Source organism: Prosopis cineraria, unplaced genomic scaffold (genome assembly GCF_029017545.1).
Source record: "Prosopis cineraria cultivar Desert tree isolate PC_DT_omini unplaced genomic scaffold, ASM2901754v1 PC14, whole genome shotgun sequence".
NCBI classification, from domain to species: domain Eukaryota; kingdom Viridiplantae; phylum Streptophyta; class Magnoliopsida; order Fabales; family Fabaceae; genus Prosopis; species Prosopis cineraria.
This window is the reverse complement of record NW_026555345.1, coordinates 11,864,117-12,008,295: the sequence shown is the minus strand read 5'-3', so window position 1 is coordinate 12,008,295 and position 144,179 is coordinate 11,864,117. Positions and strand designations below refer to the sequence as shown.

Below are 144,179 nucleotides of genomic sequence, written 5' to 3'. Positions count from 1 at the left end.
ACTTTAGTGGTGATTCTCATTTTTCTACATTTATCAATTTCCCTCTCTAGAAAAGTTAAGATCTGAGTGCGACAATGAACATTAACTTTTAAAAATTAAGCACAGTCTGTTAAGGAATAATAGATTTTTTATTCATGTAATGTATCTTAGGCATCTACATTTAGAATATTTCACAGAGTATACATGAGATAATTTAGTAAAATATCTCAGACATAAACATTTAGAATATTTCAACAATTTTTTAGCGACATGAAGGATTATTTTGTTAATTTTAAGTAACAAATTTTCAGCATAAAAAAGAGTCAATAAACATGTAATGCCCAAAAATAAATAAATCAATACTATATGATGGATGAATAAGAGATTAAATTCCTTCCAAATGATATGTTCACTTGGCAGGATAGGTTTGCAAAGTACGACGTAACTGTCATTTTTTTTCCTTCTTGTCTCGGAAAATCTTAATAAAAAAATCCATTGAAAATTGTGATCACTTTTCTATATTCTGGTCAAAACACCTTTCTTCATCAGTGATTGGGTTCCACATGCAGTTTCTTTCAACTTGACCTTGAACTTGAAAGAAAACATTTTAGCCCCAAAAAAAAATAATAACAATAATAAACTTGAAGACAAACATACCTTCACTTTGATGACCATTGTAACCGAAAAAACATAGCATCCAAACACATAAGGGTGTTCACATATTTGGTTCTTTTAAAAAAAAAAAATCAAACAAAATCAAACCAATTGATTTACTATAGTTTGATACATATTCGATCTTTTCATCTAATCGGTTTGGTTTTGTTTTTGAGTGGTTTGATTCAATTTAGTTTAGATTTAGATCAAATTTATTTTTAGATATTCTTCATAATTATCAATATATATTCATGTTCACTAATAATTTAAACTATTAATTAGTATTTGCAATGAAACAAATCTCTTGAGCACAAAATTTTTTTTAACAATTAATTAGCATATTTAACTATTAAATATTAATATATTACCTTTAAACACTTGATTATTGTAACATTTTAGTTTTAATCCACTGATTAATTAAACCTAATTAAGGTAATTAAGTAAGTTAATATGGTGTGTGGTTCAAGGAGAACAATAAGTGTTTTTAGTTGAAATTTCATGTATAATTTAAGTCCAAAGTGAAATTGGGTCGCTTAGAGATCAAAAAGTGGAGAAAAACAACCTAAATAGCCTCTGTCACATGCCGCGGCGCGTGTGCGGAGCGCCGTGGTGCATGGGGCCATCAAGCAAAAACTTCCTTCTCTGTACCACATGCCATGGTGCATGGTGACAGGTGCCACGGCGCACTGTGAATTTTGTAGAATTTAGTCGTGAACTAATGCACATTTGCTCTGCTAGGGCATAACTTAGGTGAGAATTTAAGAAGATTTAAAGCTCTAAATCATCTAAGTAAGATTCCTAAACCCTTTTTCTCCTTTCCTCTTCCATTTTCTCAAGGATTTGAGTTAGGGTTTAGATGAGGATGGTGATTTCAGTCCATGTGGGGTATGGGTTCGAACCCATTGACTCAAATGAAGTTAATAAGAGTTGTTTAGAGTGTTTAAATCTAGTATAAATGAGTTTGGTGGTTGTTGGATGATGGGCTCCATTAATATCCGAAAGTGAATCTTAAATTTGTTATTATTGTGGTTGTTGAGGTATTAATGGCAATGTGGCTATTCAATGAAGTTATATAATGTTATAGATAGATAATGAACTTTATGGATAGGCTCTAACTCTTATGGAGTGAACACTAGGCAATTTTGGAAGTAGAGGATTGAGGGTTTAATACTTGAGATGGTAATGTTGATAAAATTCAACTTGGTTGATTATAGTACTTAGCTCTTAGTCACCTATTAGATTGAAAAATTCAAGCTTCGAAGCTATTAGATTGAAGGGTAAACCTTTGACCTCTCAAAAGTTTGAGGTAATCGAGGGAAGCTCTACTTTGGGTAGTTATATATTAATTGATTGTAAATTAATTTCTATTGTGAGTGTGGCATGTATGGGTTGATTTTCAATGTGAAAAGCATATGCTAGTTTTGATGAGTATATGAAAAATTGAATGTGCATAAATTTATTGTGGCTTGAAATGCAAATGCCTAATTAAGATGTTTTTGAATATGAATATGCATATATCTTTAGAAAAATGAATGTGATGATTATGTGAGATAGATGTGTGTTAGTGAGAAATGAATTTTGAGAAGATGATGAGAATACATACTTGGGTAGTGCATGATTGTGAGCCTAATGTGATTGTCGTGATAATGAGTAAACGAAGATGAAAATGTTAAAATAAGCGAGTATTGATTATGGCATGATCAGTGGCGAGAGTTTGCCTAAGGATTGGTAGTAGAGAAAATTCATATGATATTTAGACTATCCTCCGGTGCACGGGGGTATAACCTTCTCCCACAGTTTGTTGAGGGACTATCCTGTAGTTTGTTGAGAGACTATAACCTAGCTATTTCTACTGGTTCAATAACGAGAATTGCCTAGGGTATGAAACACCCCAGAGATTTGAGAATGGGGGAAACCGTGGTCCCAGAATGAGTCATGTGATCTTTGGTCGAGTCACACCTTGCGATTAGTGAGTTTTGGTAGTCCAGTCACACGAACAAAATCCTATTCAATGTTATAACCCACAGTTTCAGTCTGAAACAATAAGAAGGATATAAGGTTGGTTGATCATTGTTTATATAAATACATGACGTGTCACATAGGTTAAGTTGTGGCAAGTCGCGTGAATAATGGGTCATGATCACCTATTTGAGAATATAGTGACAATGCACCTAGTTTATGAGAGATAAAGAAGTTATTTAATGATAAATGACAAGTTATGATATACGTGATCTTGTTTTACATACTTGGTTCTTTATGCATGTACTTGGTTTATGATTGATATATAACTGCATAGGGTAAGTTTACCCTTAGTTACTGAGTGGCTAGACTCACCTCTTTCATTTAACACTTTTCAGGCTCTAACTGTAGTGCTGAGAAGGAGAAGGCTAAAGAGGCTAGAAATTAGCCTATTCCTTTCTGTATGCCTCTAGCTTAGTTTATTTTGTATAATAGTATATATTTGTCAGTTCTAGGATGCATGCCATCATACTTGCACTATTTCATTGTTGGGAATGTTAGATTTATATTTTAGACCCTGAGTCTTTGTGTATGTTGAGATATATACATATGTTTATAGGGCTAAAATACTAGTGCAAGTGTAGAAATGATAATTTGAACATGTTTGGATTGATTTGGATGCAAAGTAATAACAATTTATCTCTCCCTCTATTTTTGGTAAAATGGGGTTGAGGAGTGAAATTTTATTATACTATTGTTTTAGTGCTTGTGATGTGTTGTACTAGTGGTTCTAGGTCCATGGGACATGGTCCAAGTGTTATGAAAGGCTTTTGGCACATGTTAAGGGTTTTGGACACCCATTTTGTATGAAAATTGTGAAAAGTAGTTAAAATATGTTTGGATGTCCAACTTTCTAGTATGACTTGTTTTGGAAGTGGAACCCATGCCATTAGCAAGTTTATATAAATATCTTTCCATAGACACTTAAGCACATCATTCGGACGTCGGACAAAGAATCAGGGCACGTCGGAAGTACCTCGGTTTTGCTATTAAGTGGTAGCAGAATCTGTTGATTTTTCGTGCAACATGCCGCGGCACATGACACATAAGCAACATGCCGCAGCGCAACGTGCACAAGCCACAATGCATTGTAGTGTATCATAGCACCTATTTTATTTTTCAACCATTTTTGACTTCTTTCACTTCTCTGAGGTATCCCATGCTTTCAAAACTTATTTTACTCTGATATGAAGTATTTGGACTGATTTAAACTCATTAATATTTAGAAAACTTGGGATTCCTTGCTTTTGAATTAAACCTTGATAATCACTCTTTAGATTAATCCTTTGATTACCATGAGTTTTATTAGTTAATTGCGTTTAGTGGAGTGAGAATATTACAATTATATAATTAAAAAATTATCAATAAACAGTTGTACATAACATTTAGCTAATTATAACATATTTTTACTAATGATTTACAAATAATTAAACTTGAGAAAAGGAAGAAAAACTTAGGCAAATTTATTAAAAAATATATAATAAATATAATAAGGTTTAGTTAGGTTTGGTTCAAGTTTTCAAAAGTAAAAACTTGAACTGAACCAAACTAATTGGTTTTGCCGAGAAAGAAATTAAACCAAACCTCATTTATAATTTGTTTTGATCAATTTATGTCAACTTGATTCAGTTTTGTTTGGTGTAATTGGTTTTGAACATACTTACTTGCACATACTATATATCATACAAATGACCAATGAATATGAAATGTGGAAAGAAAAATAAAAGACTAAAATGAGTGGAAGAAATTTCTCATGTCCAGTAGAAAAAAAATAAATTGATCTTGAAACACATTGATTTAACTGAGTATGAAAACGACAAATGTTAAGTTAAAATTGAGAGAGAAAAAAAAGGTATTACTAAAATATATAGAGATAAAAAAAAGGGGATTAATATGAGGTAAATTGTTAAATGACCAAAAACAAACAAAACCTAAAAAAAATGACAAGATTAATATAGGTTCCTATAAAATTATATTGTAGAATGATTTAACTTGCATGTATCTATGAGGAGACATTTATGACAATCTCTTCATGTTGCATAGTCATGATCCTTTTGCAGCTTCACTATTCACTAAGATTGGCTTTAAGTCTTTTCTGTATAGCTTAGGTGGAAGGTGAAGAAGGCCTCCTTTTTCTTGGGGGAGGGGGGGTTTATTAATCTCTTCTTAAAGGCAAGGGACCAGCTATGGCAAGAATCTTGTGAATCAAGATTGTTAATAGTGGCAGAGCTACAATATCATGAAGGTAGGCAAATGCATCCTCTACTTTGGGGAAAAAATATAGGATGTGTAAATTTTGCAACTATGCATCCCTTATTTTCAAGTTTTGGCCTGCTGAATAAAAGAAAAAATTGAGTTTAAAATCTTACTAGATAGGTAATATTTTAATAATTAAGATAAAATATGAAGAGTATATTTACTACAAAAGACCATATTAACATATTTAATATAATTTTCTAAAAAGAAAAATGATTATCTATCTATTTATGTTGTTCCAATTTTAGTTTTAGCATAATTATTATTTTAAAAAATATTAATTTTTGGATAAAATATTGTGCACTCCCTGACCATGGGTCCTAGTTCCACCACTTATTGCTAGTGATCCTATCACGTGTAAGGTGTCTCTTGTACACGAACCGATCAAGAAATTCATTAAATATTGATTGCAAGAGGACAATAATTATGGTACTTCCATAAAATTATTTACACTAATTGTGTGGTATAAGTTTTTGATAATTGTCCTCAACATGTTATTCATTTGTAAGAGTACATTGAGAGTGCTAATACTACTACATTGATTATGAAGACAATAAATTAATAAACCACTAATCAATGGCTTTTGCCGAACCCTTAACACGATAATGTGATCGATGTCTCTTTGAATTTCCTAAAAAAGTCATTAACACAATTAAAGATGGAATCTACAAAAGGAACAAAATAAAAACTTTAACAGAGCATAAATACTATTGAAAGAATTTTGTTGAGGCTTCGAACCTGCATTAAAAAATTGCAACGATTGTAAATAGGAAAAAAATTCCAAACAATTAAGTAAAGACAACAAAAAGATTTGAAAAAAATTTAATGCCATCACTCAATTCCTGGAAAATATATGTAAATGTATTCAATCTAACAAAAGCAACTTATGCAAATACAAAATTAATTAAAATCACTTTTAACCCCACTTCTTCAATTTTTATAAGAAAATTAAACTCATATATCTCTTTTGATAACACGCAACTTTGTGTTCACAAATGATGAGCACTGAATGCTTATAATGTGTTCAAATATCATCCTTTCATTTCAATTTGAAATAATTTCTATCATTCATTTTAAATAATTTTTAAATATTTTAAATATTGCATTTATTAATATAAAAACTATAAAAAAAATCTAATATTAAATTTGGATTGCCTTTTGTACTTATCTAAGAATGAGCACCATAGTATTTATCATCTCTGACAAAATTTGGACCATTCAAATTTAAAATTGTTTATTTTTAATTACATTTATCGAAATGAAAATTTATAAAAAATTTAATCAATTTGTTTATTATTAATCTGGCTAATACAGATTTAGTCTGAAAGTCCAATTATGTATTAAAAATTAAAAATTTTTATAATTTATATGTGTTCTGGACAATTTAGATATAATATGGATGAACTAATTTAATAGTAAATTTTTTCAAATTTTTATTGATCATCTAAATGTACTTTAGATAGTCCAGATTTAATATTAATTTTTTTATAAATTTTATATTAATAAATACAATATTTAAAATATTTAAAAATTTATTTAAAATGAATGGTTGAGATCATTTTGGAATAAAATGAAAGGCCAAGGTTTGGCCACGCCTGATGAGCACACAACTTGATTATACAATCTAGTGAGTCATAAGTGAATGACTCCATTTATGCAACTGCTTTGATATGTTAGCAATAGTTATTGTGAACGCATGCATATGCCACAATTCGGTGCATTTTGTTGCAACTTAGACCCGTGTTACTCTACAAAGATGACTTCAAACACCTGGCAAAGAAATATTTATACAATGGAATGAAGTTCAGCTCAGGGGATTGATGTTAATTATCACCGCATCAAATCATATGGTTGTGCATGTAATTGAAATAACATCATGCCACCATATACAATATCCTACATGAGATTTTACTTCAAATATAGAATATCGATGCGTACCAGCAAAAACCATAAACATAAATAAGCAAAGAAGAGTTATTGAGAAGACAACATGCAGAAAAATTACGATTAACTTTTGAAATCAATCTACAGAAGCATCGTTTTCTTTTCACTTGGGCATGCAAAAGAAAGAAAAAATGTTATAAACGCGAAAACCAATGGTGTTTTATAGATGAATCAGAGCTACAAATTAGCAATGATGCCTTTTAAAAAATAAAAGCACCTTAATATAAAATTCAAAACCTCAGTTTAAATTACTCCAATTTAACAATTAGCGGAATATATCAGGTGGAGGTGAGAACCAAGCCTACTTTAACTTTATGTTTCTACCATTCTTTTAAAACCCAATATTTACCATCATATAATACAGCTAGTCTTATAGTAATTTAATAAAATTTCTCTATCAATTTATTAGGTACCTTTCAATCATAAATAACTCTTTTAGCCTTTCTTCAATTAAGCCACTTAACTTATATTTTATATGCAACATTCTCATCAATTTTCCCATCATGTTGAATAATAGTGCCTAAATATCTAAACTTTTTTACTTGAGGTATAATTTGATATCCCAATATCACTTCCAAATTACTACTAACTGACCTTTTATCTTAATTACAATGTAATATTTTGTCTTACTCCTACTCAATCGAAAACCCTTTGACTTCAATATTATCCTCCATAACTTCAATTTGTAATTAATCTCTTCTATTGTCTTAGTAATAAGAGCTATATTATTTGCAAAAAAGTATGCATTTGGGGATTTCCTCTTGAATATACTCAAACAAAACATCTAGAACCAATCAAACAAATAAAAATTTAAAGATGATCCCTGATGTAGTACAATTCTCATAAGAAAGTTTTTGATTTCACCACCACTCGTTTTGCTATTAGTTGTTGCCTCCTTATACATATGTTGCATAACTATAATATAGGTAACCTAAACTCTTTTCTCTTCTAAGACTTTCCAAAGTACTTCTCTCAGAACATGGTCATAAGCTTTTTTTCAAATCAATGAAAACTATGTGCAAATCTTTGCCTTTGCCTTAATACTTTTTTATTAATCCTCTTAGTAGATAAATCATTTTTGTAGTCACCCTACCTAGCATGAAGCCAAATTAATTCTCAGAAATACTAGTCTCCAATTTCAACCTATGCTCAATAACTCTTTCCCACAATTTCATTATATGACCCATAAGTTTAATCCCTCTATAGTTTGCACAATTTTGAATATCTCCTTTATTTTTGTAGATAAGAACTAAGGTGCTTCTCCTCCATTCATCAAGCATTTTCTAGATCATAATATCTCATTAAATAAATTAGTTAGCCATCGCACCCCCTTGTCACCTAAACATTTTCATATTTCAATAAGGATACAATTAGGTCCATTGGCTATACCACTTTTCATTTTTTTAAGAGCTTCTTTTACTTCATTATTGTGTATCTTTTAATAGAATAACAAATTTTTCTCTCCTTCACAAGTTACTAAATCTTTAGTTACTAGACTAGCCCTTCCATCATTGAAAAGTTTGTAAAAGTAGGTCTTTCATTTGTTTTAAATGTCACCATCTTCAACCAATACTCTTCCTTTATCAACCTTATTTAGATCTCTTGATTTTCTTTCACTACTCTAAGCAATCTTATAAATTTTTTGTTCTCCAACCTTTGACCCAAGACCGTTGTAAAACTATTCAAATGCTTTAGAATAAGCTTCACCCACAACTTTCTTAGTTTTCTTCTTAGTCATAGGATACCTTTCTCAATTTTCAACACTATTTCACAAATGGAGCAGAGAAAGAAAACCATGTGTGATATTAAATTGTATTTCTTAAAGCTTCTCTACCTTTGAAAGAAATAACCATCACCAAATAATCAAAACCATCACTTTAAGAGGTTATGAACTAAAAGTCTAAATTAAGATCAGTTGTAACATCCAAACAATCTAATCCCTAATTAATTGAGATAAATGATGATAATTAAGCAAATTAATGAGGTGTGTGGCTAAAGAATAGTTAGAGAGGACTAACGGGTCTAATGGGTTGTGGTTGTATCTTAGGGATCGAGTTTGGAGTGAGGTTGTGCCACTGGAGCTCAAAAAGGGAAAAAAACTCAAGATGTCCTTGATGTGCCACACATCACGACATGTATAGCATTAGCCGCATATTACTCGAATAACAAAGGGAGAGCCTCTTTGTACCACATGATGTGATACATGTGGCATACGTTGCAATGCATGGATGAAATATGATAGAAATAAGAGTGTGATTCAGCTCAAAAAATAAAGAGAGAAAAGAGAATTGACCAAGAGAATAAAGAAAAATGACAAGGGCTCTACTAGGGCTTAAGGTAAGTCTTCCAAGTTTCATCCTTCCTTCTTGTTCCATTTTCTCAAAGATTTAAGTTAGAGTTTGAAAAGGGGAGTTAATTTTCAAACCTTAAAGGCTATGGGCCTAAACCTATTGACTTAAATAGAGTTAACAAGAGTTGTTTGAATTATTTAAATCTAAAATTTATGAAGTTGCGCATTTTAGGTGGTTGGAGGCTGTTAATGGCCAAAAATTAGACACCAATGAGGTAGTTGGAGGAGTTTTAATGCCATTAATGGTGAAGAAAGAGTTTATTGAAGCTAATGTGAGCTAAAAGAAGTTATTAAATCTAATAGGTATGCTTAAATGCTAGAGGTGGGGAGTTTGGGTAGTTAAAGTGTTGAGATAGAGAGTTAAGTTCATGTAATTAATAATATTAATGGTTATTAATGTAATTAATTGTAGATTAATTATTTATCTTTGAGGTAATCAAGGAAAATTTAGTTTATGCATTTACTTGTTTAATTATTATGGGAGTTTACGAACTTATTTGAAACATATGTGATGCTTGTAAACTTGTTTTTTATGCAAATGTGGCAAGTTGGTAATAGTTTTATGTGATATCTATGAATGAAATAATGAACATTGAAAAAGAATGTATATGCATTGTGAACATGATGATGATGGTGTATTAGAAGGGAATCCTATGAATTGAGTATGGAAAAATATGTTTGTGAAAAATGCATATTGACATGAGTTGATGTATAGTATTGAAAATGATGCTTGAGAAATGTGCATGCTATGTTAATTATTACCCATTATCCTTGTCATCTTGCACATCTCTCGTCTTCATTATCTATAGGCTAAGGACAATGCATCTAAATTTACAAATCTATAGACAAAAAATTATTTTGTTTTGCTAATTTTGAAGTTATTTTATTTTTTTAATATAACTGTCTAATAATAAATTCTTAAAAACTTTTTATTATTAATTATCTTAGCAACTTTTACTTTAAAAATTATGAATAAATGTATGAATAATTCGTTGGAAAAGACTCTTACCAAGTTATCATAACTTCATCCAAAAATAAGAATTTATTCATAAACTTAGTCGCAAGTATAATTTTCAATAGGAAAAAGTCTTATCCAATTTCATTCCATATATAATTTCCAAACAATGAAACTCATATATTATGTAAAATAGGGAAAAAAAGATCTGCTGTTAAATTGTTGCAATTGATAGAAGAAAAGTTAGCGAAACCTAATGTAGTTGTCTAAAGCACAATCATTAATGCACTGTGCAAAGATAGACTGGTCACCGAAGCATATTGTTTGTGTTATGAAATGATCGAGCATGGGATATCTCCAAATGTTGTCACTTATAGTAGTCTAGTCCATGGCTTTTGCAGCATAGATCAGTGGAAAGAGGCAAATCAAGAATTGGTGAAATGATATCATAAGATGTCTGTATTGGAATATTTATTATGGATTAACATTAATTAATAAGTTTAAGCAGATTGGTCTTTATGATCTTGTGTGGACTGTGATATGTGGACCACACAAGTGAGCCCAATGGGTAGAGGCCCAACCCACAACCCAATAGCTGTCAATTATTTTTGGTCTCTTAACTGACTGAGTCGGAGATTATAGATAATAATTATTTAATTATTTAATAAAATGATTATTGATCTAATCCTTATAAATCGATCAGTTGATAACCACAAACACATAGCTCATTTTCTTCTCTATTATCTCTGAACTCTCTCTGAAGACTCTGGGGGCCTGTGGGTTGTGCGTCTGTCTACACTTGAGGTAATCGAGCTTTCTCAAGCGATCAATGGATTCTTTAGGTATGCATACATCAACTTACTTGTTCATATGAATTGAGATATACAAAATCAACACGTGGCATCAGAGCTTAGTTACAAATATTAATTCGTATGTCTCAATTCATTATTTATTTTATGCGTATGTTATGAATTAACAAAAATTCATTTATAAGCATGTTCAGATTTTATTAACGTGCTTGATAATTTTCCTTCCTTTTTTGTCATTGAAACTAAGTATGAGATTCACATGTATTGTTGTGTGACTCTCTCCCTTCTCTTCCCTTTCATTCTTGTTTTTTTGAATCAATGTCGAAGATGAACCGCTGGCCGTATTGCTGTCGTGGATTCTTCAGCATCATGTTTCATGGATTCTTCAAACACTTCTTTGACTGTGCTATTGCTGGAATTAAAAAAAATTGTTGCTTGGCCACCGGAGATGCTTCCTCAAGCAAGGCGGCCGATAAGCCATCAAACATTATTCCTCTGTGCATCTCTGTGATCATTTTTTATCGTTTGGAGCGTCTTCTCCTCAAGTTCATGACAGCGACACAGAATCTCTTGCCTTTAGTTCATGTTGTCAGAGGACACAATCGTTGCTCCTTCATGGCGGTGGCATCGCTCGTTGTTCTCCTTTGGCTTTGGTTCACACCATTGGAAATAGGGACGGCGTCGTGGTCTTCACCTCTAAACTCTGTAGCCAGCGACGTCCCCCCTGACCATCTAAATGATGACATCTTTCTAGTTCTAGCTCGCGGCTAGAGAAGACCCAAAATAGGGTTAGGAACCAGATCTTAAGGATCTGGTTCCATAGGTTCTGGGCCCATTTTCGTATGGGTCAAGATCACAATTAAAAAAAAGGGAGTAGTGTTGTTTCTGGTAGGCTGGTCCATGTCATTTTATGAAACTAGTACTAGGCCCAAATCGTATAAGCCCAGTACAATGCAACCAAAAAAAAATATTTCTGTTAATTGCATTTCGACCCTAGTTTTAAATTACCTCCTTCGGCCCATAATTTCTGGAATTTCTTCTGTGACCCCAATAAATTTCTTAAAATTATTTTTTGGTCCCTTACTTCTATAATTGCAATTTTGACCCAAATCTCTTCCAGAATTACCTATTTAACCCTGATCACCTTTTAAAATTTTACTTAGGTCCTAAATTTGTTCCTTAATTCCCAAAAGACCCTATGGACTTTGAAATTATTTTGTTTTATCCTAAGGTCATAAAATTTATGACTTTGTGAATTATTGATGATGCTTAGGATCTTGTAGCATTGATAATGGACATACCCATAGGTGTGACATTATTAATGTGATTTTGATGGTTAGTTTTGAGGATAGGCTAATATCACTCCTTTAAGGTGTTAGATATTTGTTGTACCCTATAGGTATGGAAATGTTTAATGCATTACTTTGTATAGACTTTTATATGAGCTAAATCTTTATGGTATGTGAGCCTTCTTGGTGCATGATTATAGTTGCATTATTGATAATCACTTGTTGGGTAATTCTGTTTTATAATTATGTTGTGCACGCATAGTTAATATTTCCCATTTTCTGTTTTGTGATTTCAGTTTCTGCTTTTATGCAACTATCCTCTATAAAGGCTCTCAATGGGACTAACTATGATAACTAGAAAGAGTCCCTAAATATGTATCTAACCATTTCTAAGAAAGATTTAGCTCTGAGAGAACCCAAGCCTACGGATCTCTCTTTCGAGTCCAGTGCTTCTAAAATAGCTTTCCATGAATAATAGAGTGAGTCCAACCAGATCTGTCTAGCGATCATCAAGTACACAATTAAAAAGAAAATTAGGGACAGCATTCTTGAAAAGGATAATGTAGTGGAATATTTGAAAGCTGTTAGTAACAAATACAAGAAGCTTGACAAGACCCAAAAGAATTACGATTTGTCACTTCTTGATAATACTTGATATGATGGAGTTTTTGGTGTCAGGGAACACATTCTGAAGCTTGTTCATTAATATAACAAGCTTAAATCATATCGAATTGGCTTGGGCAAAAGTATTTTAGTTTACCGTATTCTTCAATCACTGCTATCGGAGTATGCATTCTTGAGGACTTCATACAACTCACAAGAAGCTGAATGGTCTACTGACCAGATAATATCAATAGTCACTCAAGAAGAGGAAGCTATAAAGAAGAATTCCTCTCACTCAGTAAACTATGTTTCTCATGGCTCTAGCAGTAAATCTAGAGGGTCGTATAAGAAAAAGGGGAAGAAGCATGAGGCCCTAAAGCCCTAGTACTCCAACTTTTAAGAAGGATGGTGATAAGAGTGAGAAGGAGAGGAAGAAACCTTTTAAGGGATTATGCAATTATTGCAAGAAACCGGGTCACATTAAAGCTAATTGCTTCAAAGTGAAGAACAAACAAGAAAGTGACGGTATAATTCTTTAAACTACCCCTCTAGCTCTAGTTTGTTTTAAATCTAACACTATTAAAACTTCCTTTGACTCATGATGGCTAGATTCTGGTGTCACTATACATGTTATGAATTCTCTATAGGGGCTAAGAAACTAAAAGGTTCTAAGTGAGGCACAGAAGTTGGTCTTTGGCATAGCAGGGAACAAGGCATCAGTTAAATGCATTTGAAGTATTTCTTTGTTTTTAAATTTTGGTCATGTTTTAAATTCGAACAATGTTGTTTATGTACCTTCTTCGAAGAGGAATTTGATTTCAATTTCTGTATTGGATATTTATGGCTATTCATTCTTCCAAGAAAATGAGAAAATTGATATTTGTTTTGATTCCATTAATATTGGTTTTGCTTCCTTGATATATGGTTTATATTAATTGAATGATTGGTCACTTCAACTTCTTAATCTCTATATCAATGTTGCCATTAGGCATAAACGTCAAAGGCCCAATGATAATTCCTCCATGTTATGACATCGTCGTTTGGGTCATATCTCTAAAGAGAGATTGAAACGCATGGCTAAGCAAGGTGTCTTACAAGACCTTGATTTCTCAGATTTTGAAACTTGTGTTGACTATATAAAGGAAAAATTCCCTACTAGAACTAGAATCAAAGGGCTAAAGAGGTCCAAAAAAACACTTTAGACCTAATCCATATTGACATCTATGGACCTATCACACCTTCGGCTATGGTTGGTTTTAGATATTTCATTACCTTCATAAATGATTACTCTCATCATGGATGGATTGAACTCTTGCATGAAAAGGGCGAGTCTCTTAATGCATTCAAGACCTTTAAGGCAGCAGTCGAATTGAAATCTGACAAGTTGATCAAATGTATGAGATCTGATAGAGGAGGAGAATTTTATGGGAGATATACTGAGACTGGCAGAAACCCTGGGCCATTCTCTTTGTACTTTCAAGAGCATGGCATTGAAGCTTAGTAAACTATGCCTAGCACCCCGCAACAGAATGGGGTTGCAGAAAGGTGAAATCATACTCTCATGGATATAGTTAGAAGCATGATCAATCACTACTCACTGCCACAATTCTTATGGGGTGATACACTTAAAACTGCTATTTATATTTTAAATCAAGTTCCTAGCAAGTCAGTTCCAAAGACTTCATATGAGTTGTATTTTGGAAGGACTCCTACGCTGAAGCATATGCGAGTTTGGGGTTGTAAAGCACAGGTAAAACCTTACAATCCATAACAGATAAAGCTTGATGCTAAAACTGTTGATGGTTTCTTTATCGACTATTGCATCAGATCTCATGGGTACAGATTCTACTGTCCAAACCACACTACTAGGGTAATTGAATTTGATCAAGCTTATTTCTTTGAAGATGCCTTAGATAATGGGAGCTCTGTGCCCTAGGCATATCACTTTACATGATGAAAGTAATATTTTGCCTATGCCTATCGTGGTAACCCCTCATGTTAATAGAAATAATGCCATGGATCAAGATGAAGCTGAAGATGAACCACCTTTAGAGGGTGATGAGGATTTGGTTGTTAAACCAAGATGGTCCTAAATGGTTTACAGGTCTGCTATTCTAGATGATTACATATTATATTTGCAAAAATTTGATTCAGATGCTATTGATAGTTTAGACCCAATATCTTACAAAAAGGCTATTTTTAGCTCACATTCTTCTAAATGGTTGGAGGCTATGAGTGAAGAAATCACCTTTATGTACCGCAATTACGTATAGGAGCTCGTAGAGCTACCAAAGGGTTTTAAACCAGTAGGTTACAAGTGGGTCTTTAAAACAAAACGAGGAGCTAGAGGTGAAATTTGATAGATACAAAGCCAGACTTGTAGCTAAGGGCTACAACTAGAAAGAAGGTATTGATTACACAGAGACCTTCTCTTCGGTATCCACCAAAGATACTTTTAGAGTGGTAATGGCTTTAGTTGCACAGTTTGATCTTGATCTTCACCAGATGGATGTCAAGACTGCGATCTTGAATGGCAATTTGTATGAAGAAGTCTACATGACACAACCTGATGGTTTTATTGAATATGATAAAGAACATCTATTGTGCAGATTAAAGAGATCCATCTATGGGTAAAAATAAGCCTCTAGGCAATGGTATCTAAAATTTGATAAAGTTATCACCTCGCTCGGTTTTGTTGAGAATATCTCAAATCAATGTGTCTATCAAAAGTTTGATGGGAACAATTTTGCCATTCTTGTTCTCTATGTTGATGATATCATGTTAGCCAGCAATTCAATGAATTTCCTCATTGAGATAAAACACCTATTGTCTTGCCATTTTGACATGAAGGACATGGGTGAAGCCTCCTTCGTTCTTGGAATACAAATTCATCATGATAAATCTCATGGTATTCTTGGTTTATAATAGACCACCTATATTGAACGGGTACTTAAGAAATTCAGAATGGATTCATGTTCTTCCTCACTTGCTCCTGTACAGGAAGGTGAGCTATTATCAGAGTTACAGTGTCCCAAGGATGATAAGAAGAGGGCTGAAATGAGAAAGATACCATATGCTTCCACTGTCGATAGCCTTATGTATGTTCAAGTATGTACTCAACTAAATATAGCCTTTATCATTAGAGTGCTGGGTTGATACTTAAATGATCCAGGTCCGGATCATTAAAAGGCTGCTAAGAAAGTTATGAGGTATCTTCAAGGTACGAAGAATCATATGTTGACTTACAGAAGTTCAAATTCTCTTGAGGTTGTTGGGTATTCTAATTATGACTCTAAGGGATCAAAATATCTTGAAATTGTTGGCTTTTCATATTCAGATTTTGCCTCTTGTCTGGATGATCATAAATCCATGACCGGCTATATTTTCATGTTGTCTGGAGGAGCCATTTCTTGGAAAAGTGTGAAACAGACACTTACACCAGTTTTATCTATGGAAGTTGAGTATATTGCTTGTTTTGAGACTACACGTCACGCTATATGGCTAAGGAAGTTGATATTTGGCACCCGTTTAGTTGAGTCAATATTACTTCCTCAAACCATTTACTGTGATAACAAATCTACAGTATACTATGCTAATAACCACAGAAATTTTAGTTGTACAAAGCATTTTGATATCAAACTTATGTTTGTAAAAGAGAAAATTTCTGAGTCTCAAACCCGTATGATACATATTCTGGGAACGTAGATGCTTGCAGATCCACTAATCAAGGGCTTACCTGTTGAAGTTTTTCAAAATCATGTAACTTGTATGGGTATTGTGAATTCCTTTGATGCCCTGATTTAGTAGGAGTTTGAGAACCTTTTGTGTTGCAATTTCTCTGTAGGCTTTGTTTTCTTCTATGAGTTATGTTCATTTCAACTAGATGTGTCAATATCATTTGTATCTCTATAGGATTTAATAATTCTATTGTGGTACGCTATGCATGTTATTTGTTTTCCCATAGGAATCAGTAATTTATGTTGTTATCTTATTGAGCTATGTTTAAAATAAAATTTCATATTTTATTCAGATTATGAGACATCATATCACTTGTTTCCCCATAAGATCTAGTAATTTTGTAGAGTTTTATTTTTTGAATTTTATTTGTGGCTTATTTATATAACTTGCTTAATTAATACAATTCAAGTAGGAGATTGTTGGAATATTTATTTATGGATTAACATTAATTAATAAGCTCAAGCAGATTGGTCCTTATGATCTTGTGTGGACAGTGATAGGTGGACCATACAAGTGAGCCCAATGGGCAAAGGCCTAACCCACAACCCAATAGCCGTCAATTATTTCCTATCTTTTAGCTGACTGAGTCATAGATAATAGAAAATAATTATTTAATTATTTAATAAAGCAGTTACCGATCTGATCCTTATAAGTCAATCAGTCGATAATCACAAATACACGACTCATTTTCTTCTGCTCCATTATCTCTGCACTCTCTGAAGACTTTAGAGACCAGTAGGTTGTACGTCTGTTTACACTCAAGGTAATCGAGCTTCCCCACGTGCTCATGAATTCTTCAAGTATGTGCATATTATTTTATTTAATTATATATAACTTGAGATATTAGATCTAACATATAAATCAAGGAGTGTTCAATTTATTTTTATTAGCTAAAATTGAATTTCATTATTTTATTATTGGTGAGTTTTATTGATGTTGTATGTTGATTGCTAAGGTCATAGTATGTCCAGGATAAGGGCGGAACTAGAGCTGCAGGTTGGGAGAAGAGTATATATGACTAAATATGTTATTTAATTTTTTTATTTTAAATATTTATTATTAATATATCTTTAAAATCATTTTAGAGATAATGAAATTTTTAGTTTCTTAAATTTGTTTAAATTATTAATTTAATTTTTGAAGCTCTAACTCTATCAATAAAGTACTTAAAATTTTATAACCACACAAAATTAGTAGAGCAATTAATTTGGGCTATGTTCGATGGACTGGTTCAAACCAGTCCAAAAAATTTATTAAAGCTAAAATCTAAAAAAATAATATTTTTTTTAACGGTCAAGCCTATTTCGGCCAAAAAAAATCAGGTTAAGCCCAATTAGGTTTGGAATTGGCCAAATATCCAGACAAAAAATAATATCTTTTATAAAATATAATAAATATTAATTAATTTTTTAAGTTTTATGTCATTTTATACTAAAATATCATATATTTGAATTCATTATTACAGTTATTTTTTAAAGAATATTTATATTTTAATATTTTTATTATTTTTAATCAATAAATATCTCAAAATAATATTTAAAATATATTTTAATATTAATTTTTATATTTTAAGACCCCTTTATTTTTTTAAAATAGTTTTGAGTCCTATACATCATTTGAAACTTGAGCATCCAAAAAAATATATTTTATATTTTTTATAAAATAAGATAATTGATTTTAAAGTAAAAATTAAATTTAAAATAATTTTAAAATTAAAATTTGGGCATGTATGAATTCTCAATTCTTCTAGTAGAGAAACATGATAAATAAAATAATATTCTTGAATAATTATTTAGTTATCGTCCATGCCAAACTTAGTTAAAAATTAAAAATAAACTAAAGTAAATACTTTTTATATGTAGAGGTTAAATAATACAAAAAATTAAAGAAAAAAATAATTAAAAAAACAAGGATGAGTGTTTGGCCCGGTTCTAAGCATTTCTGGGGCTATTTGTTTCTCCCAATTCTTTTTAATCTATATGAGTGTCTGGCAATTTTCTGCTGGCTGTTTCAGGCGTCTTGTCTTTTTAATGCTTACAAGGATAACGTTGTGCAGATGGACTGCTGCAGAAATGCTTCGAATACTCACTAAATTAAACTACAGTTGGATCAAGTATGCTGATCTTTTGACTTGTCTTTGGCTTGTAGGTAAAATGTTTGGAGAAACAATAATTGAATGCGTAAGGCCTTTAAAATTTAAAAAAAAAAAAAAGTTCAGCTGTCTATTTTTGGTAGGTGCTTGCTGATAATATTATTACTTATATGAAGAACTTATATTAACTTTTGAGAGAAGTGTAATTTAATTCATTTTTATTTTTTTTAATCAATTCAATTCTCATCCTTTCTAGCAATCAATTGGAATCATAGTTTATATCGATTACTTTTGTTTATCGTTATAAATTGATGGATAATGAGGATGGTAACATCATTTTACCTTGTTAAAAAAATTTTTGACAATTTTTTGTTCGAATGGTGAGTGTTAGAAATTGTGGTATTTATTCATGAACTCTTTGATATTAAAGATGATATTTGCAAGAGTTTTAGGGATTGCAAAAATCTGAGGAAGAAATGTGATTGAGTTATTATTTTCAGGCAAAAGTGCATTTTTAGTTTTCTAATGTTACACAAGTTTCAATTTTATCTCTTAATTTTATAATTTTATTTTATTTTAGTTCTCTAGTTCTAATATCAAAATTCTAATGAATAGAATATGTTGACAGGGAAGACTTGTATATTTTACTTGTATACTTAATCACTTTTGTTTTGTCAAAAGTAAAAGAAATATATTTTTAAAGTGTTAGTAAATAATTAAAAAAATTAGCATGAATTAAATTGATAGGAAGCACTTAGTATTTTAATAATTTATCTCAATTTGCAATCTGCGTAATTTAAATAATAATAATTCCTTGTTCAAATTTAACACCATAACCCTGTGTATATTGTGTAGTCAATTCAAATGCTACATTCCAATTTACTTTTTGTCTTTGCCCATGAAATCCTCAGTTTTTCAGCATTTGCAGATGTTTTGCCAATTTAAAATTATAAAATCATCATTAGTATAACAATGATTAGAAGATTAAAAATATATTTTACAAAATTAAAAGATAATGTTAGATCCTTATTAAAATTAGATAACAAAAAGTTAATTTTTGTCTAAAATTAATAACTCTATGTCTATCACATATTTTACTCAATTTTTGTTTCAATGGAAGAATCGCATTTAAGACCTTTGAACTTTTAGGAATGATTTAAAAATGTATAGAGCTCTTTTTGTAATTTTGTTTCTTCTAGGGGTCAAAATGTAATTCTCTCCTTTTCAATTCTTATTATTCTTCTTGCAAATAAACTATTAATTGAACCAGCAAAAGTAATGAACTGCCACTATCACTACCACCGCCACTACTTCTCCTTCTGTTATTGCTACTGTTACTGTTACTATTGCTGCTGTTGCTCCTCCTCCTACTATTACTATTGCTGCTGCTGCTGCTGCTACTCTTACTACTACTACTATTGTTGTTACTACTGTTGCTATTGTTGTTGCTACTACTGCTATTGCTACTCCTACTACTACTCCTACTGTTGCTACTGCTGCTACTGTTGCAACTGCTGATGCTGCTGCTACCCCTACTGCTATTGCTACTGCTATTATTGATATTACTACTACGACTACCATCACCGCCACTATTATTATTATTATTATTTCTTCTGGATCACAATATGGGATATTTTTTTAGAAATTATGCTTGATCCAAAATATAATATATTACATAATTTTTATAGTTTTTTTAATTATACCTCTATTTTATTTAATATTTATTCTAAAAAATAGTCCATTAAAATTTTAATTGTCATTATTAAGAAATTTGCATAAGATATTTAATGAGAGTATAATAAAAAATATAAATTTTTTTTAAGAAATTAAAATTTTTTAAAACTGGTGAAACAATTATTAATGCTTTATATTGTGAGGTAGTTCTTAATGACTTATATTGTAGATGGGGAATATAAACTTTATGAGTATATTTTTTAAAATTAATTTTTATAAAATTAAAAATGTTTGGATGATATTTTCATAATCGGTTTAAAATGTGCAAATTATAATAAAGGATATCCATTTTCATAATATAATATTGATAAAATTAATGTATGTCAAAAAAATAAATTAATATATCTAATTAACTTGAAATAAAATTTTCTTTCTCCGTTTAGTGAAAATCAACTAATGTTTTGAGAAACCCATTAATTACTCGGTTCATTTTCTTATTCTTTTTTTATAACATTTTGGGGAAGTCAACATTTTTTTCCTTCTCTCTCAACTTGTATTCCCGTTCTAATGGCTGTGAAAAGCTTGCATCCACAACCAAGGCAAGCGTGCGCTGGAAGTATGGTTCGCATTCAGATAACAAAAAGGCCCCATTTTTTAGATGCCAAAACAAAAGGCCCCGTTTTTCAGGCCTCCGTTCTGACTCCCGCAGGCTTTACAGGTTTATAACATTACCTATTTGGGGCACTCTCACTTCAAGCATCGACGACGCTTCTCTTTGAATCTGAAGGCCGAAGCCAAAATGCTATCGTCCACTGCTGCGAGGTACTACTTTCTCAAATTTGTATTTATTTATTATGATGAGATATTATTATTCAGTTATATTCTTTTTCAGATATTTAAATAATACATGACTTGTCAGGATATTTTAGTATATGATATTATTGGAGATTTCTATATAGTTAATTATTACCACATGATAAACCCTCATTAAACTCAATGTGTGGCATATAGCTTGGTCTAACCCACCTTAGGCTGGGTGATTTGGCGTCCAAGCATGAAAAAATGAGGATATAAGGTGTAGTCATATAATTAAATATTTGTTTAGTTTGTTTGGAAATATTATTTGGTTAAATGTTTTTGTATGCCCACTTAGCAATCATTTGATTAGTTACATCCACATATATCATTATATGTTAATTTTTGGTTACTAGGACTTTTAAGTCTCATTCTCCATGGTTAATACTTTTACAAGAGCAAGTCTAGCTAAGAAAACACCAAAAGCGTAACTTTGATGTATGAGACACCATCTTTTATGTTGTCTCTTATTTTAAATCATGCAATGTACTTAGTGCCAACTCAAGACATATTTTATTTTGTAGAGCATATAGACTCTAATCTTTTTTATTAATTGCATTTATATGACCAAGATCATGTCTGTCCTTCTTAATCCTTGACCTGGTTTGAATATTATGCCATGAGGATCCTGTTTGTCCCTCATGGTTCTAATTGCTTTTTAAAATATTAATAACATAACAAAATTTACTTGGAAGAATTGAGTATTGAGTGAAAAGGTATTTATAATATGAACAAGTGTACATCCTATAATTATATTTTATTAACGATAAGTGTTAGATTATGGTAAATGTTAAACAGACCCATTTTGAGTATTGTTAAATGTAATGTCCGCCTTGACATTATCAAGACAATACTTACACATCGTTGTGATAACTAAGATTAAATAAAATCCTCTAAAGAAGTTACCACAACTTAAGGGTTTAAAAATAATTAGTTTAAAACATTGGGATTTCAAGAAAACTCTTTTCTAAAATATTGTTTGAGCTCAAACCGTGGTTAAAAATCAATTAAGAACAAATACAGAAGCATGGAAAACAAATCCCATCGAGTTAGGCTAAAACAAGCCACTTTCAAAAATTCTAGCCCGTCCACCATGGGGATGGCACAAAGGGACGAGTCCCTCGAAGGCTCCATGCGCCGCAGCGCACACCTATTGTCATGACAGTAGATTGTTGTCATGATAGCCCTTTGAACTTTCGGAGCATGCCATTTCACCATCCGATATCCAATTTGAGTGAGTCAAGTGTCCACATGAAGCCCTTTGAGCCCTCTAACTAATGGCATTAGTTTCACATTCAAACAATCATCCATTTAAAAGATGGACACCTAAACCCTAAATGATTTGTTTTCACCTCAAAACACACACAATGGTGTCCAACTCACAATACCAAATGCCATTAGCCCCAAAAATACCTTGACCACCTCAAATGGACCACACACAACACGACGATTCATTTATATCACACAAATAAGCAATCACGTTCAAAATAATTACCAAACCTTTATTTGACAACAATACAATGGGGCAGATAAAATTCAACGCACAAATCAATTAGTCATTTTGGCACTCAAAACACTTGAAATATATATATATATATATATATATCACATGTAAGTGTAACTTGGCCAAGCACACACACTTAAATCTACAATATCAATCTTGGACCGAGATACACACACTTATCACAAATTTATACAAGTGATATCTAAAATAATGTCATGTTCCTAAGTTGGTAATATATAGTGACAATATTCATTACAAAAACCAAAAAGAGAAACGGAAGAGCTATATTATAATGCTCTTCACTCTTTGATTGTCCCTTCCTTCCCCTTGCCTCTATCGGAGCCCTTACCTATAAAATATAACCACAATGTGAGATAAACATCTCAGTAACAGAATAATTCATTACTATTAAATAAAATGCACAACCATAAGAGAGTAAAAATATGAAACTTCAATATACACGTTTAGTATGCTACCACATACTCTCTTCATCAGTACAAATATTTTACTACTAGCATGATCATTCTACCATCTGAGCCTCCATATCACCCTGACTGAAAGCATAGGCTCCTGGACCAAGTGTACATTCACAATGATCCGAGCTCACCTTCAATAGTAGAATCACCTGGCCAAAGGTGTCCTAACCCACTTCCGGACTACAGTTTCCCCCTATTGCACAAGAATCGGGTTGTCGTTACTCCAATACCACATCATCGATGTAAGGAGCATTACTCTCTAACAGCATATCCTGTATGGATACTAAGGAGAAAATCTCCAACACCATGCCTCACTAGATACTAAGTAGACACATGTCACATGGACTTCCACTACTCCTTTCTACGGGTGAACTTCCACTCCTAACATGATCATACCCACACTCAACATATATGTCACATAAACATTTCAAATTTCTCAATTCATTTATATATAACTTTCATCATACTCATCATTTGTAAAAATAGATTTTCATACACAAAACCACATTTTACAATATGCAAGGTTATTAAATTTCAAGTTTAAATCCACATATCTACTCACAAATAGTTAAGCAATATAATCAATCAGTATAAATTATTCTTCTACCTCAATCCTTTGTCACACACAAAAGGGCTATCATGATTCAACATTAGCTCCACACATTCTATACGCACGATATAGCTCGAGCAACACTCAATCTACACAATCAAGTGATAATCATCAATTATTATTTTGGATAACTCTGAATTCTCTAGATTTTAAGTGTCTAAAATATCCAAATTCATTTTCTAACAACATCAACGATTCCTAAACACTCTAACCATCCTATTAAACATCCAAACACACCAAATTTGCTAACCAATATCCCACATTATCTCAAAATCCTCAAATTATACTTAAGGTTAATCCAAACCCTTACCAAAAATTTTCAATCACCACAAAACTTATAAACTTAGGATTAGAGGCTTGATTTAAATCCTTAAGACCTTAAATGAATTAATAGGTTTAGTCAAAACTCAAGGGAACTGAAATTAAAGCCCCCATTACCCCACCAATCTAGATTTTCATATAAAAGAGGGAGAAGAGGGAATGTGCAACTTACCCAATGGTGATTCAAGCTCTAAATGCCTCCAGAGTAGCCTAAGGATTGTGCCTTAGTAGACCACAGGCTCTCCTCTATCGCTCTTTGAATATCCCTCTTTCTTCCTTCTATTTTCAATTTGTTTTTTGCATCTGATAAGTGCAAATTTTGCATGTACGCCATAGCGCGTTCACGCCCGCCGTGGCGCATGACACAAAAAATCTCATAAAATTTTAAACTTTCTTTTGTGGCATGGCCCCATTGAACATCGACTTAGCCCTCTTCTAAGGCTATTCAAGGATTCAAAAACCATATTAGTCTCCCATAAACCTCGCTAAATCAATAATTTATCTAAATTAATCAAATTATCCTTGAAAACACTGATAATTACTAATGAAAAGACTTAAGATGTTACATTAAACCAGTATTATTTAGGAAGTGGTAGTACTTAAACAAAACTTGTGGTATATTGTCTTGGATATGCACTTAGGTCACGTAACAACATCAAAAATTTGTATTTAGGAATTGTTTGGAATTCTGCCACCCTAGGATAGGTTTTTATGCCAAATGCTAATTTAAAAATTATTTTCCTTGATATGAATTGTTTTGTATTGTTTTTCATTAGGTAAAATTTTATTATAATTGCATTTTCAATTATCATGGTAAAGCTTATTCATTATATTAAATTCTTTCTACTATGATAGGCTATTTGTAAAATATTTTTATTTATATGATAAACTCTTTTCTACTATAGTAAAGTTTTAAAAGAAGTTTTGTTATTTATTATCATGGTAGAAATTTTTCTACCAAAGTAAGGGTTCAATGAAATAAAAATGATTTATTGAATTAATAATTTGTAAAAAATTGGTTCAAAAATTTTAAGGTGTTATATATTGGTATCAGATCATCATATTTCGAGCCTCTATTTTAGTGATACTAATTTAAAATTTTGTTTGGAAACTATTACTTGTTTGGATTTAATATGTATTTATTATGTGTTGATGTGATGTATTGCATATAGTCAATTAACAATATACATTGTTATGGTACTTCTCATTGTATGGCCATTATATGGTTAGGCTAACTTTTATTTTTTTATATATCTTACGTCCTTTAGGAGGGGAGAGAGGATGCCTATTACTCATGGTAACTTAGGGTCCTAACATGAGCAACCACCACCTTCATCGCCAAATGAGGAACTTGACTTGGCAGAGTTGAAAGTACTTGTGAAGACTTTGACGGACAAGGTCTAAAGATACAAACAAGAGTTGATGGAGTTAAAGAGACAAAAGGTTGCTGAGAATGGTGATAGGGCTCATATTGAGAGTCACGTAAGGGAAGGCAGTTCCTCACATCCTACTATTTTGAGAGATCATGAACATAGGAGGGAGGAGACTAGACATGAGCAACAAAGAGCCCCACTATCGATTACTAATGTGTGGGAAACTATTAGGAAGTTTAACTCTCTCATGTTTGATAGTAACATTAAACCATCTGTAGTAGAGGAATGGGTGAAGAGACTTGAGTCCATCTTTCGAGTAGTCATGTACACCAATAACCAAAAAGTGCAGGCAATGTTAGTGCTCCTAGTAAAGGAAGCAAGAGATTGGTGGGAGACAGCAAGGCCCAAGGATGATTCTACACTCAAATGGGAAGAGTTTAAGGAGAAATTATTTAGGCATTACTAACCGTCAAAGTTGAGGTCTAAGAAGGAAGCTGAGTTCTATGCTTAAAAGCAAGGGAAACTAGATGAGGACATGTTCATCGCCAAGTTTCAGGAGTTATCTAGATACTCCACCTACCTGCAGTATAAGGATGATTCTGAGTAGAAGGCCAAGTGTCTATTGGAGAAGGCGAGACCAGAATTGAGGGAGAAATTGGCTCATTTAGATATCTAAGACTATGATGAAATGTGCATAAAACTATAAATAGTTGCTCGTAGTAAGAGGGAGGTCGAGAGAGAGAAGAGGGGGGATTCACATAGTAGACCCTCGACCTACTATCGACCCACTAGAGGCATTATAAAGAAGAACCATCAGGGTTCGAGAGGCTTATAGAACCAAGGAAGGAAGAAAGGTCTATTTCAAAAGAACTAAGGACAAAGGAGCCATCAAAGTGGCTATTAGGGGTTGTAAAGGAGCCTAGCAATATATACCCCTACCTTGAGTATAGTGAGCTCTCAATAGTGCACTAAGTATGAGCATTATCATTCTAAGCCATATTAGGTCTGTTACATTTGTGAGAAACCTAATCACATTGTGTAGTTTTGTGAGGACAATCAAGACTAAAGCTAGTAATTTGGGCCAAACCTGATGGGCCAGCTTGAACCCACTAAAAAAATTTAGGGCTAAGTCCAAAAAAATATTAATATTTTAATGTTCAGGCCTATTCGGGTGGCCCAAATAAGCCCAAGGAAATTCAGGCCAAGCCCAATTGAGTTTGGGCTGGGCTTGGATACTCGAATTAAAAAAAATAAATTTTTGAAAAATATATAAAATATGATAAATATTAATTAATTTTTAAATTTTTATACTATTTTATACCAAAATACTACATATTTGAGTGTATTACTATAGTTATTTTTTAAAAAATTAAAAATAGTTATATTTTCATATTTTTAATTAATAAAATATCTTAAAATAATATTTAAAATATATTTTAATATTAATTTTTTTACTTTAAGACCCAATTTTTTTTTAAAAAATTGTGTCCTATACATCATTTGTGCATAAAAATTATTTTTATATTTTTTATAAAATAAGATAATTAATTTTAAATTAAAAATAATTTTAAAAATAAATTTAAGCATGTGCAAATTCCTGACTCTATTACTAGATAAACATAATAAATAAAAAATATTAATAAATAACTACTTGGTTGTTGTCCATGCTAGACTTGGTTAAAAATTAAGAATAAACTAGAGTAAAAATTCTTTGTATGTAAGGGTTAAACAATATAAAATGTTAAAGAAAGATGATTCTAAAAAAAAATATTTTACTCATAAATAAATAATTTTGCTTTATATAACACAATAATTTTTATTTTTCTTATATTTATAAAAATGAAAAGTACAATTTACCCAAAAGTTATTAAAAACTTTAAACTAATTAAGATAATAATTTTAATTCAATCATCTAATCGTGATTGAATTAAGATCAACTTCATCATAATTAAAATAAAATAATATAATTAAATTAATGTCTTAAACAATTAAGACATTAATTTACAAGTAAAGAAAACATTCATGAATAAATTATACATAATATAACAAAATAGCAACAGGGCTACTTAATTACAAAGTTAATAAGTGATTTTTTATTTTATTATTTTACAGTTAAAATAATATTTTATACTTAATAGAATTATTTAAAAATAAAAATTAGTTTAAAAAATAAAGAAAAAATATTTTTAAAAAGTTTCAAGTATTCGGGCTAGCTCGAATAAACCCGAAGCCTGAAGGTGTTAAGGTCAGGCTTGACTATATGGGCTTTTTAGAAGGGTAGGATACTTCAAGCTTGATTCGAATAAACCTGGCCTGAATTGAGCCCGGTTCACCCCAATAATCGGCTCTAATCAGGACCTAAATATGAAGAACCCCTCCCAGCATCCTACTATATTCGGTCATGTATTCACCCTCACTCAGGACACTGTAAACTCCCCATATGCCATTAGAGGTAATATCAAAATCCTTCATCATGATATAGTTGCATTGTTTGATTTAGGTATTACACACTCTTTTATTTCTAAAACTTGTGTAAAGAATTTTGATTTGATTTTAAAGAATGTGTATTACCTTTTGATATAAATGTGTCTACTCTTGCATGAGAATCTATGAGGACCGCTAGGGCATGCCTTAACCTAGCTGTGAGTTTGAAAATAGGAAGACAACTATGGATTTGATTATCCTACCACTAAGAGGTATGGACGCATTGTAGGAATGAATTGGATGTCTGTGAATGGTGCAATCCTGGATTGTAGAGAGAGGAGTGTGTCTTTATCTGCTTTATGTGTGACTTCGGTTGAGACACAAACCATGTTTTATTACAAATACACGTAAGGAGTGTTTATTTTTTTTCAGGTATGCTCTAACTTTTTAATTTATGTTAGCATTAAAAAAATTATTTAATTACAAAATTAATTTTATAGTTATTTCCTAAATAATATTAGCTTTCTAATGATATGATTATTTTGTAAAGTAGCGCAAATATTTTGATTAAATTTTTTTAATAAGATAGTTAATTTGACATTATGATGAATTAAAAATACATGTTAAAATTGTTAGGGATATAATAAATACTATAGAATATTTTTTTTGAGGTTGAAACTCATATGTAAGAATTTTTGAGTGAGACTCTAAATATATATGGTTGAATTTATGTTGAATCTGAGATATAGGGATAAAACTCTAATTATTAAATATTTATTTAAGTATGAATAGGTATTTCTAAGGTTATAGAATGGTGATTCGAGGCTTGAAAATAATTTTTAAATTTTTAAATTATTTTTGGATGAATTTTTAGAACATAGATTGATGAAATTGTGATACTAAAAGTGATTTAAGGCTTAAATATAGTTTATTAGGATATGAGAATTCTAGAAAGAAATTTGAAAAGTTAAATGAGGCACAAACCTTAAATTAGTGTTAATATGAATTTTAGGTCAAAAAATTTCTAACTCTTTAAATTAGAGTTATTTATTAATTTTAATATAAAATTAATATATAGTATTATGGAATAATTATGTAAATTGTATTGACAAAGGGAGTAGTGAAAGATGAGTTATGAAGGAAAACTTATTATTCAGGATACAAGATAACTATTATTAATGTGTTGTAATAGGTGTGTGTATAATTGGTTATGTGTTGTTTCGTTGTTTGAAAAAATTATGAAATTAATTTTGTAATTAAATAATTTTTTAATGCTAATATAAACTAAAAAGTTGGAGCATACTTGAAGAAAACAAAATAAACACTCCTTCCATGAAAGAGGATGAAGAAACATGTGAGAGAGAGAGAGAGAGAGAGATGGGAATAATAATATAAAAATGAGAATGTGGATCCCACAATTATATTAAAAAAATGACTATAGATTTAAATTTAATTATTCAAACCCTTGAGCTATTAGTTATAATTTTCACAAATTGCACAATGCCATTTTGCCTTTATGTTTCAACGTTTTTATGATTCAGAAATCCATTCCTCTTCCCACATCTAATCGAACGTGGGATTTAAAATTAAGCCTTACACTTTTTTGTTGTTGCCTACACACACACACATATTTATTTATATATTTTAAATCTTAAAATTATATTTTCACTAAACATTTCTTATGTAATTTTAAGCCTAAATTTTTAATTCACAATTAAATGTCTAACTATATTATTACTCCTGAATAATCTCAAATAATATAAATTTTTATTATTTTTTTATCATCAATAAGATCTAAATTCCACAATTTTTTTATTATTTAAAAATTAGGATGTTGCATAATTTGCCAAAGGTAATAAAACCATATATAATCAATTACAAGACACAAAATCACACATTAATAATAGCTACCTTGGTTTCTTGCTATTAAAGCTCCCTGAAAAAGCAAACTTTCGTATCTAACAATGTTTCTACCACAATCTAACTATAATACTAATTATAGTTAATAAAATTCTAATTAACACTAATCAAAGTGTCTACTTATTAATCACACCCTAATCTTAGTGTTAGGTTAATTAATCCAATTAAAGCCATAGTTGTTCCAAACACCTAAACCCTTACAAAACCTTAAAACTATCATCATAACACTTATTTCATCCATATTTAACCTTCATAATGCTTAATCATCATCAAAATCCCTTTATCAAATCTAGGGTATTGGATTTAACATACCCACTATCATAAACAATATTAAAACAACTTAACTATAGTTATTTATTCTCATTATACCCCTAAAATTTAGACCTAAGGGTTGGGTAACCACAAACACCAAACCCTAACATCAAATCTCTTCACAAACTAAATTATACAGAAGATTGGAAGGTAGAAGAAGGGTTAGGGGATTACCTTAAGTGTTCAAGAGCTAAATTTCATGCTTAATGATTGCCTTTTGCCAAATTGTAGCAGAGCTCATAAATTTCACACCAACCGACTTTATTTCTCCCCTATTTTGTTTATCTTTCAAACAAACATTTAAGTTTGTTTTCATGTCACAAGCCGCAGCAAACACACCATGAGCTGTGGCACATGATACAGTGACAACCTCCCTTATTTAGCCTACAAATTTAGATCCAATTTGATCAAATACCTATTTTAGACCCTATTTAACTTTAATATATCAACTAAGGCCCATTTTAAGTCATAGGTTGATACCTAAACTCATGATTAACCTCAAACAGCCTCATTTACAATTTAATTTCCCAAATTAAACCTCAAAATTATATGAACCCAAATAATTATATCCCTCAATCAAACCTCAATTTCCACAAACAAATTATAACCTAAAAATTATGATGTTACAAAATGGAGTTTATAGCCTCCAAGGAATCAGAGCATACCTAAATACTAAGCCCCCTACTGTTGACATACTTGAAGACCTGTTTTAATTGCTAAGTGTTTAGGATGTACAATAGAAATCAGTCCAAGAGCTTTCTAGAAACCAATAACCTAGTCTCCTTGATTGTCTCGCATGATACCTCTGCATGCTACATCACTGGTTGACCGAAGCATTCACATCAATTCAAAAAGAACTAGAGGGTGTGGAAACCATCTATCAGTCTTGCTTGTTGAATTATGGAAAATCCCATGCTGGTAGAGTCTTTTAACACATGAAAATTGCTTTTGTGAACCATGTTCTGGGCAATAATGTGCACCTCCTCAAACAGTCTGCTACTTCTTGCCTGCCATAAGTTCCAACAAACATGGCCAAAGATTTTATCCAATGCCATCTCTGGAAATTCACCTTTCTTAGGTCGTTATGGGCATTGAAATTTATCACAAAAATGGCAGATAATTTCTTTGGGTTAATAAAGTTCATCAACACATTTTTGACAAACTCATAATCTCAGGATGTGTATCACACTCTCCTTACAATGACATTTTTGTTTTCAAACAACTATTATATAGATTTTGGAGAAGTTAGAGGGAGAGAGAGAGTATTTTTCAATTTTTCCTATAATAACTGCTATATAATTCCAAAGGCTACTAAAAAGCTATTTTAAACAACCACTATATAATCTATAAAAGCCAGTCTCATCTCATCTGTATAACGGTTTTTGAAATAACTGTTATAAATGACATTATATATATGGTATTAGTAGTGAAAATCATTATGATACTCTACTACAGTAGAAAGGCTGGTAAACCAATACTACTTACAAGGTCTACATCATGGTTAAATAAACTACAAAAATCTAATTCAAAATTTAGAAAAATTACAAAGACCTTCACATCAAATTTTTTTTTTTTTTCTAGTTTTCACATTCAACTTCCACTTAATTCTTAAATCTTGGAACCTTGCATGTTTGGCATAATAAGGGAATTTGCTTCTGCCCTACATGTAATCACCTCTTCGATCAGGATATCATCAAGCTCTCACAAGACTTTAACAGTTGTAGAACCTAGAAAAGTGGTCCCAATGTTTCTTTTTTCGCCGCTTTTATTTTTTTCTAGTGGTTCTGTTAATTCTCTGTCAACATTATCCTTGTAGTTACTTATTTTTTTTTATTTGTTAATATATTTGTCTTTAAGAAAAAAAAAAAAGAAACACGTTTTACCTGCTTTAAAATTTAAATTTCTTGAGAAACCTAAAAAGTGGCGCCCATGTGGTTCAAGAGAAGGCCTCATTGGAGAGATCCATATTCATTGGAGAGATCCATATTCTAAGTCAAATTGTTTTTTTCCTGCCAAGTTAAAATGTTTAGATTCCGTAAGTTATAAGCTTGAAATTTTCGATGGTATGTGAATTATTTAATGCATATGTTTAGAGTTTATGGCATATATAAAAACGTTTTTGTATGTCATTGATCATTAAAAAGCATAAAGATGACACTTAATTCATTTGGAAAACTTCCAAGCATTCAATTTAAAATCTTACTTGGGCCCCCAAAAAAAAAATCTGATCTTACGTTTTCTTCATGAGCAAAAAATGGTAACTTTGGCCATGATTAAACATTTTTCTGTTTTCCATGAAAATAAAGGACAAAATCCGATCACTTTTGGCCCTCATAAATTAAAAATTTTGTAATTAAATGTTCAAATTTTATTTAAAATTATCCTAATTTAATCCTCATCATTGGTTTTTTTTAATCAATATCTTTTCATATATTTGTAACTTAATTTTTGCTTTAATCTTCACTTTAATCGCATTTACTATTATTATTCTTACATATTAAAAGTATTAGTATTTTTTATGAAATATTGAAATGATTAATTATATGAACAAATTTTAAAAAATATAGTAATACAAAGACTGAATTGAAAATTGAAAAAAAAAGGATATTTTTTCATAGGAAAATATCATCTAAGGATCCCTGTATCAATTTAAGTTTTTAATATCAAAGAATGACTTTAAAAATTTGAAATATCATTGTACCTTCTATACATATCTAAAAAGAAATTTTTGAAAGAAAAGATCTAATTACTCTTATAGCATTTATAAGTCTTGATCAGATATTATAAACAATAAAACATTTGATTATTGATAAGTTACTATACATAATTAACAATTAAATATTTGTTCATAAATCATAAACATGTTACTAAAACTTACAGCCTCGTTTAAAATATAACACTATAAAAAAGATTAAATTGAAAATTGAAGGAAAAAAAAACTATACTTTTTCATAAACACAAAATGTATACTTTTCCTTGTAATAAAGTAAGAAAACGGTTTTTCTTGTTATCTTTTCTCTCATTAAGTTACAGCAAATTAAAGCCAGTCCCAAAAAAATAAAAAATAAAAAATATTTAAGTTACAGAAGTTTCATTCGGCATTTATAAATCCTATATATGTATATATATATATATATATATATATATAAAGCAACTTTCTTCCCTTCCATCTTTACCACAAAATTACACTTCTTTTCCCGCATTATCCGTATAGAATTAATTATATATCATCGTAGCTAGACTTACAAACCATGGCAACGCAAAAGTTCATCATGTTCACAACAACGATGCTAATTTTCACAATTGGTTGTTTTTGTGTCACAACAGGAATATCATCATCAGACAACGATGATGCCGTGAATCCACCGTTGCTGGCCGGAAGTGTTTCCCCGGCACCGGCGGAGGAGGAAAGCGATGAGTTTTCTGACTATCTACGGAAGTGCTCGAGGAAATTTGAGGATGACTGTGGATACCTTACGTTCTCTGCTATAGTTTACAAGAATGCAACAGTGACAGAATTGTGTTGTGGGAACATAATTAATGATGTGGGGAAGTGTTGCTATGAAAGCTTGATCATACCTGTTCTTGAATCGCCAGAATTCAAGGCCAATGCTTCTGATATTGCAGCAAACAATAGAGATATTTGGAATAGATGTGATGAAATTGCGTAAAGCTCTATTGATTGCCTTAGTTAGTTGAAGCCTTGAAGGTGAAATGATAACGAAGGACATCATAAGAAGAATAATATTAAATCAAGATTTTTTTTTAAAAAAAATATTTTAGTACTCATACGGAAAGTAATATTGAATTTGAGAATTTTAGTTATGAAAAATATTATAACTTATATTAATATTCTTATGAGATCTTTTATCATTTTAATCAGTTCAATCATAAAATGTTGAAATTAAATCTAGATTTGCATTATTATCGAATAAAAATATACATTGTCTCTTAACTTTTGTTTTTTTTTTTGTTTTTTGTTTTCAAGTAGTTCATGTTTTAATTATTGTGTGAATGTATCAAAAGGAGAAGTCTCACATTGATCACATGAGAAGAGCTCATAATATATATATATATATATATATATATATGCTAAAAAATGAAAGTAGACTAATAAATAAGTTTGAAGAAAAAAGGGGTTTGTGCACCCCTTGCGAGTGAGTTGAAGAGACATTGAAATTTTTTTTACAGATTTTTTTTTTGCAAAATTACTAAATTAATTTGTATTTTGTGTTTTTTAGGGAAAAAACACAAATTTATTGTGTTTAAATATTGAGTTAGAGCCTAAAAGGAATTTTATTCTGCATTTATCAATTTTTAATAACATTCAATATGATTATTTTATTGGTGTAACCTCCACAACGTTTAAAAACATAAATATAAAGTGACTTTATATATTATTATTAATTTCTTAAAAAGCAGTGCTTCATTTGGTGTTGAAAGTCATTCAAATAGCTATGTCTATATATAGCCTGAGGTGTCAAGTATACTCAATGCCAAGCTCTTGAGTTTTGAAAGTCAATCATCTGCTCCATCTCTATACTATGGTATATTGTTTAAATATTATTTTGCTATTCTTTATTGTTTTGTATCTCTACTTTTTTGAAAGAAAAGTCTGTTTAATTTTAGAGAGCTGGGGCACGATCAACTCTATATGGCAAAATAGCTCTTAAGAATAGTATCTTTGACATGATTCAAACTTTAGATCTACCCGCTGGTTTCAATAATTCAGTCATTTACAATGAAAATTGGAATGAGGGTGCCTATATGTGCCTGTGATGAGAATAGTTCAATGGTTCCTTTTTTGGCGGAATCAAGTATTTAATTATAGAGTAAAATATATTAATCTCTCTTTTATTTTACTTTAATTACATATACATCTTTTTTTCCCCTAAAAGCAAACATTTTTATTTTTTATATTTTATTTTTAGGGTTAAAAAAATACTCAGCAACTTTTCTTGAGCATCTAGTATTATTAAGTGCACATATATGCAATAATAATTGTGAACTTGTTATAATAAATGAAACAATTTTTATTCTGTTAAATTTTACTAATGTCTGTTAATGTTGATTGTTAAAAAATGAAGCAAATATAAGTTGCAAAAATATTCATAAATTTTTTTTGAAGGAGTTTTGATATTTTAAAATCAATAATGATGTGTGGATATTCATTAATATTATAAAATATGCCAATATTTTCTAATTTGTTAAGTTTTATTTTTAAAACTTCATTGCCAATATCAAGTTACTTTAATAAATTGAAAAAAGTTAGAGCCTGTGAGTTGGAATAAATTTAAAAAAATTTAGAGCGGGGAGTCGGATTTTAGAAAATTAGGGAAAGAAAAGAGACAATTAAATTATAAAAGTTTACAATTAAGTTTCCTCGCATGCACATGTCATTCCCCAATGCTTCATTTGATTGGCTCGTATGCTGTTTTTCAAAGGACATCAAATGAGGAATTGTAAAAGCTATGCAATGTGATACACGTGTCGTTTTCGTTTCGTTTCTGTAATTTTTATACATTAGTAATTATATTTCCTCTTTTAACCAAAAGAAGCATGTCAATACTCCTCATTAGCCAGAAATTTATTGAGAATCCTAAATTTAATTATAAATTAATTCTGTTTTTTAATTTTAAAAATTTGCTCTCTCAGCATCTTATTATTTTCTTATAATTAGTTGATCATTAATAAACTTTACATTATATTTCATATTTTTTTATTATAAAAATTTGAGCTAAAAGTTATACATTCACCTTTTGAATAAAAATTGAGGGCAAAAATAATTCTTAATTAAATAAAAATATTAAAAAATAGTAGAATCTATTGATCCATAATTCAGTTTAAAATTCTTAATAATTCTTTAGATAAAATTTAGGAAAAAAAATCTAAAATAATTCTTCTAATTGTAAATAAAAATAGGAAAATAGCATCCAAGGATCACTGGTAAAATTTATATGAGACAAAGATCAAATGATTTCAAAATATATTTGCAGTCCTCTGGTCCTTCTAACGTATTGATTCCATAAGTGAAAAGATTAAAATGTCCCTCAAGTAGTTAAAAAAAAAAAAGAACCAAGAAACCCCCACCGTTACTAGTCGTCAGAACATCATTGGCGTGATGTCGCTGGAGCCTTTGTTGCTAGCGGCCAATCACTAAAGCTCTGGCGCCAGCAACATTTTATTTGAGAAGTAAACTTTTTAGGTGGCTAAGGGTAGATTTGATCCCATGACCCTTGACCACCTAAAAAATTTAATAGCCACTAGGCTATTAAACCCTTTAATAACATATAACAAAAACAAATATAAATAATAAACTAAGTACAAAATCACTTTCATATAATAACCTAATAGTATGTTGTTAATTTCTGAATGAAATTTGTTATTTTACAAATGTCACTTATTAATCTGGCATGGATAATTATAAATTATGGGTTTCAAAACTTCACTCATTTTATTTGTTAAATGTTCCAATGTATTGTTGTCAATTACAAATAGATTGTTGTTAAAACCAAATGAGTACTTGTTAGTAAATGACTAACATGTACAACTAAACCCCTCCTGTCAATTTTTCTAGTTTGTTAAAATCATAATAGATTCTTGTTAATTTCAAATGAATTGTTGTTATTTTACAAATGTTACTTGTTAATTTGATATGGACAATTACAAATTGGGGGCTTCAAAACTTCACTCATTTTACTTGTTAAACATCCCAATGTATTATTGTCAATTACAAATAAATTATTATCAAAATCAAATGGATAGTTATTAGTGAATAACTAATACGTACAACTGAACCCTTCCTATCATTTTTTACAAGCTTATTAAAACCATAATAAATTCTTGTTAATTTTAAATGAATTGTTGTTATTTTACAAATGTCACTTGTCAATTTGACATAGACAATACAAATTGAGGGTTTTAAAACTTCACTTATTTTACTTGTTGTAATGGGCGTCCTAAATTAGAACTTAATCATCACACTAACCATGGTTAATCAAGGATTAACCGAAATGGATTATCCAATACGAGATTAACCTCAATGAATTCTTAACACGTATTTTTCACAAGCTATTTAATACAAAGGGATCCCAAGTTTTTAAAATATTTTAAGAATTCATATCATTCAATTAAACATATGCGGAAGCATGATAATAACTAATTTTTTTTACTTGCACAAATATTTTGGCCCATTAATATAACACAAACATCAAAATACATTCTCAAGGGCCCAAAATGTCTTTCTATCTGACACAAAATCCATAGTGCAAGTGGATCAAGAATATATTATCCTAATTGGCAATATCATAAACTAAATACACATATCAACATAAAAGGAGAGAGGCCTACAGAAGTGATTATTATCACTTAGCCTAATGCTCCTTTCCTCTGTTCTTCTCAGATGAGCTAGCTCCTGTAATATGTTAAAAGAGAGGGGTGAGTACAACCACTCAGTAACCAAGGTACATCTAAGTTGTACAAATGTATGGTAATTAATCATGAATGCAAGTGGCTAATAAATTAGTTAAAGTGACCATTTAAACAATCACATTAATAACATGTTAATCACATTAACATTTAACTCATGTGAATAATTTCAGGAATAAAGTCAAGTACAAAATTTGCACAAATAACCATATATACATTATTCGCATAATTACTACATGTTTTCATTTCTACAATTATAATCATATTCTCAACATAGTCATCAATCACTCAAATGGCATGATAGTAATAATATGCATGATCGATCTCTTCCTTATATCCCCCCTTATTTCCTCTGACATGAAATCCGTGGGCCAATAACCGAAAGGGTTCATCCATGTGGTGAGACTACCCAAAGCCTTAATCATATCATGAGGGGCTACCGGGCCAGGGTTACCTTACTCACTTATGAACACAGTTTTCCGCAAATCACACACTATGGGGTGTCATACCCAAAACTAGCTCTACCCAAAACTCCAGGTAGGCCAGTAGGGTCAAGTCCCTTAATAGGAACAATGCTACAGTACCTTACAAGATAAGTAGCGGCTATAACCCCTAGGATTATCGATTAATAGCCAAGTATCATATGGATTTTGCATAACTGCTAACTCCTTCACTAAGGCAAACTCTCGCCATATGATCATGCTCATGATAAAATGCATTTCAAAAACTCATATATATTTTTCAAAATTATTCCACATGCTCATCAACTTTCTTACTCAACAAACATCAAGAATCATCATATTTCAATCATGCCTCTTGCATCAATTTTTATATTATCATACAAAAACTACATTAGCATCATATAAAACTCAACATGCTCATACAATTCATCACTGTGCACAATCCACAACTTATAACCAAGAGTGTATATATAATCATCAACCATCAATTTCATTACTCACACCAAGTCATAATTAACTTGGTCACAAGTCATGGAGTCTCAACAAAGTCACATGTATTACAAACAATTATTTCAAATTTATATATATGTATATATATTCTTTTGTTTCACTAACATAATTAATTAATTAACATACAAATATATAAAATAGATTTTCCCCGGTTACCTCAACCTTTGAGAGGTCAAAGGTTACCCCTCAAATTACAACACTTCCAAAGCTTTCCAAAGCTTGAATATTGTCAAAAGAAAATTAATCTACAATTGATCATATCTCAATGTGTCAATCAAAAGAAAATTAATCTACAATTGATCATATCTCAATGGTCAATAATAATTAACACAAGTTTCACTCATACTCTAAAACCTAAGTATTATTTATTTTATTTTATATTTATTATTTATTTATTTTTTTTAAGAAATTAGTCTTAGTCTCTTAAATTCTAAAATTTAATTTCATGTATTTGAACCTATCTACTTGGTTCAATAATCTCCTTCACAATAATTTCATTCAAATATTTTTCTAATATTAAATTTCTCTTTTTATTCCAAAAATTCGCACATAAAAATACCTAAAAAAATTACAAACTTGATTTCAAGCCTAGAATCATTATTCTATAGCCATAATAATCTATTTCTTATCTCAAACAATCATCTAAATATCAACAAATTAATTTATATTTTTAGATCTAACCAAAAATCTACCCATAAGGATCTAAAAATAAACTTAAATGTCTCAAATTCTAATTCTATCAACAAAATAATACTCTAAAATATTTATTACACTACTAACAACCTCAAAACCATATTTATTCAACATAAATTCATCCCTCTTCCAGATCTTAAATTTTCTACCACCACAAAATTAGAAACCAAAGAGAAAGGATGATTAAGAAAAATTTTTAGAACACTTACCTAGTCTTAGAATACTTAAAATCTCATATGAAGTATCCTAATATGGAGCTTCACCTTCTAAATCAGCTATGTCGCAGGTGTCGCGCTCGCCGTCTCTGTTTTCGCTCTCTGTGTATCGCAAGAAAGAATGAAGAAGAGAGGAGAGAAATGAAAAACGCAGGTTGGTTTTAAAATAAATAGTGGGTCCCACAATTTTTTTTTAAATTTTCCTCTTTCCTCTCTATTTTTTTATAGGTAATTATTATATGTATCTTTCTTCATTCCCCGTTTGAAAGCTTCTCTTCCCTTCTTTCTAATAATAATTTTATACCTTTTTCCTTTTTTTAAAAGTTTTTTAATAATAATAATTTAATAGTTTTTTAAAAAATTAATTTTAGAATTTTTTTAAATTTTTAAGTTAAGTTAATAATCATCTCCTACTAATTTGTTTACCTCTAAATATTTTTTTAAAATTTCTATTAATCCAAATTAACTATTAAAATTTAAATTGGGATGTTACAATTCTCCCTCCTAATAGGAATTTTGTCCCCAAAATTCGAATAATCATAGGGAACATACCTTGCTCAAACAAATGAGGATAGGAATGTTTCATCTTCTCCTCAGTTTCCCAGGTTGCATTACCAGGGGCCATTCCTTTCTCAATTGCTTTTCCCTTACATCCACAATTCCTTTTGGTTCCACTCGATAGGTCATGTTCTCCCTTAGCTCAACCTCTTCAGGTTCTATTATATGAGACGGATCGGGTTGATATTTCTTTAATTGAGAGACATGAAATACATCATGAACTCCTGACAAATGAGGTGGCAAGGCAATTCGATAGGCCAAAGTCCCAAGTTTTTGTAGGATTTGAAAAGGACCTATGAATCTAGGAGTTAATTTCTTAGCTTCTATTGACCTCCCAATGCTTGTCATTGGTGATACTTTCAAAAACACATAGTCGCCTACCTCAAAAGTCAAAGGCCTTCGCCGCCTATCTGCATAGCTCTTCTGTCGACTCTGGGCAGTCAACAATTTTTGTCGGATTATCTCAATTTTTTGAGTGGTTTGGTCAACAATATCTGGACCTATAATGCTTCTTTCACTCAACTCGGTCCAACAAAGTGGAGATCTACACTTTCTATCATATAACGCCTCATATGGAGCCATATGAATACTTGAATGATAACTGTTGTTGTAGGCAAATTCTGCTAATGGTAGATGTTTGTCCCAACTGCCTGTCCACTCAAGTACACATGCGCGTAACATATCTTCAAGTGTTTGATTCGTTCTTTCAGTTTGACCATCGGTCTGTGGATGATATGCTGTACTGAACTTCAATTGAGTACCCATAGCATTATTCATCGCCTTCCAAAAGTTCAAGGTGAACCTTAGATCACGATTTGAAACCATATCCTTAGGCACTCCATGTAATCGCACAATCTCTTGGATATACAGTTCCGCAAATTTATCCATGGTATAACCTTCTTTGATAGGTAGAAAATGGGCTGACTTTGTCAATCTATCAACAATGACCCATATTGCATCGTACCCTGCCTGTGTTTAAGGCAAACCCATAATAAAGTCCATGGAAATACTTTCCCACTTTCAGGTTGGAATTTCTAACGGCTGCAATAAACCGCCAGGCCTCTGATGCTCTATTTTCACCCTCTGACAAGTTAGACACTTGCTCACATACTCCGTCACATCACGCTTCAGACCATGCCACCACCAGTACCGCTTCATGTCTTGATACATCTTGGTTGCTCCGGGGTGGATGGTGAATTTGCTTCTTGAGCTTCAGCAAGAATTGTGTCCTTCAACACTTTCACATCAGGAACACAAACCCTCCCATTGTAGACTACAAGACCATTATTATCAAAAGTGAAATCTGTGCCAGTCATCTTCTCGTCTAAGTTCTTTCGAACTTCTAACAAGTATGGATCTTTAAACTGAGTTGCTCACAACTTATCCCAAAATTTGATTGTAAGCACCGTAGTGTTCAAATTGAACATAGCATAATCTGGGATATTTTATGGAAAACTAGAGAAATCTTCCAATAACTTTTGTTCATGAATCATCATATAAGCTACATGCACAGTCTTTCTACTCAAGGCATCGGCCACTACATTGGCCTTCCCTGGATGGTACTTCAGTTCAAACTCATAGTCTTTTAAGAATTCCATCCATCTTCTTTGCCTCATATTCAGCTCCTTCTGGTCTACCAAATATTTAAGACTTTTATGATCGCTAAACATTTCAAATCGTGTACCATAGAGGTAATGTCTCCAGATCTTAAGAGCGAAGACAACAGCTGCTAGCTTTAGATCGTGAGTGGGGTAGTTCATTTCGTGAGGCCTCAATTGTCTCGATGCATAGGCTACAACTTTGCCATCTTGCATGAGAACACATCCAAGACCCTTAAGCGATGCATCTGTATAAACATCAAATGATTGCTTAGGATCAGGGATAGTTAAGACGGGTGCGGTAGTCAACTTCTTTCTCAAGGTGATAAAAGCCTCTTCACACTCTTTGTCCACAAAAAAAGGTTTGTCTTTCCTGGTCAATTTAGTCAACGCTGATGCTATTTGAGAAAACCCTTCAATAAACCTCCTATAATAGCCGGCCAACCCCAAGAAACTTCTGATTTCTGATACTGAGGTCGGTCGTTCCCATTTCAACACTGCATCGACCTTGTGAGGATCAATTGCAATACCTTCCTCAGAAATAACATGCCCTAGAAACTTCACTTCATTAAGCCAAAACTCACATTTACTCAACTTGGCATAAAGTTGTCTCCCTTTCAAAATCTGTAGCACTAATCTCAAATGCTCTTCATGCTCTATTTCACTCTTCGAGTAGATCAGAATGTCATCAATAAAGGCAACAACAAATTTATCTAGGTACGGCCTGAAGATTCTATTCATATAGTCCATGAATATTGCCGGTGCATTTGTTAGCCCAAATGGCATAACTAGGAATTCATAGTGCCCATACCTTGTTTTGAAAGCTGTCTTAGGTACATCCTTTACCTTTACCCTCAACTGATGATACCCAGACCTCAAGTCAATTTTTGAGAATACCACCACCCCAGCCAACTGATCTAAGAGATCATCAATCCGTGGCAACGGATATTTGTTTTTGATTATCACCTTGTTAAGCTGGCGGTAGTCGATACACAATTGCATACTCCCATCTTTCTTTTTCACAAAGAGAACTGGTGATCCCCATGGTGATACACTCGGTCTTATAAAGCCCTTAGCTAACAAGTCTTCTAGTTGCTTCTTTAACTTTTCTAATTCTGCAGGGGCCATTCGATACGGAGCCTTAGAAATTGGTTCGGTACCTGGAGCTAAATCAATTAAGAATTCAACTTCTCTCTCTAGTGGCAAACCATTCACATCTTCTGCAAAAACCTCAGGAAATTCTTTCACTACTTTTATCTGATCAATCTTTTGTTCTTTGTCTCCTTGCACTGAACAGAACACCATGAACATTTGGCATCCTTCTTGATCTGACTTCTTAACTTCCATAGCAGACAAGAACTTAGGCATTTCTATATCTACCATAATGGTACGCACAGTCATTTCAGGGGCTGTAGAAATGGTAGTATCTACTGGCAATAAGACTGTCTTCTTGTTACAGTCTAAAGTCACTCCATTAGCCGACAGCCAGTCCATTCCCACAATCACATCAATTGCATATAGAATTGGCAATTATCATTATACACATATTCTTTTCCTCTGTGAGCTAGCACTAACCGTTTTTCATTTTTGGTATTACTTCCATTCTTAGGAGGGGAGAATATGGTACTAACTAGGAACACTGCCGCTAATAATTTGGCAATTCCGCGAAGACTAGAGGATCAAGTGGTGGTAGAAGATGAAAGAGCACCGGTTCAAGTCCAACAAGGACAGGTGGTGCCAGAGTTACTAAACCCGACTGAGCAAGTTCAAGTCTTGACTCAAGCAGGACCTTCTACACAAGCTCCAGTTCGAGCTATTCCTATGACTGGTAATAACAACGATGTAGCCCTCCTTACTTCTATATTGATGGACATCCAGAAGAGGATGGATGTTTATGACCAAGTTATATTAGGGAAGGCTGCTGAGGGAAATAGCAAAGTCATTGTGAACGCTACTGGTAACCCTGAGGAGAAACAAGGGGAAGTGAATTTAGAAGTCAACAATCAACAAGAAGAAGAGTCTTTTAAGGATTTTGAACAAAGTGATCAAAGTAACTCTGTGAGGCAGAGGAAAAGGAAAAATAAAGGCAAAAAGAAAGTGGAAGAGGTTACCATTGACCATGCATTCAAGAGGTTTGCAAGATTGAACCCGCCATCATTTGAGGGTTTTATGGTAGACCGAGCTAGCGAGAAATGGATTGATGAATTAGAGTCCATTTTCTCTGTGATGACTTGCACTACTGAATAACGGGTCCGATTGGCTACTTTCAAGCTTAAAGATGCAGTAAAACAATAGTGGGAAAGTGTTAAGACTAATGATGGATCTGAATTGACTTGGGAGCAAGTTAAGAAGAGGTTCTTTACCCACTACTTCCCGCCAACTGTAAGGGCAGCAAAAGAAGCTGAGTTCCATAACTTAAGACAAGGCAATATGGATGTTGAAGAGTTCATAGCCAAATTCAATGAGCTCTCTAAATATTTTTTTAAAATTTCTATTAATCCAAATTAACTATTAAAATTTAAATTGGGATATTACACTTGTTAAACGTCCTAATGTGTTATTGTTAATCACAAATAGGTTATTGTCAAAATCAATTGGATACTTGTTAGAAAAATTGATAGGAAGAATCAATATGTGTTAGTCATTCAGTAACAAGTATTTGTTTGATTTTGACAACAATTTATTCATAATCGACAACAATATATTGAGATGTTTAATATATAAAATGAGTGAAGTTTTAAAAATTTTAATTTATAATTGTCCATGTCAGATTAACAAGTGATATTTGTAAAATAATAACAATTCATTTGAAATTAACAAGAATTTATTATGATTTTAACAAATTAAAAAAATTGATAGAAAAGGTTTAGTTATACGTGTTAGTCATTTACTAACAAGTACTCACCTTTCACAACAACATAATTGTGATTGACAACAATACATTCGAACGTTTAATAAGTAAAATGAGTGAAGTTTTGAAACCCCTAATTTATAATTATCTATGTCAGATTAACAAATAATATTTGTAAAATAATAAGTTTTGTTAAAAAATTAATAATACACAATTATATTATTTTATGAAAGTGGTTTTATGCTTGGTTTATTACTTATATATTTTTTGTCAAATGTTATTAAAGGGTTTGGTGGCCAAGGGTCATGAGACTAAATCCTCCCTGAACTATTTAAAAAGTTTATTTTTCAAATAAAATGTCATTGATGTTGGAATTTCGACGACCGGCGACACCACTAGCAGCAGGGCTTCGATGACTTCACTGTCGACAATGGTTCGACTGCCAGCGATTGTATAAATTTCTTTTTTCTTTTTTATTTTTTAACTACTTAAGAGATATTTTAGCCTTTTTTTTATAAAATTAATATGTTAGAAATATCATGAGACTGCAGAGTTATTATAAAATTATTTGATGTTTATGAAATATAAATTTTATACAGTGATATTTGAATGTAATTTTTCCAATAAAAATCATGTTCTTCCCACTTCCATAACATTTCATTATTTCAATGAGACGAAAGCACTGGGATGTTAAGTAAAAAGGTTGGAAAAGTAAGGCACCTTGATTTTGCCGCTGGCGGGATTCACCGGTTTCTCAGAGTCAACGACTTGGTTCATCAGTCAGGATCTTGTTTTCAATCCACTGCATATTGCTTCAGGTGAGGGAAAAAGCAATCCTCTTCGCTAACCCAAAAAAAATTGAATTTTTCATTCCGATTTTTAGAAGCTATGAGATTCAATTTTTAGTTTCAGTAAAATCAACCAAGCGCATTCGACCTTGCCTCACTTCTTATTTAGTAGCTTGTGAAAAATGTCTTCATTTTACCAAATTTCCCGCATTTTTTTAACTAAAATATTGAAACCAGTGAGCTGTTGGGGAAGGTCTGGAAAATGGGCCTTCTATAGATTCAAAATCTAACCAAATTGTAACGTGTTGGGATTTGGGAACAGAGAACCTCTCAGCAAATTCAGTGAACAGTAGCGTAATTTAATTGACTATGGCTGTAAATGAAGATGATACCGAACGAGAATATGTAACTCAAAAAGAGAAAAAACCTTCAGAGGAAGAGAAGAGGTAGTTTTCTCTTATTCCCTCTTGTGGTTAGTTTTACTTGCTGTTGTTTAAAATTGCTGGAGAAATACTAATATTTTTTTTTTTCGTTTGGATAAATAAAGGAAGAAGAAAATTGTACCTGGGAGTTTGATGAAAGCTCTAGTGAGGCCTGGAGGGGGTGACTCGACACCTTCAGATGGTGACCAGGTTATTTCTGTATTTCTTATGCCGCTGATGTGGACTTCTTCAATAGATATAATGTAATTGTGTCAATGTACATCATGAAATACGGATGGCAGAGATTGATATGTTGTTTGTCTCAGATCATATATCATTGTACAATTCGAACTTTAGATGGAGTAGTTGTGCAATCTACCCGATCAGAATGTGGAGGTGAGATGACTTTTAATCTTCTTGGAATATTTGGATTTCTTGTAATTAGCTAAATGAAATTAATAATCTTGACTGTCTTAAGTTTTCCCTAGAAAATTGACTGTTACTGTGACTTTCTCTGGTATTTTCCATCTCTATCTTGTTTCAACTCTCATAGAGGTTGCAAAAACTTTTCTTGGTTTCCGTTGATTTTAAGATTTAACTTACTGATTTTAGGGTGAAACAGTCCATTTTCAACTTTATAGTTAGTCAGCTTTAGGTAATATCAATGCTAGATTGTTTTCTGTTGACATTATTTTGAAATTAGATGATCTCTTGCTTAATTGCAATAGGGAAGGGCATCCCAACAAGACATGTATTGGGCAAAAGCAAGATGCTGTTGGGCTTGTTAGAAGGCATTCCAACAATGTTGAAGGGTGAAGTGGCAATGGTAACATGCTGGTCACTAAACTTCCTTGTCTTTGTGAATCTATACTAATGTACTGGTAACTTAAAGCTGAAGCCATTGTGTCTCATGCTTGATCCCAACAAAATGGGACATTTTCATTGGTTTTCATATTATCATTCTTTATACTGGAGACCACTACTTTGTGCAAACTTAAATGCAAAGACAATTTAAGTTGTTCACTAGTTTTTGCAACAGAAAGGTGCATTTCTTATTATAATTTTTGTAATGTTTATTACTAAAAATAATATCACTAAGAAGAGATGTAGCCTTTACCTGATTATTTTCTCTTGAATTAAATATACTGGTTAATTTTCTTAAGTTCATTAAGTTCTTTGGTCCAATCTTGTTTTTGGCTATTTTTGTCTCTGCTATACATTTATGAATATGAGGGAAGTATGGAAGTTTAATAGCAGACAGTTTATACATTCTTTTTGACAATGTATTCGATGGACATTTGGTTGGATGCAGGAACAATTTTAAGCTGATGTCCTGCCTCCTCCTTTTTTATGTATTAGGAAAATATTCTTTTCTGTCTGTGCCTTCCGATGAAAATGAATTATTCAGTTTTAGCATGTTATCTTCCTATAGTTTTATAGACTATTATTTCTTGCAGTTTAAGATGAAGCCTCAGTTACATTATTGTGAGGATGATTGTCCTATTTCTGCTCCTGATGGGTTTCCAAAGGAAGATGAACTTCATTTTGAAATTGAGCTGATTGATTTTTTCAAAGCCAAGGTAAGAATCTGAACTTTGAGTTCTTTTTCTTTTTCCCCTGTCATCTTTCCTAATTATGTCATGTTGATTCCACTGCGCTCTTGCTCATTGGTGGATTTTGAATTATTAATAATAATTGCAGTTATGACCAATGAATAGTATCCAGTATTTTTTTTTTCCCTAGTCTATGTTAACACAACAACTACGTTTGATAAGTGCTTGTTCCTAAGAAGCAGTAAAATCGACATGGAAATGAAATATGATGTAAACACTGCATTGCGACAAAATCTGCAGGTTTTAAATGCAATTTTAAGTATTGAGTTGTATTTTATGAATGCTATTGGATGTAACACAACTCTGCTTTTGAAGTATCTGCGCTTTTATATAATGTTAAGATTACTGTTCATATTCTTTATATGTTTCCTGATAAGCAAGACTTGTTTTCTTCTTCTTCTTCTTCTTGTTTTTTTTTTATAATTTTTTTATTGGAATATGTTTTTAGGTTAACCATTTGTTGTTGCTGGCCTCCATGATCTAACTCTTTTTTTTCTTTTGTCTTTTTTAGGTTGTTACTGATGACTTGGGAGTTATAAAAAAGGTAAAAGTGGTTAGAATGTGTTTTTGTATTAAATATATACTAATGTTGTACTTCTGCATATGATCTTGGATAGCCTAAATGGAGAATGCATGCATCTGATTCCAAAGAGAAAAGGGAAAAAATTATATTCATAATAAATTATCTAGTAGTGATTTAATGGTTAGACTAGGGGATTAGATCATACCACGAGTGAAAAGGTTTTGATATTTAGGAACAATTATTCAAAATGATGGTGAAATTGATAGGAATATTGTACATAAGATACAAGCTAGGTGGTTCAAATGAAAAAAGGCTACAAGAATTATTTACAATAAGAAAGTACCTAATAAACTTAAAGGGAAGTTTTATCGAACTATTATAAAACCAGTTATGTTATATAGTAATGAATGTTGGGGTTTAAAGGGATAACAAGAGCATAAAATTAGAGTGGAGATGAAGATGTTGAGATGGATGTGTAGGCATGTAAGAAAAGATAAAATTTGTAATGAGTATATACGAGAAAGTGTGGGTGTGGCATCTTTTGAGGAGAATTTGGTTGAAAATTGTATAAGATAATTTGAACATATACAAAGAAGGTTATGGGAGGCGCTGGCGAAGAAGTTGGAATAAATAATCTTGAGCCTATGAAGAGGAGCAGAGAAAGACCAAAGAGAACATTCATTGAAGTTGTTGAACAAGACCTTTTGGTTAATAATGTGCCTAAAGGTTTGATTGTTGATAGAGTACAATGGCATTGTGTAATCTCTATAGCCAATTCCACCTAGCAGGATAACACTTATTGTTGTCAATAATAAATTATCTATTTCCTGGACTTTCTTTCCCTCTCCTCCCCACATTTTGTGGATTTGTCATTATAGTAATAAACAGCATAAAGCAGGAGTTTGGAAAGGCCATATCTGCCACTGACTTACATAGTTTGTGGTAGCTTTTGACTCTTGTTGAAGGCAGCAAACCTTCAAAATGGGGAACATGTATTACTGCTCTTATTTCTTGAATTCTTCACCAAATATCTATTTGGAATTTGTGCAAATTTTACTAGCTCTAGTATGATCAGTTTAAATAACTATGAGAAGGCTTGAGTGCATTGTGCATTCTTTGCTGTTATAATATTTGAAAAAATGTTAATAAATGGTCCCCTTTCACATGATTTTGTGGTATACTGTAAGTCATAGATAAAAGAACGCTTGTAGACTTGATTGTCTTAGACTTGAGAATAATTCTAGAATGTGGAGTTATTTTACTGGGAAAAATTTGTGAAATTTGGAATTAGCAAATTGAATTTAATTGGAAATTTAGCCAAAATTTGGGGATTCTGTATGAGTCACATGTACTTAGATTTGGAAACTTTCTCTGTATGAGTCTCCTTTCCCATTGTGTCAGCCAACAAGAATCCCCCGTTGTCATAAGTAAACAAAGGGGCTAGCACTAAGCAACTAACAGAAAAGAAAATAACCACACATGAGTAAGCGCATACCTCTATATATAGCATCTAGTAAGAACATTATGCCTATGTTTTGTAGCATTAACTGTGTGAAGGCGGTATTGAATTACATACTACCTTCTCAAGGTAGAGATGTGATTATTTTAGTCTATGTTCTCAATTACATAATAAGTGTCACAAACTCGCAGTTATCTCTGTTTTATGAGTGCAGGTAATATGTGAAGGGCAGGGTTGGGAATCTCCTCGAGAACCTTATGAAGTGAAAGCTTGGTAAAACAACTCATTTTCCCCTATTTCATAATTTCATGTCAGACTGTATGATAGGTTGCCAGACCTTCTGAATCTTCTGATTATAGATGTTTGTTTGTTATCAGGATATCAGCAAAGACAGTTGCAGGGAAGTTGATTGTGTCTCACACAGGGGGAGAGCCTTATTTCTTTACATTTGGAAAATCAGAGGTTAATTTGGTTCTTCCCTTGTTTTGTTCTTTAATAAGTATTGTGTCAGACTGTCTTGGCTTGCGGTAATAATATGTAGGTATTTAGTAAGCCAAATATTTTAGTTCTGTGGTCAGCTTGTTTTACCAATATCTTTCCTTCCTTCCCCACCTTCTCCTTTCTCACCTGACAAGATTGTTAAGAGACCAGAAAAGAATGTACTAGTAGGTATTGTTGAACTAACTTCAAAAGGTAAATTCTTACCATAAGGCATGGATATGGATTCATTGAGGCATTAACTTTTATAAAATATCAAACTTAAATTTCATAAAATAATAAAAACGTGACAAAAGCATATATGTTATATTCAAATCCTACTTTTTAAAGCCTTACATTTAGCCATTGACTTATAAAAAAAACAACAGTATTATCCTATTTCTGGACCTGCTGATGTGAATACCAGGTACCTAAAGGTCTTGAAATGGGGATAGGAACGATGACACGGGAAGAGAAGGCTGTAATTTTTGTTCGTAGTCAATATCTAACTCAGTCTCCTCTGATGCCCCTGAATGATGATTATGAAGAAGTCCAGTTTGAAGTGGAGCTTGTCCACTTTATTCAAGTGAGCAAGATCTTTCTCTGAGCAAATCATGATTTATTGCTTAAACTTTTTGTTGTACTGGCATGTAAATGTAGCAAGAACTAATATGATGGCAAATAAATTGACCTCAGCATTTTACACTCATTATGTCAAACAGAGGTACTTTACTAATGTTATGGAAATTTATGTTTTTCATTGATTTGATTTTCTTGCTTTCATTGTTTAGTCCCCATAACTAGTTTCTTGTGGCTCTCTTGTCATTCTTTGAACATGTCAACTTAATGTCATAACATAGACACTGAAAGGTTTTATCTTAAGGCACGGAATCAAGTCCCTTGGTAGATGGATAAATGGCTGGTATTATGGTCTTTTTTCCTCAGTCATAATAAACTCTCTTTTCAAGTTGTCCTGATTGGTATAATAAGGATCTTTTCTATTTTCATAAATTTAGGGTGTGATACTGTGATTTTAAAAGTTTTATGAATTATTTGGGAATTTTAAACTATTGCTTTCATTATTTCCATTACAGGCAGTCAATAATTACGGTTTTTTTTAGATTTTCTTTTTCCTTCTTGTTTTTACTCATCTGTGAAGAATTGTTTATATACTTCCATTATTTGTGAATTTTCTGCAAAAGTTAACCATGAAAAAACTGTAGTTAACTATATTAATTTGTGTGCTGGCAAAAAACAAAAAAAACAAAAAACAAAAACTATATTAATTTGTGTCAACAAGCATTTTATATGTAGTGTGTAGGGTGGTAGTATGAAGCTTTTTCTGGAGGTGACAGTTATTGCTGGTATATATTAACAGGTTAGAGACATGCTTGGAGATGGGCGCCTAATAAAACGTCGGATTCGTGATGGGAAAGGTGGGTAATTTGTGCATTTTGAGTTATTTGTTAACCCATTTTATACAATAACTTGAGCTATTGGAACTTCATAATTAAGAGGGTGAACAAATTATTTACAGGAAAACATCATGGATGCTCAAGTTACGCTAATTTTTAATATCTTTTAATTATAGAGTTTAGGAGTTACCATTTACTGCTCTTCTTGTTCTGGGAAGATTGTGAGGTGGGGGAGAGATAAAGATTCTTTATGCCTGCATTCATGCATTCTAAATGGCTAGTGCTTCTGCTCCTACAATGCTCTTTTTATAGATGTTTCTCTTTTTCTTTGAAACAAATAGGTGATTTTCCAATGGATTGCCCTCTTCATGACAGCCTACTTCGTGTTCATTACAAGGGTATGGTTCTTCATGAAGAAAAGAGGGTATTCTATGACTCAAGAGTTGATAATGATGGTCAACCACTGGAATTCTGTTCTGGAGAAGGGCTTGTGAGTTTTCAAAAGCACAAATAAACTGAGATTAGTATTGGGTGTTTTCCTTTTATTAAAAAAAAAATAGAATTATCTATCCTATTAATGGACAACTCACATTTGCAAAGAGATGAATGCTCCATACATGTCATTGCTCTGAAACGTTATATATTTTTGTTAGGTGCCAGAGGGATTTGAAATGTGTGTACGTCTGATGCTGCCTGGAGAGGTAGCTCTCGTCACTTCCCCCCCAGACTTTGCTTATGATAAGTTTCCGAGGTCAGTGAAAATAATTCAACTACCTCTTAATGTACACAAGTGAGACTTTTTAAAGCATTTTGCTTCAGCAAACCATTAATTGAATATTTTCTATCAAACGATTTGCTATCATTGTCTCTTTCTGTACTGTGTAATGTACATAAATGACTTTCCTTTATGATCAGGCCAGCAAATGTTCCTGAAGGTGCTGATATTCAATGGGAAATTGAGCTTCTTGGTTTTGAAATGCCAAAGGTATTCTTCCAATTCTTTCACATAAATCTTTGTCAAGACTGCCTTTAGTTAATTCAGTTAAAATTACTTACCACTGTTAGTTCATATTTTCATGTGGTATTTATAGTTACATCATGTTTTAGATGTGAGGTAAAAATCACTATCATTCAACAACGGTTATGCCCATACGTTACTGGCAAACATTTTTTCCATCAAATAAACATATTTTGTTATTTGCAAATTATTTTTGTGTTGTACTTGTTTGGTTCAGTTCACATGCCAAATATATTATCAAACAAGGTGAATTTTATGTGACATGTGCCCACTAGATGAATTGCTCTATGAGTCTTTGAATCAGTTGAATCACGTCCCCAAACAAGTCAGAAAACAAGCAAGATGACAAGAAAAAAGGTCAGAACTTCAAGAATACAAATCAAGAACCTTGACTTATAAAGAACCCACAAAGGAATGAAGGATGATCATTCCCTTTGATAAGTCTAATCTTGTATTCAATCAAAAAACAAGGGACACAAGTAAATACACTTGTGAAAGAAATCAAATTCATGTTCAATATGCTCTGAACTGTGGTATACATGAATGAGTCTTTTTAGACATATCAAAAACCTAACCTTTGTAGAATTCTAAACTAAGTAGGAATATTTGAAATCCTAGCTTTAAACGCTCAGGCCCAAAGTCCACTAGGTGGTGCCTAATAGCACCAATTAATGAAAATCATGCCTCTTAAAATAACATAAGAAGTAACCAAAAAATAATAATAACATAAGACTAATTAAAGACTTGGGCTTTAAGATATCAAAGCACGCTGATAGAGCTGCTAAGTTGCTAAGACCTATAGGAGCAGATTTCAAAGAACGTGATAGAAGAGGACAAAACAAAAACTATTGGGTCAAAAGATTACACCATGGGTCCTAGTCAAAAGGGAAAAAAAGTGACATAGGAGAAGGGAGTAGGGGCCGCTAAGGGTAGGGGCAGTGACTTGGTAACTTTTCGGGTTTTAAGTTCTCCAATTCAGCCAAGAGAGGGTGTAGAATCATTTTGGAAAGTGAAATGAGTTTGGGAGAGTACTAGCCTCTCAAAAGTCTAGTGTATTGGGGTGGAGGAAGATCTTCTTGCTTCATCATTTTCTCTTTATGTTTTAGTGCGTGTTAGTAAGTGGCTTATATTCTAGATTATTGTTCTGTGGAGTGTATTTCGTACTGATGCTTGTACTCTAACTTTATTATTCTGGGTGTATGAGGGAGTTGGGGTTAACTTGAATTCTTATCTTCTTTGTAATCTTTCTTCTTTATTATTCAGTAATAGTATTTGCAGTCATTTTTACTGTATTTGCTGGGTCTTTTGCTTGTTTCAAGCTTATTAGTATAGAGGGTTTTATCACACGCCTAATTAAAATTAATGGAACTAATTGGGCTTTGCTTCAAATTAATTAAAGTCAGCCCATTACAACTTAAAACAAATTAAAAGAAATAAATGGGATCTAATTTCATAATTAATCATGCCCTTGAGCCCGTTAACACTTCTAGCTTGCCATTTTGATGTTCTTCATGCTGTGTTCGTGGCTTTTGCTTCTCAAGCCCTGTTCCTTCATGATCTTGGACTCCCTCCATGCCACCGAGCTCACTCTCTTCATTTGGATATTTAGATAATTAATGGTCTTTCTTGGATAGCCTCCTCTTGGATTTGCCAATTTAACCCTTGCAAAACCTCCGCATGTTTAGACCTTGCTATAGTCATTGGGTCCCCAATGCCCTGTAATGGATCTTGGAAATGCTTGGACTTCTTCTCTTGAATTATCTAGCCACTATCTTGATCTCCATCATTATGTTAGATTGAATACTACTTTCCTATTATGTTCATTGTGGTCGAAGATTGAACTATACTAATTTGGATTTTCTGAAAAAGAACATTATATACCATGAATTCACATTCAAATATGGTCATCTAAAACTCATAATCAGCTTACAGAAAATTTAATGAATTTCCCCTATTTTTTTTTTTTTTAATGATGTTCATGCTATTTTGCAGGACTGGACTGGATTTGACTTCAAAAGTATAATGGATGATGCTGAGAAGATCAGGAACACGGTATGCAAAATAACCTGTAAAAAAATTCTGCATCTGGTCATCAACCTACTATTAACAATGTCAAAAATGGTACACGAAATGGTTAATGGACATGCTTGTGACTATGTTTCTTGTGAACTTTGAGTAATCACAGGGATTTTATTTTGGATAGAGGGGGCTTGAATTATGAGTTCCTCCTTTTGAAGGAACTTTAAGCATTTTTTTCACCAAACGGGTTGTTTGCTGTAATGGAATGTTGCCACATCCTTTTACATCACTCTCTTGATGTTATTCTCTTCCAGGGTAACAGGCTGTTCAAAGAAGGAAAATATGAACTGGCCAAGGCAAAGTATGAAAAGGTATTTATCTTTCCTTCTTGAGCTAAGATGTGAAGTATAATTTCAGCATTACAATTTTTGTTGATGACTTCCCCGAAGAAATTTCCTGGGTTGGTGCCTGTCAATTTTTTTTTTTTTTTAAATAGAGCAGCTAGTGGTGCTGCTATATTCTGTTATATCTAAAAAGAGAAATATAAATATTGTGGTGAATGAATCTATTTAGGTTAGCAGGTGGCCTGATAAAGCCCACGGCACCTACCCTGGTTTATTAATAACTATAACCAGGGCATTTGATGCCTAGGGGTTTGATCATCACTGCTCCCATCCCTGGGTTGTCAAGTTTTACAGTTTTACCAATTAGGGTTTTTTGGTATGAAAACTGATGGTGTTAAATGAACAAGAAATTACAACAGAAAAGTACTATGCTATTATGGATCTCTCATCAACTGCCATTTCTTCTGAGATAGATGGGGTTACTCAAAGATACAACAAAAACAATCAATTGGCAAAGCATGTTTAGCAAGTGTATCAGCAGTGTGATTGAATGCCCTATAAGTGAACCTAAACAGAATTGACCAATCTCTTGCGAGCATCATCTTTGCTTCTTCTAATATATCTTTGAATGGGTGATCCTTGATACTAGCGATGTAATTGATAGTATCTTCCTTATCCCTTTTCTCTGTTGGATTTGTAAACCGGTTATGATATCATTAATTTCAACGATGATAGGTGGGTGTTCCTCTTACGTCAGAAACCTGTAACCCAATCTCTTTTTTCATTTCTGATGATTCTCCTCTGCATGAGCTTTCTCCCATTGAATTAATAGTGCCGTCAACCTCCAGAATGTTGCAAGACTTGGGTAAATAATTATTCCCTGTCAAATGACTACCTATGTCTGATCTGAGAGACTGAGACACCAGAATTGAAGAATCATGATCTAAAAAAACTCGTGATTTTGCTTTCTTCTAAGTCACTATTATTAGACCCAAAAACTTTTTTGCATCTTTGGACCCAAATGTCCTGGCAAGTGTATGCAAAAAGTACTTGCCATTGTGCTGCTTTTGTGAAAGGTCCCTATAACTGAGCAAAGATGTTCCAGAGTTCAGGCTTGACAACCTCCATTCATCTTGCCTTGTCATGAGGGCAATCTCTCAACAAATTCATAGCATCTTTGTCTTCTGGCAGGCTAGGGGACACGTTCCATTATCAGACAGACCCATCTTCTATCTTAGGTCTGTCGTATGAGGCCTGTTGTGAGCTGTCAGCCACAAAAAAGTTTTGCATCTTCTTTGGGATTGGGGATGTCCAAATATGTTTCCACACATCTGCGCTGCTCTGAGAGTTACCTGCAGATAAGAAAAAAATAGGCAGATTTAACAGTAAAATTTTCATCCGGAGATGGTTTCCAAATATATTTGACTGTATTACTCCTCTCATTTCTTTAGTGAATGCAAAAAAATGGACTCAACAATATGCTGTGGAAACCAATATTCTGAGGGGTATCTAAGTGGAATGAGGAAACCTACCCCTAAAGCTAGCTGTTGAAGTAGGAGAACCAATTTGCTTATATACCCCATTGAGCATCCCATACTACTCAATGTGGGACTTGATATCTCATACTACCAAGTCTCCATCAATTGGCCCCCTATGGAAAGTCGACATCCCGACGGCTGCACTCCACAACACTTAACACAGTCTCCTTCAGGTCAGAACCCTCTGTGGGTAACCCTTTCCGGAACTGCTGACAACAAGGCTCTAATACCAATTGATGAGTACCTAAGTGAGATGAGGAACCTTACCCCAAAAGCTAGCTGTTGAAGTGGGAGAACCAATCCACTTATATATCCCATTGAGCATCTCATATGACTCAATGTGAGACTTGATATCCATACTGTCAAGTCTCCATCATATTCCAATCTGGTTCTGTTCCAAGCTCCATTAGGAAGGAAGAAGTCAGTAGCCTTCTCATAAATGTTAGATATGGTGCCTCTGTTGCCTCTGTTGGCAATTAATTCCACTTGTGGAATGTTAAGGCCAGACCACATATCAAAGCTAGAAGAGTGTTTGCTCCCCAAATTCTGTCCTATCATCTCAAAGCAGGAGAGTCTCTTTAATTTTGACAATCTAGTTTTGACTATTCTAGTGACTTGTGAACCTTTTCCTGTGGACATTATTACCTCTGAATTTTAGTAAGGAAAAAAAGATAATAGCCTAATTTTCTTTACACTTCATGTTTGGATTTGTAAGCAACCAGGATTTTTATTATCAGATCTAAAATATCCCTGTAACATCCAACTTGTTAACATTGTGTGTTGGTTGATGCCAGTTACTTCGAGAATTTAATCATGTCAACCCACAAGATGATGAGGAAGGAAAAGTATTTTCAGATACACGGGTAATCTATTTCATGTTCATATACCTCTTCCCCAGTATATTATTTACAAAAAACTCTTCCTATCTCAGGTTAGATAGGATGATTTTACTGTGGTACTAACCCCCCTTCTCTCTCTGTCTCATGACTGAAGAATTTGTTACATCTGAATGTGGCTGCATGCTTTCTGAAATTGGGAGAATTTAGGAAGTCCATTGAGTTTTGCAATAAGGTATGCTTGATGGCATTAGCTTTTGTGGGAAATCCTTTACTTTTATGAGCCATAAGTATAGGGAATATTTACATTTTGTTGTGAGCATTTATCGTAAATAATTTTTTTTCTATAAAAGTTCCCATACCTTGTACATATGAATGTAATGAATGAAAATAATTTTTTTTCACTTCTCCAAAATCTGTCTCTAGTGCACAGCTTTCATGTAGATATCATTTTTTTTTCATTGGAATAAACAGCATAGCAATAATTGGTTATTCTTTCTTGACTTCGAAGTTGTTTAATTGACAAAACAAATCATAAATCTTTTATTTTTATCTCGGAAGACTTTTTTTTTCACGTTAAATCTGGTTATTCTATGTTGGGTAGCTGCAGTCATTTTGAATATAAAAATCTCTTTATTACCCAAATCCATTTTCCATGTTCTAGGTGCACCTCATCACCGTCCTTCTAGATGGTTGTTTTGCATCTGTGCATGTTTAAAGGACACGTTTTATTCTTCATTTATTTATTATTTATATGGAAACTTGTCCTTCATGATCTGAAAGTCTTACTGAACTCTGTATTTAAGATATCTGAAACATTCTCGGGCCTTTTTTTTTTAATTTATTTTATTTTCTAACTTCTATTTAGAGTCAGTATGACTTGGCGTATTCTCATTTTCTTTTTCATTTTTATTTTTGGTTGTAATGACAATATATGTGTACGTGCATTACATGCTCCAATACTCTCTCTCTCTCTCTCTCTCTTCTGCAATGACGACTTGGCAATTATTTTCACGTTGTATATTATGACTTTATCTCATTTCGTGTGTTCTCCATTGAATGACATAGGTTTTGGAGGCAAACCCTGCACATGTCAAGGGTCTGTACCGTCGTGGAATGGCCTACATGGCAGCCGGCGATTTTGAAGAAGCAAAGACTGACTTCAACATGGTAAAATCATCGTATTTTATTGTCCTTAATTATTATCATCCAATGGATAACTGTAATCACGTTTGTTACTACAATCACTTGCTACATTTTAGATGATAAAAGTTGACAAGTCAGCTGAACCCGATGCAACAGCAGCTCTTCTTAAACTGAAGCAGAAGGAGCAGGTATGTTGGGGAGCAGTAGTTTTCTTATATACCTATGAATGATTAGACACAGATTGAGGCATTATTTTGATGGGTACCTAAGTGGGATGGGAAATTCTATTCCAAAAACTAGTGGATGTGGGAGAATCAACCAACTTAAATATTCCTTGGAGCATCGTATACTATTTAACATGGAACTTAGTGTTTCATACTACCAAGTTTCTATCAATTGGCCTTTCATAGAAGGCTGACGTTCCAACAGCTGCATTCCATGGCACTTAATTATACGTTGAATAATATGGGATGTTCAATGGGTATTTAAGTAAGTTAGTCTTCCCACCTCAACTATCTTTTAGTATAGGGTTTTCCTTCTTACTTAGGTACCCCAATCACATTCTTAAACCAATTCATCATGTGCAGGAAGCTGAGAAGAAGGCTCGAAAGCAATTTAAAGGCCTTTTCGACAAGAAACCTGGAGAAATAGCAGAAGTCATCACGGCTGAAGAGGATAAAGATCAGAAGACAAGTGAAACCAGCAAGGAGGAGGATGAAGGATATGGAGGTTCTGATGGAAGGAGCTCATCAGGGGATTCACATGATGAGGCTGCACCTGCTGCCCCTCAAATGGGGTGGTTCTCTCGCTTTTGGTCAAGCAGATTATTATCATCCTTTTGGCTTCGACGATGTACCATTCTATGATTTAATCATTTCACAAATTCTCTTCAAAGGAGGCATTAATCCAGGTGACTCAAATACACTACAGTTTTATTAGAGAAAAGGAGTGTAGGAATTTGTAGCATTGATGTTTGTTTATCAGGAAACTTTCAAGTTGTCCAGTGAAGATGGTGTCGCATTTTTGCCCCATCGCATCTTATTAATTTTTGTTCTTCACTCAACTGAGATTTAGTGTAAGCATAGCAAGAAATGGTAAAAACTTAAAAAAAAGAAAGAATGAATGAAAATTAAAACTGTGCCCTTTTGTTTTGTCCTTCTTGCAAGTTGTTGGTGATGACTGATGGGCTAGAAACTGGGTGAGAATGGTTTGTGTACATTTATGAGGGGGGAAATTTTGATGGAAAAATTGTCAGTTATTTAATTAAATCATTTGAATGATTAAAATTAAAATTTTCCATTCTAAACATATATTCTCTCCATTCAAAAGTAGAAGAGAATTTTATTAAAAAATATACATATAAGGAATTATTCTGAAATTAAGTGTTAAAGCATATACTCCTTTTGTTAAAAAATGTAAGGCATTTTTAATTAAATTTCACTCCTCAATAAAGTTGTTACCTATTTTAAAACTAAGCTTATCTTTATATATTTATTCCTAGTAAACACTTTGTAATAAATATAAAGTTATTATCAATGAAAGCATTTTTAGAAAAAAAAATGTAATAATTATATTTCAAAAGATTAAAAATATTTTATATTTTTGAATACTTAACTTCTCCAAAAATATCTTGTATTTTTGAACAGAGTGGATAAGATATTTTTAAATTTTTAATATGCAATTAGTGAGTTTTTTTTAAATATATTTAATAAATAAATCATTTAACCTATTATTTTTATATGAGACATCCTATATAGAATATCGTTTTAAAAATAATTGTTTAACTAATTTATTAAAGTGTGTAATTCATTTACAAATGTATTATACTTTTAAACGAGGGCGTAGTTTTATATTATATGCACTTGCATACTTTTCGTGTTTGTTGCATCCCGGATTTCAGTGAAATTTCGTGTATTTTACTCTTCTTAGTTTTTACTTAACGGTATGGCTTTTTTGGTCAAATACTTAATTATATATTATATTAGTCTAGTTAGCTTCTTATAAAGCCAACTTTTTTCTTTAGTGATTGTGTTTTTCTTTTTCTTTTTCTTTTTTTGCCAGAACTTTTTCTTTAGTGATTGTAACATTGATTCACTCTTGCCTTTAATTTGCCGATAAGCGTAAAGTTTTTGACCCGGACAAGAATAAAATTAACGTCTCGCTTTCATGTCCCTTGTAGGAGTATTTCATTTCCTTTCCAGTACAATTTTTTTATTATAACGCGCGCGCGAGCATGTATGCATGCATATATGGTTTTTAAAATTTATAGAGGAAATAGTAAATTAGTTTCATCTATATATTTATATTAAAAAAATAAATAGCTAACAGTTCTTAACAAATTAAGAAAAATTTGTTATCTTACTTTTTTTAATTATATTTCACATTCAATTTTTTCCTTGAAATATTCCTAGTATAATAGGGTTTTAAATTAGTTTATTCTTATAATTAAGTTTGCTTTGTAAAAATAAAAAAATTAAAAATTAACCAACTCAAATTGATATGAGTGATTTTAGTCACTTGAACAACTTAATTGGACAGTGTCTGCTCTTGATTGCACATGAAATATGTATCATTTTCTTATTTATAACATTCTTTTAAAATTTGCTTATTTATAACACGAACTAATATTTTCAGAACTGGATTGAATATTAGATCAAGAAGGTTAGTGGTTCATATGGTTAAACTAGGTTAGATTAATTGTCAAATTGGTGATATAATAATTAAATTAAAAAATTATATATGTACTTCCTCCGTTAAAAATTGTAATATGTTTTTTAAAGAGTTGGATGTTCAAAAATGTAAGGTATTTTTAGTCTTTTGAGATGTAATCATTGCTTTTTTAAAAATGCCCCTATTGATGAATGACTTTATATGTATTGCAGGTATTTAATATGGGTAAATATGAAAAAATATGGTTAGTTTGAAAGTAGTTAACTACTTTATTGAGGGTGAGATTTAGTTAAAAATGCCTTACATTTCTGAACGGAGGGAGTATATAATAATCTAAATATAAAACATAAATGTGAAATTTCTACTTAACTTAAAAATAAAATCAAATATTTTAAGTTTATCATGACTTAACAAACCATATGATACAACATAATATTAAATGATTAAAAAATTGATCATTTTCTAAAAAATTGATAAAAAAAAAAATTTGAATTGAAAATTGGGTCTAGCTCCCGGCTTGATCTTGGATCCTAGTTCAATCGCCAGTCCAAAACAATCCAACCCGACTTAACTTTCAAAATAATTTTTATATGATAATCGAACTAAAATCCAGACCGGTCAACAGTTGAATTTGGTTTGATTTTTAAATTACTAACACTAACAATGTGGGGCACAAAAATCAAATTTTATTTTTCTTTAAAGAAAGAAAGAAAGAAAGGGAACACGAGTTAAGTGAAAGTTTGGATTGGTAATGATCTGATATTTGTACCAAAGCAGAGGAAGAGTATAGCAGCTCTACTTGTGCTTGGACTCAAAATAATCTCAGCACAGAAACAGCGCAAAGCAAAGCTCTTCGTTCTCAGCATCATCATTCTCATCCGAACAAGGGCCGAGCCAGAAATTTTAATTAGAAGGTGAGATGACAAAACATGTATTATAATAGAAGGAAAATTAAATTTATATATATTATTAATATAACATAAACATTTAAACATCCATAATCATTATTTAGTTTTACAAATACATAACTAAAATAAACATGTACTTTATTTTTTAAGTTTTGCTTTTTGATTTTTTATGATATAAAAATTATCAATTATCATATTTATAATAAATTTTTTTTATCAATTTCTTTTTTAATATAAATTATCATTAAATTAATGAAAAATTTATCCTTTTGATCATTAAATGACTGAAATATATTATTAGGATCTAATTTTGTGATCAATTTAAGCAGTTTTGTTGTTTGTTCACTGAATTTATTATTTAATTTTTTTAATTGTTAATCTACACCAAAAATAAATATCAACATAACAGTAATGATGGTCAACTGTATCACCAGTCTTTATGTCTATGAAATTAAATTATATCACAGTAAAAATTATTCATATCATAAATTCAATAGCTTGGTTATTGTAAAAAAATAATTAACTTTTTTCTAGAAAAACATCTTAACCATAATTTCTTAATTTTTGAATAAATAATTTTATGATAGACATCAAGCATGTAGTGTTTAATGTATCTTGATATTTTTATGACAATGCTTGACAAAATTTGTCAGTAATTTTCATTATTTATTCCATCAAATATAAAGTAAAAACAAATCAAATGACAAATTTTTCAAGAAGATATATACCATCATCTTGTTGAAAATAAAAACTATAAATACATAAAAGACTACATATAGAATTAAAATGAGAGCTTTATATAGTGTTTCCATGCATTTATAATATGTCTACTTAGAGACCTCTAATAACATATAACCCTTATATTTTATTAAAAAAGTTAAAAATTAAAAAATTAGGGGGCTATGGCTGCCTTGATCCCCTGTCTTCTCCCTCGCAATTCAGAGCAAAACTAATTAAAACAACAAATCGTTCCTTAGAGGCAAATTCAACAACAAAATGATACATGCCAGGGGCTATGGTTTCAAATACTCTTTACTATCTAACATCTTTGATAATGTTACAACTTTTTTATTTTATTTTTCTTCTTTTTTAGATTATTGATTTTTTATATAAAAAGTAAGACATTTTGATATTTTAAAGTTCGGAATGATATAATTTTATATTTTTTTTATGATTTTTTAAGAAAGAATATCATAATGACACATTTTTATTTTTTAAATTTTTTTGAAAAATGATTTAAAAAAAATACAAACCCTGTCAGAACTTCAAGATATCATAGTATCTTTTATTTTATATAAAAACTAATAAAAAAAGAAAAACAAAATTAGGAAATTAAATTGTTACTATGGAATCCATTTGCAGATCTATCTGAGTTGCTTCAGTCGTTACAAATCGGACGTCTTGTCAGTATCCGATCCGGCCTTCTTCTTCCGAATAGCCTGAGTACCGAAAACTATGAACCCGATGACGTGACCGACAATGGCTACGATGAACACGCCACCGTTAAACGACATGACGGCCAGCATGACCATATAAGAGAGGCCAGTTCGCACGCCGTAGATCGCCGTCCTGAGCACTCCGGCAACCACGTCGTCGTTCTTGCCTGGCTTCAACTTCACCATGTCCGTAAAAGAAAGCCACTCCACTAACACAGCCATGGCGAAGACAAACACCAAAGCCAGACCATACATGGCAGCATTATCTCCAGGCCAGCATGGAGAAAGCACGTACGCTTTGTGGCCCCAATATAACGTCTTATGTATCGGAATCCGCCGTCGGCCAAGTCTCGCCGCCACTGTGGAGTTGTACGGATCATCCGTCCGCACAGCGTCGGCGACGTCGTTCAGAATCATTTTCTATCTCCAACGTTGTAATGTATGTTAATATTTATGCATGTGTGTGTATATGTTTGGGTAGAGGTTTATATAAGTGTGTGTCTGTAAATGTCGGTTGATGAATGTGACAGAAGATATGATTCTCTCAAAAGAATTGTTCCATAATTCGTCTGCAAGCAAGCACAGATTGTGTTGGCAGGAAAGAAAAGAGGAGGAATAATACAGATTGCTGTTTGTACAGTGTGTGCATGTGTTAAGAAAACTAAAAGGAAAAGGCTATACCAGCTCCGATATATATATATATATATATATATATTTCTGGTTATCTTCTACCTTTTGCTTTAACTTGGGATCAGAAATGAATAAATAAAAATGAGAGATTCATGCTAACTATATATATGCAGTGTGAACATTTCTTTTGGGAAGCTAAGGCTGAATTTAAATAATAAAGAAATGTCTACTTAAGTGATCAATAATTTGGAATTATAAAATTTTATAACTTCAGAATTGATAGGAGCCTTATGTTGGTGGGAATGGTTTCTCGAAAGAGTAGAAGAAACACATATAAAGGGTAAACATGTGGACGACGCCTTCAAAGCCTGAGTAGCACTTTTTTTAAGGCTCGATTCGCTGCACCTATTCCAATCTCTGATTGCAAATTGGGTCATTTTTTTCAAAATACAATTGCCCTTAAGTATGGTTTCTATTATTAATTTTAAGATTTAAGTCAAGAAAACAATGGTTTGTACGAGGTAATAATTTGACTTTATTTTTAGTGCACTTAAAGACAAAGGCAATGAATTTCGATAGTTAGATATTAGACATGAGTGATAGTAAGGAGTATTTATAAATAATGAAATGCTATCTTTTAAATACTAAAACTCTTTATTTAAAAGTCATAAATCTATGTTAATTCTTAAACCAATATACTTTAATAATTAATATTAAACCTATGGTTATTTATAATAACTTTTTATAAAAAATAATATCCTTTTAATATGTAGAGTTTTCTCTTAAAATTACATTTCTTTTCACTAAGTGACACTTTTTAGTTTTATAACCTTAAGGTGACCTTAGAAATTAGAGAAATGACTTTGGTGAGATTAGAACTCCTTGCATAATGTTTTATAAAAAAATTCCTTGATTTATAAGGATAAAACTTTTTAAAAAAGACATTATTACCATTCCCCTTGTCAATCCTTTCATCAAAGGATCTGCAAGATTTAATTCAGATCTTATATAATGTATAGAAATTATACTATTAATAATCAAATGTTTCATACATAGCTATGTATTAATCCAATGTCATGACTTTTCAGTATAAACTTGGCTATAGGCCTTTAAAAGAGTAGACTAACCATCACATTGGATTGATATTACTGTCATTGGCTTGGGCTATACAAGAATTTCAAGTAACAAGTTCTAAGCCAATATGCTTCCTTGCTAGTTATAGCCAATGCTATAGACTCAAATCTATGGTGGAGTCTGCAATGCATGTTTGTCTCTTTGATCCTAAAGTGTAGACCCACCTACTTGTGGAAGCATAATTCGCTAAGTAAACTATCCAATTAGCATTTGTATATCCTTGTAGAATTAAAGGGTTACCACTATAAGTCAAACTATAGTTAATTATCCCTTTCAAGTACTATAATAGTACTCTATCCATAACATGCCAATGATTCTTACTTGGAGTACTTGTGTATCTACTTAATCTTCCCACAGCATATGCTATATCTAGTCCTGTGTAACATCTTAAAAATTAACCCCCTAATAATTAACCTAATTAAAGGTAATTAAGTAAGATTTATGTGGTATGTGGTTCAAGGGAACTAACAAGTGTTTTTAGTTGTTATTTCAACCCTAAATTTGAGCCAAAGTAAAATTGGGTTACTTGGGCATCAAAATAGGAGAAAAACAAGGGAAAAATGGCTTAATGTCACATGATGCAGCATAAGGAGCCAAAAAAGCATGAAGGAGCCTCACGGCTCTGATTCTACAAAAATAAGACACGAATCAAAGGGAAAATCAAATGAGTTAGAAGGAGAAAACGAAGAGGAAAACTTGGAGCTATGCAAGGGCACAACATTGTAAAGAACTTGAGAGGGTTTGAAGCTTCTAATCATATCATCTCATGGTTGCTATTTTTGTGACTAAGTTGGGGGATTTTCTATATGTAGTCACATGATTGTTAGTTTTGTGACGATAACTGAATAATATGTTAATATGATAATATGATGCTTTAATATGCCACTTGTATTGCTATGACCGATTATCTTGCATATGTATAGATTAGATGTACTTTAGTTACTAAGTGATTATACTTACCCCTATTTTTTCAATAATTTATAGGCATTAGCTCGAGGCAAGATAGAGGAAAAGTACTGAAAGCCTAGGTTTATTATTCCTAATTATAGGCCTCTAATATTTTGACTATGTATTTAAGATTGATAATTGCTAATTGGGAGTTTAGCTTGTTGAGTATTAAATTTGTTATTGCTTTGCTGAAGTTAGTTTGTGTATTTTGGGCCTTTGTGGTTATGCCTCGTAATTTGATATATTTTTGGAAGAGTCAAAATATTAGTGCAAGTGATAAATTGATTACATGCTTGTAAAGGAATACATGGAGTATAATGTAAGAATACCTCCCTTTTTTGTTTTTGAGATCAAGGGGGTTAAGGGTTGATTTTATGGTATATGTGTTGCATAAATGCTGTAATATATTGCACAGATCATTTTTAAATTCATTAGATGTGGTTTAGGTGTGTGAGTGAGCTTTTGGCCTTTAGTTAGAGTTTTAAACACCTAGGTTATGTTAAAGTATGAAATTGTGTGGGTTTTGTAAATGAATGTCCAACTTTTTGTTTAAGATATGATTTATAAGTGAGATCAGTGCCATTAATTATAACTTAAAAAGTTCTTTTTATAGAAAGCTAGATCTCTTCAATTGAATATTGGGACAAAGAAATGGAATGTGTGTTGAAAGTTAGCCCTAAATGTTATTAAATGACAACAAAGTTGCTGTCAAATCCCAGTTCTCAAAATGAAAAAAAAAACTTATTTTTATTAATTTTTTATTCTTAAAATATGTTCTACAAAATCTTAGTTGTCAAAACAATAAAAAAAAAATTAAACAAGCCCTATTATTCTCCTTAACCTTCCACAAGTCATAACCCCAATCATACGTGCATGTATGCCAAAAAAAAACAAGAAGTTAATTCTTATGCAATTTATTCACAACACTTATAAACAGCACATTCATACTTATCATAAAGATGTGAGATAAAATGCACGGTGATCGACAAAAACCCTCTTCATTTTGCTTTCAAATTTCGATCCAACAACAAAACTCTACCAACAACCTGAACAACCTGAGATACACGTGTACTAATGAAATTAACTCCAATAATTGCATATAATGGAATTTTGGATGTCGAAAGTTATATACTCATAGTGTATCTTATCCAATGTCTCGGACGAAAAGCATTGCATCTTAGATCTATTCAACGCATGTCCACCACTCTCTAGTACAATCTCATTGCCATCTTTTGGCTCATTTGATTGTGTGCAAAGATCAAATAATCTATTCTTGTCAAATGCCTCACTTGGCTTACATTCCTTCCCCATCGGGATGTATGTAACAAAGGGTAAGCTTATTATTCCTTGAGGCCTTTTGGCATTCAAGCCATCATCACTCTCTGTCATAGAACTACTAGTTGCATTTAAGGGTGTTCACGAGACAGGACGGCATTAGGACATGCTTGCCCTGTGTCTCGTCCCAAAGAAAAGATTATGATTAAAATTTTGTTCCATGTCCTGCTATGTCTCATTAGGAATCGAGACAAGATCAAGATGCCCTACCGTCCCTATAAATTAGACAATGTCAAAGAAAAATTTGAATAATAACATTTGTTAACATTTTGAATCATATAATTTATTAAGTTTAAAATCAAAACAACACAAATATATAAATCACTATAATTTAAAGTCAATTATTGAATTACATTAATCACAACTACATATTATAATAGCAATTACAAGTGATCCCTAAGCTATAAGAGCAACAACAATAAACTAGTCAAGTACAACATCAAATCATTATTCTTCTACTTTAGTTAAGATGTGCTAAGCTAATTACTCTTTTAAAAATAAAACAAGAAATACGATATAAATAAAAATTATTAAATAGATAGATATAAGAATAAATTATATTAATATAATTAATATATTATAAAAAAAGATGTCGCCTTATTTACTCTATGTCATTAAAATTATCAATATAAAAAAATTTTGTTTTAAATAAGAATTGCACATATTGAAGTTATAATTGATATAATTAATATAAGTATAAATTCTATTAATATAATTAATATATTTAATGTATATTTTTAAAATAAAAGATAATATATATATTTATATAATATTCAAGACGGGACATCCCAATGGTAATCCCTTGTCCCGTCCCATCCCATCTCAAATCCCTTTCCTATCCCATTTCACAAGTCACATTCCAATTGTTTTCGGGTCGGGACGAGACTCGTCTTGATATGATCGGCATGATATCGAGCTAATCAAAATAGGTACAAGCTGAGCACCCTTAATTGCATCTGTGATCGATTCCCTACGTTGTTCACTTTCCTCACTATTGTCTCTTATTAATCCCCCTCCAACAAACTCTTGTGCATAACTACCTACGTCTTCTGCCATCTCTTTACTTCCCTCTACTTCTTCATGTGTCACTGATACATTGTGTTATCATTCCTTCAATTCTTGTTTAAGCTTTGAAAACTCCATGGCAAGGTGCTTCCCAACCAATTCCATCATACAACAATATAACCCTCTCACGTCCTAAAAAAAATTTAATTCCGAAGAAAATTAGATCATTTCTCACAATATCATAATGACAAACACGGAGAGAGGAATGTGAGAGATATTTATTGTTGATTCTATAGTTCCATGGTTGGCTTTGGAATTTGTGGACTCCTCTTCCTACAACTTTTTCTCTTTCTTTTTCTTTTTTCTTGTATAGAGAATCCCTCACTCACTCAAATTTTCAACTTTCACCCTATCAGCCACATGCTCCTCAGACCAATGCTTAAGTGTATCTTTTGAGGAAGGAACATCTCTGACTCCCAATGGAAAAAAAAAATAAAAATAACAATATTTGACAAGCAAGTTTTTTTTTTTGGGGCGTTATAACTTATCCAACTAAGAACCAATTGCAACTAGTTATTAATTCACAAAAAAATAATAGTTAAATCCTATATCATTATTAATGTATGCAACCACTGCAATTTGATGATCCCTTATTCAGGGCATGCTTGTACTCCCCAACCTATCTCATGACTTTCTTAGCTACAAAAGATGACCAATCATATTTTCCAAAATCTCTTAGCTTCGGACAAATTAGCTTCACCATGCGTAGGTTGACACTTTAATTGGCACGTGGACATAAGCAATGCCCCTAATGCATACATTACATAGACCGACAGTCCGCACAAGGCTTTGAGGGAGAGAATTTTGATATCAAGTTATTTGAGAGTTGTTTACTTATTGCAGAAGTCTTATGGCTTCAAACCAATAATTAAAAAAATTAGATAGTTGAATCATTGATTAATCAAGCTAATGGCTCAATGAAGATGAAAAAATCATTTGAGAGTTGAGCCGGATTAAACTGCTTTAAACTAGGGATTGAGATCAGACTAGGAACCAAATTTGGCTTCTAAAAACCGAATGGCCAAAAAAAACCCTATTTCCTTTTTTTTTCTTTCTTTTATAAATTTTTTTAAAAAAATGTCAATTTTTTAATCATTTAATGTTATGTTGTATTATATGGTTTGTTAAGTCATAATAAACTTAAAATATTTATTTTTATTTTTAAGTTAAATAGTAATTTCATATTTATTTTTTATGTTTAAATTGTTTTATATATATATATATATATAATTTTTTTAATTTAATTATTAAATTACTGGTGTGACCATTGGTTGGACTATACAAACCTTGAACTCTTAGCCTTTTTGATTCAATATTTTCATAAATGAAAAATATATCCCCTTCGCCACTACTCACTAGCAAAACAAATCGTCACCTCTGGCAAACACGCCGACGGCACAACTCTTGACCTGCTTCGCTCTCACACTTCTCAACATGCGCCTTGTTTTCGTTTTTGCCTTTCTCGTTCTTTTTTATTTTCTTTTTTTATTGCAACAATTCACTTAAGGGTATTCTAGTCTCTTGGTTGCCTGAGATATTGACAGTTTGACACTGAGTCACTGAGACGCCGTGAAACATTGAAATGATTCAAAAGGAGCTTGGGACCTTTGTCCAATTATTTGGACCCCACGGCCCTTTTCCCAAATTTTCCCAATAATTAACTCGTCACTGATTCATGCCAAATTGCCAATACCACTCTCAACCAATACAAGGAGTTCCTCTTGGTTTTTGACAAGTACCTGCTCCCTGATTTTGATTTGTGCGTGCTTTTTCTGCAGTCGTTGTTTTGTGGAACCTTCGCTCTTTTAGATTTTTTTTTTTTGGGGGGGGGGTGGTGTCCGGACAGAGGAATCTCAACTATAGGGATTTTCACATTTGGAAACAGAAGTAGCAATGATGGTTTCAAAGTCATCGTTACAACCATGTAGTCGTAATTCATATCTAGAGATGAAATTCAGGGTAAGCTTGGCTTTTTAGGGCTCGCATCTAAAGGTGAGAATTAGGGTGGGCAGCCCTTAACCCAATTACTCAAAATTGAATCTGATTTTAAGACTTGTCTGTGAGCCTTTTAGTCCTCTTTCCCAAAAAAAAAAAAATTTAACATTTTAATTTAAATAAAAAATTTTAAAATTTAATATGAAATAAATTAAAATCTCATATAAAATTTAACATAAAATTTGATAAAGATATGAAATTTTAAATTTAAGATGAAGATTAAAATTTTATTAATATAAATCTAAATTCTCCCCATCATCATTTAAAAATAAAATATTAAATTTTTTAGATGTAGATTTACTTGTTGACGATGAACGTGGAGATTCAATATCAATTATCTTTACAACTTTTTCATTATCACTCACAATAAATATTAACCAAATTGTGTCATTATTAATCAAATATATGTATGTATGTGTATGTATATATAAGATAACTGGGTTTATCAGGGTTTAAAGGACTACCTGAGCCCGAACTCTTTTTTATAGGGCTTATCAGGACTAGGCTCTCAAGCCCAGTTACTTTAAAAAAAATTTAATTTTTAAAGCCCAAATTCTTATTTAAACAGGGCTTTTAAGCTCAACCCTTATGTCCAACTCTATTTGTATCTATATCTGTGAATCTTTTTTTAAAAAATTATATTATCTATTATTTACTCTCTCCATTCAAAAATATAAAATATTTTTTGAGGAGTTGGATGTTAAAAAATGTAAGACATTTTTATTCTTTTAAAGTGTAATCATTATCTTTTTTTTACAAAAAATGTCAATATTGATGAAAAACTTTATATTTGTTATAGGATATTTAATAGAAATAAATATAAAAAGATAGAATTAATTTAAAAATAAATAATTACTTTATTTAAGAGTGAGATTTAATTAAAAATAATTTATATTTTTAAATGACAGAGTATGAATAATCCAATTAATTTTACTGTGCTGAAATATTTGTTGACAAAGTTTTGTTGACCAAATTAGTTTATTTTTGGCCAGTTGTCGTTATTAGTTGAAATTTATACAGTGCTTGGCACAAGAAAAAAAGTAAAAGGAAGGAAAAAGTGATAGAGAAAAGTAAGAAAAAATGACATTTTTTTTTAATATATAGTTATGGAGCGAAAAATGAGGGAGAGGAAATTAGAATAAAAATAATATGTAAGCTTTTACATGCAATTTTTCCTTTTAAATATGAAAATTTTTTGAAAAGAAAACTTAATTTTTTTTTAATTTACCCATGAAGTTTTTTGGTCTTCTACATGTTGCCTCCCTTCATTTTCATTCGAATTTTTCCTTCACTTTAAAATTTGGATTATTATATATTGAATCATTCCAGAAATAAAAATTAAAATTGGACAAAATAAGTTTTTTTTGCTAGCATCGATAAAAAATTTTACAATTATATTTTGATTTAATTAGTATTATGTAATAAAAATTATATGAATAGTATGTTAAAATATTAAATTTTATTATATATAAAAATATTTTTTACAAATAATAAAATTATTATTTATATGAAAGTAACAATTTTTTCTTCCTTTCATTTTCTCTTGCTTAGCCATCTAAACATTCTTTTCCTTTTTTTGGGTTTCTTTTCATTTTCTCTCATCACATTTTCTCTTTTCCTTATTTTTCCTCATGAGCCAAGTATAACACTATTTTTAAAGTTCTACTTCTCTAATCTCAATTTCATTCTACAAACAGGACACTAATATTCTTTTTTTTTAAATTAATTGTAGGATTTATGTAAAGCATGCGATGTGATTTTATTAATATTTTATTTTTTTTATAAATTTATAAATATATTTACATTGACTGTCTATAAAAGATTATTGGGAGACTCACAATAAAATCTCAAAAAAGAGAATTAATAATACTCACATCTATTGTTGTCAAACTCTTAAGTTGACTCTTTGAATTTATTATTTTTATATTTTTAATTTATAAAATCATGTTAGCTCATTTATAAAATTGAATTAGATAAAACTTAACTAAACTCACAAGTTGATTCTATGAGTTTACTATTTTTACATTTCTAAAATATAAAATCATATCAATCTACTTATAAATTTGTTAAACAAAATAAGTATGTATTATGTAAAACTTGATTCATATGAATGATAGGATCCAGTTCAATAAAACATAAAACTAAAAAGAACAAAAACTAATATTAATTACAAAACGAAAACAAAAAATACCAAAAATAAATTGCCCTATTTTGAAATTTTTATGTTCAGTATGATAATATATGAATGTAGATAGATTTAATTTCAATATTTTATATTTAAAATATATTTAAATTAAATTATGGCCATACTTTATATTTTAATTATTTAATCATATACATTTAAATACTATTTATTGATAGAAGCAAACTCTTACGAGTTTATAATTTGAGTCTACATTTTAAATTTACATTCTTGTAATGAGTTTATTTAAATTCATGAGTTTAATAACCTTGCTCAAGTCTCCAATAAAATTTTATGAAAAATTCAGATATTTGTACATAGGAATCTCAATTATAAATCAAAAATTATATTTAGAATTTAAATGTCTTATTTATAATAAGAATTTAGAACTTTTGGAATTTATAGTTATTTACATTAATTTTTTTTGAAAATTTTATCAAAGTTCTAATTTTTATTAATACCCTTTATTAAGACTTAGCATTCATTCTCCCAAGATTATTTTAAGATTCTCAAAAAAGATTAAATGAATTTTTAGTAGATATTATTGTTGTTGTTATAAAATAAAGAGTCATTTTAAATAATTTATTTATTATGGTATCATTAATCAATAATTATGATATTATAATATAAATATTAAAAAATGTAGTTCAAAATTTGATTATGAAATATTAGCATTAAAAAATCACAAATTACCAACCAAGTTAAATTTAACGAAAAGAGCTAATCCTTCATAATTTAATAAATTAAGTTTAAATATTTGTTATGAAAAGTATTCACGTTTAATACTCGATTATATTTTGAATAAGTTTATTTTCAATAAAAAGATAATTGTGAACAATAAAATATTATAAATTATAAATTTAATTATTAATTAATTTTTTTATTAAAAAATTATCTTGAATTTTAAAATTTTGAAATTATAAGAAAATTCATATAATATTATTGTATTAATATTAATATTAATTTAACATCTCTCTGTCGCAGACGCACTATTTAAATATATCGGTCAAATCTAGGCTCGAAAATAACAAGAAAGCAAACCGGATCGTTGACCCGCCGGTGGTAATAGAACTCTCTTAGCGTACCTGCCCCTTGGATTGTCTGCGTCTGGGAGTCCGATCCGTGGCATATTTCGCGCTCGGCCCTCGTTCTTCCAACAGTTCTTCAATTGGACCCATGATGGTGGGCCCCACTGCAATAATATCACTCTCTGCGGACAGCAACAGTGGCACCTCAAGTTGGCATAGTGTGTATATATATGCACACACCTTCATGATCCTATGCCGAGTCTGAACTCTACGCTCTGCTCACGACATTATTCTCTTCTTTCTCATTCGTCCCTTGCACACATTGTCCGTGCGACGATTTCAATCGCTGATCTTAGGTTTCCGGCTCTGCTCTGCTCTGCTCTTCTCTTCGGCCATAGTGCTGTGTCTTTTTTCTTCTTCGACGATTGTGATCTCTTCTGTGTTGGTGTTGATCGTTGAAAATGCATTCTAGTCCGTTGCTTCTTGAGGAACCTATTAGGATGTCATCCGTCCTCGAGCCATCCAAGCCTGTGAGCTAGCATTTTTCTCCTCTTTTTCGATCAACCTAGTTGAGGTTTTCAATTTTGTACAAAAAGTAGTTTCTACTGTACTGATCCTCCTTGTGAAGTTGAAGTGATCTGGATACTCGAGTGATCGTGATTTAGTAAACCGTTTTATGATAATCAGTGAACATACTGTTTCGAAGAGGGTGTAGCGTCGATACTAATTTGCTTTTAATTTCTAAGAAAATTGGATGAAAAAGACTGTAGAAGATTTTAAAATCTAGTTACATATTCTAGTTTGGAAATGCTTATTCTTTTTTCCCCACTCTACTTTTGGTGCAGCAGAATTAGTACTCGTGTACGTTAGATATTAAACAGAGTTTCACGCCATAGAAACACTTTTTGTTACATGTGTTCACTTGCTAGTGAATTTTTCAGTGTTTGCCAATTGTGATTTTGATCAAACTGCTTCAAACTGCAGAGTTTCTTTCCAGCTATGACAAAAATTGTTGGAACTCTTGGTCAAAAGTCACGATCAGTTGATACAATTGCCCGCTGCCTGGATGCTGGAATGTCTGGTACTCTCCCATTGGAAACTTCGATTGTCATACATCTTGATTTGAAAAACAGATGGATTTTTATCTCTTTGATGACACTATTTTTTCCCTTTTAGCCAAGGACAATATGTTTTGTATTTTCATAAAATCTAAAGCGGCTGAGTCAGTTAGAGAAATAATTGAAGGGAAATTCCTGCAAGCAATTGTCTTCTGGAGTTTCGTACATTTTTTTCTTTTGTTTAATGGAATTTCATATGATGACTTAACCGTTTGTCTATTGCCATTCTTTTTATGGTTCAAAGTGGCGTTATATTGTCTACAGTCAGTATCTCATTCACCTTTTTATCATCTTATTCTTACTTCTTACATGTGCTAGTGGCAAGGTTTGATTTCTCATGGGGTGATCCGGAATACCACCAAGATACATTGGAAAATTTAAAGGCTGCTATCAAAAGTACCAAGAAACTTTGTGCGGTAAAATGCCATAATTCACCATGTTTATTCAATTGCTTTTCACTTTAACTGATCTTGGCGTGGCTTAGCTAATGGAGTTAGATGCATGGATGATTATCATTAGATAACTAGTATCCGTCAAAATGCATAAGCTTGCATTTCAATCGTATGAGAATTTTCATTTAATCTGTAGTTTATAATTTCTTTCAAGTACCCCTCATTCATTGTTTCTGTTATTACAATATGATCTGAGCCTCCCTTAATGGGCCAATATCTATGAATTGCTATAACATTAAATATTGTAAACATAAAGGGCTTCCAGCAAACTATGATGTTTTTCTTGAAAGATTTTGGATATTCCTGCACTGATGGACTTCATTCTGCTCTCGTGTATCTCAAATAGGCATTAATCTTATTTCTTGTTTAAAAGCTAATTGTCTTTTAATGTACTATTTAAATGCTAATTGCCTTTTAATGTGCTATGGAACACTGATGCGCGGTCTGAACTCTGTACTTTTATCCTTTACTGCTTGAATCTGAATTTTGTCCTATTCATCCTCATGAATTTAAATTTAGTACTAAATGTTACCATGATGAGAATAATGAGCTCATTTACCATAAATGCAACAGTAACTTTAAGGCTGTCTCTTGGGAAAAGAGTATTGTGATAGATGAGACTCCATTGCTAATTCTTAAACTAATTTCTAATTGACCATACTGTTTATCCTTAATCACACTACTATAATAAACAGAAAACCTTTCGTTTCTTAAGCCTTTTGTGCTGGTTCTCTATGATCCTCATATTATCCTTTGTTCCCAAGGCTGTCAAAACTGAACTTTGCTTAGAAACACCCTAGGGCATGTAAAAGCAAAACATGAAAACTAAGGTTTTATGTATTGCATATAATATCTTAACAATTAAGTATGTTTGCGAAAAGAATATATAAAATTCTCTAGGTGGTGCTTAAGGAAGCGTAGAATAATGGCTTACTCCATCAAAGCTGGAAGTATAGTTGGCATGGAGTTAATGAAAAAGGCACACACTTGCACTTCAACTGTTACTCTTGGCTGTTTTTGAGCACGAATACTATATATGTATTCTCACTTGCAACCAAGTAAGCTGGTCAGTGGTTTTAATCTCGATTTGAATAACTTAAGATATTGTTCAATGACAAACGTTAGTAAAAGATATCAATATTCAAAGTTAAATATATAAACAAAACCCATCACCAAAGCCCAAAAGGTGACCATATTTCATCTGAATGAAATATAAGAATAAAAGAAGGAATACTTCCATCAAAAGTCCAGAAAAGAAAGGATCAAAGATGCTTCTGTCTTTTTAAAGAGCGTGATTTTAGCAAGTTCCTTGATTTAAAGCTCATTTGAAGCACTTTTAGTGCTATGGCTTGGAAAAAGAAGAAGCACTTTTTAGTGCGAAAAAGTTGAGGACTGTTATGAGTAAAATTGCTTGATGGTAATATTTTGCACTTAAATGGACATATTTATAACCACATTTTCTCTCAGTTTAGTCATGCATTAATCTTTCCTTTTATCTTAGTTTTACCAGTTGTTTAAGCTTTGTTACTTTTGATGGAGCACAATGGAGACGTGCAATCCATGTAACTGAACCCATCTAGTTGGATAATGCTTCTTCTTGTTGTTGTTGTTGTTTAAGCTCTATTACTTTGCTTGGATCCACTAATTTTAATGGGAAGGAACATTACAATAAATGTCATTTTAAAAATTGTAAATATCTACGCCTTTTCCTCACATTTTCCTGATGTAATGGAACATTAGTAAAGTGACTAGTTTATTCCATCATATCAAGTATGAGAAAGTAAATTAAGATCTGCAGCGCCCCTGATTACTTTTGATTGTGAACATCATTACACATGATATATTTAACAAATCAGTTTTCATTATGTTATATCCGCATCTACCATTAGACGCACTTTCCATAAATGCAAATACCTTCTGACAGTTATACAAATTTTGGTTCAACTCCAGGTTATGCTTGATACTGTGGGTCCAGAATTGCATGTGGTGAATAAAACTGACCGCCCTATTTCCCTTCAAGCAGAGACATTGGTTGTCTTAACCGCGGATCAAAACAAGGAAGCAACATCAAATCTCTTGCCAGTTAATTTCAATGGGCTATCAAAGGTCAGGATAGCTTTTACATGCAAATTGTTCCTACTTTAACTAAAGAAAGAAGGAGGGAACATAAATAAATTTAACTAAAGTGTATTGTGCCTAGAGTAAATTGTTCCAAATTTTCCATGAAAATTCCAACTCATTCCCAAAAAAAAAAGGAAAAAATTCCAGCAACTTGAATTCGAAACTGGTGGCAAGAAAAAAAATCCAGCAATTTCAATTTTAAAGTGGTGATTGTAGTCATTTGGTACCTTGGGCAAACGTTTTACTGCTGTTGTTAGTGTTCGTTACTCCTAGGAGTCTCATGCCTTGTTTTGTATGAAGCGAAGAGGAAGAACAGCAGAATTTGAAGAAAAATAAATTATATTATGCAATGTCTACTTGTTATCATTTCTCAATAATACTTGTACTTTAATTATTTATTCTAAAATTGGATTACAATCGTCATCTCACATCCTACCTACAGAGTCTTGAAGTTATCTCTTATGATAGTACTCAAGAATTATTCATGAGATAGGAAAGTTATTTATCCTCACATTGCTTTGTATTTCATCTTTTTCTTTGGACTTTAGGTGTTTTATCTTGTAGTTAAACTCTTTTATTTACATCATTTATAAAGACCCAATTAATTAAGTCTTACTATCAAATACTGACACTCAGCCCATGTGTTCTTAAAGGAATCTCCAACAAATATTCTGAGAGGTCGTTTTTTCTGATGCCTTTCTTTAGATGGATATCTTTTCCTCCTGGTTATTTAAACTTCTTCCCTATGTTAACAAAATTCTCCTATTTAGTACATGTACATCATTCTATAAGTATATATATATATTCCTATGCTTGCATGAGCATCCACAATGAGTTACAGTCTGATACATATACCATTTTATGGGTATTTTAACTTCTGATTTTAATGAATTGTCCTTACAAGCAGATTTTGGTTTTCTGTACTGTTTCTGGATAAATATATTAATATCCATTATTGAAATATTCTGGGAAGCCCTGATTTTTGTTCATAATGATCAAATGGATATATAGTACAGTGGGGAGAGAGTAAATCTGATCAAATCACCTAAATGTCTCCTAAAATCATGAATAATAAAGCTGAGATTATAAAAGATAATAACTGAGTATATAAGAAAAGGAAAGTTAGGTTAAATACTAAAGTGGGCCTGCTAATGACAGCAGGCCCTCTCCCAACAATTATGATCACCCATTATACTACACTGTGTGGTTTGAACACGTTGGAAACTTAGATGAACTTTTCGTAATGGACTTTATCTAAGGAACATTGCATTGACCTTCTACTATTGTCCAACCTGGAAAATATTGAAAAGTTTTTCTTAAGAATTCCAGCTGTTTTTTTTTTGGGGACCTGCCAATTTATCGCAATGATTTTGTATGGTGGATTACTCTAGAAAAAAAAAAAGTGAGATCCACAACATTTCAACTCTGATGTGGTTAAACAGTATTCTTTTAAAAGAATCCTAGCTGGGTACTTGATGGCAGCCAAAAGTATCCTAGTAACAGAAAGGATGTAGAGAAGATAAGAAATTTAGTGAGACAGATAATCAGTTTAGGCATGTGAGAGAGTGTGGTTACCAGACCATTTTGACTTTATTGGCATTCTAATTAAAATCTTTGTCAACATTGTGATTAAAGGCATTTTTACGTAAGCTGTTTGTCTGCTTTCAATGGTGGGAAGAGCTCTCTTATAAGTCAAGGAACTTCTTTTTGCTCATTTTGTTCTATTTATACCCATTCAGAGCTTGTATTACAATGTTATTAGATTTATATATATAATTTTATTTCATTTGATAGTGTCGTCAGGGAATCTTTTAGCTTTGCCCAAACTAAATCCCTGAACGGCATGATCATAAGGGTGAATTCTCACACATTTATGTAATACATTTAGGGTTTTATTCCTAGCTGTGCAATTTTATTTGTGTTTTTTCCTCCAATTCTATGCGTTATGATGTTCCTGTAACTAAGGTATTCATATTCCTGCAGGCAGTGAAGCAGGGTGACACTATTTTTATTGGTCAGTACCTCTTTACCGGAAGTGAAACTACATCTGTGTGGCTGGAGGTAATGCAATGTTTGGTAGATTCCTGGAATTATTCATGCTTCATGCTTGTGCAAATAGTTGTGCTAATGATCTTTCACCCATTGTTATGAGTACTGTTCCAGCTATTTTTGTATGCTTGTTGTGAACGCCTGAAGAAAAGAGGTGATTATATGTATCCCATATCAATGACTCATTATTTGGTTCAGGCTTATATTTCAGGTATATGACCTGAAACCACTCATTAAATTCAATGAAGCAAAAGAAGGGGGAAAAAAAAAGCAATCATGCTCTTTTCATATTTTCCTCTAATATTTAAACTCAAAGGTCGTAGAGACTTCCCATGATTCAATGACACCAAATTGGATTTTGGATTCTAGAAATCTACCATTCTAACAATTTGACTCAATAGAGTGTGTGCACGTGCAATTCACTGATGTACAATGCAGCATATCAATGAAGATGGTAGTTTATAAAAACTGATGAAGACAAGAAGAAAAATTATATTACTGATGGTAAATCAAGCAACAAGATTAATAGTTATGATGCACAAGAGATTTTTCATTTTCTTAGGTATGTGGATATTCAGAATTTTAAGGTTTATTTGATTGATTCTAGTACTGAGGTCTTGGGCACTAGTGGGATAAAAAATATTTCCGGAGTTTCATAGTATTATGTGATTATAGTTTTTTTTATCACTTCATGGTGGTTTTTCTTTTTGATTCTTTGAGGACAACTATCAAGGTGGTTATTATCATGGTTTCCCATCCTTTTAATTTTTTTCACTTTTTATCTGAATGGTTTCTTATCCTTGATAGATGTAGTTAACTTATTAGTATTTAGTCCTGGATGGATCAATGTTTCTCAATGATTGTATAGAACCTATTTAATTCTTTGGATGGTTTTGCTTGAAATATCATTGGTAGATTTGGGAATTAAGCGTTGCTTTTTGTATCACAGTTTTTCTATATTGTTTTCATCCTTGTCATTCTTATTTCTCTTTATTTCTTTTCCCTCTTAGCCTGTAAATTTTATTTGACAGTAAGTCTGCCATACTGTATCAGCTAATTGTTTCAGTGAAGTTAGATTTTCCAAGTTGGCAATATTCAAAACAGAGACAACTCTGCCAATACTCAATGTCGGTGTTCTGTATTATTATTGTCACACAATTTTGCATTTACAATGTAGGTCACTGAGGTGCATGGTGATGATGTCACTTGTCTCATAAAAAATTCTGCTACATTAGCAGGGACGTTGTATACTTTACATGTCTCTCAGATTCGTATTGATCTTCCTACGCTTACTGACAAGGACAAGCAGGTAAATATTTGGTATACACATCAAAACCTTGTTCCCATAAAGGAGATAGATTGAATGGAGTTGATAATGTTTTCTACTTTCAATTCTTGAGAAAGAATGGTTAAATTTTTATATGATTTCATTCTCATGGGGGGAATTCTGGGTTGAGATTGAATCAAAACTGGTTTTGGAACTAACAGGTTTATATTAGGCCTGTTTTTTAGATTGATTATCTCTTTCTTAACTCTTTAAATAAGAAAGGTTTTGCAATTGAAAAGCTTAAATGTATGTGTATAGACAAAAGATTTGTATAGTCTCTTACCTACCCAAATTTCAAGATTATGATTGATTCATCCTGCCCCTGTTAGGTTTATGCATGTAAAATGCCTTATCACTTTCTTGTAGCTCATTGAGTCTAATAATTATTTGGGACATATAATTTATTAACTCAGGTCATAAGCACATGGGGACTTCAAAACAACATAGACATCCTTTCATTGTCATACACTCGGCATGCTGAAGATATTCGTCATGTAAGAGCTATTCCAGTTAACTTTTCTCCTTTTTAAAAACATGACATTGAATGATTTCTTCCCTGCCCTGATGCTTACAGATTTAACTTTGAATTTGTGATCTTTCTTAGCTGGAAAACAACTTTGACTAAGTGAATTGTTTTACCCTGTTTTAAATCAAGGTTTTGAGATGTCTGTATTTATAATTTTGCAGGCCCGTGAGTTTCTCTCTAAACTTGGTGACCTAAAACAGACGCAAATTTTTGCAAAGCTTGAGAATATAGAGGTGATATTCCTTGCAAGTTGCAACTATACACACTTATTACTAACATAAGCAGAGAATTTCCTCCGTGGTTCACTTTGAGGCTAACAGGCTAGTTGTAGGGGTTGATGATGACAATATGACAGACAATGCAAGTGAATAAATTTTTTTTTTTGTGCTCGCCTGTGTGATTGTGATTTTTAATTGCATCTTCCTCTGGTAAATTTCCATAGGGATTGACACATTTTGATGAGATATTGAGAGAAGCAGATGGTATCATTATCTCTCGGGGAAATTTGGGGGTAGATCTCCCACCTGAGAAGGTCAGCGTATGCTTTTGAACATAAAATACTAATTTATATTTGACTTGCTTCATTGGAGATTTTATGTGCTAGCCTGTAATGTCATATTTAGTAGAAGTTCTTTCACCCCCTTCAGTATAACATTATATTATTGACCATTCTCTTACACGTCTCCCCCAATTTGTCAGGTGTTTTTATTCCAAAAAGCTGCTATCTATAAGTGCAATGTGGCTGGAAAGCCAGCTGTTGTTACACGTGTTGTGGATACTATGACTGATAATTTAAGACCTACTCGTGCTGAAGCAACTGATGTTGCCAATGCTGTGCTGGATGGTGAATTTTATTTTTATGACTTCAGATGTGCTTTTTTTTTTTTGGTTATATTTGGTGAATCCTGTTTGATATATATATATATATGTTATTTGGTGAAACTGTTTGATGTATTTTGATTTCTGGCATTGTACATGTGCATGTTTCTATTGAGGCTTGTCAAATCAAGCTCTTTATGGTTATGTGATGCACCTTTCATGTTTAATTTTGTTATCCATTTCTTGATGGTTTAGGAAGTGATGCGATTCTTCTCGGGGCTGAGACCCTTCGAGGATTGTACCCTGTAGAGACAATTTCCACTGTTGGAAAAATCTGTGCTGAGGTAGGTTTTTGCTCTAGTTGTAACTGACATTCCTGTCTCAAGTCTCACACTCATCCTTGTGGTTAGTTCTTGAGAGTAGAAGTCTTCCTCTCATGGATAATTTATAATGTTTAAGTATGTCTTTTATTGGATTGTTTGCTAGTTATCCTAGGTGTGCATCATTTATGTTTTTCGCTTCTTCCTGGTGCTGAGACATTTGAACATCTTATATAAAGTCCAGTCTTCATTGATTCTCCAATATGCTGCATCACTGGCTTATGTACATGAAGACTTTTAACTTAGCCTGCCCATTTAGAGTTGGGAATACGGGCGAGCCCGGCCCTTAAGGGCCTGAGCCTTAAAGCCTGGTTCCCTATTTTGAACCCTGTTTCTCAAGCCCGGCCCTTATGTGAAGGGCTCAGGGCCGGGCTCGTAAGCCCTTTTTCAAAAAAAATAAAAAAATAAAAATAAAATTAAACATTATAAATTAATTAGAATATTCTGAAATTAAAAAAATAAAATTTTCATAATTTTTTAAAAATTAAACAACACACATTTAGAAGTCTAGTAATAAAATTTAAATCTTGGTTAAAAAATAATTCATTTTTTATAAATATACAAATATAATAATTATAGAAAAATAAAAAATATCAGAAATTTTATACTATACACTGATATTTATTAAATTATATTAAATTAATTTTAGAAGAAATTAAAATTAATAATAATATAATGTGTGTAGGATCAGGTGAGCAGGTCATTGGCTTCAAAGTTCAAACACATGTTTCACCAAAGAAAATAATAATAATAATAATATAACAGGGCTTGAAGGGCTACCCGAGCCTGAGCTTTTTTTTATAGGGCTTATCAGGGCCAAGCCTTCAAGCCCAATTACTTTAAAAAAAATTAATTTTCAAAGTCCGAACCTTTATTTAAACAGGGCCTCCAAGCCTGGCCCTCCAGGCCCGGCCCTTATTCCCGACTCTGCCATTCGTTCTTGGTCCTGTTGCTGATAGATAGATTTAATTTTTTGTGGTTTCTCTAAAAGAGTGGAGGCACTAGCTTTCTCCCCTCCACAACCTTCTTCTCATAAGAGAAAAAATGTTAACTGAAACTAGTCAACTGTTCTGTGTAGGCGGAGAAAGTTTTTAATCAGGATTTGTATTTCAAGAAGACTGTCAAATACGTGGGTGAGCCAATGAGTCATTTGGAATCAATAGCTTCCTCTGCGGTACATTTCTCTAATAACTCTGCTCTTGATTCTGGTTTTTAATTATCTTTTTCCATCCATGCTAGTTTGTTTCCCAAAGAAATTTGAGGGCACCGGATTCTTTTTTTTTTTGGAAGTTCATCATATGTGCTGTAACATACAGGTTCGAGCAGCCATCAAGGTTAAAGCCTCTGTTATTGTTTGCTTCACTTCATCTGGAAGAGCTGCAAGGTTTTTTTTGTTTTTTTTGTTTTTTACATCTTTCATTCCTTGTTTCCCTTTTTTCAGAAAGTTATCATTTTTGTGGTTGCCAATGCAAATGCACGCGCACCTGTTCATAATACTGATTTTTTCTGTTGGTATTTTTTGTTCAGTTCATATTGATATCAAAAGTCATGTGCCATTTCGTTAAAGTATTTTTATTGTTTGTATCTGTAGGTTGATTGCAAAGTACAGGCCAACCATGCCTGTAATATCTGTTGTCATTCCTCAGCTGAAAACAAATCAACTCCGGTGGACTTTTACTGGTGCATTTGAGGTATATAATTGTTATTACTTGTGCATTTGTTGTTTCATGAAATTCTAATTTAGTGCTAAAATGATGCTAGTAACTTGTTGCAAGAAATTTAATCCTGATTCTGGCTTCCTGTTTTATTCAGTTTGATTGAGTGCCTTGAGTCAAGTCAGTCTTGTCAGGTGCCTGAATGATTATATTTATCTGTGATGTTGCTATCAGTAAGTGGGAGATACGTAATAGCTTAATAGTAAAGCCAGACTGAAGTTACTTCTCGCTGGTGAACTTGAAGCAACTTATTATTTGTTGCTGCTGCTTGTTTGTTGTTGTTGACTGCTACTATAATTAAGTTCAAGATAATCCGTCTTTAAACATTTTAAGCACAGGCAGTCATCTTTTTTGGCAAGCGCGCGTGCACACTCTCTCTCTCTCCAATCCTTTTTATAAGTCACTTCTAACATATTTTACTAAAATCAAAGAAAACCTTAAAATATATCAACTTTGTTTAAAAATTTAATAAGTTTCCAACCTTGTCCCTATTAAATATACATAGTTTAATAATGTATTTTCTCTCACCAACATTTAATGGGGGTAAAAGGGGAAACTTATGATAAAATTTTAATGACACAATCTTTTTCTCTTTACCTTATAAATAGGACTAGAGGAGGTATATGAATTTCTACTAAAATTGAAATCATGCATTTTAACTTTGATTGAAAAATTATGGTATGTTCGGGGAGGAAATTACAGCAACCTCAATTTTGCATAAGATTTTAGGGCTTGTTTGGTTTTTTTCACATCTTTTATTTTTAAAACTATTTTGTAAACCAATTTTTAAAAGTTGTTTTTTAAAACAAAAAAAAAAAGAAAAAAAATTTAGGTAATACAAAAAGAAAATCTGTTTGATTATGTTAATTTGAAAACAATTTTAGAATTAAAAAATCAACCGATAGTGATAGTTGCCAGTAGTTAATAATAGTAGCTTATGAAATTGGTTGGCTATAGTTAAATGTAGTTTACAATAGTCAATGTCATGTGCTTTAAAAACAAAAAGCAAAAAAGAAAAAAAAAAAGAAAAAACTTTAAGATGTTTCCATTAAAAAAAAAATTTATTTAGTTATTTTTAAAAGCAGAAATCAAATAGGCTCATACTAACCTCCCTAGTCTTTGAGAAAAATTCATATACTCAGCTGACTAGGATCTAGGAGGCCTGTGTAAATTTTTTTTATGTGAACTAAACTAATTTTATATATGTTTTGAAAATAAAGATGAAATTTGGGTGATAACTGTAAAATCAAAGGACTGAAAAAGGGGGGGTGAGAAAACCCAAAATGCATTCAGCTAATTTGAAATGCATATGAACTTGGATAAATTTCTCATTGTTTAGAATTAAGAAACGATGTTGTGACTGAGTCCCTGGAATCTAATTTTTGGGGTTTAATTTCTTAGTCATTAAACAAGCAATGACTGAAGTTAAATATGGAGAAAGTGAAGAAAGGGTGATAATGAAGACTATATATGGATGTTCTCGCAGTGTATATGTTGGAATGAGGTGACATGGGCCCAAGAGGCCAAGCCTAAACCCATTAGGGCTATTTAGAGATACTATTCTGTCGCACCTAAACTACATTGATAGTCTTTGTTATTATATCTAGTCTTTGTTATTATATCTTATAAGTTAATAAATATGACTCTCAAGAGATTTTGTGAATATTTCTGATTGGTTCCTGCTCCTAGGGATTAGCCACTCATTTGTTGTGGTTAAACCTAGATAAATACCCTTTGTTAACAGAATAATTATGTTTTTGCCCAAATTCTTCAGTATAAAATATCTGCGTTGCAGACTTTCTACTTGATAGTGATAATGAAAAGCAAGTGCTTCCTCTTTTTATGCCTATATATATGTATGTGTCTTGTTATGTTATCTAGCAGTATGTTCTTGTTTCTAGTTATCCAATTGCTTTTCTTTCCTTGACTTGCATTATAACATTTGACAGAATCTAATCAGTTCTTGCTATCTGTTTCCTTTTATTGTCCAATGGCAGGCAAGGCAATCACTTATTGTTAGAGGTCTTTTCCCAATGCTGGCAGATCCACGTCACCCTGTAAGACTTATTAAATATTACTTTGTTTACATTTAGTGAGTTTATTTGAGTAAAATGACAATGTTCATAGTGGGAAATAGAGTTTCATGTTAGGATTGATACTTGCTTCTCTGGAAGTCATCATTTAATTCACATGGCTGAAGATTTTCTGCTGAAATGTTCCCCGGATCATCCAAGTCACACAATATGGATTGTTTTACCATTTAACTTGTATTGTGGTTCAGGAATTCTGGACAAAAAAATTAACTGGACAAGTGGTCAGCGTCTCCTTTATTTGGGCTAACAACTATTTGGTATTTAGTAATACTTGCCTCTATTGAGAGGTAGCCCTCTCAATATGGTTTTTATCATAGCTAAGAGTTGAACCTAAAACCTTATTAAAGCAGGTATCAAGTCCTTGACTCCTTTCAACTTCATCTAATTGCCATCAGTAGCAGTTAACAATTTTATGATGTGATTGATGGGCTAGACTTATTTATCAATTTGTTTGGTGAACCGTTTCTAAACATGTAATCATTTTTTTTTCTTTTTGCCTGCATAATCCCCCAATTTATAATTTTCCTTTAACTGATAGACACAGAGGTACTGGGTCTTCATAGTCATGGGTCCTTTTGGTTAAATTTGAATTGGCAATCAAAACTGTCAATCTTACAGAATGAATGCATGCGGGTCTTAAGTCATAACTGATCTGGCTTATATTCCACTGCTCCGGGATGTCTCCTAGCTTCTCAAATCTGCTTGCCAATGCAAATCTTTTTGACTGAATACAAAATGAAATAGGTTTCATGCAGTTCCCATGACATCTATCTATTCCATTGAGAGAGTAGTTTTTGTTTGATGGTTTAAGTCAGGACTTGATTTAATGAGACTTGCTAAGGTAACACGTTGGTACTTATCTTTCAAGTGCACTGTTTTCTTTCATTATGATCCCTTCCTCTACTCTTGTGCTTTCCTTCTTTATGGGGAATACTACTATCATTATGAACTAGAAGTGGCATTGAACCAAGCCGATTTGATCATTCTTTATTACTTATATTTGAGGATGGATTTATGTGGAACTGAAATAAAGAATTCAAGATCAGTAACAGGTACATTCAATTGCCCTCATTAAGAAGTTCAATGATAAAAGCCTAATTCCACTAGGCTAATGATGGAATTGCCGGTTTCTAGTCTGCATTTGCGTAAGTGCTGGCCTGAATGTGGGCAAAAAGATACACGAAACCTACTTCATACTTCGTGGGTTAGGGAACCATACATGTTAGATATAATTCCAGGTAGAAAGCAGAGGAGCAGGAAATATTTGGATAGATTGTTGGATGAGACCTCTAACATCTCCATTTGGTGGAACTTCTTTCTAGTAGGGTGTTCATACTCTGGTTTTGCTGAATTGCGCCCTACCATTAGATTTTTCATTCTGATTTTCACCATTAATCTTAATTTACACAGTTCTTGATTCACACATATACTTTGTTTTCTTGTGTTTCTATTTTCTCTCTCTGCTATTTAGCAGATAATCAACCTAAGTACTGGAACTTAAGGTCCAAATAGTCATAGTTCAGGTCAAGAAATCCCCAACTGGGATAATGTATCCTAAGATCCAAAAAATGATATTGAAATTTCCAAAATACTGATAAACACTTAATCCTACAGTACACAGTACAAAGACTATAATCCCAAAGTACACTTACCCCATAAATTCATACATTTGATGTACTATTTATATTTTACCTTGAAGTAAGATACATACAACAGGAGCTCCGTATGACACCTGTATTATAGACAGCGTGGCTCTTCAACTTATGCATGAACAATTCAGATTTTTTCATTTTGTTGTTATGCCTGTGCTAATCTTGTGTTATGTGTCTGTTTTGATATCTATTCTTCTTGGATTATTTTTTTAGAAAAACTTATATACTTAAAGTGCTTTTTTTAATGAAATCAAAATATGTGGATCCTTTAGATATTATTTATTTTATAACAAACTTTTATTATTAATATTATTAACACATTATCAACAAAAAAAAGGAGAAAATTTATTAATACATTAAAATCCATTTGTTTTGATTTGATTGAATAAAAGTATATTGAGTATATGAAGCTAAATATTTAAATCTTGTCCTTTTCTTTCCATACTGCATCATTACGTCTGCAAAAACTTGCAGAAACTTCAAATGGATGTTAACTTTGTGGCTTGTCTCGTGGGGTGCAGGCTGAGTCTACAAGTGCATCAAATGAATCAATTTTGAAGGTTGCCTTAGATCATGGCAAGGCTTATGGCATCATTAAGCCACATGACCGAGTTGTTGTTTGCCAGAAACTAGGAGACTCTTCAGTTGTGAAGATTATTGAGCTTGAAGATTAGAACTTTTATGTCGTATTGAAGAAGGTTCGACTGTAAAATTCCTCATATAGCGTTTTGGGAGTTAGAATTTTCTGATGCTTTGGTAACATTAAAGACCACCTTTCATTATAAGTAAAGGGTACACATCAAAGGTATATGTACCACAACGTTGGTCATACCTACCTTTTTGCTGAAATGAGTGATGTAATTCCACTGCTGTTTTCTGAATCATTTGTTTGTAGTTATGCTCATGCTTGTATTACCCTGTTGGGGTGTCCGATATTGCACACAAGAGTATGCCACTTGAAACATCTCGTGTTATGCTTTATAAACATATCTAAATTTTTTAGAGAGGTAGGCCATCCTTTGCCCCATGAAATATGGAAATTAATCATTTGATCTTTGTTGTTGTTGTAACTCAATTGTAGCTTAGATTCTAAATTTTAATTTATTATAACTTAATCTTTATAGATTTGACTTGATTATAATTTAGTTATTGTACTTTGATTTGGTGTAATTCAATCCTTATATTTTAGAAAATAGAATTATAAATATTACATTACAATTATTTTAAAATTTTAATCTTTATAATCTTTATAAAGATTAATAGTTGAGTAATTTTAAATATTAGTCTCTAAATTTTAAAATGATTTTAATCTTTATAATTTTATTTTTTTAAATATAGGAACTAATATTTTAATTCTGGAGGAGATCCAAATATAGTTGAGTTTATATGCATGTTGATAGGGTTGCTTTAGTATTGATCTGGATTGAAACTCAATGGTCAGTTTCACAAAATGGAGTATTGTCAAGAAAAGTTGGCTATCCTCCGTTCCATGAAAAGACTAAAAAAAAGTATTCATCTTGCCATTATTTTAATTTGGTTTTATTTTAAACTAGTCAAATTAAATTAATTAAATAGCTTTTGTCCGGACAGTAATTCAAATTTATTTTAAAATTTTAATGGATTGAATTTAATTTTAAACACTTCTTCGCACTTGATTATTGACTTGTGTCTAGTAACTATGCCTTTATGGGCAGAAAGCTGCAAAGCGATATCCAAGCTTATAGAAATAAATGTTGCTGCGCACATAAAACTAAAGAAATCTTCTCGGCCTAAAAAAAGGAGCTAAAGAATAATTCTAGAATTTAATTTTTAGATATATATATGGAAAGCACGGCTTAGAAGGGGATCACCTCATAATGCCTAGATTTCTTAAAGAAATTAGTTTTATGATTGCTAACTATGAGGATATCTTAAAATAATAATAATAATAATAAACAAGAGTCAAAGGAGTCTTCGATTTGCCATTTGCAACTTCTGGAATAAAGTATGTGAGAATTGAATGAACCGTGGTAATGTCTTTCTTAATGACATAATGGAACCAAAAAGCAACATTAAAAATCCATTTTTAAAGGTGAGAGTCTCTTATTGAAAAGGGTCTCTTTTTTTTTTTTTAATTGCAAATCATGGTTACCAGAACCAGGTTAAATTGGTTGGTTCAATTAGGAGCTTATTCATTCTGTGGTTTGGACAAGCACTTAAACCAATGAAATGTGAATTGGAATAGAACCGTCAAAACTAATGAAACTAATAATTTTGAGGGGTCGTTTAGTTTGTATCTTTTAAAAAAAAAAAATTGGCTCACTGAAAGTAAGATGATATTTATTTTAAATTAATTTTAAAAAATAAAAAAATCTTATGAAATACTTCCTCAGATCCCTAATATAAAGTAAACTTTGAAAACAATTTTGGTATTTAATAGAAGGCATACACTATCTAGACTAGGGATGTATAAAGGACAAGGAGGGACTAGACTTCGGTCAAATTCAAAGTCTGGTCTCTTTCATGAAAATGATTGGGTTAAGTAACTTGTAGTCCGATTTGGTCCAATAATAATCATAAGATTAACAGGATCGGACTTGATTTATAGAATTGAAAGACTAGTCCTGTTATTTCAGTATTTACTTAACTTTTCTTTTTTCCTTTTTATTTATGAGAAGCAATAATCCATTTTAACTTAATAAACTTAATTAAGATAATTGAAACACTTATAACCATAATAAATCCATAATAATTTTCAACAACAAAAAAAATATTTCAATTATAGCCCAAGTAGTCTAGATTATTAAATTATTAGTTTGAGAGTGCGACCATGTAAGGAATCATACTTATTAAATTATTAATAGTATTAACTTATTATTATAAATAATTAGTAAAATAATTATAATCATATTAAATAAATTTAATAGGATCAGACTAGACCAAGTAGTCTAAATACCTAGTCTCTTGTCCAGTCCAACCCCAAAAAATAGTATGATCTTTGCACTTTTTTCAGTCTTAAAAGACTAGTTTTTAATAGGACCAAATAAGATCAAATCTTCTCGAGTCAGATTGAGTTGAATAGGACTTGAGGACTTTTGTATAGCCCTAATCTAAACCACCATTAACAATAGCAATCTTCTTCACTTTTGTTGAGTAAGTTTCTCACCCTACCAAACACAATCCCTCACCAAACAGTAAAACCCATCCTTTTGAGAAAGCTCCTCCACTAGACCTCCCTACACTACCTGATTCCTTTCACCATATTTCTCCAGTTGATTATGAAAGAACCATCTCTCAAAATCTCTCTGACCTCATTTTTAAGGTCACCAAAACTCCATCATCTCACCATACCTCACTAAAAACCCAAGAACCTCCTCCTACTCCTAAATGAAAACCTCCCACTCCACCTACACAATCATCTCCTCCACAACCCTTCTTTCTACTTGAGCAACAACCTTCTGCACCTGAAAATCAAACTTCACTTGAGAAACAACCATCCTCTCCACAAAAAAAGAGAAAACCTCCACCGCCTGTCCCACTAGGCAATATAAGAGAACACACTCCCTCACATAACCCTACCGAACCTTCCAAATGCCAAAAACTCCAGATTGTCCTTTACTTACCTCCAGCTCAACCCTCACCTACTACCTCTCAACCTCCAAATCCTTCACCTTCTAATCCTCTTCCTCCATTGTCTAATCATGAGGGCTTAAGGGGTAAACTTAGAGCCTTTTACTTTGCTATTGGTCATGATTTTGATCATGCCAAAAGGGACAGAAAAGGAGGAGCATAGTAATAATAGTGCATTTGAATAAGATTGAGGCTTTTGTGTTTTTTTACTTGTTTATTTTTTGTGTGTATGTGCTGCAACCTATTTCATTTCATGTATCGTAATGTATTATAAATGCATCCATAATTCAAAAGAAATTACATTCAAATGGTAAACCTTAACTGGCCATTTTAATTATCACTACCTCTTGGTGAAAAGGCAGGAGATCATCAAAATACAAAAAATGTAAAAATTGATTCTAAATTGTGAGACAACCTAGCAAAATAGTAGAGAAATGTTGGAACTTCTACCAATATGTTGAGTAGTTAAGCTACAATCCTCATGATACACAAAGCGAGTATAATCAATGATATTTTTAAAAGAATGAGACTCATTACAACTGTAAGTTACCATCACAATAACCTCAACACAATCACAGCAAACATCCACAATTCACAAACCATTATCCCAACAAAAATTAAGACCATTAATAATGGCAAGTAGCTCGGCAAGCTGGTGGGACATTAATGAGCTTACAACTGAAGCCTTTAATCTGGTTACCATATTTGTTCCATATGGAACCTCCACAGCCACTTTCCCAATTCCTAGTACAGATTCATCAACTTTAAATTCGACAGCATCATTCCAGACTTTAGGCCTTTCCTTCAAGCATTCGCACTAATAAGATATAAATCAGAACATGCTCTTGAAAAACTAGAAGTATTATTCCAGCCACGGCACGCATTGTCATCAAAGACTCTTTTGCATCTATCTATCGACCCAATACAATTCCTTTGTCTCTGCGTTTATCATTTTTATGCATAAGAATAAAATATAAAATAAATATAATTATTTACTGTTATTACTTTTTAAAAAACAAAGTTTTATTTTATAATTCTAAAATAGAAGAAGCTTCGTATTATTTAAATCATTTAAATTAAAATTGAAAAATCCAGAACATAATAAACATGGAATTGTGCATGCAGTAATGTGGCGAGAGTGATGTCGAGTATAGCACCAATGTCAGACAATGGTGAAGCTGAAGCCCAAACGTTGGTGGAGGCGGCGCTTCGAGTGCTGAACACCGCCGACCCCTTCGAGAAGGCCCGTCTCGGCGACTTCTTTGCTTCTCAGTGGCTCCAAGGCTCCGCCCTTATCGTTCGCCCCTATGATCCTTCCGTGCACCTCGCCGTCCCTGATCGCCCCGCCAGGCTCTCTAACGTTTGTTTCTAACTCCAAAACCTATATTTGCGGAAGTTGTTTCATGGAATGTCTCATTGACGATGATGATGGTAATCATTTGTAGGTCAAATTGGTGGCGCCAAGTCACATGCCGAAGCTGGGTAGAGCAGGCAACTTGCAGAGTAGGCAAGCCATTGTGCATAGCCTTGCTCACACTGAGAGCTGGGCCATCGATCTATCTTGGGTATCTGTCGTGCCTCCAAGAATTTAATTATTATTAATTAAATAAAATATGGAATCCTTCGTAATATAATACTAGCCCCTTTGCACATGCTTCGATCTATCTTGGGTATCTGTCGTGCCCCTTATTATTTACTGTTTGTTTGGTTGTTTGTTGATGTTTTTAAGAAATAATCACACCCTTCGATAACAGAAGTCAAAGAAAAAGAGAGATAAAAAGAAGAAACTATGACTTTAGTTTTAAACAATCTATATATGACCTTTAATTTCCCTTTGGATTGAGCTCATAATGTTAATAGTTAAGTTTATCCTCGTTTTTCTCTGCATTGAGCTGTGCCACTGTGGATTTTGTACAGAGGAGGGGGACAGGGCCACCTTTAAAAAGTAAGTTATGCTAGATGGAGTAATCACGTTTCGCATTGTGAAACCCAGACTTGACGTTTCAATAAAATTCTTTGCTTGGAGTCAGAGAATATAAATAATAAAAATAGTGTTTGGTTGTTTTAGGACAATGTGCCTGAGATGAAGAATTGATTCCCACAAATGAGATACTTACTCTAGACAGACAAAGGCAGAGTGGCTCCATCACTGTAGCTGTTCAAAACTTATAGCAGGTTTCTAAGGAAATCAAAACAAAGCATTTTAATGTTCAATTAATTATGTTTCCAAATATGATGATAAAGACTTGAGCTTTACATTTATTCTATATACTTGAATTTGATAATTTTTTCTGCTGGCACTACCTGAATTGTTTGTGCTTACACACACACACACACACACACACACACACACATTTTATCCTCTAATACACTTCCTTCAAAGCATTTTTATGGAATATGCTGTTTTGAGAGACAAGGACAGGCAAATGAAACAAAACAACATGTCTGTAGAAAATTTGATTGTGAATAGGGAAGAATAATTGTCGTGTGCAGGAGGAGGTGATAGTTATTAAAATGTTGGCGGAGAACATTGCTTTAGGAAGTCAACTAAGACTAGGATCTGGTTAATGGATTTTTGTTTTGGTCTCTTTTTCATGTGTATTGTATATATTGATAAAAGCTTGTGGCTACCATTCTACAAGTCTACCAAATTTACATTTGAGATTGAACATGTTCATCTCAAGAATTTTAGTTAGCTACATTGAGACCTTGTGTGTAGGGAAATATATTTACTTGTCCATCTTTGTTTTGATTCTTTTTTTTTTTTGGTGGTTACTGTTAGGATGACTTTTCGTTATAGTTCATATTTTTCTTCAAGCATTTAATCTAAATCATATAATACACTCTTGTAGGATATTATTGCTCGATTTGGCAAGCAAGAGGCAATGCCTAAAGACTTCTTTACAGATTTTGTGAAGGTGGCACAGGATGAAGGACGACACTTCACTCTTCTTGCTGCTCGTCTTGAGGAGCTAGGTTCTCATTATGGATCATTACCAGTTCATGATGGCCTTTGGGACTCTGCTATGGCAACTTCCAAGCATTTATTGGCACGCTTAGCTGTTGAACATTGTGTTCATGAGGTTTGTCTTGCATTGCACCCTAGGTAGTAAAGGGTGAAAGGTGCACTTGAGATGCAAGGCCTCTGAAATGCCCGAGATAAGAGGTGCGAAAGGGCACTCATCCAAGTGAAACAAGTCGCAACAATAAAGAAATATCATCTATAGAACATAGATAATAAATAGATGAGTGTAAATTGAAATAACTTCATATATTAATATATAAATAAAAGTCAACCATAAGATATTAATAAACAATTACATGCATGATTCAAGTTTAAAAAATTATTTGAAAACATATATGAAAGCGTACAATATTAAGTTACTTATCTAAATCAGAACTATCAGATTCTAATTGATGAATCTTATAACTTTCTTCTCCTCCTTCACCATATTTATATCCTTCAATTCCTTCACTATATTTATATCTTCCGCTTTCTCATTTGAGTCATCTACAATTTCATCAATGTGAGCGATTGATGTTAAATTTGAACATTTTTGCCATCTTTTTTTCTTTTTATCTATATGTGCTGGCTCCTCTAGTTTGGTTTTTATTCTAGCTTGTTTGCTAGCTTCTCTAATACTCATTGCCTAAGTTACAATCGACAAGGTTAATCTTTCCCTGTCATTATCTAAAACAAGTCCGTCTTTTGTATTTTCATGAAATACTTGTTTAATTGCTGCTCCCATTTTTCATAGGAACTATTTATTACTATCATTCAAGTCATCGAGGGAAATATGGTTTAATTGTTTTCTTTCATATCACACTTCTAAGATTTGATTGTACTTTACAACAACTGACAATGATAACTTTAGCCTAACTTGTAGTGTGTTGAGTTTTAAATGCAATTGGATTGTGAATAGGTTGGGTTAGAAAGGAGCTCTAGTCTTTTTTGCTTTTTTATTTTTACTTATTTAATTAATGCTTAAATTTATGTCTCTTGGATTCATTAAAAAGGCAGCATGCTCAACAAAGACTTGATGACTTGGTTTTTGCGAAGTAAATCAATGTTTAGAAACTTGATATGAAAGAAAAGATTTAGAGCATATTTTTTTCAATGACTCAAATAATTGTACTAACTATAGAGGGATTAAACTCATGAGCTACACAATGAAATTGTAGGAAAAAGTAATTGAGCACAGGTTGAGATTGGAGACAAGTATTTCTGAGAATCAATTTAGTTTTATGCCAGGTAGATCAACTACAGAGGCGATTTATCTACTAAGGGGATTAATGGAAAAGTATTGTTGTAAAGATAAAGATCTACACATGGTTTTTATTGATTTGGAAAAAGCTTATAACCGTATACTAAGAGAAGTGCTTTGGAAAGCATTGGAAAAAAAGGGAGTACGGATTGCTTATATTAAAGCCATACAAGATATATATGAGGGGGTAAAAACTAGTATAAGAACGCCTAGTGGTCAAACAAAGAATTTTCCTATAAAGATTGAACTACATCAGGAATTATCTCTGAGTCTTTATTTGTTCAACTTGATCTTAAATGTTTTGACGGAATATATTCAAGGGGAAATTCCAAAATGTATGCTCTTTGCGGATGATATAGTTCTTATAGCAGAGACAAGAGAAGAGGTTAATTGCAAACTTGAGTTATGGAGGAGGACATTGGAGTCGAAAGGTTTTCGTCTGAGTAGCAGTAAGACGGAATACTTATATTGTAAATTTGGTAAAGGACTATTCGACAATAATTTGGAAGTGAAATTGGGAGATCAAATTATACCTCAAGTGGAAAAGTTTAGATATTTGAGAGCCATTATTCAAAATGATGACGAAATAGTGGAGATATTTCACATAGAATTCAAGTTGGGTGGTTTAATTGGAGAAAAGCTAAAGGAGTTATTTGCGACCGTAAGGTACCTAATAAACTTAAAGGAAAGTTTTATCGCACTGCTATCAGACCGACAATGTTATATAGTAGTGAATGCTGGGCTTTAACGAGACAGCAAGAGCATAAAGTTGGAGTAGCAGAGATGAGAATGTTACGATGGATGTGCAGACATACATGTAAAGATAAAATTCGAAATGAGCACGTATGCGAAAAAGTGAGGGTGGCACCTATTGAGGAAAAAATGGTAGAAAATCGGTTGAGATGGTTTGGCATGTGCAAAGAAGACCAAGGGAGGCACCAGTGAGAAGAGTGGAACATATAACTTTGAGCTCGATTAAGAGAGGTAAAGGAAGGCTTAAGAGAACACTCTTAGAAGTTGTTGAACGCGATCTCTTAATTAATAATATTCCTAAAAGTTTGATAAATGATAGAGCACAATGGCATTTTGCAATCCATGTAGCCGACCCCACCTAGTGGGATAAAGGCTTGTTGTTGTTGTTGTTTTTTTTACTCAAATAATAGTAATGAATTTACTAGGCGAAATGAGAGCAGTAGATGAACAAGTTGTTAATGAGAGTGCAAAAGATGAACCTATTTTTGATGATGACAATGATGGATTAACTCTTGGGATTTTAGCTAAGGCAGCAGGTGTTGAAGAAGCTAGCAAACAAACTGGAAGTTAAAATAAAGGAGCTAGCACATCTAAATTTAAAAAAAAGATAGTGAAAGGTTCTAGTTCAACATCACTTCTTGTACCGAGGGAATTGAAGCTCATTCAAATGAGATAATGGAAGATATTTAAAGATATAAATCTTGCAAAGGAGAAGAAAGTGATGAGATTCATCAATCTAAATCTAGTAGTATCTATTCCGATAACTAATTTAATATTGATAGGCTTTTAGATTGCTCTTCAACGTTCTCAAATAATTCTTTAAATTCAGTTATGCATTTGATCATTTAATGATAACTCTTGAGGGTTATTTCAATTTATATTTGTGTGGGTGTGTGTAATTTTTTGTGTATGCTCTATAGATGATATTTTTATTATTGTCATGCCTCACTTCAGCCAGGCGAACATTTTTTTTTGGCACTTCTGACTTGGGGCGTTTCAGTGGTCTTGTGCTTTGAGTGCGCCTTTCACACTTGACTACCTTGGTCCTGTCCACCATGTAGACCCCTTTAAAATACTTGTTACTAATAAATAAAGCACAAAGTTGTTTGACATTCTCCAATCACCGTATTCCAGCCTGGATATTTATAATTCTGCACGTTTTGAGCATGTGTCTAGTGGAGGAAGATTTTAATAGCTCGTAACCCAACATGCCATGTATGATGATTGTATGTTGTACTAGACATACTAATATTTATGAACTCGACATGAATGTCAAAGTTTATTTGTAAACACCCTTATCTGATTGTTGTAGAAGGTTTTCAGCCACGGGGACATTGAAATTACATTTTGTTTAGGGATTTGGATATGGTGTGCCGTTTAAGTTCATTCATTCAATGATTGTCTTAATTGGCACGATAATATCCATTCGATTTAATTGAATGACTATAAGAGATTTAGTCATATAACATTAGAAAGTACCGAATCTCAAATTTTTAAAGAGGATGAAGACTGTTTTGAATTTTTGAAGGGAAATGTATCTTAATAATTTTCAGGTATTAATAAAATATAATGGCTATAATTGAGACATTCTAGTTTGTGGGGATTGAATGTTGCAAAAATTCTCTTTCTGCGTTGCTTGTACTAATTTGCCTTTTGTTAATGTCTAGGAAGGAATTGTTGGCACAAAACACTTGTGTAAAGTAGAAACTCAGTAGTCAGTACCATTGTTGTAGCTATAACCTGACTTGGGTCATTGATTCAGGCTAGAGGACTTGACGTACTACCTACAACAATCTTGCGATTCCGCAATGGCGGCGATGACGTTACAGCAGATTTACTGGAAAGCGTGATTTACCCAGAAGAGATTACACATTGTGCTGCTGGAGTGAAATGGTTCAAGTATCTTTGCCACAGATATAGGAATCCAGCTGCAGAAGAAGATGGAGAAATATTTGATGCAAGAGAGAGTGATACCACAACAGGTGAGAGAGAAGTGATTCAAGAGTTTCATGGCATAGTGAGGAAGTATTTCAGAGGACCTTTGAAACCACCTTTCAATGAGGAGGCAAGGAAAGCTGCTGGATTTGGTCCAGAGTGGTATGAACCTCTTGCTTCAAAAGAAGTAAATTCATGATAAAGATATGTTTTGCTTAAAGTTTAATGCATTGGTTTCGTTGCAAAGAAAAGAAAAGAAAGAGTATATTTCTTTGTTGGAAGATATTATATGTGAGTAACATTTTGTTCATCTATACTTAAAAGGGAAAGCTGCATCTTGCTAGAATGTTTAATATATAGAAAATAGGTTAAATTTCTAAGTTATCCTTTAGCAGTGAAGGGGGGCGAGAGCCAGGATTTTTAGTTTAGGGGGTCATGATAAAAAGCCAAATATGATAATTGAAGAAAAGTTATATATACATATATATATATACACACACACATTTTCACTATTAATTTTATAAATATACAATTAAAATAAAGATATATTTTCATTTTTTAATTTGTGCCTATTTGATGACATAAAAATAATCAATTATCATATCTATAACGAACTTTTTAACAATTTCCATTTCAATATAAATTATAATTAAAATGGTAAAAAATTATTTTCATGCCTTGTTTTCATAATTTTTATAGTTTAAAAAGCTCATTGGATGAATGGTTGTGATTAATATCAAAAGAGTTAGTACAAATTTTAGTAATGTCAATCAATAGATGACTTAGACTTTCCATTCTTTAGACTCTGGACATGATTTACCCATAATGTTGTAATTAGGATCTTTGAGAATATCAAACTCACAATGTTATAATTTATATTTTAATTGAATCTTTTTTTATTAAAAAAATCTAAAGAGTAAAACTTCTCAACAAGCGTTAAATGATTTAAATGTATTTTTAAAATTTTAAGTTGTGTTCAATTGAAGATGTTTTATTACTTGCTTACTTGATTAATCTATTATTTTATTCTTTAATTGATAAATTATGACAAGTTAAATATATCAATACAATAATAATATTCAATTATCATAGAATTTGCCAAGGAGACTAAATTATATCGAAGTAAAAAAAAAAAATCATACAAGGAATTTTAATAGTTTGGTTGTTACGAAAAGGAGTAAATTTATCTATAAGATTATCTCAATAATAATATCTTAACTTTTGAACACGTTATTATTAAAAGAAACTTTTATAAATATAGCTCATGTTATAATATCAAATCAAGTAAATTGCTCAATATTTATTATATTTTACATCATGTTTGGTTATTATATTTGTTAATGATATACCACTATATATTATAATATTAATAATAATTTTTTTTAAATTTTTAAATTTTTAATGATAAATCATGTGTATATCAATTATATATTAATAATAAACTTTTTGTATATCAATATGAATCGGTTATATTTTTAAATTTTCAAAAATGTGGTCCATATTCTTTGGGTACATGATTTTTTTGGGCCAATTGGCCAATTTATCCTTACTAAAATTTAGGTAGAGTTAAATTTTATTAATATCAAATATATTTGAGGGAGCAAAAATATATAATTTCTATATTTTATTAAAAAATAAAGTTAAGGGGGCCATGATTTTCAGCCACAGAGGGGAAATGCACTTATCATTTGTCTCGAAACACTATAGTCATGCATGTTTTAGCGTCCACTTCTCACTTGTCTTAAAAGACAACGGTTATACATGTTTGGGGATCGACTTTAACATACCTGCATATTATATGCACTTTAAAAAGAAGGCACAGTTTATGTCACCCAAAAAAAAAAAAACGAAGGCATAATTTTTTTTAAATTCTTTATTTGCAAGGAAAAAAAGGAACCCAAAAAAAAAAAAAAAAAACGCACACAAACACAACAAAGTCACGGTGATTAGGAAAAGGCGCATGAGAAAACCTTCATCCGCAACTTACAAGTCTCTTGAACTTTAATTTCTTTAATTTTCTATCCAAACAAAATATATCCAAGAGAGAATACCAATTAAATCTCAAAGAGATTAATTAATTCAACTTAAATCTTAACTAATTTTATAATACTAACACAGTCCTATGCATTTTTTGACAAATATGATTATAAAGGAATTAATCTAAATATCCTTAAGTTAAATATATGATTAAAATTTGGAAAAAAGTTTCAAATTTATCAATTTGAAGTTGTAAAATTAGGAACCAAACTTGTAAATTGTGTTCTTTGTTAAAAATAAAAAATAAATTATAGATTCATCATAATGAAGTTGTAAAATTAAAAAAATTGAATATAAATTACCAAGGGTGTTTTAGACTTTTCCCAATATATCAAAATATCACTTAAAGACCAATAGACTTAATTGATATTCTAAAATTATTTGAGACTTACTCCCTCCATTAAAAAATATAAGGTATTTTTAATCGAATCTCACCTTCCAATAAAGTAGTTACCTACTTTTTAACTATTCCTATCTTTTCATATTTACTGCTATTAAACAACATACAATAAATATAAAGTCATTATCAATGGGGGCACTTTTTTTTTTTAAAAAAAGCAATGATTACACTTTGAATGACTAAAAATGTCTTACATTTTTTAACATCTAACTCTTTAAAAAATGTCTTACATTTTTGCACGAAGGGAGTAAGTTGAATAAATTAGTCCCCTTAAAATTTAGTCGTCATTGAAAGGCAAAAACACTCCCTTTTCTCATTCTAGTTCTTTTCTTGTCTCCAATCACCCAAACACCACCCAAAAAATCCCCAAAATACAACAAAACAAAACAAAAGTACTTTTCATGATATTAATAAGTAACTGAAATGAAATCTAGTAAGCTGAACTTGTAAGAATTTATCTATATTAATAAATAATTATTGAAATATATTATCATATAATTAAAATATTAAAATATTATAGTTAATTTGTTCATATATAATTCAATTTCTAATCATACTAAATTCAGTTAGGGAATGTTTTGATTGGCAGATTTAGATTAGAATTTAAGATTTAAGATTGGTTTAAAGGGTAAATTTGTTCTAGAAGGTTTTTTACACAACTAGCATTCTTAACTTTTGATTGGTATAATATTATCTTGAAAGTTTGAAAAAAGTACAATAGTGCTCTATAGTAATATTTGACCAACGTTAACCCTTAGTTGAATAATTTTGAGGGTTAAAGAGTAATTTCATCTCAAAAGTTTGTCTACATGAGCAATTAGAATCTTAAATTTTCTATCGAAGCAATTTTGCTCCTTTTTGTGGATGAGTTGTAAGGGATGCCTTAAGGAAATTCCCATATAGCAGCATGTACAATCCTTTGTTAACAACTTAAATACGCAACTAAGTGTTGTAACTAATAGAATAGCCTTGCTATTATGATCCACAAATAGTAGTCTAAGTCACTTCAATTCATCCCTCCTACCTTGGGTTGGTCTATGTTGCCCATGGACATGCACTAACAAGTTTGTATTTGTTCATTGTTACCAAAAAAAAGTTTGTATTTGTTCATGGTTAAGTCTATGTAATGCTACGGGACTAGTCTTTCAACTTGTGCTGCACTTAGACACTTTTCACTGGAAGATACTAAGGAAGGCTGGTTTGTTAAAAAGGAGGATGCTTGGCTATGGAGGAAAAGGAAAGTTTAAGAGAAAAGGATAGTTGAGAGAGCTTATGAAATGTGAGAATTGTATTGCTTAAAAACTCAAGGATGAGAGGAACTCAAGGATGGTTGCAAATGAGGTAGTATTTATAGACCTCCTCTTAAATCTAAAAAATTTCCACCTCTTTAACGGATGATAGAGATTAAATCGATCATACAGCTATCATTGATTTTCTAGATTTCTCCCTTAGATATTTACATGAAAATAGATATTTACATGAAAATATCTAGAGACAATATTAAAATATTGAGGCTATAGTTGTGTAGATTTCTTTAAAATGTTCTTGTACACTCTAGCTCTCTTAAGGTTGCCCAAGAGCCTTTTGGAGGGTTCTAGAGCATTTTAAACCTCTTTAACCTAGCAAAACATCACAAATCATGACATTCTCCCCAACTTAATTTCATGACGCCCTCATTGCACCCTCCTCCTTGTAGTATTGGATTTGGTTAGTAAACGATCATAGGAGGTCTTCACGTTCCCAACTAGCTTCAGAGTCTCGTGGACCCTTCTACTTGATTAAGTACTTGGTATAGTTGGGAACTCCTCTCTTTCTGATCACCCTTTTGGTGAGGATCTCTTTTATCTCCTTGTCATACTCGATGACGACTGCTGTTGGTGCTCTCTTGGAGATACCTCGAGATGGATCTTCTTTATCTCTACAATATTTCTTCAAGAGACTAACATGAATGACAGGATGAATCTTAAGCTTGGAAGGGAGTTGTCCTTGATATGCAACCTTTTCCACACGTTTGACTATAGGAAAAGGGCCTTCATACCTCCTAATCAAGCCTTTATGGACCTTACGTAGTGACTTGAATTTATTTGGCAATAACTTCACTATTATTATGCCACCAACTTGAAACACAGTGGGGCACCGCTTCTTGTCTGCCCACTTCTTCATTTTACAGGAGGTTTTATCCAAGCATGCATGAGTAATGTTGGCTTCTTCTTGCCATTCTTTAGCAAACTTATAGGTAACTGGATTGTCTCCTTTATATAAAGTGGCAAGTGTGTTGGGAGTTAAAGGTTGTTTCCCGATAATTATCTCAATGGGGCTCTTACCTGTCGACTCACTTTACTGCAAGTTGTAAGAGAATTGAACCACATTAAGCAACTTAGCCCAGTCTCGTTGATAAGCGCTCACATAATGTTGAAGGTACAACTCCAACAAAGTGTTGATCCGCTCTACTTATCCGTCGCTCTGAGGATAAAAGCTTGTTGAGAAGTTTAAGTATATCCCCAAGAGCTTGAATAATTCTCTCCTAAATTTCCAAGTGAATTAGGATCTTGATCACTGATGATGTTTTGAGAATCCCCTATAACTTTATGACATGCTTGAAAAACAAGTGTGTCACTTCATCAACTTTGCAGTTTGCAAGGGTTGGTATAAAGGTGGCATACTTGTTGAATTGATCAACCACTACCATAATACTCCCACTTCCTTCAAACTTAGGGAGAGCAACTATAAAGTCCATTCTGACACTCTCCTATAGTCTTTCAACCACTGGCAGAAGTTCAAATAGGCCAGCTGAATGTTGTTGTTCAACTTTATCTTGCTGGCATATAAGGCAGGTCCTCACATATGCTTCAACATCATCTTGCATATGTGGCTAGTAAAAGTGATTTTATACAAGAGCAAGTATATGTGCCATACCTGAATGTCCGGCCTACATGGAATCATGGCGCTCTTTGAGGACATCATTTCAAATTTTGCCCCATTTTAGCACATAGACTCGGTTCCTAATGATGTAAAGTTTTCCATTGTTCACCTAAAATCTTTGAGTCTTGCCTTCTATAGCAAGCTTTACTAAGTCACTTGCAACTGAATTTTGAGACATACCTTCTTTGTTTTTGTTAAGGAAGTCATTATGGGGCATGCTTGCTGTGAGAGTAGCTAACTTAGCTTTTCTACTTAATGCATCTATCACCATATTTGCTTTTCTTGACTTATACTTTAGTCAGTAATTAAACTTAGCAAGAAAATCTTGCCAACGAGCTTGCTTTGGGCTAAGCTTTTTCTGAGTATGGAAGTAGCTTGTAACAAAGTTGTCTATCATTACAGTAAACCTACTTCCAAGTAAATAGTAATACTAGGTTCGCAGACAATGGATAATGGTAGACATTTCTTTTTCTCGCACTGTGTAGCACTTTTATGTGTCATTCAACTTAGGGCTCTCGTACGTAATGGGGTTTCCATCTTGCATCATCACACCCCCTATTGTAAAGTTTGAGGCATTAGTGTGTACCTCGAATGGCTTAGAGAAGTTGGGCAAGGACATGACAAGCTCTTGCACAACCATCTGCTTCAGTTCTTTAAAAGCAACTTGGCAATCTTGTGACCATTGCTAAGATCAATTCTTCTTGAGTAAATCTATTAATGGATCAGTGATAGTTGAATATCCCTTGATGAACTAATAATAGTAATTCACTAGGCCAAGGAATGATCTTAGCTCTAGGACTTTGGTAAGAGGCTACCATTCTTGAATGGCTTGAACCTTCACTAGGTCCATCATGAGCTTTCCATCCTTGATCTTATGCCCCAGGAAGTCTACCTTTCATTTAGTAAAAGAACATTTTTCTAACTTAATGTAGAGTTCGTGATTAGAGAATACCTGAAAGACTTTCTTCAAGTATTGAGCATGCTACTTAAGGGTATTACCATACACCACGATGTCATCCAAGTATACCACCATGAACTGATCCAAGTAAGGGTGGAACAACTTGTTCATGAGCATGTAAAATGTTACCGGGGCATTTGTCAGTCCAAAGGGTATGACAAGGAATTCGAATGCTCCATATCTTACTACACAGGTTGTCTTCAGTTCATCACTTGCGATGATGCATACTTGATAATACCTTAATCAAAGATCAAGCTTAGAGAAGTACTTGGCCTTTTCAAGTTGATTGAACAAGTTGGCGATCAAAGGTTTTGGGTACTTGTTCTTGATAGTGATCTTGTTTAAGGCTCGATAGTCAATACATATCCGTAGTGATTCATCTTTTTTCTTCTGGAAGAGGACTAAAACCATATGGGCCTTGGATGGTTGGATATGCCCTGGATCAAGGAGATCTTGCAATTGTCTCCTTAACTCGGAAAGTTCTAAAGGTGACATATGGAAAGGTACTAAGGCAGGTGGTTTGGCACCAAGCTCCAACTTGATTTGATGGTTTACCTCTTTTCTAAGAGGTAGTTTCTTTGGCAACTTATCAGGCATGGCGTGTTTGTACTCCTATAGCACCTCTTAGATGCAAGGTGGCAAGGCTTCTTATGAGTTGGTTATGCCATCCTCATCTTCAGCCAATAAACATACGGTGGCAACATAGCCTTCTGAATTCTTGAGACCCTTTTGAATTGCAAGGTAGAAATCATAGATTTAGATTCCTCTAAACACTTCAAAGGGACTACTTGAATCATATTAGAGTCGTTAACCACCAAAGACTTAGCTTTGGGAATGGGAAAGACATGTGCTTTACAAAAAAAAGCAAGTCCTAACATAATTTTAAAATCATCTGTAGGGACTACGGTAAAGTCTAGCGTGCCTTGCCAATCCCCAATCTTTACCTTTACATCATTGGCGATCCTATGGACTTGTTTTGCTGGGGAGTTTACGGCCTTGATGGTGCCTTTTCCTTATTGAATTGAATGCCTAATCTCTTGGCTTTTTCAACCTCCATGAAGTTATGGGATGCTCATATATCGAGCTTAATAGAGGTAAGCTTGCCTTTAATGGCAAGATCAGTATGGAGTAAACCCTTCTCTTCCTCCTTGGCAGGGGAGAAGAGTCTAGACAATGCCCCCAAATGCTGCAAGGAACTAAGGTCAACTTCTTGTTCCTTATCATGCCTTTCTTTCATCTCGGCAACTAAGGCATTCATAGCCTTTCGATTGGGGCAATTATGAATCCAATGTGGACTATCGCATATAAAGTATGGCTTTAGTGGCTTTGAGGCATCATGCTTGGTTGAGAATGATTTATCCTATTTAGAACTTCCACCAAAGGATTTACCACTATCCTTACAATTAAAACTCTTCTTTTGTCCTCCTTTGTCTCTCCCACTCATACCAAGATTAGGCTTCTTACTCTTAGTAAAGTAGTCGATTAAGGACTCGACAACTGCAATAACATCATCTAGAGTTTGCACCTTACGTCTATCAAACTCTACTCTAGCCCAATCTTTGAGCCCATCCATGAAGTGAAAAAGAGCTTCCTTGTCAGATTGATCCTCAGTCTCAAACATGATGATAGTAAACTCTTTGATTTAGCCAGGGATACTACCAGTTTGTCTCAACCTTTAGAGTTTACCTTGAGCCTCCATCTCAATATTGTGGGGAGCAAAGTGTTTGCAGAGTTCTAACTTAAATAGCTCCCATGTGTTAAAGGTGAAAATACCCTTCTGTCACTCAGCATACTTCCTGTGCCACCATAGTTGGGTTGTATCTCGAAGAAAAGTTGAAGCATTATTGATTTTAATCAAGTTATCGGTCACTCCTATGGCCTTGAAGTACTATTCTAGGCTAAAGAAAAAGTTCTCCACAACTATTGCATTATGACCCCGTTGTACATAGCTAGCTTAGGCACCTTCAATCCTTGAGAAGTGGTGTTTAAAGTACTACTACTAATAAGGCTTCCAACATAATGATGAGATTCCCGTTCATGGTGAACTCATCCATTTGAGAGTGTAGACCTCACAATTCATCCTTAACATACTTACAAAGATCAACAAGATTATATGTAAGGGAGTGAAGATCTTTCTCAAGATTACGGCCAAATTCTTCAATCATCAACTTGGTAGCACGCATGACCTCAGCATTCTTTTGGATGAGATTGCTAAGTTAATTGTCGAGTTCCCCTACAGTATACCTCACATTCTTCATGTGAGATTCCAAGCTAGCAACTCAAGGTTCAAGAGACTCACCTGTTGGAACCTTGCTCCCACTTTGCTTGGACTTAGGTTGATCTTGCTCCTCTTGTACATGAGCTTGCTCTTGCATTTCCATGCCAACAATATTTCCTTCCTCAATTTCCATCACACAATACCATCCTCTAAGCACAACGATTGAACCATGCTCTGATACCAACTGTCATGGGGCTAGTCTTTTAACCCGTGTGGTACTTAGACACTCTTCACTGGAAGATACTAAATAAGCCTGATTTATTAAAAAGGAGGATGCTTGGCTATAGAGAAAAGGGAAAGCTTGAGAGCAAAAGATAGTTGAGAGAGTTTGGAGAATGTGAGAATTGTATTACTTGAGAACTCAATGATGGTTATAAATGAGAGGGAGGTAGTATTTATAGGCCTCCCCTTCAATCTAAAAAATTCCCACCTCCTTAATGGATGGTAGAGATTAAATCTATCCTGTGATTATCATTAGTCTTCTGGATTTCTCCCTTAAATATTTACATGAAAATATCTAGAGACAATATTAAAATATTAAGGTTAGAGTTTTGTAGATTTCTCTAGAATATTCTTGTACACTCTAGCTCTCTTAAGGTTACCTGAGAGTCTTCTAGAGGATTCTGGAGCATTTCAAACCTCCTTAACCTCACAAGAAATCATGGATTGTGATTGTAAGCCCATACCTATATATGGACACATGTCCAGACTAGCATATAAGTATAAGTCTATGAAGTGCTCAATTAATTAGTTTTGTGCTTAGTCAACCTTAGGCAAAGCCTCTAGCCAAAATCTAAAAATATAAATCACTTTTTAATATTGATAATGAGTTGTCGAATCTATTTTTTGATTTGAACATCAATAGTCTAAAAATATTACACTAAATTAAAAAAGATTTAAGGAAGACAAGTGTAATGACCTCTATCATTACCCTATACTAAACTCCCTAATTATCACTCTTAACTAAAGAGCCAACCAAGATTTATGTAACCATTAATAAAATGACTAGACTTAGGATCCCAAGCATAAACAAAAAGAAATTTAGAGAATTAAGTCAAGAAAAAATGAAAATAAAAGGTCATTACATCACAATAAGAAACCTAAGGGTAAAAAAGATAATTTAGTATCTCACTATGTCAGTTCTCTGTGGCTAAGAGTGAACTCTCTATGGCTAACAACACTCTACCACTCTTACTGCAACATACTCGCCATGATAGAAGGCACAAAAGCCACTCACTGTGGCCTACAACGCCATACTCTATGGCTAACCCTTTTTAACACACTTGTGATGGCCAACAACACCTTTTGCAGTGGTAAACTCTACACTGATAGACAATTCAGACAGCATGTCTAAATTTAACTTTAAGTCCCCATAACTTTTTACCCAGACCACCAATCAATGTGAAACAAAAGCCCAATTGCTCAAAATTAAGCAATTTAGCTATAAGATTTAATTTCAAGCCATTCAAATGCAAAATGAGGATCCTAGAACACTTTGTTATATGTAAAGCCTTTAGACCCTCTTTCACTATACAAGTATCTCAACTTTTTACAATTGTATGGGCGAATTGTAATATATAAACAAACATCATAATTGATTAACTTCATTCATTCTCCAAATAAAATATGAGTTAACAAAACACCATTATATAGGTTTAGGAGACTAAGCTAATCACTCCAATATATGGCCATCCAAAATCAAGCATTAAGTTAAGAAGCATGTATGTGAGCAGGTATCCAAGATTGCACAACAAATCCTAAAGTCAATAAAATATCATGAACTTTCATTGCGCACGCACAAGTAATGGCCCTAGTGCTTCACCCTTGAGGCTTCTCCTTTACCCTAGTCTTTGTCATCCCCTAGAAAATAATAAGTAACGAGAGTGAGGTTATAAAATCTCAATAACTAAAATGCTTAAGAAAAGCATATTAAAGTATGGCAACAGAATATAAAATAATTAAAAAGCATAAATAATCATATCATCTCATAGGCCATGATTTATACATGTGAACATGCTGATGATTTATGTAACTATCTTATGTCTTTTCTTATATCATCTGATCGAACTCATGGGCTATTTAACCATATAGGCCTAATTCATATGACTAAAACTAGTCCCCTCTCCAATCATGAGAGATTACCTAGCTAAAGTCTCCCATACTCTCAGACCAATGGTTTCCCTTACTCAAATTTTAAGGTGTCATAAGTTGCTCAACCTATATTATTTAGTCCAACATCAATGATACTAAGCCTTATATTTAATTCATGCCACACCTACAGGCTATTGGCAATACTAAGAACATTAATAATATAAATTGCCAATCATTGTATGCAAACTCGATAGACATTATACTATGTGGATTTTCTTTAAAACTAGCCTTCAGCTAATTAGGGCGAAGTCCCATCCTTCATGCTCATGCCATTTCCATGCTTGTATACAAATTTCTTATGCATATTGATTCACCGGCATGCTCAAATTCCCAAAATATGACAACCTGTATTAATGTCACTATAATTGAGCCATATTCTAAATCAAATTGTATAGCATATAATAATTTTGCATGCTTGGCAAGACAATCAACAACCATATCATATTCCAATTTACATAATCATTTAAATCATATACTTAACATCACATAATCATAGTAAATCCATGCTAGTTAACACGCATCATCAATTGCATAATAAATGGAATAAGGATTGCAGACATGATTATATGCAATTATAAGTTTTCTTGTTACCTTGACTCTTAGGTTTACTACCCTAAGAGTGTAACTTTGGATTTCAGAGGGAGCTTCCCACCAATTAAAACTTTGGAACACTATGCTTTACACATAAAATCATCAAAACACAATATTAATGACCAATCGTCATTAATTACTCGTAATCACGATTAAGGCCTAATTTTTCACTAAGCATAATTAAGCCATTTTAACCTTAAAAGTAACTTTCACTAGTTTATTTAACCTTCATCAAGCCCAATAACCACTTTCAATACCTCCCATTAGCTTAAACTTGATTATTTAGCATTAGGTTTAACCTTAAACCTCTTTTTATGGGCACTAAAAACTGTTATTAATGAAATCTAAGGTGTAGAAGAATTAAATAGCATTAATAAATCTCATTTATGTCCCAAGAGTGGTTGTAACTACTCCCTAGCTTCAAAACATAACTACCCCATGGATTAAAACAAAAAAAAACAAAGAGGAAGAGAGGTGTAAAAGAGATAATGAAGCTTATCCAATGCTAAAGGAGTCTTAAAATGCTTCAAAATCCTCATCTTAGTCGAAACCCTAGCAAAGCCACTCCTCTCCTGATGGATAAAACCCTTAAACCCCTCCTTGTCTATAATTTTTAACAACTACTTGAATTTAAAATTTTGGACAATTACCACAATGCAAAGTATTGTTCACTCGATGAACAACCTAAAATAGGAAGCTTCATTAATCCTAAGAATTTTGGCCCAATTTGGCCCTACAATCTCAAAAACCCTAATTTAAGCCTTCTTAGGAGCCTAATAGACATAACTAGCCTTTGTAGCCTAAATATTAAGCCTTAACTAGCCTAATTAATCAACTAAACCCTCTGATCAATTAATTTAATTCCTAATTAAATTTTAAGATGTTACAACAAGTGTCTGGCTAGAAAGGAAGGAGCAGAAGGTAATGAATGTTGAATTATGGGAAGTGAGAGAGTAGATCTTGGATTTCATACTATTTTTATGAATTGTTTTTATTTGTTTGTACATTAAAAAATGTTGGTAGTTGACTTGAAGTCCTAGATTGTTACATGTGATTTGTGAAGTATAGATTTGATGGTATTAGGTTGATTATTGATTTGGCAAATGGTTGATGCATCTAGTGGATTATGGCAAAAGTTCATAATAATGTAATTGGGCCATTCTTGATGCCATCAATTGTTTGGGTTTTAATGTAACACCACAACATTCTACATCTTGGCCTGATTATTGATTAAGGGTTTAAGTTGCCTTCTTCTAGTAAAATCAAGGTGTTTTAGTGAGAATAGATATTGGTAACACTCAAATTGTTTAGAATATGATTAATTGATGAGCTAATGGTTATCTCTCTTATTTGTTATTTATGGTGCTTATAAGGTGATTTTGGTGAAAATTGGAGCATTTGCCTATATTCAGTTGCAGATGAAGTTTTTTTTGGGGTTTACTACTTGTGGTCATTAGCCTTGTGTTGGCTAGACAAAATGTGGAGTTTAACAATGGGAGGACAAAATTGTGAACAATTCGATCACAGGTTGATGAACATGGAAGCATCAGTTTAAGTTCTAAAAATTTGATAAGAAATTAAGGACTTTCAGATTTTGGACAAGGAGCAGTGGGAGAGGAGGAGGTTTTGAGGTGTTTGGCCGAAGATTCAAGGTTCTTGGAGCTTCCATTTCTTATTTGAGGTAAGAAGATGAGATTCCTTCCATCCCTCCTTGTTTCTACCTATTGAAAATTGTATTTAATAGCAGTTTTGTAGATTCACAACCTTGAGTTTGATTTTGTTGATGATTGGAGAAGACTTGGGATTCCAAAAGGTAAGTCTAAACTTCATTTGATTTCATTATTAATTTTGGATTGATGATTTTGATGATCTTGGTACTTTGGTTGAAACTCTAAGCCCATAGGAAGAGGATTTTGAATTTTTGATATTATTAGTGATTGCAAATAGAAATTTTGACTTGATATAGACTATAGAAACCCATTGGATTTTGAAATTGTGGTTGGATTGGAATTTATGTTGAATTCTAGATTTTTGAGATATTTGATATAAATCTCATTGGAATTTTTGGTTTGATTGATTGGATAATTGTTTGGCTTCAAAATTTATTTGATTAGAAACTTCAGATATTAAAGTTGTTATGTTTGAAATTTCATGGGATTTAGAATGTATTTGGTTTGTTGTTTTGAACTCAAAATTTCAATTAATAAGGGACTTATTTCGAAATAAAAAAGAGAATTATTTTGAATGGTGAAATTGATTTGGGAATTAATCATCTGATTAAATTTTATGTACCATTTGTGGAAATGTGACACTTCATGAGAGACTAATAGACTCTTTGAGATATTGCTTTTGTGTTAAGTTATTTTTAGGTTAAGTTATAATGAGCTGGTAGTTGTTGGGTCTTGTAAGTGTAAATCTTAGATTTTAACTCCCTATTAAATTGATTAAATAAGGTTAATTGGGTAAGATTAAGTGTTATTTAGCCTCAGTATAGCTAGAGATGGATAACAAGCCTATTGGCAATGGGAATTGTCTTTGGATCATGTTTAAAGGTGTAATGAGCCACCTAAGCCTAAATTAAAGGAGCAATTCAGGCTTGGCCATTTTGTACCATCCATTGTTATAAATTTACCTTGTGTTATAATGGATGGTCAAAATTTTTAAATTACCAGCTTGTGTTTGCAAGCTATAAATAAAAGAAGAGAAATGAGAAATCTAGAAAGGATAATAGAGGAGCATTGAGTTTACTAGTGCATGAGGTCATTAGCATTTTAGGAGTGGTTTGAGCTTAATTTTATTATGGTAAGCCTTTCCTACTCCTTCCCTTTCTCTTGATATGTTCTTAAAGTAAGTTTTATGGATAGAAGATATTGATTTCGGACCTAAAGGCTATGGGTATGAACCTATTGGTCCAAATAGAACTAATGAGAGTTGTTTAACCTTTCTATATCTATTTTTGAAGATTTTACAAGGTTGTGAACTTAGATCTAGGGTTTGGGCAACCCTAGTCACTTTAATGAAGAATTTAAGTTGTTGGGTGATATATTAGCTGTTATTAATTAATGGGAGCTAAATGAAATTAATAGGAGTTAATAAACTCATTGGATGTGAATTTGTGCTTGTAGTTGAAAAGTTTGGTTATTTAAAGTGTGAATTCAAGAGTTGGAAGTAGAGTTTGTGTTGATTATTAGTGATAATTGTGATTATTAATTGTACATTAACCTTTTAGCACATCGTTTGAACTTAACTCTAGCTCAAGAAGTAAGTGGTATATGGGTAACTTTTGAGTTTTCAAATGTTTGAGATAATCAATAGATTTTATTTTATGCTAATTCTTTTTAGGTTAATTATGGACATTTATGAACTGGATAAAAGTATTTTGTAACTTAACAACTTGATTTATTTTTTAGAAGCTCATATGTAAATGTGGCTTAATTTATATGAATGAGAATGAAATCAAAATAGAAATGTTAATTAGTGTTTAAATGAGAATTTTGAATATCTTGTTTATAAATGATAATGTTGATGATGAAATTATGGTTATGTAAATTGAATTATGCTATGAAATTAGTTTGTCATGTGGATGTATTGGCTGTGGTTGCATGATCACATATTGGGAAGGAGTTTATTCTATAAGGAGTTAGTGATATTATTTTTTCATGTGGATATCACTAACACCATAGGTGGCCTTAATAATTGGTTTAAGGTTGGGCCTTTCTGAATCTCACCCAATAATGGGTGTAAGCATAGGTTCTCAAACCCTTAGCCCTTAATATCTTCCTGAACTGGATGTAGGGTAGGGCTTGTGATAACCCAGGGAATTCGAGAATGGGAGATTCTATGGTTTCAAAATAAGTGTAGCACCTTTAACTAGGTAGTTCCTCATGATTAGTGAGCTTGAATTAGTCCATTCACACAAATTTACTCATTTAAATTGTTAGCTCACGGATTCAGTCAACAATATAAGGAGGACATAAGGAGTGGTTTAATCATGCATCCTATATATCATGAGATAGGATCTTGTATTGTGCCCTTGATTGATTTTAAATGTCTATTTTGCATGTTCTAAATTAATTTGACTTGCCTGTACATAATTTATAATTTCATTAATTACTAAGTGGTTATACTAAACCTTATTTAACATTTTTCAGGCATTAGCTCTAAGAAAGACAGGGGAAAAGCACTTGAGGGTTAAGAAGGAATGAGCGTTCCTATTTTATGCCTCTTATTTTGATTTTCATATGTTTAATTTGATAGTGATATTGCCAACTAGGACAATTATTTTGATTACTTGCATTATTGCATGCTACTTGTGATAATTAGTTGTATTTAGTTCCCTAGGCTTTATTGTATGAGCCATTAATGTTTAACTGATGCCTAAATACTAGTCTAATTATGTTAGAGTTTATTTTGATAATTGTATATGGATATATTGGAGAATTTATATTGATTACCTCCCTCTATGCTTTTTGATAAAATTAGAGTTGAGGAGTGAAAAAGTAAAATGTGTCATATGTATGTATATATGCCTGTATGTATACATATGTTGTGATGCATTTTACAGGTTCTCCTAAACCCCTTGAATTTGGTCTACATAGTTGTGTGAGTTTTGGCATGTTGGTTTGGTTTTGGACACCTTAGGAGTTTAAAAGTGTGAAAAAAGAGTATTTTGGTTTCAGGTGTCCAACTTTTTGATATGATATTATTTAAAAATGAAACTAATGCTATTAGTTAGTTCACTAATTAAACTTTCTATAGACACCTAAATCACTATAATTGGACATCAAATGAAGAACTAGGGTTTGTTGAAAGTTCATCAGTAAGACTAATTTTTTACAATAATTTTTGCTATCACATTCTGTGTAATGCATCACGGCGCATGGTACAAAGGAGGTTTAGTTCCAATGGACAGGTGGTTGGCTGTTTTGAATGCTCGGTAAAATGCACAAATGATATTTTAACCCTATTTTTCCTTAATAATTAAGTCCTATACGGTATCTTATGCTTCCTTATGGCTTTGCACTCTAACTTATGTGTATTTTAGTTGAAAAGGATTTGAGTTTCCTGCTTTAAAACTTGGGATCCCAATGATATGTTGGATTACTCCTTATTAATTACAGGTTTCAACCTTTTTTAGAATACTATTATCTAACAATTGGCTTTAATCTACCATGATAGAATCTATCATGGTAGGGTCCATTTATATACATTTTATTTGAATTATATTTGTAATTTCAATTCTATTAACCATAGTAAACCTTCAACCTTGGTCTTTCCCTTTTATACTAATGTTAGCTCTTCTTAACTGCAATTAATTCTTTTTTACCATGGTAAGATATTTAGGACGGTTATTTCCTAATTACCACTATAATGAATAGTATGATGGCTAAGTGATTGAAGTAAATTAGGTGATATTACAATAAGCATTGGCTTAAACTTGCAATAGCAGTGTTGCATATATAGTTTATGGTTGGAAGTGGTTTTGGATGGCCTTGTTGCCTTTCTAACTTGAAGGGTTGAGGTAACTTGGGTTTGATTCTTGTTGTAACAAGTACATATAATATGTAGTCGTTATTTTGCATGAGTTTACAGAAATATTCCTTTTATTAGCTGTGCCCTTGTCTTGATGTTGAATTGTGGACATTGACTTGGTACAAAATGATAATGTTTTATGTTATTATGTCTTGAAAAATGATATTGTGGTACATATTGCTATTGTATTTTTTTTTTTTTTGAGTTGTTTGAAAAGATGTATTTCCTATACAAAGTGTAGTATTTAGGAAAATGGTAATTATTGCATTGAAATATTGTGAAGTATTATAGATTTGAAAAGTGATTATGAAAGCTATTTTGTTATTGTCATGATCTATTGAATAAAAATATAATATCTTGATAAATGGCTTTGTGCGCCCTACCTAACAATTGTGGAATATATTAGAGAAATGTCACATATCCCCTGTTGTTTGATTATTGATGGATTTTTACCCTTTTGGTAAATGATTGTTTTTGGATACATGCAAATAGATATGTATTTTGGGAATTATTATATTGGTATTGGGATGTGACTATTGTGAATCGATGAATATTTGTAATTCTTTATTATCACGTGATAATTGCTAGCCCCTAAGATACTCATTTTTATGGCTGGGAAGGAAAATGGGGTGGCATATAAGACCTATTATTCTTTATTTACTATCCTCCACTAGGAAGTAGAAAGAGAAAATAGGCAAATTTATTCATTAAATCATGGTGGCTAGACCATGGAAGGTGGATACAACTTCATGATCCCCTTCTAGAATGCATAGAACCTCTAGCCTAGGATTGCATAAGGAGGCTAGTCATGGGAGAACTTTCTAAATTATAGCCCATAGGCTATAGAAGGGGAGTGTTGAGTAGGGATGAAATTTGAAATTAATTATACATAATAATTATCTGACAAATAATGGATTTAGTAGTGACTAGAAACTCTTTTGAAATGATTACACTTTTGTCAAAAGTTAAGAAACCAAATTTAAATTGATTTTGTGTATAGTACTTTTAGGCATGCACATCTTTTATGAAAATATATTGTATTATAGCATGCCTATTTATATTAAAATTCTCCTCCGATTATTGAGATTTTATATTTCACCTCTCATTCTAACATTTTTTAGCTGAGAGTTATAGCTCACTTTCTTCGTGTGGTGAAAAGGTTGGTTTGACTTAGGTATATGGTCATTTATCCATACTCTTACACATGTGGTTTCAAGCCTTGGCCAAGTGTTCTTTCTGTGTATGTTATAAATCATTAGAATTATGATACCCCTCCGTTATGTTTTTATTGATTTGTGGAGTTGTTCTCTACTGTGTCCTGTGAGCTTGGTCTATAGTAGGTTTGCTCATTGCAGAGGAAGCCCTCTCTTCTATGATGGGTTGTATTTGTTTGGTATTACAAGTGGATTTCCTTAAGGTGGGATCTTGGTTTGGTCTTGATTCTACATTTAATTTTAAAATTGTATAAATTTTGGATTAGTTTTAATTAATCCTAGTTTTTATTTAGAGGGGTGTTACATTTGATGCCTCGGCCCTTGTGCTCTGCTATGTCAGATTAATTGATGAAACAAGTTTTTGATTTGTCTTAAAAAATGTTTTTGGTATGGATTTTATTATTTGTGGAATACCTTGGCTTTGATGAAAATTTACATTATTCATCTTGATAGAGTTATTTCTATCATGGTAAGAGAGCTTTATATCATGATTTTACAAATATTAGTAATTCTCTTTTCAACCATAGTAGGTTTTAAATGTTACTTTCATTCTTTTTTTTTTTTTAATCATGGTTAAATCTTTTAACCATTGGAGAAAATTTTTATGACTCATAAGTATCCTCTTGTTAGAGATAATATTGTTCAAGGCATAACCAAACTATGTAGGTATCTCTTGTAAGTTTGCTCTTTTTCTATCATAGTTAGCTATTAATTTTAAGTTATAAACTTTTCTATTGTGGTAGAATATTTTGAATTAGTATTTTTTTTTCCCTACTATAGTAGTACTACGTGCTTGTAAAGTTTACAAGCTTGTGAAATGGTTAGTTATATTATACAAATCAAGTTTGTAAAGTTTACATTCTCCAATTCATAATTTCAATTTTAACTAATATTCTAAACAAATTTATTCCCAAATTCAACATCTAATAATTAATTTCGAACCAATAAAATCACCATTTAACTAACAAATTTCAACATCTAGCATAATCCTCAAATTCCCAAATCCAAAAATCTAAACAAATTTCTTCCAATTGAACCCCAAATCTAGGATAAATTAATGTTTCCAAATCATAAAACAATAATTTAATCAAAGGAAAATCTTCAAACTTCAAGAACACCAAAACCCTAACCTTATAAACACCCAAATCCCCAAAAAAAAAAAAAAGGTGAAGGGATGGAAAAACAAGTTAGGAACCATACCTAGGAATGTTTAAAGCCTCCGAAACGCACCCATCGGACTAAATACTATGTCCTAGTAGAGGTGGAGATACTAGCTCCTCGAAAACCCTTCTTTTCTGCTTCAGTTTGATGCAAATAAAAGAGATTTCAAGCCCCACATAACCTCATTCGATGTTGGACAACACTAGAATTGGTGCTTTCTATGTGTCATAAGCGGTGCATGCGTATTGGAGCACATTCAATGACCATCAACTCTAAAAATTATAAATTTAGATGGTTTAGATTTAGGTTTTTTTTATTTTTTTTAAAATAAAAATTTGTAAAATTTTGAATAAATCTATTAATTATCAAAATGTACCATTTAAATTTAATTATGCTAGTCCAAATTTAATGTTAATTTTTAATAATTTTTATGAATTAACCGCACAAATTTACTCTAAACCATTTAAATTTAAAACTTTTAACTTATTATACTGTCATATTCAAAACAATACAAAGTAGATTTATATAGTCAATTTATAAAAATTATAAAAAAATTAATATTAAATTTAGAATGACTTGATTAAATATAAAATATATAAATTGGTAATTAATATATTTATTAAATTTTTATAAATTTTTTATTTAAAAAAAGTATTTAATTGTCCAAATTATTCCAAAGGTAATGAGTATCACGTGCTCATCATCTCCGACGAGCACTGAACGTGCTCCCATGTCAGGCTCTTAGTCAAGGGTGCTCTATTTGATCCTCTTATTAGTCCGGGACACCCCATGCCCAAAATGACTATTTTAACCATTTTAAAATCTCAAATTATACCCTAACTTAATTTTGATAAATTCCCTATTCCTTTTCAAGTCCTCAAAACTAATTTTTGAATGTTCCGTAGGGGTGAGAAAGTGAGATTTGGGAGCTGGCACAACTTTCAGATAAGTTCTGAATCGAAGTGTCTATGTAATTGTGAAATGGGAAAAAAAAATAAAATGCTCTGCTCAAGATTTATTCTAGCTATTACAAATTTGAAAACATGTATTTTCTTATTTACACTTTTGAGTCTTAATTTTTTTGACATTCTCCATCAATGTTTTCCATCATATGCCTTTGTTTTATATTAAAAAATTTTGCATCATTTTTTAGTTGTAGTGAGCAAAACTGCGCTATATTATAATACTTAATAGACATTTTTGCCCGAAACTCATTTACACATGTTACAAGTGAGATTTACAACCTTTACTTAAAAAACATCTAACCTCTATTACATATTGAGGAGTTTTGCAACATTTTTCAAAATTAATAGGTAAAATTACGTTATACTTAAGTTAAAATGCTAGTAGCTTCCAGCAAAATATTTTATAGATGTTTTTTTACTTTAACCCTAGTACACTAAAGAACCTTCAACTTGCAATTACAGGGGGATTTTTTTTTTTTTTGGGAAAAAAATCTATAGAACTGTTTTAGCAAGAAAAGAAAAGAAAAATCTATATAATAACAATAATTATTCAGTGTTTATTTATTTACTATGAAAATAAGACATATTATGTTTTTATTTTAAATATTGCCTTTTCGTTAATGTATCAATCAAGTTAACAACTCTTGTTTCCCTTTTTAATAAAAGTTCTCTGAATTTACAAAAAGCAACCACTATATTATATCATTGCTTATATCTTAAAATTGCATACCGTTCATTCAAATAATTATTAATGATGTTCATAAGAAAAATGGTGAAAATATATTTAAAAAAAAAACTATTTCCATCTTCGCAGTTCATTCTCTTGCTAATTTTTGAATACAACAACAATCTTTAAGGATAATTGAAACTTCCATTCACAAATGTGATACGCATAACACAAAGTAACACATGTAGGATCATAAAAAAGAATCACTAACCATTCATTAACTCAATTGCCGGTGCTTCCGCTGTTGACCGTACACAATTATTTCTACAGCTTCAAAGGGCAGAGGGACAAAATCTCAAAGGTTGAAACCTCAATGGTTAAACTTAACCCCCCAAAAAGGGTAATTTCTTAGGATGCTTGGTCATTAGACCAGTGTTATTTTTTATCAACAATAAAAAGCAAGGCATTGGCATAAGGAGCCAGGGTTTCAGATGTAGAGATTGAGAAGGGCAAAAATGAAGCTGACATGGAAGATTAATATTTGGGTTGTGGAGGACGCAAGCTAAGCTAAACAGCGTCTTAAGCCGCCCAATTTAAAGGAAGAACAATTCCTTTATGCATTATAAAAGAAGTCTTCTTATGTCACTGAAGTTTGATCGCAGCGCTGAAATAAATGCTCCTGCAAAATAGATAAACCTCATGAGCAATGTCACTATGATTAACGTTAATCAATCTCCAAGTCTTGCAGCAAATACCCAAAACATATGAAGGATTAAATATCGAAGTTATTCAATAATAAGCAAGTCCGTTTCTGCACCCTAATAATAATAATAATAATAATAATAATAATAATAGCAAGTCTTTCAAAGAAACTAACTGTTGGGAATGGGCGTATTCTTCATTTCGGCCTATTTGTTTTTTCAGTCTACTGCTCTCTTAACATGAAATTTTCGTTTCCAGATTTGATGAATAAAATTGACTTGATTAGCAAAACTTGCCAAGCACGTCAAAAATAATTATCCACCAAATCCCTATAAACCATCCCAGCCTTTTGCATTAATTCATGGTCATTCTAAGGTTCTAACTTTTTGTAAAGCTAAGTGGTTCATTACATTCATTTTCGATCATACCCAATTAACCTGGATGCTTTCAATGAGAGAAAAAATTGAAGCATTATCAATTTTCCAAAAATCAATTTCATGTGTCTATTAAAATTCTTCGAAGTGACAATGGACAGGAATATTTGATCTCTTTTAAAACTTATTTGAAAGAAAATGACATCTAAGATCAAACTTCTTGTGAACACCATAGCAAAATGGAATCACCGAACGCAAATATACGTATCTTTTAGATGTTTCACGGCTTTAACGTCAACTTGTAATGTTCCAAATGTATTTTGGGGGGAATGCTATCCTCAGAGATGCATATTTAAAATTAATTGAATGCCTTCAGAAACTCATTCAATTTAAGACTCCTCTTCAAATGCCTCAAAAATTTTATCTTGATTGTCTTTTTCTTCTCTACCTCAAAAGATCTTTGGGATGTACTGTTTTCGTTCATAATGATAATGGGGGAACTATCCTCAGGGCATCAAATGTAGTTTTTCAGGGTATTCTCCAACTCAAAAGGGACTTAAATGTATTCATCCACTCATCACAAATAACTTGTCAAAGTGGATGTAACTTTTTTTGAAAATGAACCTTTCTATCCAAGATAGTCCATTGAGAGAGAGAGAGAGAGAGAGAGAGAGATGAATGGCTAATGTGTAATGGTTCAACATTTAAACCACGCAATATGATTGAATTTACACCCCAAATACCACCTGTACCAATCATTCAACCACCTCCTTCGATCTCTCATCCTAAAACCAGCCATAAAAACTCACCTACCATTCCTAATATTCCTTCTATTGACTCAAACAGGTTTGTCCCTAACCTGGAAATTGCTTCAGATGTAACTAAGGCAAAGGAGGATTAACCTAAACCAAAGCAATCACAACTGAAGATATATACCAGGCGAAATAATGGCACAAATCAAAGGGAAGATGGTGAGGGTGATACTAGGGGAAAACGAGGTCAAAAATGAGTGAGCATGATGGTGAAGACAGAGATATTCGTATGCTGAGCCAACTAAAGACTGATCCTGAAGTTTTAGAGAAACCAATTGCATTGAGAAAAGGAAAGAAGTCGTGTACCATACATCCCATAGGTCATTTTGTTTCATATGAAAAATTGCCACCAAACCTCGGAGCATTTGTTTGAAAAGTGACGAATGATGCAATACCTAAACTTAACAAGAGGCTATTATTGATCAAAAATGGCGTGCAGCCATCTGTAAACAGGTACAAGGCAAGGTTGGTAGACATAAATGAAGTGCTCTTGAAAAGAATGGGACTTGGGAAGCCATGAACTTACCAAAAGGAAAGAAAATTGTGGGATTCAAGTGCGTGTTTACCAAAAAATATAATGGACTGTAAGCAGGTACAAGGCAAGGTTGGTAGCCAGAGGGTTTGCACAAACCTATGAAGTAGATTACCAAGAGACCTTTGCCCCAGTGTGGGGAAATCTAGTGAGATGATCAACCACAAACTATTGCACCTGTATGGGGAAATTTAGTTACGTGGAAAAGCAAAAAATAACTAGAAGCTCAGCAAAAGCAGAATACAGGGCAGTTGCTCTAGGAACCTGTGAAAAGATGTGGATCTTGAAACTACTTTGTGAGCTCAAGCTTAGTATATCAACACCTAATAAACTATGGTGTGACAACATGGCTATGATCAAGATTTCCGGAAATCCCATGCATCATGACAAGATGAAGCATGTGGAAATAAGGTGAAATTTTATCAAAGCAAATACTGAATCAAAAGTGGTCGATCTTGCTACCACCAAGTGCTCAAGTTGCATATATCTGTACAAAGGCAATTTCCAAGGATCAATTTGAACAGTTGAGCAGCCAGCTAGGATGATAAATATCTATTCTTTAGCTTGAGGGGGAGTGTTTGGGTATTGGCCTATTATTCATTTGGATCTATTTGATTTTAAGTCTATCGTGCTCTCTCTTTTTTTTAAAATTTTTCCTTTTATATCAGTAATTTATATTTTTTCTATATTTTAGGAAATATAAACCCTTGCAGTCTAGTATACATACTTCTCTCGTTTGAGGAATAAAATTGCAGGAATATTTCATATTTATTGTCAATATTGCCCCTTAGTGTATAGCCTTCATTAGTATTTATCAGGCTTTACTAGTAATTATTTTCCCTGTTGTGTATATATATATATTCAACATGTATCTCAGTACTGAAATGAAATGAGAAATATTTTCCGCTCTCAAATTCCACACAAATATACGCATGCAAGAACTTATTCGCTAACATTTCAATAAGGATCAAATCTGTTGACAATAAAGATAATAACAAGATGGAGCAATAGAAAGATATCTTAATAATATATAAGAAATCACGTATCTCCACTTGTTTATTCTCAAAATAATTAGGGAGAGATTAAACTAAGATTTTGCTCAAATCAAAACTAAGAATCATATATATTATACTGGCAAGTGGCAGATATCCATTTGCAGCGAAAGAATAAAAATCAGGGATCTTAAAGTAGATACAATAAGAGAAACGAGGAAATATAGTATGATAATTGAAAATTGTCAAAATATAAATGTTGGATGTGTATGTACACTTTGTATAACCTTCACCATCATAAACATAACTTCACTACTATTTGAATTGGATAAGGATATTTAAACTCTAGTGAAAATGTGGAAATGAAGAGCCATCTCCCTATACTTTTGCTGTTAGTCAAAATTTCTAGTCATTTGTCAACGTAATATAATTGTATGTTGGTTTCAAGACATTGTTACTATTAAGTAACAATTCATTAATGTGACATTAATATAAAAACAAATCATTTACCATAATTAATTGGAACGATATTTTTTTGGAATGCAGGACACTATGCTTCAAATTGTGTTTTTCTTTCTGAAAATATTGAGTCTCCCCATACATTGCACAGGAACATATTTCAATTTTGTTATATTTTAAATGCTTTGATAACTAACTTATTTGTGATTTTACAAACCATAAAGCACGGCCACTCTTGTTTATAATCAGTTTTGGAGAGACAATAACATAGTCCATCGTTGGTTTACAGTTTGCAAAACGGACATTTGCTGAACTGAACTAACTTTAGTCAAAAGCTACTTTGACTTGCGTTGTAAAACTAGCTTTCTACATGCATTTTCCATTTTGCAAACTCAATATGAAAAGCATCCAAACATCAGTTAGGGCAAAAGTTTGTTTTCTAAAAGTCTTTTTGGTTTGCAAAAGGGGAATTCAAACATGCACTTAGAGGACTATAAGCTAACTCAAGTGTTCTAGTCAGATATACCTGCAACTTTGCCTTCAAAAATGCGATGATCACCAGACAAGGTCAAGTTCATCTTAGTAACAACAGCTGGCCTCTCAGTTCCTGAAAAAATACTATCAATGTGAAAACAACTCATAAACTCAGGATTACGTGTTGACTAATATACAAATATATCCTATACCATCAGCTCCCATCACTGGTTCCACAACTTTTTTACCCCTACCAACAGCAAGAATGCCAGCCTGCATCAAATAATAACAAAACAATGGAGAGTTAGTCCTTAGTACAGCTACAATCCTTGGTTTGCCATTAAAATGGAGGTCCACATGATAATATTTGTGTTTGGCCCAGGGAAAGAAAGTGGGGAGTTGAAGAGAAGAGGAGGAACCTGTGGGGGATTTATTATAGCACAGAACTGATCCACAGGAAACATTCCCAAATTTGAAATGCTGCATTGATGTAAAGTCAAAAACACAAAATTACAGTTTTAGGCATGAGAAAATAATGATTTCATGCCAAAATTTAACCACATCTGTATGACAATATCCGTAGCAAACTCACCTAAAAGTTCCTCCCTGGAACTCATGTGGCATTAGCTTGCCAGAGCGTGCTTTTTCAGCTAGTTCCTTGACCTGATAAACCAGTCAATCATTAAATTATTCTTCACAAAAATCAACAAATGCACTAGTTTCCATTATCTTCATTCACTAAACAATAGCAAAGCTGTTACTTAAGAAACACTATTTTTAAGCTACCTCTGAGGAGATCGAAGATATTGTCTTCTGATCAGCATTCCTGACAATTGGCGTCATCAAGCCCTATAGCCACGAGAAAGTTCAATGATTTGTAAAATATTATGAACAAATCTACACGATCATTTACCTTCTCAGTAGCCACAGCAATTGATATGTCAACAGACTTGCATAAAATAACCTCACCCTTCTCAGCATCCCAGTAGGCTGCAAATTATTGGAACCAGATTTCAGGATTGCAAATTTCAATAGAGACTAATTCAATTCTAAGAGTCACAAGCTAACTGGAAAAAAATTAAAACAAAACTATGGATGCATGGACATGTCTTTGTCAACACTTCAGATTTTTGGTGGACATCGAAAACTAGGGAAAAATGATATTCAAGTTAAGTGCCAGTTAATCATATCATATTCATGAATTTGATCAAGTCAACCTAAAACAGACGTAAGAGTAGCTGTTTTCTACATGAGAAGAAATTGGTTTCTACATACAATGCGGAAATGTTTAGATGAAAAAAGGGTGCAGTGGCTAACTATGCTATTCAATGAGATCTTACAGTCTAAGAAAATGCCTAACGAATGGAGGAGAAGCACTTTAATTCCTATCTATGGAGCACCGATACGGATACGAGTGCCGGATACAGTACGGTATGATACATGATCACAACAATTTTCAAAAATTTCAGGATACAAGTACGGCTATGTAAATAATTAAATATTAAATATTTAAATAAACACATTTTCAATACAATAAACATAATTAAATATTAAATATTTAGATACACATATATTTACAATACAATAAACAGTTATGCAATTAAGCAATATCAAGTGACACAAGATAATGATTCCCATGTTCTTCATTAATAGTAAAGTTAAAAGAAATAAACCATCAAAATGAAAAAAAAAATTTCTATGGTGGGGTTAACTTGTGTGATTATGAGAATATAAAAAGCCAAATTGCAATATCTTCTTGTCTGTGTTTTTTAGAATTAATTTTCCCAGTTCCCACTTTCCTTTATTAATATAAAACCAAAAAAAAAACTTTAAAGCACAACTATATGCCCAAAGACAGCAATGGAATGAAAGATGTGACCAGAGGTAAGCAGTTTCAGAACGGAAGAACTGACTAGAAGAAGCACCGGAGAAGAACTTATGCCAGAGACCAGAGAAGATAGCGCCAGAGAAGAATTGAATGAAAGAGCGACAAAACCAATTTTTGATATGAGGAGGCTGGAGAAGACAAAGCTGAAGAAGAAGCAACAGAGTATAGAGGTGAGGCTGGAGAAGAAGCTGAAACAGTGATTGAGGAGGTGTCGGACTGATGATGCAACGATGACTGTGGGTTAGAGAGACAGAGCAATGCTCATACGCGACAAATTTTGCAGAATGAAAGGGGAAAGGATGGACTGGACAAGGCACATAGGGCTTCTAATTTTGGGAAAACTTTTTTTAAAAAGGCCAAAATGCAGAATTTCATGTCAAACCCTTGTCTACTCAAACCTGCCCATGTCCACCCGTTTCCGACGAAAGATGAAAAAGCGGACATGCTACATCCACATCTTGAACGTGTATCCATGTCGGATACATATCCAACACAGACATGGCAGCAGTTTTGACGTATCCATGCTTCATAGAAACCCTATTTACAAAAATAACAGGATATTCATAATTGTACAAACTATGAAGGCATTAAGCTTATGATCCATACAATGAAATTGGGGGAAAGAGTGACTAAGCATAGGTTGAGATTGGAGACTGGTATTTCTGAGAATCAATTTGACTATATGCCAAGCAAGGAAACTACAGAAGCAATTTATCTACTAAGAGGATTAATGGAAAAGTATTTAAGCAAAGACAAAAACTTACACATGATTTTGATTGATTTGAAGAAAAAACTTACAAACATATACCAACAAAAGTAGTTTGAAAAACCTTGAAAAAGAAAGGAGTCTGGGGTTGTCTATATTAGAGCTATATAAACTATGTATGATGGGGCAACAACCAATATGATAATGTCTAGCAATGAAACAAAAAACTTTTCTACAAGAATTTGACTATATGAAGAATCATATGAGTCCTTATTTGTTTGACCTAATTCTAGATGTTTTGACTAATCATGTTCAAAAGAAAATCCCTAAATGCATACTTTCAAGAATGAGATAGTTCTTATTACGAAGACAAGATAAGAGATTAACTTCAAACTTGAGTTATGGAGAAAAACCTTGGAGTTGAAGGGTTTCCACCTAAATAGGAATAAAATGAAATATTTGTATTGTAATTTTGATAAAAGGACAACAAGTAGCAATATGGAAGTGAGATTAGAAGATCAGATTATACCTCAAATGAAAAAGTTTAGACACTTGGGAGCTATTATTCAACATGATGGAAAAATTGTGAGAATGTTGCACATAGAATACAAGTTAGATAGTTTAATTAGAGAAAGGCTAAAAAAGTTATTTGTAATTGAAAGATACCTCATAAACTTAAATGGAAGTTTTCTCGAACTGCTATAAAACTAGCTATATTATATGGTAGTAAATGTTAGGCTTTAAAGGAACAACAAGAGCACAAAGTTGAAGTAGTAGAAATAAAAATGTTGAGATAAATATGCAAGCATATACGTAAAGATAAAATTCAAAATGAACACATACAAAGAAAAGTGGACATGGCATCCATTGAGGGAAAAATGGTAGAAAATCATTTGAGATAGTTTGGACATATACAAAAAAGACCATAGGAGGTACTAGTGAGGAGAGCGAAACGGATAATCTTAAGCTCTATAAAAAAGGGTAGAGGAAGGCTCAAAAAAAAAAAACTTACGAAAATTGTTGACTGAGACCTCTTTATTAACATTCTTAAAAACTTAATAAATAATAAAACACAATGTTATCGTACAATCCAAGTAACCAACCCCACCTAGTGGGATAAAGCTTCTTCTTGTTGTTTTCATATGGAAATCCAAAAGCACCCCTTGCCCCCAAAAAAAGGAAAAAGAAATAAAAATCAATTGATATGCATGGGAAGAAAAGTTAAAGAGAATGATTATTTACCATTTGCTTCTGCAACACTTTTGAGAGCAGAGGCTACAACTTTGATGACAATATCATTCACCGAAACTTTAACACCATATTGCTCTGCATTCAATCAAAGAAAATAGAGAATATGACCAATGCGTATATCCCATTAACAAGAGCAATACAGTTTAATAGTCCAAACCTTTGAGATCTTTTCTAAGGGAAAGAAGTGGATCCAGTATAACATCTGATATGCACCATTACAAAAATCATATGGTTCAGTCAATCTATGCAAAAATAGTTAATTAACACAAATAGGTTGAGCACAAGGAGTGAAACCTGATGACAAATATAAGTGAGGTGTATTTTGTTTAGACTCCAACAACCTCTTGGCAATCACCTGCAAAGTGATCAGGATATTTACAGAAAAGCCATTTGATATTATGGCAAGTTGCAGCAATGAAATCTTGTTAATTATCAATTGTGTCACAAAGATCTTGTGATTGAGAGAGCAAAGATTACGTGACCACTGCTGCATATATCTATAATCTCTGATTCAATGAAATATACAGTTCTCTCGATTCCTCTCTACAAAAAGGGTTCATCTAAACTCAGGGCATTAACAACCAAGAAACATATGCTCCTGCGGCCAAGTTGAAGACAATAAAAGTAATATTGTTTCTTGCAACAAAAACTCAATGTCAAAAATGCTTTCCTTAATGACTTGTCATTGGAAGTATACATGGATATTTCACAAGGTCACCCAGAATACAATACACCAAACAATGTATGCACATTTCACTCTCAAAGAAATTGACAAGCATTTCATCAAAGAATACAATACACCTTGTCTATGTCTCATCTTACTCTAAAATAGCAGCCTACTCACCAAAGATCCTTCAAGAATCAAGTTTCTTGAACATAGTGGCAAGTTGAGAATGATAAATATATATTCATTAGCTTGAGGGAGAGTGTTGGCAAGTTAATAAGCTCATTTATGATGGGATATTTGCTGATTTGTTTTAATTGACCCAGTTTGACTATGATCATTAATTTCATGGGATTAAAGTAATTTTCCTTATTCTGGCTGCATGATTATCAGCCAAATCCTTGTGGTTCTTCAGGGGCTTCTTTTCTATAAAGCTTGTAACTCTTCTGCTGTCAATATGCATGATTTTACAGGCACCAAAACTGTGTTCAGTTTTCTTCTCTATTAGGAGGCTGTCTCACACTCCTCTATCGTCGTACTTCTTGTTCTCTCTAATAAATTTTTTTTTTTTTGAAACAGCAAGAATTGGAAAAGAACCGCATCCATTTTTTAAATGAATTCAATGGACCTACCTTACGAATTTGGCTATTTGGCAAATCTTCAAAAGCATCTGACTGCTTTAGGGGAGATTTAGACTCTAGAGATGCAGCAACCTGTTGACGACTTTGTGATGATGGTACCTTTTCTTTAGAAGCGGGTTTCGGAGATAATTTTCCTGACTTAATAGCAGAAAGAACATCCCCTTTTAGGAGGGTTCCATGAGGACCTGATGCTTTCAATGTGGATGCATCCAATCCATGTTCTAGGATCAACAACTTTGCAGCTGGACTGATCCTTGCTGCATTGGTCTTCTGTGCTCCACCTTCACTTTTAGTGTCTTGGACAGTGGTCTTTTCCTGTTGGCTAAGTGAACTGCTACTGACCGAATTCTTTACGGCTTCAACATCAGATACATCTTCAACCTAGCTAAAAGAAGTTTAAGTATTTCCACATATTCCAGTATCTTGCAAGATGAAAATTAAGACTAGCATTTTCATAAACCAAGCAAATAAATAGCTATCATTCAGCCAAAGAGTTCTTCAATTCAAATTGCAAAGCTAACAAAACTTTGGACCTCCCTCATCAACCAACATATTTTGAAGGACAAGGGGGAAAGGGGAGAAGGAGGAGGGAGCAGTGCAGAGATAAAGGGAGAAAGAGACAGTGAGAGAGAAAATTGACAGCAATTATTTAGTCTTAATTAGTAATTCAACAAAATGTCTGTCATGCAAGTAAACCAAGGCTATTATTGAACCCCAAATTAAATAATTAAAATACTAGCTTAAGCCCAAATAAAAGAAAATAAAGCTAAATTTAAAATAGCATAAAAGAAAACCCAAGTTTAAAGTAAAATAATTAATGCGTAAAAAAAATATCTAACTAGGTTTTCCAGAAGCTAAATCATTAGACAAGCATTATGAATTCAAACTCACTGTTATTGCAATAGGTTGTCCCACTGCCACATCCTTTGAACCTTCTGGTGCTAATATCAAAGCTAGATATCTAGAATAGCATTACAACAAAGCTTGTGTCAAATTCTTTTTTTTTTCTTTTTTGTCTTTTTCTTTTTAAAAAAATCAAAATATTAATAGAAAGAACAAAGAAAGTGTAAAGAGAAGAGAATAAGGAAGGAGAAAAGAGGCTGATTCATTTCACAAATGGCAAGAGGTAGGGTACAGCATATATCCCTAAACATGGAAACATACCAAATCAGGTGGTTCCTCACTCTCACAATAACTACCCTAATGCAAAACCAGCAAATATGTAAAAGGCAATAGTAATACAAAAAGGAAGTAAGCCCTTAGCAAAACATATACATATCCCCCCTCCTAAAACACATCCTTGTCCACAAGGATGGTAATAGAAGCTAGCGCATCAGCACAGAAGTGAGGGAACTGTTCTTTGATGGCAGAAAGGTCCTCCCAAGATCTTCAGGATGAGAAAATTTCCAATGAACCAAAACTTGAGTGACAAGCAAATTATGATGCTTAACAATTTTCCTCCCAAAAATTCCTCTAGTTCAAGCATAAATTGGCCTTGATCATCTACTGGCAGCAAGGTCGGATTACCAGGAACAGCTGGATTAACATGCTTTTTCAACAAAGAAACAAGGACCACAGGATGCACTCTAGTATTAATAGGTAGGTCCAACTCACGTGCAACAGCACCAATTCACTTCACCACCTTAAAAGGCCCAAAATTGTGAGTAGGCAGCTTATGCAAAGAAGAATCATTCAGTACATTCATCCTAAAGGGGTGCAATTTAAGGAAAACCATATCGCCCACTGCAAATTTACAATCAGATCTGTGCTTATTAGCCTGTTGAATCATTCTCCATTAAGCCGTCAATAGGTGTGGCTTCAAAATCTGCATGGTTGGCTCTCTAGAAATGCAAGTTCTATCAACCATTTCATTGGGTGAATCACCCACAATATAAGGTAGATGAGTAGGAGGTGCCCCATACAATGCTTCAAATGGGCCTCCCAATTGATGAATGGTGGTATTGTAACATAATTCAGCTAGCAGTAGCCATTTAACGCACTGTTTTAAACAATCTCAAATCATACAATGAAGGTAGCATCCCAAACAACAATTGAGTACTTCAGTTTGTCCGTTAATTTAGAGATGATAAGCCAAAGAAAACTGCAATTTTGTTTTTATTTTTGTTTTTTTTTTTTTAGGGAAAGAAAAGGACAAAGGGGCTGGAAGGAAGCACAACCCTAAACCAAATCAAATTTATGGCTCTAATAACATATGAAATTGAGAGATTTGATAAGTAGTCAGTGAATATATACAAGAGAAAAAAATAATGAGTAATAATTACAAAAGATATATATTGATCTTCCTAATCATAATCTAGTCAGCCCTAATATCAAACAATATCTACTTTGTTTCTCAACAAACCCCATATATCGGAGAAAAGCTCCTTCCGAAACTTGCCACAAAAAATAGGTCCCTATCAAACACAATAGGCTTAGGAAACCATGCAACTTGACAACATTATCCATAAAAACATTAGCTACATCCACAACAATAAAAAGATGTTTAACAACCACAAAGTGAGCAGCCTTAGCTAAATGGTCAACCACAACGAAGATAGTAGTCTTAGTAAGATTTCAAAAGACCACTAATAAAATCCACTAAAATACCAGACCAAACATGCTTAGGAATAGGTAAAAGTTGAAGACAGCCTCAAAAAGCTACTAACTCAGGTTTAATGCACAAGCACGATGAGCATTGACACACATAATTGCAAACATCCCTCTCCAATTCTTCCCAATAAAAGAAAGAAGCAAATCTTCTATAAGTTGGGGTCATACTTGAATGTCCCCCAATGGCATCAGCATGAAAAAGCTTCAGCAAATCATCTTGAAGACCACGGTCAGCTCCCACCATTAGTTTACCTTTCCATTTCAGCAAATGATGTTCCCATGTATGCTTACTAGCCACTGTAAATGCTCATCAAGGAGCCAAGAATCACACACTCCATCATAAAGAGGTGAAATGATGATTGAAAGAGCCAAGAAACCCCATTCAAGCGTAAGCTATTGTATTATCACTCCCCTTGCAATAAAGAATTTCATAGTACAGCCCCCACAACTTATGAAGCCACTTATAGTGCTCTTGACGTAAATCATACTGCTCTAAAAGATGTTTCAGATGTAAATGATCTGTTTTGATGATAAATTTTCACGCCCAAAGGTAAGACCACCATTGTTTTATATCAAAAATGATAGCCATAAGTTGACATTTGCCTAAGTGGAGACAATGCCTTACTAGAAAAAGCCAAAGGATGGCCATTTTGGGATAATATAGCTCCCAATCCATTTCTCAAAGCACCAGTCTCAATAACAAAAGCCTTGTTGAAGTTGGGTAGAGCAAGCACGGGAGGAGAAATCATGGCTTGCTTGTGAGCTTCAAAAGCTATTTGAGCCCTTTGAGACCATACAAAATGCTCATTCTTCTTCAACAACTCAGTTAATGGACTACTAATAGAGCCATAATTCTTAACAAAGTGCTAGTAACCTGTAAGCCCATACAGAAGAGGATCCTAACCAAAGGCAATTGCTTCCAGCTTCTTTAGGTTCACTTGAAACCCTCGTGCTGTGATTAAATGGCCGAGATAACCAACCTAGTTTGCAGCAAAAATGCACTTAACAAAAAGTTGATGCTTCCATAAAGGCAATAATATCTTCTCTAAGCATTCTATTGAAAAGCGACTGAGGCATTGGTGAGGCAAAATGGCATTACCATGAATTCATGCAACCCTCCATGAGTCCATAAAGTTGTTTTAGCTACATCTACCTCTCTCATTCAATATTGATGATAGCCGGCTCTTTAGTCCAATTTAGAAAAAGAATTTAGCACCTGTAAGCTCATCTACGAGTTCTTCTATCACTAGAACAGGAAATTTATTTTTAACAGTAGCCTCATTTAACCTTCTATAATCAACACAAAAATGCCACAATCCATCTCTCTTTTGAACCAAAACAACAAGGGCAGCAAATACGCTGCTGCTTTCTCTAATAATACCATTGTTGAGCATTTGTAGAACCTGTTTCTCAATTTCAGATTTTTGCACCATCCACAGTGATAAGGTTTGCAACAAATGGGTTGACCCACTTTAAGAGAAACAAAGTTGTCAAATGAACGAGAAGGAGGAAGTATAGAGGGCTCGGCAAACACAGCCATGAAGGAATATAAAAGATTCTGCAACTCAAATTGCTGATTATCTAAGAGAAGAATATTGTGATAATTCTACTTGCAAGTGATGAGGAATATGAATCAAATAAAGGTGATTAGTTACCAACATTTCACAGCTCACGATCACTTCTTCTGCAATAGAAGTAGGTGCTCCATGTCCAAACCCTTTCAATTCAACAAGCTTGCCATTCATTGTAAATTCAAACAACTTTTCATCAATATCCATGGTGAACCGACCCCAAGTATTTAACCACTATGCTCCAAGAATCATGTCATATGCCCCAATTTTAATCACCAAAAAAATAGGTGAAAAGAAAGATTCCCCCATTCCCCATTCCAAATTCAAACAATGCTTAGTAACCAAAATTTGTCTATTGCTAGCAACAATAATTCAAACTCCAGCTTTCTCTTGAATTTTCAATTTGAGCCTTTTGGCCACCCCATAATCAATCACATTATAAGTACTCCCCATATCAATTAAAATGATTATCTATTATCGTTTCACATCGTTGAGCAACCTTAACGTAGATGCGCCCTCCTCTCTCTCAATGGTACTAGTGGGTTCAAACCTACACAATATCCTCCAATGCATCTTCAAACACTTTAGCATCTTCCTCAACAATGAGAAAAGACTTGCGATTCATTGCGTCTATGCATGCTACTACCAATGACAAAATCCTTTACGACATCATTTGTCCATCTCTCACTTGGATAGTTGTTTAAAGGGTTTTGACCCAGTGGATTTAGCCAAACTGGATGTTGAGGTGTTTGGGGGCTTGTCTATTAATAGGCCAATTGTTGAAATGGGTTTAAAGACCTGGTTAGACTTAAAACCCAAGGAAGAAGAGTCATTAAGCCAAGAAAATGCCAAAGACCAAGGGAAAAGCTTGGGAGTTGCCACTGTCAAGTTTGGAGCGTTCTCATGTATTGCCCTAATCATGACCATCTAACATCCCGCCATCTTCACAAAGTTGGCCAATGTTCCTGGGGGTTGGAGGCTAAGAACACTTTTCTACACATAGTTACGTAAGCCCCCAATGAAATAGTTCATGGTTGCTTCCTCCGATAAATCCACCTCTATGAGCAATTTGTCAAAATTCTTCATAATCCTCTACCAAATCATGCATTTGTAATTTCTTTACAGCTATCATGGGGCTTTCGCCTTTCACATCACCCAATTTCACCTCTATCTCTCGACAGTACTCATCCCAAGAAAGCTCTGACAAGTGTCTTTAATTTATAAAGGCTAGATGCCATCATAAGGCTCAATTATCAAGATGGATGCTTAAATACCAACATAAAAAAACTAGGGACAACGATATGCCCACCCTCTAAAATCTGTTTCATCAAACTTGGGAAATTCAACTCTACTATGCTCAGTAGGAGTAAACAAGGTAATTGTGTCGTGGGTAAAAGACCTTGAAAGGTGCCAAACTAAGGCAGCTAAGCAAACGTAGAAGGTAGAGGAGCGGCAACCGAGAGTGTTGCTAGCCAAGAAGGAGGTGGAAGAGGAATAGCTGCAAAAGATGCAAAGGTCGTCCTTGCCAACCAAAGAGGAGGCGAAAGGTTACTTGGTGGCATGTTAGATGGTTCACCCATTCGACCATAGGAAGGCGTAGGGGTTGGTTGGTAAGCATAGAGAGCTTAGCTAATAGCTCATTCACCTAGTTAGAAAGTCGAGAAATGGTTTGCTTAATCTCATTAATGTCTTAAGCGTGTTGGTCTAATATCTAATAGGTGCTTTGAAGCAAAGCCAATTGCATCTCCAAACAATGCTCAAGGTCCCCAAGGCATTCATTGGATCATATCTCTGACAAAAGCCATAGCCAAAGAGATGGTTTTGATACCTTAATGTTAAGAGCACAAAAGAAGGAAGGAGGAAAGAGGCTGATTCATTTCACAAATGGCAAGAGGCAAGGTAAAGCATATATTCCTAAGCATGGACATATGCCAAATTAGGTGGTCCCTCAATCTAACAATAACTACCAGAATGCAAAACCAGCAATATATAAAAGGAAATAGTAATATAAAAAGACAATAAAGCCCTTGACATAATATAATCACATACCAAAAAGAGTACAAATACACGTTATGTTAAATTTACAGACTCTAATGCGTGATTTATGCAAAAGATCCAGGAATTCAAGACCTTTAATTGAACACAAATACAAGATGACAAACTACAAAATGAGATTATTATCATCTAATATGTAATCAAGGATTAGATTATTCTTCCAAAGACACCATTCCAATTTTTACTTTTGTCAAACTTTAATCTACAGCTTGATGAAAATCAATAATTCCTTTTTTAATAAAATCAAGATGGCTGTAAACACTTCTGAAACAAATCAGACACATTAGTAACAAAGTTTACAAGTCACTTACATAGCCAAGTGTTCACTACAATAATACATTATTTCAAATGGAGCATATAAGTGAATAGATAGATAAAAAATGCAGCGGGCAGCTAAATGCATGATATATGGAATGGATATTGCCTCATCTAATGCCAAACAAAGTGCCTATTAAGAACGCAATATGTTATGCAGAGGTAAGGGCTATATTACCCCTCTTCAAGACTCTCAAATTCAAGGGTAGCTTTGTCCGTCTCTATCTCACACAATATGTCACCCACTTCTATCTGTTAAATCAATTAAATGAGCGTCCAGAAGCAAAAAGGGAGAAGAAAGATTTTAATGAGTATCAACATCCATCACAATTTAGAATATTAACAAATCCAATGATAAGTTAAAAGCACACTCAAAACCTGGCATTGAAACAATCCTAACCTTGTCTCCTTCTTTTTTTCTCCATTTAGCAATGTTCCCTTGGTTCTGCACAGAAATTATAAATTAACACACAAATGGAAGGAAAGAAAATCTAGGTCAGTAGTAATATCAAATAGTAGCATCAAAATGATCTCACCATTGTTGGGGACAAAGCTGGCATTCCAAGAAGGATATGAGGAGGGAGTTCTGATGTGTTTATTGTAGTGGAAGTTGATTCTGGTTTCCTCTCCTCATGTGCGACTTCTTGGCTAGTAGATTTTTTCTCCTTAGCTCCTACTTCATTCCCCACCAAAGCCGGAACATTTTGGATATCATTAGGATCCTCAACCTGGTCGGGGCTCATAATTAGTTCTTACACTGAGCAAATTTTTGAAATAAAAAAATCAATTAAGGATACATCAGTCTTCATGATAAGATGATGGATTCATGAAAGAATTTTTAAGATATATGATTGACCCAACTAAAATCATATAGACCATAGAATTATGTGTTAGGAACAAAATAAGACTATCATTTATATTATTCAGCATCCAATTTGCAATTTTGTTATTTATAGCAATGTCATTATCGAAGTTCTTTTCATTTTTTAAAGCTGTCTTCAGATGGAAATTAACTAGATTGATGCCAAGAAGTTGTGAAAAGAAATCTGATTTTGATTTTGAATTTAGATCCAAAGGAAACAAAGGGTGACTTGAGAAGCAGTAAATTAGCATTATAGAAAAACAAGAAACAAAAAACAAATAAATAAAATACAATATACATATACATTTAATAAAAATAAAGAGGAGCACAAAGTGTATGTTTGGTTTCACATGGGAAACCACCAAAAGCATGACACACTCAAAGTCAATTTTGTCAAGCTACAATATAAGATCTTCAAAAATGAAACCTTTCATAGGAAAATAAAATTAAGTAATGAAAATAGTACATCTGATTCAGTTTACAGACTGCAATACGATTTAAATTTAAATAAAATGTCTATCAGCTAATGTAAAACATCAATAACGCAGCAATCAAACTTCAGACTGGCTTACTGTTATTGCAATTGGTTGTCCCACTGGCACATCCTTTGACCCATCTGGCACCAATATCTTAGCCAGAAATCTGCAGGAATAATTTTACCACACAAAAAAAAAAAATTGCATTGAGTAATATGGTTATATGCTCTTGCTCAAGGTTCAATATGAATCAAGTACACTGGACCATGAAAATCATTTCATTAATGATTCTGATAGTGCTGATTAATGTGCACCATTCAAGATGATATTTGAGCTTAATCTAATTCACATGGGAACAAAGCCATGGAAAAAATGAACTGATTGCCTATTATTTAAGCTCTAATTTGAGTCCAAATGTAATCAATTAAGAAGCTCTGCAATCTATCTAGATATTTATTCTAATTCACATGGGAATAAAACCATAGGAAAACAAAAACAGGTCGCATATTATTTAAGCTGCAATTGAGTCCAAGAGTAATTAATTAAGAATCTAGACATTTCTAGAGACTTAAAATTTTAATATCATCTACTGCATAGCAACAAATAGTAAAGTAATGTACCTTTTTATTATATTTAGTTTTTAATTTACATAGGATGGATACCTAAGTAGAATGGAGAACCCCACTCCAAAAATTAGGTATTGAGGTGGCAAAACCGACCCACTTAAATACCCCATTGTACATCCCATACTAGTCAATGTGGAACTTGGTATCCCATACTACCAAACCTCTATCAACATGTAACTTTTAACATGCCCATGGCATTTAGATGAAGAAAAAATATTTGTTGGAATATTTTTTTAAAAGCATTTCCATTCAATACTTTCCTCTTCTGCTTTGCTATCTGAGGTTCTTTAAGTAGTTTGGCAATATTTTTTACAAAAAAGAATCTTACTTACAAGTCATTGATCTTTTGACGTTAACATCAATTTCCCAACGTGTTTATTAAATAGTGTTTGAATTAAACTCCAAGTTTAGCTCACCCACAAGTTTTAAAAAATTAACAATCAAATCACTATTGAATAAGGTGTTGACTTAATGATGAAAGATGAATAAAAAAGTTTCTTGCTTATTGAATGCTTGATTAGGTAATTGCTATTATGAATTTTTAAGACTTGTAAATTAACAAATGGTGTCATTTAGGATTTAATTTAATTAAGGATAATCAATAGAACCTTTTTAACATGGAATTAAGATAATGAAATATCATACTCTAGTATCATCAAGATTTCTTTTCACATATCCAATGAATAGTTCTCTCATTGAAAAAACTAGTTAACTAGTTAATTTTGTATATTCTTTTGACTGTTACTGCCAACTGATATGTACTTTTGTATTTTGGGATGGATGATCAGTTGTTCACATTCTTAAGCTGTTAGTTTAAAAGGTTTATGGCACACTTATATTATACCCCAATTATCAACAGCATGACAAGTATGGAAAACTATGACTATGAAGAACATGAAGAATGGAATTATTAGTCAGCTAAAACCTCAGATTGGAGGTATGATCAACCACAGCAGTAATAAAAGATCTCACAGGCTTGAGTGTAATTCAAATTATTGTTATTCTTTCAATTAATTCAAAATCTTGTCACTCAAGTGATAAATGTGCTAGCAATGCGGCCCTTTCCTTTTGAGAGGAAATCAGAGCATTGCAATAATCATTTAGAAGATTTCGATTCAATATGTGAATCATGTAAGAGCATCATTGTCAAATAATAGCACATCTATATAGAACCAACAAGAATTATAAAAATGATGAGATAGAGTCAATGAAATGGATGACAATAATGATCATTCTATAGTACATGAAATCAATAATAATGAAATGTTAATAAAAAGTGTAGCATCTGATCCCAAAAAAAAAAAAAAAGCGTAGCAGATGGAGATTAGATTAATTGATTGAGTTTATTATTCCCGGAGATATAGCCAATGCCATCTTATTGTCGCCTTTCCTTCCACCACCGCTACTGCCACCTACAGCCTACTACCTATGCTTCCTTTCTGCAATTCAAAAGTTGAGAAATTTTCCGACCAAAAGAGAATTATGCAATATGAGAAGATAGAATTTTTTCTATTTTATTATATAACAATGTGAATTCAAGCTGGGTGGTTTAATTGGAGAAAAGCTAAAGGAGTTATTTGTGACCGTAAGGTGCCTAATAAACTTAAAGGAAAGTTTTATCGTACTGCTATCAGACCGGCAATGTTATATAGTAGTGAATGCTGGGCTCTAACGGGACAACAAGAGCATAAAGTTGGAGTAGCAGAGATGAGAATGTTAAGATGGATGTGCGGACATACACGTAAAGATAAAATTCGAAATGAGCACATACGTGAAAAAGTGAGGGTGGCACCTATTGAGGAAAAAATGGTAGAAAATCGGTTGAGATGGTTTGGGCATGTACAAAGAAGACCAAGGGAGGCACCAGTGAGAAGAGTGGAACATATAACTTTGAGTCCGATTAAGAGAGGTAGAGGAAGGCCTAAGAGAACACTCTTGGAAGTTGTTGAACGTGATCTCTTAATTAATAATATTTCTAAAAGCTTAATAAATGATAGAGCACAATGGCGTCTTGCAATCCATGTAGCCGACCCCACCTAGTGGGATAAAGGCTTGTTGTTGTTGTTGTTGTTGTTGTATCATATAACAATGTAATCATCGTTTGAGATTGATTGATATGTAATTTAAGTATAAGATAATTAGGATTAATCATGAAAGATGTTTATGCCTAAGCATATGTCCTTCCATGGTAGTATTTAGGGACTAGGATATCAGTTACTTGTATTTGAATTTCATTCGCATTTCTTTAGTAGACAAATAAATAGGTCTCCAGTTTAAAAGGATAATTGCCCAGACTTTTATGATATTTTGATTTTGAGAATTTTTTGCGAATTTTGGTATTTTCTTTTTAGTTTACTCTTCTTCTATATCACTTAGATTGATTTGAATCAAGCTTCCTACTGCCTTATTACTTTAAAGTCCCACAAAAGTGCTGAAACATTAGTCCTCAATCTGGTGGTCTCTCAAGTCTATGTTCTTGTTTTGCATGTGTTGCACCACAGTGATATTTTCAATTTGTCAGCCTCAGAGAAAAATGTGCAGCAAAGATGTTACTTTTCAAGGATATCAAAAGCAAAAAAGCCATTCAGTACGAAACATAGAAAAGGGTCAGGAGTGGGAAAAAAAAGTTGAATTACCCCTCCTCAAGACTTTCAAATTCAAGCGTAGCTTTATCAGTCTCAATTTCACATAGCACATCACCCACTTCAATCTGTTACATTGATTAGTAGACAGAACAACATGATCAACGGAATAGAATTCAATCTCTTCTCCAAAAACATCAAAGACAAGCAGAAATGTAACTTACAACCATGAACGAACTCTATCCTAAGTCCTAACTGACCTTATCTCCTTCTTTTTTACGCCATTTTGCAATATTACCTTGGCTCTGGAACCACAAGAGGTAGTTAACCAACATATTCTATGGAAGCAATAAAAGGAATGAAGATAAAACAATGAAGAGATAAACTTGTTCGTGCAAGCTCACCATTGTGGGGGATAAGGCAGGCATCTCAAGGACCAAATGTGAAGAATCTGGACAAATTATGACATAAGCAATCAGTGCCAGATCAGAACATAACTTAAGCACCAGACTTCGTATTAGCAGATTATGCCTTTTACTTGCCATAATATATTACTAAAATATCAACATCATCCATGACACTGTTAGATCTTCCAAAGAAACTGCACAGAATTTCCTAAAAGCAAAACTGGCAATTCAAAGAGAGTTCATGAATCATGAGTTTTATTATTTGCTGAATTGCAAGTATATTCTATTCCCATGTAACAGTGATTTTTTGGACTTTTAAACAAAATCTTGTACAACTCCCTAACTCAACTTGCACTTCTGTCAATGGTGTCCTGCAACTGTTTATATCATGCAGTTTTAACAGCAGCCTAAATGTGATAGTTGCCTCTTTGTTCTACACAATGATTTTTTTTTTTTTTAGTGGGGTACTACACAATCCTTTAATCAACTTGAAAAACCTATCATATAGTTTTTGTCATAGCCCGGCTTGGAAATGCCCATAACTCCATGTGACCTACTTAGGGTCCTTATCTCAGATCATATATGGTTGTAAACCAGTAAAAGAGAAGGAAAAGAATACTCATTCCCTGTGCTATGACAACCGACCCATCACTGCAACAAATCAACAGCTACAGCTTATTGCTTAAAATTAAGGAGCAGTATTTTTCTCACAAATGCATTAGCTTTCTAGCTGTATCTAAGGGGCTTCTGGCCTCAAACTAATAGCCTTATTATTTCCACTATGGCTTTCCCTATTACTTCTTCAGGTATACATAAACATCACCAATGTGTTTTGCGTCATATGATATTTTTTTTATTTCCTTTTATTACAAATAGATTAAATACAAAGGAGAAGCTTCAAAACGTCAAAGTGTTGTAACTCATAACAACTCTCAGATTTGTAAATAATAAATCTTTCATGATAAATTAAATGACTTCCTAAACAAGCAATCCACGTGAATTCTCTAAGACTGGAGATGCCTGAACTAGCTGTTCACAGAGTTTACAGGCAGGTTATTTTAGAGAACAATTGGTGAAAATGAAAACAGGATTGTACCTGAAGATGAGAAAAACTTGACACCAACCCACTGCCAAAAAAACGATAAAAGTTATCAGTAAACATGCAAGGAACAGGCATTTATTGTGCATTTAAATACTAACCTTGAACTCCAAAGAATTATCACAAACTCCGGTAAAAAAGGGTAATGATGATGGCCTGGTAAACTTCAGCATTAGTGAACTATCAAGATGACAACGTAAAGGAAAGGAAATATGTTCAAACATCATGAATCTAAACTGCAGAGATATCTGCATAGTAGAATATGCCAACTTCACTCCAGTCCAAAAGTCCAGTCAACCATGGAATGTTGAAACCTGAAGCAGATAGGATCATTTGATCCTGGATTGTGTATTGAGTTGGTGATTTTATACCGGTTAAGTTTAGCATTTTAATTCCAGAAGCCCAATTGAAGCAAATTATCATCCAATCCAAAACATTGGAGACCAAAATGGGAGGCAACTTTGACAGTCCAAGCCACATTGACATATGACCAAGATTTCCTATAGCCAACGTAATTCCAATAGTTCATGTAGAAAGATTGAGAAAACTCTATTCTAAACATCTGTGTGATTAAATGTAGTTAATGAGAAAAATGCAGGCGAATGGATGCAAACCTCAAAAGATTCCCATCACCACCCACAGACAAACGCCTTGAATTAGAAGTTCTGCAACAAGAAGATAACCAAAAACATATATATAAATTAGAACGCAATAATAAAATTAGCTTTAACTGGTTTGAGATCATTTGATTTATGTTGTCATCTCAGAAGTAACAAAAAATTAGGAATTATATGTTATGCCACCAAATGATAACATAGATGCAGCAATAACAAAACTTGAACTAAACATGATGAACAAAAAAACTAGAGTCCTTCTTTTGGATAAAGACCAGCATGAGTAATTGCTAGTAACTACCACCATTTTCATTTAGTAATTGGTTGGCCTAATTGCCGTAGGACACACCCCACGAGATAAATGCAGATATGGAATATTATCTATACAGATAACTAAAGTACCAAGGTTTTTTTCCCTTCACCACACAATAGACCTTACTTATCATTACTTTTATTATCAACTTTGCCAGTTATGATGAAGACTAAACCAAAGGATTCATCTTATTCGCCTAAAAAATATGCAACCTCCACTTTTGCTCCCTATCAAATTCTCCTTCACTCAGACAGTACTATCTTTAGCATCCAATTCAACAATTTCAGGGCATACCAAGTGATTTCATATGGGAGGTTCACAAATTCTATGTTGATTGCAACTCAAATTATGCATCAAATTTGTCAGTTCCAGCTACCGAAACAAATACACAAGCTGCTTTTGGTACACTCAAACACAGTTACTTCTAATCAGTATCTTTGAGAAACAAAGTTGGCTAGTTTGATTAGTTGAATTGCTTCCCTCTAATGAAAATGTGTTGGGATCAAGAGTCATTTATGACAGAAAGGTACCAACTACGATTAAATGAAAGTTTTACCAAACAAACAGTTTTAGCACTAGCTATGTTAGATGGCAGTAAATGTTAGATATTGAATCGATTACTTGTCTATACATATAAATATTTCGTAATTCATGGAACCTTTCATTTTTACTTGTCGATACAAAACTTTTGGAGTGTAAATGGACATCTAAAATTTTTCACGATAGTTGATTTATACCGCTTTGACTGTTTCAACACCTTGGACTCCATTGAATCAATTCACTATGTTTCCTAGACGCGTTTTAAACATAAAATGTAACAGGATATTCATCTCTTTTTAAACATAAAATGTAACAGGATATTCATCTCTTTGACATGGACCCGTGGTCAGCGCCCTACAACATAATCACATCACTAAAGTACCCTCGTTCCCTGATAGAAACAGATGCATAATTGCTAACAGCAATATCAGATAGGGGAAAACCTGGAAACGCGGTTTTCCAAGCTGTAGGAATCAGATAAATTCATAAGCTACAGAGCCGATCGCATGCTCAAGGGAAAAAATGCGCAATTTCAACAAAATGAAAAGACGAAAAACAACCACACAAAGTAAAACTATTTTGCTCCATAGCAAAATCAAGAACAGAAAATCAAGAGTACCCATAGAGGGATCTGGAGGAGGCATATGACGAAGAAAGGAGGCGAGCCTTAAGAAGAGAAGGAGCCCGAGAAAGCAAAGGCTGCCGAAGCCGCAGAAGTGCCATGCCCGGGAATGCCAAATGTCTTGGCTCAGCAACTTTTTGGGTCAGTATTGGTGGCAGATCACAACGACAACGACAACTACGAGCAGGCGAGGAGAGCTCTCGTGGTGGTAGCTAACCACAACGAACTACGAAGAGATGGTAAGAAGACCGGGAAGGAAAAACGTGCTGGGGTCAAAAAGGAGAATTCCATTACAGACATGTAATTTAATTAAACATCATGACTAAAACATCGAATTTTTTAAAAATATGGGCAGGTCATAATTAAATCTTGAAAAATTTTTAAAAAAATATGATAAAAATAATGATCTATAAATTTAAAAATTCCAGTTATAAATAAATATTTTAACATCAAATGTAAATATTTTAATATGAAACATAACTTATAAATTATAAGAAGAATTTTCATTTTTAATTATTTGAATTGATATTTACAATTCATTTTTAAAAAAAATTTGTCAAACCCCTAATTATCATTAATTTAATATTTTAGTACCTAAATGTCATTTTCCAAAAAATATACCTCGTGTTATTGACTGAAAAAAATATGCTGAATGCCATTTTTGACAAGATTGAAGCTTATTTCTCCACTCTTCTAAGAGGAAGACGCCTCTTCCTTTAATGAATTGGATGAACATCTATATTTGTTTCTGGGGCTCAACCTTTTAGGAGACTACATTTCACCAAATTATTGTGTTGGGTGTTGAAACTTTGAAAGATATGTGTGCAAAAATTCAAAAATTGCTCACAGTTTCGGTGAATGCTTGAAGTTATAAATTTTTTCATGTTTGTTAACATTTGTTA

At 32.6% G+C, this 144,179-nt stretch overlaps 5 protein-coding genes across 5 annotated transcripts; 3 read left to right on the top strand and 2 right to left on the bottom strand.

Annotated features, from left to right (window-relative positions):
• Positions 1–45,096: 45,096 nt before the first annotated feature.
• On the top strand, positions 45,097–59,211 carry LOC129292911 (peptidyl-prolyl cis-trans isomerase PASTICCINO1). The gene is made up of 21 exons (XM_054930612.1): positions 45,097–45,289; positions 45,582–45,705; positions 45,807–45,891; positions 46,008–46,077; positions 46,410–46,507; positions 47,139–47,261; positions 47,806–47,838; positions 49,491–49,549; positions 49,654–49,738; positions 50,181–50,339; positions 51,132–51,189; positions 51,510–51,658; positions 51,822–51,919; positions 52,084–52,153; positions 54,179–54,238; positions 54,520–54,576; positions 56,882–56,950; positions 57,081–57,158; positions 57,992–58,093; positions 58,186–58,257; positions 58,657–59,211. The coding sequence occupies exons 2-21, from the start codon at positions 45,629–45,631 to the stop codon at positions 58,933–58,935; spliced, it is 1,881 nt and encodes a 626-aa protein (XP_054786587.1). The 5' UTR covers positions 45,097–45,289; positions 45,582–45,628; the 3' UTR covers positions 58,936–59,211.
• A 3,225-nt stretch (positions 59,212–62,436) lies between these two features.
• LOC129292169 (copper transporter 1-like) lies at positions 62,437–63,525 on the bottom strand. The gene has a single exon (XM_054929715.1). The coding sequence runs from the start codon at positions 63,498–63,500 to the stop codon at positions 63,033–63,035; it is 468 nt and encodes a 155-aa protein (XP_054785690.1). The 5' UTR covers positions 63,501–63,525; the 3' UTR covers positions 62,437–63,032.
• A 9,956-nt stretch (positions 63,526–73,481) lies between these two features.
• LOC129292739 (pyruvate kinase 1, cytosolic-like) lies at positions 73,482–88,708 on the top strand. The gene is made up of 16 exons (XM_054930367.1): positions 73,482–73,930; positions 74,385–74,481; positions 74,837–74,934; positions 76,921–77,076; positions 79,075–79,152; positions 80,318–80,449; positions 80,881–80,961; positions 81,155–81,226; positions 81,436–81,525; positions 81,693–81,837; positions 82,068–82,156; positions 83,271–83,366; positions 83,509–83,576; positions 83,784–83,883; positions 85,905–85,964; positions 88,174–88,708. Exons 1-16 carry the CDS (start codon positions 73,862–73,864, stop codon positions 88,324–88,326), a joined length of 1,584 nt encoding a protein of 527 aa, XP_054786342.1. The 5' UTR covers positions 73,482–73,861; the 3' UTR covers positions 88,327–88,708.
• Positions 88,709–92,369: 3,661 nt separating this feature from the next.
• LOC129293739 (uncharacterized) lies at positions 92,370–98,552 on the top strand. The gene is made up of 4 exons (XM_054931829.1): positions 92,370–92,621; positions 92,707–92,826; positions 94,114–94,344; positions 98,042–98,552. Exons 1-4 carry the CDS (start codon positions 92,403–92,405, stop codon positions 98,411–98,413), a joined length of 942 nt encoding a protein of 313 aa, XP_054787804.1. The 5' UTR covers positions 92,370–92,402; the 3' UTR covers positions 98,414–98,552.
• A 20,788-nt stretch (positions 98,553–119,340) lies between these two features.
• Positions 119,341–143,518, bottom strand: LOC129293766 (dihydrolipoyllysine-residue acetyltransferase component 1 of pyruvate dehydrogenase complex, mitochondrial). Its single transcript, XM_054931868.1, has 23 exons — positions 143,275–143,518; positions 141,803–141,853; positions 141,290–141,344; positions 141,186–141,216; positions 140,087–140,133; positions 139,943–139,987; positions 139,737–139,810; positions 136,571–136,640; positions 135,673–135,864; positions 135,537–135,581; positions 135,315–135,388; positions 129,477–129,546; positions 128,577–128,966; positions 127,575–127,635; positions 127,438–127,482; positions 127,272–127,355; positions 124,349–124,425; positions 124,222–124,284; positions 124,028–124,098; positions 123,855–123,915; positions 123,648–123,708; positions 123,488–123,568; positions 119,341–119,769 (listed from the first exon to the last, which is right to left on the bottom strand). The coding sequence occupies exons 1-23, from the start codon at positions 143,376–143,378 to the stop codon at positions 119,711–119,713; spliced, it is 1,911 nt and encodes a 636-aa protein (XP_054787843.1). The 5' UTR covers positions 143,379–143,518; the 3' UTR covers positions 119,341–119,710.
• Positions 143,519–144,179: the final 661 nt, after the last annotated feature.

What these genes read in the sequence shown, in the direction of transcription:
- LOC129292911 (XM_054930612.1), top strand. Translation starts at nt 45,629, where the DNA reads ATGGCTGTAAATGAAGATGATACCGAACGAGAATATGTAACTCAAAAA. An exon ending in TGAAGGGTGAAGTGGCAATG is followed by an intron (nt 46,508 to 47,138) that starts GTAACATGCTGG and finishes TATTTCTTGCAG; the next exon opens with TTTAAGATGAAGCCTCAGTT. An exon ending in AAGTATTTTCAGATACACGG is followed by an intron (nt 56,951 to 57,080) that starts GTAATCTATTTC and finishes TCATGACTGAAG; the next exon opens with AATTTGTTACATCTGAATGT.
- LOC129292169 (XM_054929715.1), bottom strand. Translation starts at nt 63,500, where the DNA reads ATGATTCTGAACGACGTCGCCGACGCTGTGCGGACGGATGATCCGTAC.
- LOC129292739 (XM_054930367.1), top strand. Translation starts at nt 73,862, where the DNA reads ATGCATTCTAGTCCGTTGCTTCTTGAGGAACCTATTAGGATGTCATCC. An exon ending in TCCTCGAGCCATCCAAGCCT is followed by an intron (nt 73,931 to 74,384) that starts GTGAGCTAGCAT and finishes TTCAAACTGCAG; the next exon opens with AGTTTCTTTCCAGCTATGAC. An exon ending in TGCCAATGCTGTGCTGGATG is followed by an intron (nt 81,838 to 82,067) that starts GTGAATTTTATT and finishes TTGATGGTTTAG; the next exon opens with GAAGTGATGCGATTCTTCTC.
- LOC129293739 (XM_054931829.1), top strand. Translation starts at nt 92,403, where the DNA reads ATGTCGAGTATAGCACCAATGTCAGACAATGGTGAAGCTGAAGCCCAA. An exon ending in GGGCCATCGATCTATCTTGG is followed by an intron (nt 92,827 to 94,113) that starts GTATCTGTCGTG and finishes ACACTCTTGTAG; the next exon opens with GATATTATTGCTCGATTTGG. An exon ending in TTGAACATTGTGTTCATGAG is followed by an intron (nt 94,345 to 98,041) that starts GTTTGTCTTGCA and finishes TCATTGATTCAG; the next exon opens with GCTAGAGGACTTGACGTACT.
- LOC129293766 (XM_054931868.1), bottom strand. Translation starts at nt 143,378, where the DNA reads ATGGCACTTCTGCGGCTTCGGCAGCCTTTGCTTTCTCGGGCTCCTTCT. An exon ending in GACAACCAATTGCAATAACA is followed by an intron (nt 135,865 to 136,570) that starts GTAAGCCAGTCT and finishes AGCCCCGACCAG; the next exon opens with GTTGAGGATCCTAATGATAT. An exon ending in CAGCTTTGTCCCCAACAATG is followed by an intron (nt 135,582 to 135,672) that starts GTGAGATCATTT and finishes ATTTCTGTGCAG; the next exon opens with AACCAAGGGAACATTGCTAA.